The sequence below is a fragment of the Mya arenaria genome, chromosome 3, assembly GCF_026914265.1.
Source record: "Mya arenaria isolate MELC-2E11 chromosome 3, ASM2691426v1".
In the NCBI taxonomy this organism is placed as follows: Eukaryota; Metazoa; Mollusca; class Bivalvia; order Myida; family Myidae; genus Mya; species Mya arenaria.
Window position 1 is genome coordinate 47,454,824 of NC_069124.1, and position 102,097 is coordinate 47,556,920.

The 102,097-nt window shown below is 38.2% G+C and overlaps 6 protein-coding genes across 8 annotated transcripts; 5 read left to right on the plus strand and 1 right to left on the minus strand.

The window, feature by feature from the left end:
- The first annotated feature begins 1,159 nt into the window (after window positions 1-1,159).
- On the plus strand, window positions 1,160-13,761 carry LOC128227964 (zinc finger protein 333-like). The gene is made up of 7 exons (XM_052938951.1): window positions 1,160-1,297; window positions 3,429-3,496; window positions 3,753-3,832; window positions 5,827-5,878; window positions 7,116-7,159; window positions 8,408-10,639; window positions 11,603-13,761. Exons 2-7 carry the CDS (start codon window positions 3,433-3,435, stop codon window positions 11,822-11,824), a joined length of 2,694 nt encoding a protein of 897 aa, XP_052794911.1. The 5' UTR covers window positions 1,160-1,297; window positions 3,429-3,432; the 3' UTR covers window positions 11,825-13,761.
- A 665-nt stretch (window positions 13,762-14,426) lies between these two features.
- Window positions 14,427-18,496, plus strand: LOC128228754 (S-adenosylmethionine-dependent methyltransferase Rv2258c-like). Its single transcript, XM_052940251.1, has 5 exons — window positions 14,427-14,656; window positions 15,057-15,268; window positions 15,928-16,121; window positions 16,259-16,390; window positions 16,790-18,496. The coding sequence occupies exons 2-5, from the start codon at window positions 15,078-15,080 to the stop codon at window positions 17,350-17,352; spliced, it is 1,080 nt and encodes a 359-aa protein (XP_052796211.1). The 5' UTR covers window positions 14,427-14,656; window positions 15,057-15,077; the 3' UTR covers window positions 17,353-18,496.
- A 430-nt stretch (window positions 18,497-18,926) lies between these two features.
- On the plus strand, window positions 18,927-27,509 carry LOC128228752 (S-adenosylmethionine-dependent methyltransferase Rv2258c-like). 2 transcript variants are annotated; one of them, XM_052940249.1, is made up of 5 exons: window positions 18,927-19,060; window positions 19,490-19,691; window positions 20,294-20,487; window positions 21,110-21,241; window positions 26,880-27,509. In XM_052940249.1, the coding sequence occupies exons 2-5, from the start codon at window positions 19,501-19,503 to the stop codon at window positions 27,440-27,442; spliced, it is 1,080 nt and encodes a 359-aa protein (XP_052796209.1). In that variant the 5' UTR covers window positions 18,927-19,060; window positions 19,490-19,500; the 3' UTR covers window positions 27,443-27,509. The 2 variants fall into 2 exon arrangements, with proteins under 2 accessions (XP_052796209.1, XP_052796208.1); XM_052940248.1 differs by having other exon boundaries at window positions 18,927-18,956.
- A 5,880-nt stretch (window positions 27,510-33,389) lies between these two features.
- On the plus strand, window positions 33,390-41,959 carry LOC128228753 (S-adenosylmethionine-dependent methyltransferase Rv2258c-like). Its single transcript, XM_052940250.1, has 5 exons — window positions 33,390-33,517; window positions 33,808-34,016; window positions 34,654-34,847; window positions 35,168-35,299; window positions 40,791-41,959. Exons 2-5 carry the CDS (start codon window positions 33,826-33,828, stop codon window positions 41,351-41,353), a joined length of 1,080 nt encoding a protein of 359 aa, XP_052796210.1. The 5' UTR covers window positions 33,390-33,517; window positions 33,808-33,825; the 3' UTR covers window positions 41,354-41,959.
- Window positions 41,960-52,886: 10,927 nt separating this feature from the next.
- On the plus strand, window positions 52,887-73,166 carry LOC128229225 (uncharacterized). The gene is made up of 6 exons (XM_052940987.1): window positions 52,887-52,975; window positions 60,411-60,560; window positions 60,774-60,853; window positions 71,704-71,778; window positions 72,251-72,425; window positions 72,559-73,166. The coding sequence occupies exons 1-6, from the start codon at window positions 52,906-52,908 to the stop codon at window positions 73,131-73,133; spliced, it is 1,125 nt and encodes a 374-aa protein (XP_052796947.1). The 5' UTR covers window positions 52,887-52,905; the 3' UTR covers window positions 73,134-73,166.
- A 2,476-nt stretch (window positions 73,167-75,642) lies between these two features.
- Window positions 75,643-93,356, minus strand: LOC128229149 (tetraspanin-4-like). 2 transcript variants are annotated; one of them, XM_052940865.1, is made up of 8 exons: window positions 93,220-93,356; window positions 86,377-86,643; window positions 85,961-86,035; window positions 82,558-82,665; window positions 82,146-82,337; window positions 81,645-81,728; window positions 81,013-81,086; window positions 76,244-76,313 (listed from the first exon to the last, which is right to left on the minus strand). In XM_052940865.1, exons 1-7 carry the CDS (start codon window positions 93,277-93,279, stop codon window positions 81,018-81,020), a joined length of 855 nt encoding a protein of 284 aa, XP_052796825.1. In that variant the 5' UTR covers window positions 93,280-93,356; the 3' UTR covers window positions 76,244-76,313; window positions 81,013-81,017. The 2 variants fall into 2 exon arrangements, with proteins under 2 accessions (XP_052796826.1, XP_052796825.1); XM_052940866.1 differs by lacking the exon at window positions 81,013-81,086 and having other exon boundaries at window positions 75,643-76,313.
- Between the last annotated feature and the right edge of the window lie 8,741 nt (window positions 93,357-102,097).

Below are 102,097 nucleotides of genomic sequence, written 5' to 3' on the forward strand. Positions count from 1 at the left end.
CATTATAGATTTATATAGGTCCTTGATCTGACTAATTGCATGGTCTGTTATATTGTACTTCCTCTTATTATGATTAATGTCTGAATGACTTTTAATTGTATTATATTTTAAAGTATATGCTAAGTCGTGGCCAGTTGGAGCTGAAATCCTGACTGGCAGTGGAATCCATGCTTTAGATATTTGGTCTCGGATCAATAAGATCGTATATGGCCCTTTGTATTTATACTTCCTTGTCGGTGAGCCATAAATATATACTTTCCAAGAAAACAGCCAAACTGTTTTGTTTATCGGCGAAAGCCAATTTAATTTAACATATACATATTTCTGTTAGAACAAAGACACCGATTGTGTCGTTTTGTCATATTCAGGGTATTCGTTATCGATGATATACAGGTATTCCCGACACGTCTGTTTTAAATACACAAAGGTTAAGAAAACGATAGCATCCCCTTTTAGACCACAGCTCAAATGAAACTGAGCATGTGCGTCGAATATTCGGGAAAACTCAGCAACCGCGACAATGTAACCCCCCCCCCCCCCGCACCCCATCTTTATAAATAAAATAAATCATAATATAAAAAAAAATGGGGAACATCAAGTTTGTCAAGTCGTTGAAGGGATACACGTTGAAATTTGCGCTATCCTTTAAATAACATATATATTACACCAATTCATGGAGTCGCTCCGATATAACAGTTATAAATATAGCCGTCCAAAGCTAAACAATTGTGGCACTCAAAGCAAGAACCTTTATAAGCCTTTGTTGGATATATTAGTCCCTTAACTAAACTCTTATTGATTTAGCCTTTATGGGAGCATTCCCTTAACTAAACTCTAATTGATTTATCTACATATAGTTTTATATGTCTGCGATTAACGTTTTGTTGGCCCGAGCTGGGACAAATCTTACTTCTCCCACGTGTGAGATCCTGCTTTATAGAGATTTAAAAAAAAGACCGAGTGGCTTGAACTAATCTTTAATAAAATACTCAGACTGATCGACATTGCAGAGTCTAAAGTTTTCAGTTTTTATTAATAGTATTTTTGTTTTACAATTTTCTTGTGCGTACGCACTTGTTTCAACATTTTCCCACGGTCACATGATTTTCATTCATAAAAAGTCGCATCGTACACGCAAGGCATTATGGGTAAACACGACCTAGGCTGGCGTGCTTGACCCGAAAAATCAACAAAGCGCATGGCGACATAAATTAGTTCCAGAAATTTGACTATAACTCAGCTATAAATTGTTATAATCTTCACCGGAGTCTGCAAAAGTCTTCCCAGTTGCAATTTGGTGAGTATTTGACAGTTTTTCACTTGTTCAAGCCGGCATTATTTACTAAATGGGCGATAACTAGACGGGAATTTTTATGCAGGGAAACAAAATGGCGACGATTGATTACGTGCCCTTGAAAGAAGGGGGACAACGTTGGCTCATAAATTGCATAAAAATTATGTACCCTGTAAATAAAATGGTCACATTTCGGTAACAACAAGACGGGTGAAGATGCTGCCAAAATTCGAAGTGCATTGCATTGTGCCGAAAGGAACACAGGCGTGTTCAAGCAAACAACGTCTTCCCTGAATCTGGAAAAAATATGGCGCTTGTAATTTTCATACCGCGCACCGCCAGGATGTCGAATATTCAAAAACAGTATTTCAATGTATGGACCAAGTCTTTACACATTTTTATATGTTTTTAATGAACAAAAAAGCAGTTATTGATATAAAATGAATGAAAATTAACACAAAGAAATTGATCATCCTAGACCAAGTCCAAAGTTAAAGACTTTAAAATCGTTGATTATCCTGCTGGCTTTCCTGGTGAACCACAAAAGCTGTCATTTTGAGATATTATTTAAGTTTATCACTTTCCCACAAGTTTGTGTTGCATGAGTGACCGCATAAATGTACATGTGAAGTGTTCTCAAAAAAGAACCAGCTGCTGGCCAAAATAGACGGTTCAAATGGCAATTTGGACGTTTCGTATTTGGAAAATATGGAATCTTAAGTAGAATAAGTAATAACTGGTCGAATTACATTACTATTTGACATATTAAACTGAATCTTATTGAGGTACTTACGAGGTTGAATTGCAACCTTCCGATGGGTAAACTTCTACTGTTTTTCAATTACCAAGACCCTGAAAGACCATACTAGTCTTCATCTTTTGTAGTAACTTGTAAAAGACATTAAAAATATCTGCCTTTTGCCTGCTTGTCTTCGTGGCTAAATGGTAGGCCCTCATATTTCAGTAGAATTACCATCTACTGAGCCATTGAGGATAAGCTGTTCTAAATTTAAGGCTTGTGTCTGTTTCCGGACATTGATTCTTGTGACCATTTTAAGAGGTCACAAGCAAGAACTCGTTTTGAGAAAAACCCATTCCCTTTCGTAAAGGCCTACACCTAGACAGTACAGTACAGTAAACCAACCGAATATAAACTTGATAGGAAAAGAGCACTTGGTGCGGAACTCAAACCCATGACTGCAGAAACCAGCATCAAGCTTGGCCAACTTTATTAAGCTGGTTCTGTGTTAAAAAAATCACCACACTATAAACTCCTACACAGGCCGCCTTTCAGAAGGAAAGGTAACTTGAGGCCAAAGGTGAGCCACCTGCAGTGCTCAAATGCTTGTGCACAGTTAACTCAACATGATCAAAGTCTGTAAGTGTCTTAGCATTTGTGGCACTCATCGATTTAACCTAGTCAGACAATAAGGTAAAATCTATGTGTTCCCACATTTTTGTCAGGTGGCTAACGGGCACTGAGTTGTTTCCCTCTCTTTGTACATGACACATTTGCTGTTGGAGTTCCGGTTATAATACAGGGACTAATTTAAACAGGATTCTTGGGATGACAACATGTAAAATCATACAAAGTCTATATTCATTTTGTAGTATCATCCACTGTCAAAATCCAGCCCTTATTAAAGGAAAGAGCACAAGAATTCAAGTTTGGTGCTGTTCCTATAATTATTTTTGTATTTAATTGATGCTCATCACATTTATACCTTGTTAAGGTAACAAAGGCCGGCATAAGTGGTTGTAATTTATCGCAAGCACTGCAGTGGCCAAATGTTTGCCAGGATTGCTCAAAATATTAATTAGATACCAGGCCTAGGTGATATTTCTTCATCCAAATAGTAATTTTAAATTCCAGATTTCTTTTTATTTAAAAGCCTATAATTGTTATGACTGAAACATGTTCATCATTAAAACATAAATGCATGGTCAATAATGCAATATTGAAGTTGTGGAAAATATTGATTGGAAGAAATTTATCAATTTGATACGAAACTTCGGACATTTCAGATATGTTTTTCTTTTGCATGACATCAACATTTATAATTAAATTCATGGGAGTATGTTTGATGTCTGGAATATGATTTTGTTTTGTTCAGATAACATTTGTCTATTATAGAGAAATGGAAGCTGGGGCTGAGCCGGCCACTGGAGGCAGCGATCTGAGTGCTGCAGCTTTCTCAGAAGGTTATTAGGGCTGCGTTTGATACAATTATGTTCCTGCCTACATTATTAATACCACGTAAAACTAGAAAATAAAATAATGACAAGTTGTACTGTTTTGCTTCATTTTGTTTATATGTAAATGTTATATTTTGAAATCTTGACAAGAGATTCTTGGAATGGCTCATACACATTTATATGTAAACAAATAAGGAATTCCTGTCCAAAGTCTGAAATCAAATGACAGCATCTATATATTTGAGATGATTTGTGTTTTCAGCTGAAAATTATGGAGGCCTCCAGCCCGTGACGGAAGCAGTGCCACCAGTCATCATGGCAGGCCAGACCGCACAGCAGCAGGTAAATATTGTAGATAAAGTTTTGCAATTATTTGTATGAGCCTTGGTGTTTTAGTAGTTTAGTGAATCAAAGTTGCAGCAGTGTTATAATATTCGGGCAAAAACGTGTATTTCGTTATAAATTTATCAATTCTTCATATGAGCTGCATTGCGCGATTTTGGGCCTTCGGACATAAATATTACAAATGAAATAATCATTAATAAAAAATGCCAAAAATAATGATTTTTCTATGTAAATCAATTTCTTCGACACTAACGGTAGTCCGGGAGTCCGTGACTACTAGTTTTTTGGTCGGACTACAAGAAATTTTAAGTCAATAGTCCGTTGGACTACTAGAAAAAGTAAATATCACATCAGTTGATTGAGCATTAAATCTTTATTACGCTTAAACTTGCGTAAAACATGATGTTAAAAAATCCGAATATCACCAGTAAACACTCTTTCTAAAGCTTGCCGAATATGGCCGAGCAGTTCTGGACAACGTGGACTGTTAACCGAATTCCACGCGCATTTTGTATAGCCTTTCGATCAATATTTAAACCAGTTTATAGAATGTTTTTATTTAAAAAGGGAAGAACCATTTTCGCACTGTGGGGTGTGTCAGCGAGGTAAATTTGGGTTCAAAAGTGGTAGAATTTCTAAATCCCTTGCATTTTCAGTCAGAAACAATGATAGATACGATGTAAACAAAAACTTGATGGTTGTTACTATTTTTAGATTTTCTGAAAATACGTTATGGTTGTAATGGATTAGGGTATTGCCAAATGTCGGTGTCTTTGATAAAGCAAACAGAAGGAACATTATGCCTGGCTTGTGAAATCTTTTAATTGGCTTTTAGAAGAGCAGCTGATAAATTAATCATACTGCCAAAATAGGTCTAATGCAGTGTAAGTGCAGACGATGACAGAATTGTGTGCGTTAATATTTGCGCCAAAATGTAACATTTTATACATTGAAGCTAGGGCCAATAACAATTCATGAATCTTACTCCCATATTTCAAATAATTAATAACACTTTGGGAATTTATTTTATGTTTTTTAAGCATTATTGTATGTCGTTTAGATTAACAAAGAATACTGAATAATAGGATGCCAAATCATCAAATATATCCTATCAGCAGGATGTCTGTCATTTGATATATTGCACCGTTTTCCTGAAAGTGACAGATTATGGGGTATTTTAGAATGGTTTTTAGATTTTTTAAGGTTTTAAAATTAAATTTAAGGCCAGAAATTGTTTTGAAGAATGTGGAAATTTTAAGATTGAGACAGATAAAAAAACATGACCAATCAAAGGGTTATACTGACAATGTCCTAAGGAGAAGGCTAAGTCTCGCAAAACACTATAGGAATCCATTGCAGGCTTGCATTTTTTTGGACTACCAGAATTTTTGCTGGACTACACGGATTTCAGATCCAGTAGTCCAAGGGACTACCTTGTGAAAAATATTAGTGTCTAACCCTGTTGAATAATGTGCTTTCGTAACGACGTCATTTGAATGACGTCAAATTTAGTATTCAAAATGTGCAATACATGGTCTTACTTGTAAGCACGTATCTTACGCAATTTAAGTGATATCATCATGAAATTTTCAGAATATCTTCCTGAAATATAATTTCATTCAAATATCTTAAAACATTGTAATAGCAAATATGTCCGAAGGCCCAAAATCGCGAGTCGCGGCTCATATGTCGATTATTATTTGACTAATATCAAAATGAATCTAATTAATGAAAAATTTAGCAGTTTTTATTATTTCATGCTTTTCCTCATTGTAGAATAATAGTTATTAGTTTTAGTTTAGTAGAAATAGTAAATTGTATACAACAGACTACTACAGCATTGTAAAACAAGGATAAAAACACTATTTTGCATGTTAAATATTTAACACTAACTAATGTCTTGATTTTTTTCTTTTAAATTCATGGGGAAAGCAGCTAAAGTTGAAAATTAAAACTGACCATTATCAATATGCCATTGTCTATTGATGCAGGATTTCATGAATGGTGGTGCAGAGGTTCTCAACAAGGATGCTGCTACTGAAGGTAATATTTCTTAAAACTAAAAAAAACTGTTCAGTGTATCACGCCTCCAAATTGAATGACACATCGCCATTGGTCTAGGACTGGTCACGCGGTGACCGCATATTTGTCAAACAGTGTTGGGTCCCTAGTCTTTATGTTGTACCAAACTGGTGTTTTTTTCTGATAACAATAAATAAATGAAACATTTCCCATAAATTGATCAATGTCAACAGTTTGTCGTTGATATATATACATAACAGGGTTAGTAGGTTACTTGATATGTGATAAACCATATTCGCATTTGAGCTTCGAATATAGTTTCCTGCACCCTGTATATATCTCATATTGAGTCACCTACTAACCCCTTTACTTATGTTATCAATTATGAAACAAAACTAACATGCACATTTCCAATTAATAGGATTCTTGAAAGCTTTTCATCGATTGTTATCCTGCTTGAGATCGTATTCAATATGCACCTTGGTTGCATGTGTTAAAGCTGCACTCTCACAGATTTACCATTTTTACAACTTTTTTATTTTTTGTCTTGCAATGGGCAAATTTTTGCGTAAATATCTACAAAAGAATGATATAAGCTTTCTGACAAAAAATCAGATCGTAAATTTTCATATTTCCGGTCGAAAATTAATATTTTATGGCCTAAACCGTTACTAATGGTTTAAGAAAAATGCACAAAACATCAATTTTTGAACTTAAATATAAAAATCTGCGATCTATTTTTTGTCAGCAGTATAATTTAACTGGATTCAATGGATTTTCGCAAAAATTGGCCCGTTCCAAGACAAAAAAATAATAAGTTGTCAAACTTTCAATCTGTGAGAGTGCAGCTTTAAAACTGAATCACTCAGTTTTCACTTCCAATGTGTACATTTGAGAGGACATGGACACAATAAAAAACTGGATTTATTAATTATAAAAAACTGGATTTATTAATTTATTGAACTAGATATTTATGAAAATCATTAGGTAATGAGAATTTTGGGATCCTTTTAACCAAAATGTATTATATTTGAAGTCAGAAAACATTGATATTTGTTTCAATAAAAGATTAATAGGTACAGAACAAGATGGTCACATATATAGCATAATGTTCAAACTCCTACTTTAAGTATTACTAATTCTAGTGCTTACAAAGCCTTACCATATCTTTTATTTTGAATATGAATGTTTATATAATATTCATGCTTTGTTATCAATGTTTTGATTTATCATGATGATAATGTTTTCTTTTATTCAGGTGTGTTTACTGGGAAGCAACTTATGGGAGCGAATGTCATAAATGTAAGCAACAGTTATATTGAATAATTTATTTGGTTTAGCCATTTAATTATTGTATGACAGTTTTGCCAACTTCTACGTACATGTAATTGAAACCACATTATGAATTGTTTTGTTCTCAGTTTGTTTTAAAATTTGAATACTTAAAAAGTCAAACCTCTGAAAGTTTAAATGACTTATGGGGTTTGTTGAATAGATATAAAAAATTTGTGTTTAGTGAGCCATGTATTTGGCATACAAAAAAAATCTGCTTTATTCCGGTTACGGCTTGAAGGTTGGTTGTGAGGTGGGGACTGTATCTTCAAATTGTTCTTATTCTCCGTCAGATATATAAAGACTGCAAATTCCATTGGTCTCTTGCATCACCATTTTTTAAAACTAAAAAATTCCCCTTGGAATAAAAATTTGGTTGGTTAGAAACTATAGTTAGGGGGACGTGTAATGGACAATGGTAATATAAGAAAAAATGATACTGTAGATATTGGGTCTATTTACTTTGTATCAAAAATGGCAATGTTGTGAAAATTGTATAATGGCAACGTTGTGACATTTTTTAAACCTTGGTCATTTCTTATATTATACCTTACATAAATGTGTTCTTTATATGTACATATAAAGTCGATCGGTCCATATATCGGTGTATTTTAAACCCAGGTTTATGACGTCAGCGGTTCATATAATATTTTTGGCTGGTCCAGACCTCGCCAAAAAATAATAAGGACCGCTGACGTCATATAATATGGACCCCTGATGTCATAAAAAAGGTGAGTACGACTTGAGATTTTCACAGCGGCGAACAGTTGTTGCAAGTAAACATTAATTGCTTTTTTTAAGGAAATACAGTAATTGCGCTTTCAAAATAGTAATATGAAATATTCGGTATGATATAAGGAATATAACACACAACTTCCGGCCACATGACATTATAAGGACCAGCCAGTCAGCCCCAGAAGGTGAATGGATCTGGGCTAATGCCTCAGTCCCTATACACCTTCGTTGGCTGACTGGCCCGTCAGTATTATGTCATATGTCCCTCAGTGGTGTGTCATTTATATTTCTTAATTATATACATATCTGTCTCATTAAATACACATTTTTAAGCAAGACAGTTAGTGCCATGTAGATAATTCTCATTTTATGCCCCTTGATTGTTGGAAAGAAATAGCCCAGATGAATGTTTGCATTGGCCTGGCTTGCTCTTGTTCTCCATGCATTAAATGACTTTGTTAAGATATTATCTGTTTATTTAAGGTCCCCGTGAAGGAGCCAATGATCATTCCAGAGAGTTACACACCCCTAGGAGAAGGCGACCAGGGTGGGCCCAATAATGACATTATCAGCCAGAAAGAAAAATCCGCTTCACCCCCAATTTTAGAGGAGGAGAAAGAAGTTGCCCTTGATAGTGAGGCAGTAAGTGAAGATGCCCCTGTCATTGAAGCTGAGGAGACTGCAAGGCCAAGAAGAGGAAGACAGTCCAAAGGAAATGCTCTTGAAACTGAAGAAAAAGCAGAGGTAGCTAGTCCACGGAGAGGACGAGGGAGAGGTCGGAATGCATCAGGCAAGTCACTTGAAGGAGATGATGCCAAGACAGGAAGATTGACAAGGGGAAAATTGGGAAAGAAATCAGAAGTTGTTGAGGATGAAGAGGAGGAAGAGGAAGAAGAAGAAATGGAAGAAGAGGATGAAGTTAAAACTTCAGGAAGAAGAGGTAGGCAAAAGAAGTCAGCAGAGGAAGGAACTACACCTAAGGGTCGGGGAAAGGTGAAGAAAGAGGTTGAAGAAACACCAACTCCTAGAAGAGGTAGAGGGAGACCTAAAAAGGAAATTTTAGAGGAGGAAGAGCTTGAAGATGAAGAGGAAGAGGAGATTGAAGAAGTGAAAACACCAAGGAAAGGTCGGGCTCAGGTAGCCTCTCCTGGTGCAAGTAAGACAAAAGGTGTAATGGAAGAGGAAGATAAAATGCCAGTTGTTGGTAGGAAAAGGGGAAGAATCTCTGATGCTGCTACTCCAGTGAAGAAAAGAAAAGAGATGGAGGTTATAGATGTCAAGGAAGAGGAAGAAGAGGAGGAGGAAGAAATGGAAGAATTGGAGGAAGAGGAAGAAGAAATTGATGAGGAAGAATATGAAGAAATGGATGATGATGAGGAAGATGAGGAAGAAAGTCCACTGATATACCGTAAAGTTGAAAACCTTGGAGGTGTAGGACAAGCAGATGATCCGTACAGCTTTGGTGAAGAGGAGGTACATCCATCAACATCATCTCTTGGGGGAGCGAAGGCTTTGGCCCAGTTGCATGCAGTTGAGCCCACTACTCCTGCACCTGTGATGAAGACGTTCTCCACACAAACACCAATAGACGAACCTGAGGCAGAAAACTTTGTTGAAGTTGTCACCTTCAATGAAACACCTGGGAGAAGAACTGTCATGACACAGACAGATCCGAGGTTGAAAAAGAAGAAATTTGGTCCCTTGGGTGAAGAGGATTATGACTATGACGAATATAAAGGACGGAGGTTTAAAGATGATGGTCTGGGCTTGTTTGAGGATATGGAGAATAGGAGGAGGTCATTTAAGCGCAATGCTGAGGAAGCCCTAAAATGCCCATTTTGTGAGAAGGCTTTCATTGGTCTAGTAAAACATATTAAAACAAAGCATAAGGATGAGCCTGATTTTGAAGAAGAAATCCGAAATGCCAAGTGGCGTGAGAGAATTATGAAAGTGTCAACCACTGGAGAGGGTGAGGATGGAGAGGCCTGTCCAGAGTGTGGTAAGGTGTCCAAGAACCTGAAGAGGCACATGGAACTTCACCAGCAGAACCGCATGCAGATTCCATGTCCTATCTGTGGGAAGGTCGTTCTCAAGACAGGAATGAGTTCCCACATGAGAACTGTCCATTCTGGACGCAGGCCCTACAAATGCCCTCACTGCGACTATGCCTCAGCATTCCGTGGAAACCTTAATACGCACATCAAGGGGATGCACCTGCACACCCGTCAGTACCTGTGCAACACCTGCAAGGCTGCATTTAAAACTCTAGGTGCCCTGATTGGCCACACCAAGCGTGTACATGAGGGCTGGAAGTCTCCCAATCAGAAGATCTTTATTTGCTCCGTCTGCGAGAAGCGCTTCACCAAGAAGTACCATGTTGATCGTCACATGTTGATCCATACAGGTGAAAAGCCGCACAAGTGTCACGACTGTGGCCGATGCTTCAACAACAAGTCCAACTTGATGTCGCACATCCAACTTGTGCACAAGAAGCTGAGCCCGTACCAGTGTGACATGTGCCAGGAGACATTCAAAAGGAAGAAGATCCTGCTGGAGCATATAGGGAAGGTCCATGTGTCAGCTGGGGAGTCCGCGCAGGCCATCATCCGCAAGTATGAAATCGAGTATGAGGATGAGGATGACGACAGCTATGTGAAGCAGGAGATGGATGGGGAAGAGGATGAGGATGATGATGAATCCATTCAGCAGATCCAGGTTGGTGTATGATTCACTTGTCTGACAATGTCAACTCGTTTACCAATGATTGCTGATATTTGTATTAAACAGTTAGAGATGATTTCTCTGTTCATCTTTGTTCACTTTTTATAAAGTATGTGGTGACCACCCAACATCTGACAAATCTAATCAAAATTATAACCCCCTTTACCTAGTGGCATGGGCCTAGCCCCGTCCATCCTTAGGTCTATCTGTTTTTGTCCTTGGACATTTAGACAAGTCTTTTCTCCATTACTCCATATGTTTTGAAGTAGTGACTTTAAACTTCTTACACATATTGACTGTGTTTAGGAAGTGCTGTGCAAGAGAAACATTATTGTGTGTATAGTATTTTTAGGATTTAATAATATTACCTTTGATTTTTTTTATATTCTTATTTTTACATCTCTCCACTTGGCAATCTTGTCCAGAGCATAACTCAAAGAGTCTTAGAGGTATTTACTTCAAACTTAATATACAGATAGATCTCATTAAGGAGAAGTGCAGTGCACACGGTTCATAACTCTGGGTAACTTAATCTTTAGATATTGTCCATTGTCGTAAGGCCAAGTTGATAACCATTATAAATTTGGGGGGGGGGGGGAGATCCAGTCTTTGACAGCTCTTTTTATTTTACTTCATATCTTAATACATTTTTGAAGTATTGTACAAAAGAAAAAGTTTTATCAATCTCAATTAAAATGTTCATGCCTTTTTCTAGTGATGTTCCGATGATCGATTATGATCAAAAATTTATTGGTTGAGCAAGAAATCAGACAAGTATAAAATTACAAGGTATTTTCAAAAACCGATTGAACCAATGATAATTAGTTACTTGAGTGGAACCGATTATCAATACTTAAACTGGAACCGATTTCCAACACTACTTATTTCTCATTTCCACCTCATTTGAATCAATACATTTAAAAAAAATTGACCCAACATTTAACATTTCATTTACAGGGTGAGGATGGGGAGACGTATGTGCAGGTGTCTGAGGGCCAATATGCGGCCATGGTTGGTGGGGAGGGCCAATACCAGGCCCTTCAGGCTGTCCAGGGTCAGGAGGGCCAGGAGACTATCATCATCGTCCAGACCAATGACCCAAATGAGGTGACACAGGCCATCGTGGACCAGGGCGGGGCTGTACAGTATACGATGCAGGACGTACCACAGGTCCAGTAGGGTCCACTGCACTGAGGGCCGAACAGCTGGGTCTTGCACACTGCGGTGTTCAGTTGGCGGAAAGCATTGCTGATAAGCTTGCATGGAGGAAATCTGCAAAAACTGATATTTGATTATAAATCTCTCAAACAATAGTTATTCTGAAACAGAATTAAAGACAATTGACTATTTGCTGTAACAAAATGGAATTCATTCATTTAATTATAAAATACATGTGTATTGAAAGAGTAAAATTAATTTCTTTTTTTTGATACTGAAATTTATGGAGGTTAATCCTTTGTATACTTCATTCTTTAATGAGAAGGCTCTTTTCTACAATGATAAAGCTTGGGTGTCCTGCTTGGAATGTATCGCTAATTTTCTACTTTTTAATTGCTACTACTATTTTTATTTTGTGATTTTAAGAAACTCGATCAAGATTCTTGACAACTCTGCTATTGTCATTTGTAAATGTTTTTGTAGCAGTTCTCACTTGAGCTTGTCTTTTTACTCATGAACCTCATTAAGGGAGAAACATGATCATGTGTTATGGAGATGCTGTTGTCTCTGGAATATTTAGCAATTTCATTGTTGTCCTATCTGTTATATGTTGTTAAAGAATGCTTTGGTGACTTATCCTACTATGGGAACTGGTGAATCTTTGCAGATAGTGGATGTTTTCTGCTTTAGATTTATGTAAAATAATGCTTTGAATGAGAGTATGCTGTATGCATGTATGGTGGGACGGACATGATATTAAGGTTGGTTAGTCTTGCTGCTTTTTTGTATGATAGAATGAGGTGAGAACAGATTATATAAGAAAATCTAGGTGTTGTTAAGGAGTACTTTATTTTAGGAGTTTTTGTGAAGATATGTAAATTTGGTGATTTTTTTACGAAAACTCAACTATTTGTATGTATGGTTTTGCTAGAGGTTGTCTGCCATGTTGATCAAGATTTGTTTGTTGAAAGATCTGATACTGTTCAGGTTTTAGCTAACCAACACAAGGAGAATGTATGTGGATGTTCTGTTTGTCTTGAGGAAGTACTTCGTTTATAATTGAATGAATCATGTTCAACTGTAACATTTTGCTTTTATAATGGGTATGTTTGCCTATTAACTTTTATAATCAATGTTTCAAAAATCGCCTTGAATATTCTCATGATTTGGACATTATTATATTGCTTTTTGAAATTCTGTGTTAAACCTGTCATTTCTATACATCTGTATAACAAAGTTTTGCTTCTTTGTATCATTTTTTTACATGGAATTAATTGCATGCCCCATCTTTTATTAAACATACCCATAGTCACTGTCGTTATTAATATGTAAAACATTTATCGATACGATATTTTAGTAAAAGTACAACAGCGATATATTTTTCTTCTTTAATTTTAGTGAAAATCATAATAAAATATTTTATACTGTTTTGAATATAACAAGATTGATGTAGTCTTAATTATAATGGAATTTGTTCATGATTTATTTGAAAAACGGCCAATAGATTTGGAGATATAACTGCTTTTGAATCATGTTACACTATGTATACTGTCATTTGTTAACGTTTTTATACGCAGTTAGCATTATACCTGGTATTTGCTTGTTTTAATCTCCTTCTAATAATGATAAAAATAACAATAGAATTGCAACTATGATTTTACTATTCTGTTATTTATCAATTTTTGCTTGTTCAATGTTGGTCCAAAGTTAATATTGCCTATTATTGTGTTTAATCTAGAAATGGTTTCGTTCCGCAGATAAAGTGCAACAACATTAGAGAATATGACATTTATCGTGAATGTATAATGTGTAAGGAATACATTGTGTAAATTTGCTGTTATTAGGATGTCCAACTCCTGAACAGTGCGGTATTTTTTACACATAGACCTGTTGTATAGATGGTCACTTCATGACTTGTAAGTTGTAATATACGTCATTAATAAACATGTGAATATAAATCTGTGAGTTCATTGTTGTGCTGGTCAGTTAAAGTCCAGACTTTAATAGCTGTGAAAAGAGGTACATCATAGAAATATGTAGAATCCATTGGTTGTTTTATAGCGTGTGTTGAGATGATCCCTATGGTTCTTCCGATCACAGGAAGTAGTAACGTTAAAGGGACCCTCTCATACCTACCAAAAAAGTTGAAAAATATTTTCAACATAAAATATGATTGGAAAAAAATATCATTCATCACTAAAACCTTAATGTCTACCAAAGAAATATGAAATTTCAAATAAAATCCCAATATATACTATTATTCCTGTTAAGGCCCTCCTTCGGACGATGGTGTATTGTAAAGCTCGTAACTTACTTAATTTATAAGTTCACCTGGAGTTACTAGCTGAATTAAACCACAATGCCTTTTTATACAAAACTGTATTTTTTCTGTAATTACGATGTAGTTTAAATGCTGATATAAACGGTGTTTTCAAATGCATCACCGGGATAACATTTTAAACTAAAAACTTCTTGGTTTATAAAAAATGCAAATCATTAGTATATAAAGCAAAATGAAATTTAAGGTATTTAGAAAGTCAGGTGATATGCAAATTTCGTAATTACTTGCACGCTAAACTTAGATCATACTTTCGGTTTTGTTGCATTTTTATCATTCCGAGGTTAAAGTGGTCAAAAGAAGCTAAGAGTTCAGATAAGCTACTCGGATATACATTAAAAAAAAGTTTATGTCCCTAAAACATAAATGGGACATAAATTGTGTTGCTAGGTAGTAACATCGCTGTTTTGAAGAGCTTTGTAGTTTTATATGTTAAACAAACCCAAGCATCATCGAGTGGTATATAGTACACATGTATTTATGCTGAGATTATCCCTACTTCCGATAATCAGAAGGTAAAGGTCACATTTGTTTACTTTACATCAAAAAAGGTGATTTTCAGAATTAAATTTAATGAAAGCATGTAAAGCGTCTATCGATAATTAATTGATTGATGCAGCTCAGATACTGTTAAAGTTCGATTAAAGTAAATCTTCGACTTTATGATAATGACGGCCTATATCATTACTACGGTGTTTCAATCAATTAGCCTGATTCGAGATATAGATTCTTATTATTGTTTTGTCAAATAACTTCCAAACGAGTACATGTGAATTAATGCATCGAAACATTCAAGGAGTTTATAAATTTAAACGACTGCCACCTTTTGGGTCATCGATTTGAACCGTTTCATGTTTTTTTAAGAATGTGTTCAAAGGTCAGGATTTAGGTCGTGGTACATGCTTTGCGTTCTAGGTACAAACACACGGTCCTATAATGAGTAAAGAGGACAAATCTGGTATGGACCCGACCGCATTCAGCCAATACCTGACGGGCATCTACCAGGGTGGGTGTGTCATGCTATCTGTTGCCATTGGGCATGAGCTGGGACTCTTCAAGGCCATCTGTGGAGCGCAAGGACCATTCAGTTTGGAGGATATCGCGGGAAAACTAAAATTCAAATTAAGGTATCAAATTGGGCCTAGATGGGTGGCTGCGGGCCGGGTAAGTGTTTTGCGGGTACCCGGATACAGTTTTATTAACCGAAACCCGACAATATAGAGCAATACCATTTAATGTTCTTACTGTAATGTGTTTTTATGCCAGCTTTTATGGTCGTCGGCTGCTTGTAAAGCCAGTAAAAGCGCTATTTCTTTTCCATGTACTTTTTTTATTTCCACCCCCTTGTGACTGAGGTCACTGAACAGAGAAAACATTCCGTCTTTTAAATTGTCACTATCGTGTGAAATGTAAATATACGAGTACCGATCTGGTACTTGAGTACCTCCTTTAAATACCCTTCAATTTTCTATATAGGGTCGTGACTTTTCTATCCAATGAAGCAGTTACAGGATTTCATTTGAATCTTCTTTTGTAAAGTTTGTTCAACTAATTACTACCCCAAAACATCGCCAAGAATGTATGTTTTACTCCCTCAAAATGAAAATAAAACATGAACTTTTGAAACGTTTTTAGTTTTTACCTTCCCCACCCAGTTTTGCACTGTGGAAGGCCCTTAATGTGTTTTTTGTTTGTTTTATTTGTATAATTATAAAAAAAACTCGTTTCTTATTATTTTAAAAAATAAATAAATAATCGAACTCACAGAAACCACTTGCATGTTTAGATATACCAAGGAATGGCTGTCGACAATGGTAGCAGCCGGTATTTTGCACCAAGACCGGGATTCGCGACTCTACACTGTGCCCGAGGGTCATAAGCCCGCCCTTCTGAAAGACACGAGCTATGCACCAGAGATTATCACTCTTAGCGCCAGAGCGAACCATATTCAAAAGTGTTTCCAAGAGGATGGGCCTTACGGTTCGATACACATTAATTATTGTTGATATAGTTGGACTGAGTTTGCACCGATATTTTAACCGACAGATACTGCCTAGTATAAATCAAAATTAGTGGGTGCAATGATTGATCACAACAAAGAAGTTTAATCATTTCAGGCATTAGTTATGCCGAAAGCCCTGAGTGGTTTGAGTGGCTCAATGGCTATCGGAGCGATACGGGTGAAGACACGGTGAACAGCGAGATTGTACCTATATGGAAGCAGCAGTCAAGCATTATTCCGCGTCTAGGTGAGTATGTGACAGTATCAGGATATTCCGACCCATTAACCTGTGTGACAAGGGTGTGTCGAAAATTTAAAACTTAATTTAATTTGTTATTCTCGTTTACTACCTGACGTTGGCTATAGCCTGCTGATCATTCTTAAATATTATAAGGGCAAATAACTCTAGATATATTCAATGCAAATTTACTTCCGCTCTCTTGGACCTGGTTCTGGACTTATACGTCTTTCTTGAGGGGGCTTATTCTTTTATTTCATCATTTTTCTTATTTTATTATCATACAAATCATAATATCGGCGGCATCAGCATTTTTCAATCCAATATTTGATTGTACTGTACATGCACATGTATTACTGTTTTAAATCCGAAATCTGTATTATTGTCATTTTGAAATTTTTGTTTCAGAAAGTGGTATCAAGGTCCTAGATCTTGGTTGTGGGCCTGGGAATTACACAAACATTCTTTCACAACGATTTTCCAATTCCACTTTCGTTGGGCTCGACTTCTCGGAATCTGCTATAGAAATGGCCAACAGAGACAAGGCCGAGCGGGGTTTATCCAATGTAACATTTCAGGTGGGCGACGCGCATAATCTGCAGGAAGACTGGACAGAAGACTTCGATATGGTGTTCGTGTACAACGTCCTTCACGACCTACCGAATCCCCATAAAACATTGAATCAGATCCACCGAATCCTCAAACCTGATGGATGCTTCAGTCTTATTGACATTGGTTTCCATAGCGACCCGGTAGATAACGCCGGCGACATGTCGGCTGCCATGTATTACAGCTGCAGCATCTTCCTATGTCTGGCTTCTAGTATGACAGAGGAGGCACGGGTCGGCTACGGTGCGTGCTGGGGCCGCGAGGAGATTGAGAAGGCCGTCCTGGGAGCCGGATTCAAAATCAGCGGCGAGTCTTCGCTAGTCGTTATGGGAACAAAATGTTTCTTCTTTTGTACCAAATGACTTATAGAACTATATATTTTACATAGTTAATCGTACATGAATTCGTTTTAGATAAAACTTTCATTGCACGTCGTTCGGTTTTGACATTAACTCCGATCCTTAAATATACCAAAGTAACCAGAGATGTGAATTTGTGCAAACAATCTGCTGGAAAAACCAATGTTAGAACTGCACAGGCACCGGTTCAATGACATACTATTATGTCCAATGCAGGTGTTCATGAAACATCTTAGATAATTAATTTCAATATAGTTAGACATAGTTTTAGATGTGGAATTAGACCAGAATTCCACGGAATTGGATGCGTCGCATGTTTTGAACGCGCTCCGTCATAAAACAATAATATTATCCATTTATATCATTTATTTATTTTGACAGACAGACGGACAGTTTATTCTGACATGACCGATATACATCGTCAATAAGGAGCAACAATAGTACATTTGTGTTTTACCAATGTTCAATACTACATGGAAGTTAAATATTAAGCTGGAAAACACAGCCGTAGTATTAACCCACGATAGTAAGTTCGCACACATGTTTCGTGACGACTTTTAGTGCATGTCATAGGATATTCTTAGGATTGTCGTTGGTTTATCGTAGGACTACCGATGGAATTTCCTACGCCGGAATCGTAGGGCCTCTGATGACCGCAATGTCGTACACATACGTAGGTCTTCCGACAGGAACAAAGTGAAGAAAGTTGTTGAGCATCGCACGGCATACCTACGAAATTGGAGTAAAGTTTTCCGTCGCAAAACACCTAAATTTCGCACAGGTTTCCGTCACATGACTTGGACACTTAAATGTGGCAATTTCGCCATTTCATGCGGAACAAAAAATGTAGATGGTTATAAACTAGTAAATGCATACACTAAGTGGATAGTGGTCTATAATAATAAGTCGGGCCATATCAGTATTCTTTATCTATTGTGGAAATAATATAAACTATGGCTAGGTAAAAACATGGCCATTTTTTCTTAAAGGTGAAATCTTTCACGAAATGGTTTCAGTCATGAAATTTTTCACGAAATGGTTTGTGAGTAACAGTCCTAGGGGTTGAGTATTGTACGACCATTATCTATGTCTGCATCCATTTAAGAAATTAATTGAACTCCGCGCCTTTATTAAACTGGCAACATTGCCACTGTCATCATTATTTTTTAACGTTTATCTACAGGATATTTTAGTAAAAGTACAGCAGTGAGGCATTTTGCAACTCCTAAACAGTGTTGTGATTTTTTACACATGAACATTTTGTATAGATGGTCACTACATAACTTGTAAGTAATAATATATACGTCATACATAAACATGTTAATATCAGTCTGTGAATTAATTGTTGTCCTGTGCCTCCTATGGCCTCTGGCAACCCTGCGGGTTGTAATAAATGAACATGTGAATATATCAGTCAGGGTATATTTTTGTTGCTAGTCAGTAACATTGCTGACGTGAAAAGAGCTGTGTAGTTATATTTGCTGCAGCATCCATTGGTTGTTTTATAGTGTATGTTGATTTTATCCCTACTTTTTATGGTATATGTTGAGATTATCCCTACTTCCGATAAACCGAAGGTAAAGGTCACATTTGTTTACATCAAGAAGGTAAAAAGTTAAATTAAATCAAAGCATATAAAGCATCTATCAATAATAAATTGATTGATAGAGCTCAGATAGTGATAGAAATTGGATAGAAGTATTGGATAGAAGTAGGTGTTCGATTTCATGATAACGTATATTATTGTAAATCATCGGTTATGTATTGGCTTCTTTGATCAATTACTGAACCTTCATTCGAGATATCAGCTGATAATATTGTTTTGTCACATAACTTCCAATGTGCCCAATGCACAGTGCTATTCATTCGGAACAATCAGATCATAAAATAAAACGACTGCCACATTTTTATCATGAATTTGAACCGTTTAACGTTATAAATGTTTAATGTTAAAGGGGCTGTACTCCGTATGATGAAATAGCGAAGAAAAAAAAGAAAATTGTCGAAAACTGACATAAACTGAGATTCGTTACAGAAAAAACTTTTTTTGGTGCCAATCTGGTGTACAGTCCTTTTAAGTACATTTGTTCAAAGGTCAGGATATAGGTCGTGGTACATGATTTTCATTCTATGTAAAAAGAAACGGCCCTAATGACTGAAGGGGACAAATCTGATATGGACCCGACCGCGTTCAGCCAATACCTGACAGGCATCTACCGGGGTGGATGTGTCATGCTATCTGTTGCCATTGGGCACGAGCTTGGCCTCTTTAAGGCCATCTGTGAAGCAAAAGGACCATTCAGTTTGGAGGACATCGCTGGAAGACTAAAATTCAAACCAAGGTATTATAGTGGACCTAGACCATCTTCCCGGGTACATGCAGTTTTATTACCCGAAACCCGGCCGATGAAGCAATACGATTTAATTTTCGTACTGCAGTGTGTTTTTAGGCCAGCTTTTAGGTCGTCTGCTGCTTTTAAAGTGAATAAAAACGCTATTTCTTCTCCATGTACCTTTTCATTTCCGTTACATTTCACAGAACAGACATTCCGTCTTTTAAATTGTCACACGATAAATACAACACACTACCAAATTGTACGTTTTTGTTTAAGTCATAATGTGAAAAAAACACTGTCGTGTTTGTAAAATGTAAATATACGAGTTGTGGTTCGTTACCCGGGTCCCAACTTAATGCCTGTCCATTTTCTAGATATGGTCGTGATTTTCCAATGCAATGTCACAGATACAGGATTTCATGTGTTTGTCTAGCCGGTATTTGCATGCGGGATTAAATGCCCGATTAATATCCGTTTAAATGGTCAAAGAAAACGTATACTTATTTTGTTGTGTCATTTTTTTTGGTAATTATCAAAAACTGATCCGCTCCTTCGAAAAATAAAATAGAAAAATGGAACAAACTCACAGATACCACTTGCATGTTTAGATATACGAAGGAATGGCTGTCGACGATGGTAGCAGCCGGTATTCTGCACCAAGACCGGGATTCGCGCCTCTACACTGTGCCCGAAGGTCACAAGCCCGCACTACTAAAAGACACGGCCTATGCACCAATGATTACCACTCTCAGCGCCAGAGCGGACCGCATCAAAAAGTGTTTCCAAGAGGATGGGCCTTTCGGTAGGAAACACATTAATTACTATCGGACTGGTTGGACTGGAAATGAATCGTTTAGAAACAATAATGTGGTACATTACGTTAATAAAATAATGTATGAGTTTGCGCCGATATCTCAACCGACAGATCCATGATCCAGTGTCTGATATATAACGTTATAAATGCTATGTCAGAAGGCAACATTTTGCTTCGAATGAATACTTTAAAAAAAGATAACTTTGATATTTCTTCACCATCTTATTTGAAACATAGCGCAGTCAACGCCGCTTACGGCTTTTACCAGAGTTTGTTTAAGAGTTTAGTTTCTTAAAACACGACGACACACCTTTTCACAAAACCGCCGCCTGATGGAGCACAGTCAAAACATTTTTTTTTTGGAAATAGGTTTGTCGAAATTTTTGAGGAAACTAATCACCTAATCAAACTCTGGTAATAAAACAAAGGCGGACCGCTTGAAGCGGCATAGACTGTCCTTTGGTTCATTTCATCTTTGATTTTAGTCTTTATTCAAAGCAAATGATGCCTTTCGACGTAGCATTTATGACGTAATTATCACGTGGTATTCACACACTGTATTATAATAGGCCCAATGATTTATCATAATAAATGATTATTATCTTGTCAGGCATAAGTTACGCAGAAAGCCCTGAGTGGTTTGACTGGTTCAACGGCTACCGGAGCAACATGGGCGAACACACGGTGAACAGCGAGATTCTACCTATGTGGAAGCAGCAGGCACACATTATTCCACGTCTAGGTGAGTGTGTGACGGTAGCAGGACATTTCGGCCTCTTATCCTGTGTGATTTTTTTAAAAACATTTGACTTGTATTAGCTTACTTGATCATTCGTATATGCAACAAGGGTAAATAACTCTAAATACTATTAAATGCAAGTATACTTGCGCTCTCTTTCCTCCTTTGCTTGAACTTGGCTCGGGATTTCCTCGTACGTCTACTGACTTAATAGTACAGTGACCCTGTGGCTGAAAATGCAAATAAAGGAAAAAAAACAACAACAACAGAGCAATTATTTCTGCATATTTATGTTGTTCGAAATCTGCTGTGTTTGGAAAAAAGTATGGAAAAATCCAACGGTGCAAAATGTGATAATTGGGGTAAATGGGGTAAAATGTTGAAAATTATAAACGACAGTATGAATTTCTGGATTTTTTCTGTATCAAATTTGGATTTAGCAATAAGAATTCCAAAATAACTACATTTTATAGATACTATACTGTACCATAACATATCTAACGTATAGGCACACCACATGTTGTTAAATGTGACTTTTTTGGGTAAAACGTTAAAAATAAAAAACATTAGTATGCATTAAATCTAGCAAAGAAATACTAGAAAAACTGTATTTAATACATATTATACAGCACAGTAACATATCCAATATATTGACACATCATCTGATGTGAAATGTTTTTTTAGGGGCATAATGTTAAAAAAATGTATAAATATACAAGAATAATTGTATTTAATAGACACATTTATTGTGAAATGTGATTTTCGTGTTTTTAAACAAATTTAAGTGGGAATTTTCGGAGTTTGCCAATAACTGGACAAAATTAAGCCGAAAAGGTACCTGATTAATTGTAGTTTACATAATTAAACTGCTCTTCAACACACCTAAGGTTCAGTATGCAATACAAGGTGAAAGGTGATTATTTGGTTAAAGTGTTGTAACTATAAATGAGAGTGGGGATTTCTTGAATTTGCCAAATGTCATCATGAAATAAAGCATAGAAATATCAGAATAACTGCATCATTATTTTATTTTTGATATCTTAATGCCTTCATCAGTAGATAAATAATCAATCATAGAAAGAAAGTGACGTCAACGTCAAACAATCCTTAATAACGGCACATCGTTTAGCAGCAGAACCAAAGATGTTAATATAAAAAAGAGTTATGATATAGACACATGCATTTTGACGTTAATGTATTATAGATTACAAGTGGTCCATAGCCTATCAGAAATTGTGTAATAAAAACATCAATATAGGCAAAGATGTGACAAATACGTAACTCAATTAACTATCATATACAATGTGTATTATTGAGACCATTGAACTTTAATAAACTTCTAAATGATATTTAATCATGAATACTTTGTAATTGAGAAGATTGATGCTAATATTGAGCCTGAAAGTGTTGGAGTTTTGACAAGGGGTCGGGGTTTGAATGGAATTTAAAATGCCGCCTGGATTCTGTAACGACCAACATGCTCTGACATAAATGGCGCTATACAGAGGTTTAGTAGTGTAATGTTTTCTACAAGTGAACATCACTTGGTGTTGACTAGTGGTGTTGCATCATATGAGAGTAATGCTAATGAAGCAAAATAGATTGGTGAAAATATGATAGCTAGAGTGGTTGGCAAAACTATGAAGAAATCACTTTTAGAGAGAAAGGCGCGGTTGTGCTAATGGATGTCAATGCTTGGGTCAAAAGTGATGATGAAGTACTATGTGTTACAGTTTGTGGGTATTTGAACAAATTCAGGAATGGAAAGGACACACTGTTTTAAACCCGTTAGAATGGTAGGGAACTAAATAGTAGTAAACTACTATATCCAGTGACAACTTAAAGAGCACCGGCTCATGCTTATATTATGAAAGTTGTACAATGCACTTGTTATCTGGCTACCAAACAGAAGCATGCAGCTGCAAAAAAGTTGGATGTGATTGTACAAGGGCTGCTCCACAGGCAAAGGAGTGTGGTAATGATCAGCGTTGAACGATTGTGCACATCTTTTAACACATTAAGGCACTGACATTACTACTCTTATCAACTAAAGACAGAGTTTCATGTATATTAAGAACCAATTACGCATATCTTACAATATATAAATTGTTTAAGGCTCTTTTTAAAAAACTACGAATGCACAAATTCACTATAAAAACTATTGTGAACATTTCCTATGTAAATTAAACAGGATATAAACTGATTCCAACCATTCCATTTTTTGTTATGTTTAACCCTTAAGATCACATTGAATACATCACAATGTTTCTTTACTTTGGGTTTGTTAAACTTCTATATTATGTCTATTCAATACAGTAAATCCGGTGATTTTGTTGACATTTTTACAAAGTTAATGGCAAATTTATTCCATTTTATCTTATTTTACGGCAAAAATCACACGTCATACAATACAATGTTTCTATTCTTAGGTAGGGTAGGGTAGGGTAGTGCAGGACAGTGGAGGGCAGGGCTGGGCCGGGCAGGGCCGGGAAGGGTGGGTGGGTAGCAAAGTTGGTAGGTATTATGGTATATGACCTCCGGCCCAATCATTTGTACAACAAATACATATATCATTCCAACATGTATAACTGGTCATTCAAAAAATGTAAAGTATAACAATATTAGACAAACATACACATATCTAGCAGAACAAGGTTGTAATAATTTTAGGTATTAGCTATAGTAAACTAAATAATTATAAGAAAATTATCAGGTGCTTAAATTTTATCAGAAAAATATATATTTCGCAAATTACAAGCATGGTATACAAGTAAAACTGTATTTTGTTATTTTCAATTCATTTTGACATGATAAAGATTGTATCATGTTTAAAAGGTTGGATTATCATAATAGAAACGCGTATACTTGAATACAATGGAAAAACAAGTAGGAAAACAATTTTCCATTTGAGAAACTTTTTCCCTTCAGTTTTGTACATACTGATCCTTAAGCCTTCGGACATATTTGAACAGTTTTTGATAACCCACATTCTTTCGTTCCCACGCATATCCAAAACCATAAACATACACATTATTCTTTACATTCGATACTCAAGAGTCAAAGCCTAAATTATCATAGAACAAAAGCATATCATCACATTTCTTAACATACCTATCATTCTTCAAACTCAGAATTCCAATATTTCATACAGCGCCGTGCAGATATTATATACATAGGAAATCTTCATAGATCAGCTAAAACTGCATCATTACAAGCATTCAATTACACATTCAGGAATCTCTTTGTATATTCTTAAGTCCCCATAACTCATACCCATATAAAATAATAGGACTAATTTTTGCATCAAATACTTAATAATACATTGAATAAGATATATATCACAAGTGTTGAAAAGAAATAGCAACTTGATTCAAAACAAAATTCGCCTTGAGAGCAACAGACTTCTACATCTTTTACAGAGACAGTCTATTCGTAAAATATACACCGACATATGTAAAACCGTTTAGAACTTCTAAACGATTGTTACCATAAAACCATTTTTCCCTCGATGCAATTCTACCACCATTTTTGAAAACAACAATTTTTTATTTATCTATATTAACAGTTAGTAAATTAATTTGTCTTTGTAATCCACTAATTGTATCGGACATCAAAGCTCTGTCGTGTGAATTTCTCTAACATCATTATTAGATAAATACTCAGACAATTCACTCATAAATACACAAAATAAGACTGAACTAAGGCTACAACCTCGGACATGATTTTAGTTTAGGCCCGCCACTGAGTCAAATGTTTTTTGAAAATCAATAAAAGCCGTATACGACGGTTTCTTCATGAAAAATAATTGTTTGCTTACTAACGCTAAAAGGGTAATGGTACTATAGTCGGTTCTAAAACCTGCTTGTGATTCACAAAGTTTACTACATACTTCAACATATAATGTTAAACGGGCAGTTAGAATTATTATGTAAATTTTGCTTAATGCATCTACGAGTACAATACCACAGCAATTATTGGTGTTGTATTTATCTCCCTTTTTATGTACAGGAATAAGAATAGATGTTGTCCATACAGTCGGAAATTTCCCAGACGAGTATATTCTGTAAAACATTCTTACAATTAGAGGCAACACTGGCTAAATACAATTAATGCATTGTCTTGGCTCTATTAGCCCGTCAACGGCGTTGTCTGCTTTAAGACTTTAAACACTTTCAGTTATCTCAGTTTTTGTAATTAGCGAATTTAATATATTGTCTGTAATATCGTCAACACTATCATCTGGTCTGTCATTTCCGGTTGCTCACAACCGTCAATTGTACTGCTATGGAATAAACAATTGAAATTCTCATTACACGTGTCAAAGGATACAATAAAACTGTCGACATAATCATTGTTTGATAGTTTTCTTATTTCAGCCCTCGTCGCCTATTATTCACTCAGGCTGACCATCGAAGCATTAATCCAATACGCAGTATACATAACATGATCATGTATATTTGATGTTTAAAATATCCGGATTCACGTTATTACTCCAAAGTCAATTTTGTAATCATACTGGTATCAAAATCACATTCAAGTTCTAGTTTAACTCTCTCTTTCGATATAAGTTGCATCACAGTCCACCAGTAATTTAATTATAATTTTCACTGTATTGAGACAACTTAATTTTACGTCTGACCAGTACGCCTGTATACTATATACTATGATATGTTATACTGCAATATGATATATATTATATATAGTAATTCTGGTAAATGTATTACACAATTTGACCAAGTCATTGACACATTCCAGGTTTTTGATTTTTATTGAATTTTCAAACATCCCCCCCCCCCTAAAAACACATTTTTCACTTTACAATTGATACAGTTCTTGATAAATTTAAGAAATTCTCACTCTTGTTAAATTTTTCCAAAATTTCACCCCAAAAATCACATTTCAAAAAATACGTAGTTTCTATTATTAAGGTAAAGTATACTATTGTATAATTGAATAATATCTATTTAATACAGTAATTCTGGTATTTTTATTGCAAAATTTGACAAAGTAATTGGCAAATTCCAGAAATTCTCATTTTCACTTAATATTTCAAACATTTTACCCAAAAAAACATATTTCACAAACTTAGGTGTTTCTATACTTTCGGTATACTGTATTATAATATCTTTTATGTACAGTAATTCTGTTTTTTTTATTGCAAAATTGGACACAGTTATTGGCAAATTCCAGAAATTTGCACTTTTATTATTTTTTTCCAACATTTTACCTTATTTTTTTGCACCATGTGATTGTTCTATACTTTACAATGTTAACTGTGATGCCTGATATGACACAAACCCAACAAAATAATTTCTTTGCATCTTTTGACCATTTTTTATTATCCCTGTGACTTATTCTCATTATTTTCTTATTTATATGATCATACAATGAAACCATTTGGTTTAAATACACCAGTCCTTTCAATCAAATAGCTGTTAGTGTTTCATGTTCAAAATAACTCCGGATATGTTAGCGCGCAATGTAAGAACTTTTTAAACCTAAAATCATTGTGATGTAGTCTAACTATACGATTTTTGGTACGAGTCTGTCGTGTTTGTTTGAATATTTAAAACGCAATAGTACTATACATGGACATGTATCCAAAATCTTATTCATTGTGACTTTGAAATCTTTGTTTCAGAAAGTGGTATCAAGGTCGTAGATCTCGGCTGTGGGCCTGGGAATTACACAAACATTCTCGCCCAGCGATTTTCCAATTCCAGTTTCGTTGGGCTCGACTACTCGGAACCTGCTATACAAATGGCCAACAAAGACAAGGCCGAGCGGGGTTTATCCAATGTGACATTTCATGTGGGTGACGCGCATAATCTGCCGGAAGACTGGACAGAAAGCTTCGATATGGTGTTCGTGTACGACGTCCTACATGACCTACCGGACCCCCACAAAGCATTGAAACAGATCAATCGAATCCTTAAACCCGATGGGTGCTTCAGTCTTATTGAGGTTGGTTTCCATAGCGACCCGGTTGATAATGCCGGCGATATGTCGGCCGCCATGTACTACAGCAACAGCACGTTCATATGTCTGGCGTCGAGTATGACAGGAGAGCCAAGGGTCGGCTACGGTGCGTGCTGGGGCCGCGAGGAGATTGAGAAGGCCGTCCTGGGAGCCGGATTCAAAATCAGCGGCGAGTCTTCGCTAGTCGTTATGGGAACAAAATGTTTTTTCTTTTGTACCAAATGACGTAAACAACTATATTTGACATAGTTAATTGAATTGAAAATCGTTTTAAAATAAAATGTTCATTGCACGTCGTTCTATTTCGACATCAACTCCGATTTTTAAATATGCCAAAGTTACCAGCGTTGTCCGGTGAGCGCAGTGGTTAGCGCACTCGCTTTCTCACCTAGGCGACCCGGGTTCGATTCCCGGCTTGGGAGTTTGGTTTGTGGTCACCAAGCCGGACAAGTTGGTTTTCTCCGGGTTCACCGGTTTCCCCCACAACACAAGACCACATTCTCGCGAAAAATCGTGCCAACGAGAGTTAATAATATAATGTTGTAATAACTTGTAAAATAATTATGTTTAAACTAAGGAAACAATCAGAACACATGTTTGGCTAGAACCAGCTCGATGACTATGTAATTACACTGGGTCCGTCATTGTTTGAGCATTGTCCCGCCAATATCTCGTAATATTTTGATGGAACTTGTGTCAAAAAATCAAATGTTGGAACTGCACTATCATTATTTTGACTGACAGACGGACAGTTTATTCTGACATAAACGATATACATCGTTAACAAGGAGCAACATACAGTATGTGTTTAACCTCTGTTCAATACTACATTAAAGTCAAATCTTTAATTTAATTTAAGTTTTAAAATACAGCCGTAGGATTAACCCACGATAGTAAGTACGTACGATGGCAGTGCATGTCATAGAATATTCGTGGAAACGTCGTTGGTTTATCGTAGGACTACCGATGGAAATTTCTACGAATCGGAGTTTCTCACATGACCGCACTGTGGTACACATACGTAGGTCTATCGACAGTAACACACTTAAAGGAAGTCGTTGAGCATTGCACGGCATACCTACGAAATGGAAGTGACGTTTTCTGTCGGAAAACACCTGAATTTCGCATAGGTTTCTGTCACATGACTTGGACACTAAAATATGGCCATTTCGCCGTTTCATGCGGAACAAAAAATGTAGATGGTTATAAACGAGTAAATGCATACATTAATTAAGTGGATAGTAATAATATCAGTATTTATTTGTTGTGGAAATAGTATAAACTATTGCTAGGTAAAACACTGGCCCTTTTCTCTAGCATCTGAATTTTTCCACGATATTGTTTATGAGTAACAGTCCTAGGACTTGAGTATTGTTCGACCATTATCTTTATCTGCATCCATTTAAGGTTTTGAGTAATAGTCCTAGGACTTAAGTATTGTTCAACCATTATCTATATGTACGACCATTATCTATATGTATGACCATTATCTATATGTACGACCATTATCTATATGTACGACCATTATCTAGACACTGAACAAAATTTCTAAACGTCCACATGAAATTCATTGATATGAAAACTACTCAATATATCGACTTGAAAATTGAAACTACATCGTTATGCCTTGTACTCTATCGATTTTTATAAATAAAATCACACCTTTCGGTCGAGGTTAGCCATGTGAGACGGTAGGTGCAATTTCCGTATTTTTTGCACGAGAATCACGAGGATTATGAAGTTATCGCTAATTTTCATGTTAACGCAATACATGTTGAATTTTCAACTCGAAAAACAGAAAAAATTGGCTAGAATGGCCATTGAAGAACGGGCAAGGGCCATCGGCATGATTTATGCAGGTACCTCGATTCGGCAGGATTAAGCAATTTTGTAAATTAATAAATCAATTAACCGGTTAAATGTGCGAAATAATATATATAATAATAATAATAATAATATACTAGAGCTGACTGGGCTAATGTCATTTTTGCGGATGAAACGAGATTGAAGCTCAGTGGGTCAGACGGGCGCGTCCGCATTTACCGACGGAGGGGAGAGCGAAACAGGGAATGTTGTTTGATTGACGCAGACCAGTTCGGCGGTGGTTCTGTGATGGTCTGGGCAGGAATTACCATGCACACAAAGACTACAATTGTCCCTATCCATGGTAATTTAAACGCACTGAGGTATCAGAACGACATTATTCAACCTGTATTGATACCGCACATTTAAGCTAATCGAGGCATGATGTTGTTGCAATACAATGCGCCTTGTCATGTTGCACGGGGAACTCAGAACATGCTTGGCAACACACAACATTCGTGTTATAGATTTTCTGGCAAAAAGCCCAGATCTGAATCCATTAGAAAATGCTAAAGAGTAAAGTTTGGGCTTTGCCCCCAACAACACAATGCCGACGAACTCAGGCGTGATATTCGTCAGATGTGGGACATTATCCCACAGAACTACGTGCACAGATGTGGTTTCAATGAGGTCAAGGTGCCATGAAGTTATCGCTGCAAATGGTGGACACACAAGCTACTGAGTTTCACACGTTCTCCTAGACAGTACTTTGTGACTTTCGAGTTTATGGGTGACTAACTTTAACATTGTTATTTCCAATGAATTATTTATTTTAATGAAAAGAAATTTTATTCAAATGTTTGAAATAAAATGTGTAAAACTAGTGTATTAAACAAGTCTTGTGATTTTGTTATTTTATTCACATATTTTAATAAAACATATAGTGGACGTTTAGAGATTTTGTTTTGTGTATATATGCATTTGGCTACGAACATGTTAATAGTTATGCCTCATAAAAGTTTTGTTCTGTTCTGTTGTCTGCCATGATGTATTAAGCAATCACATTGTTGTCCGTATGCTTTGGTGACTTATCTTACTATCAGAACTGGTGAATCTCTGCAGAAAGTTGATGTTTTCTGTTTTAGATTGATGTAAAATAATGCTTTTAATGTGTACTGTATGTGTGTATTGTGGGATGAACTTCATATAAAGACCGGCTGGTTGGTCCTTCTGCTTTTTTGTACAGTAGAATAAGGTGAGAACAGATTATATAAGGTAATCTAGGTGTTGTTTACAAGTACTATATTTTGGGAATTTTCAGTGAAAATATGTAATTTTAGTGTGTTTTTTTTTGTCCAAACTCCATTATTTGTATGTATATGGTTTTGCTAAAGATTGTCTGCCATGTTGATCTGGATTTGTTTGTTGAAAGATCTGATATTGTTCAGGTATTAGCTAACCATCACAAGTCAAGGAGAATTTATGTGCATGTTCTGTTTGTCTTGAGGAAGAACTTTGTTAATACTTAATATTTCGCTTTTTATATTGCAACACATGCCAAGAAATACCAGCCAATTTTTCCGTTTTTCATTTCTACACGAGAGTCAACTTCAGCTACACATTAACCCCTAATTGACCGAGAATCTGAGGTCAAATTCTCGTGTTATCATGTCTTGGGAGTTGCTGCGGTTTGGGTCAAGATTTGGAAGAAGTGTTATACATAATTATTGACCAGTTAAACTTGATGTAAACTTATACATTAAATATGTTGTTGTTTTTTATGAGTAACATTAAACTGTTTTAAACATGTGGCAGCTGTTAATTAAAATAGTACGCTTATTACAACCGTTTTATTTGGAATGTAAATGTAACCTATATTGATTTATATGAATCTGGTCGTTTCATAGGTCGAATTGTATTTAGGGGTAAGCTTTACTAAGCGTATAAATATTGATTTTACAATGGAAGCTTGATTGATTTCGCATTTTATAAAAGATATGAACACTCTTTTAATTATTCATTTTAAAAGCTTTGTTGTTCACTGTATTATTTTTTAATAAAATTCATTAGTACATTTGAACCCCATTGACTCGAACTCATAGGGACCGGCGAACATACATCGAGCCTCGGATAATTCGAGCCAAGCGGAAATGCTTACCTTCAGTATCATGAAACATTTTCGGGCCAACGAGGAATTCGAGCAAAACGACTTAGACCAAACGGGGTTCTACTGTATACGTATACACCGTAAAAAATACAATCGAAACTTGAAAATATATCATATTGGTGAAACTGAACTCCGAATGTCAAATCTACTTCTATTGTGTTTACATCATCATGAACACATTCTGGGGCATTGTGAATTCATTTTCGTATTACCGTGAGATGCATCTTGCATTGTCTTCATACCTTGATCGGTGTAGGAACATATTTGGGCCGTCATAAAATCATTATCCTTGAGTGACTCATTTCCTAAATAATATTGTGCCACTCCCTCCCGTCACCTCTAAACAATAATAAAATGACTCTCCACGATCGTGTCTGTAAAAAAGTATATAACCCCGAACAGAACTGACTATGTTCTATTGAAGTTTAAATAAATATATTATGTGAACATGTTTGGTCATTTAATGTATGCGCTTCAAATCTTAGTAATACAGATGGTAATGCTTTTTTTTGCTGTTCATACTACCACTACTGTCATCACCACCGCCACAACACCACCGCCGCTAAGAGCACCGCAACCACCACCGATATGCTTCCCCTGAAACCACTGACGCTGCTGTTTATACTGTTGTTGCTGCCACTTCTACAGCTTCAGCTATTACTCCAACTACTAACTATCCAATTACTACTTGTACTGCTGTTAATCTCGCGATAATCAACTATGAAGTTGTGGATGAAGGGACTACGTTTGTGTGTCATTGCGAAGTCCCTTCATTTATTTACTTATAATGATGAAGGCACGTAGTAAAAACAACCTTTTTTCCGAAGATTTTCGACATCCACCGAAAAAAGACTCTTGGAAAGAAGCGAGCGCGCTTACCATTGCGCTAACCGGACAACCAACCAAGTAGTCGATAAAGTGTGACCCATGGGCCAATTTTTCTAAAGAATAATGACTGGGTCGTAATTCTATTAGGGTTTAAATACATCCTTACACCGGCCAAATCCTAATAGCCTCTTATACAACAATACAGTAATGAATTTGATAAATTAATCGACTCAATCTAAGCTAAAGGCGCTATTTCAATACATTTAGATGTTGCGGAGTTAAGAAATATAGAAAGATATATCTGTACTTGATGTTTTCAATCTTTAAACATAACTCAAATGCCTAGTTTAGAGAGTTAAACTCCGTTGTCAATGAGATGATCAAAGATTTAATACTTAGTTAATTATAGTTCAGAAAATCATGTCTATATTCAGTAATAAACCATTATTGAAATGTTTGTGTTATGCTTGACAAGTATCGAAATATAAAAATTGAGATGAAGAGTAAAACCTGAGAATCATGCTTTATTCCAAAAACTGACCAGAGTCATTTCTCCCATGCAATTCATACTGGGCGTAATTAGCTATTAGCAGATAACTGATAAAAGTTGCCTGGAAAATCACAAAACCATTCACTGGAACATTAAATATGCCAGGTATATGCAGGCATAGCCCCTGAAAACAAGGGTTTCCTTCTTAATCGAAAATTGGATAGGATTTCTTAGCATGGGTATGCCTGTACGATTAACTTATATTATGAATGTTTCAAAACTCGCCTTGAACATTTTAATGATTTGGACAATACTATATTGCTATTTGAGATTCTGTGTTTAACCTGTAATTTCTGTACAGCTGTACAATGAAGTTTTGCTTCTTTGTATATTTTTTCCATGGAATTAATTGCACTCCGCGTCTTTTATTAAACATTGCCACTGTCATCATTATTTTTTAACGTTTATCTATATGATATTTTAGTAAAAGTACAGCAGTGATGCATTTTGCAACTCCTTAACAGTGCTGTATTTTTTTACAGATGGACATCGATTTTGGACATTTTGTATAGATGGTCACTACATGCCATGTAAGCTGTAATACATACACATGTAAATATCAGTCTGTGATTTAATTGTTGTCCGTGCTTCCTATTACCTCTGGCATACCTCTGGCGAGTTGTAATAAATAAACATGTGTTTATATCAATCAGTGAGTAATTTTTGTTGCTTTATTTAAGTCAGTAACATTGCTGACTTGAAAAGAAATGCGTAGTTTTATTTGATACAAAACAGCATTCATTGGTTGTTTTATAGTGTATGCTGAGATTATCCCTACTTTTTATGGTATATGTTGAGATTATCCCTACTTCCGATAAACCGAAGGTAAAGGTCATATTTGTTTACATCAAGAAGGTAAATGTTCAGAGTTAAATTAAATGAAAGCATATATTGTGTCTATCAATAATAAATTGATTGATACAGCTCAGATAGTGCTATAAATTGGATTGAAGTAAGTGTTCGATTTCATGATAACGTATATTATTATAATGTTATGTATTGGATACTTTGATCAATAACTGAATCTTCATTCGGGATATCGGCTTATATTATTGTTTTGTCACATACTTCAAATGTGCCCAATGCACAGTGCTAATTATACGGAATACTCAGATCAAAAAATAAAACGACTACCACATTTTGGGTCATCGATTTGAACCGTTTAATGTTATAAATGTTTAATGCTAAGTACATTTGTTCAAAGGTCATGATTTAGGTCGTGGTACATGCTTTGCATTCTAGTAAAACCAAACGACCTTAATGACTGAAGGGGACAAATCTGGTATGGACTCGAACGCGTTCAGCCAATACCTGACGGGTATCTACCAGGGTGGGTGTGTCATGCTATCTGTCGCAATTGGGCACGAGCTTGGTCTCTTTAAGGCTATCTGTGAAGAGCAAGGACCATTCAGTTTGGAGGACATCGCTGGAAAACTAAAATTCAAACCAAGGTATCATAGTGGACCTAGACGGGCCCAGGTACAGTTTTAGTACCCGAAACCCGGCCAATAAAGCAATACCATCTAATGTTCGTACTGTTATGTGTTTTAGGCCAGATTTTATGGTCGTCTGCTGCTTGTAATGTGAATTAAAAGCCTATTTATTCTCCATGTTTTTTTTTTATTTACGTCACTGAGTTCAAGAACAGAGAAGTCATTCCGTCTTATAAATTGTCACACGATAAAAGAAAACACATTTCCAAACTGTGCGTTTTTATTTCAGTCAAAATGTTAAAGAAACACTATCGTCTTTGTAATTCCTCGGCGTGTAATGTAAATATACGAGTTGTGATCTGGTATCCGGGTCGAAAATTAATGCCTATCAATAAATTAATGCCTGTCCATTTTCTAGATATGGTCTTGATTTTCCAATGCAATGTGACTGATACAGGATTTCATGTGGTAGCTAGCCGGTGTTTGCATGCGAGATTAAATTCCCGTTTAATCACCTTTTAAATGGTCAAAGAAAACGTATCACTATTTTGTTGTGTTGTGTTTTTTTGTGTGTAATTATCAAAAACTGATCTGATCCTTCGAAAAATAAAATCGAAAAATGGAACGAGCTCAAAGATACTACTTGCATGTTTAGATATACGAAGGAATGGCTGTCGACAATGGTAGCAGCCGGTATTCTGCACCAAGATCGGGATTCGCGACTCTACACCGTGCCCGAGGGTCATAAGCCCGCTCTTCTGAAAAACACGGGCTTTGGACCAGTGATTATCACTCTCAGCGCCAGAGCGGACCGCATCAAAAAGTGTTTTCAAGAGGATGGGCCTTACGGTAGGAAACACATTAGTTACTATTGGAATGGTTGGACCGGAAATTAATCGTTTAGAAACAATAATGTGGTACATTAAGTTTTTAAAATAATGTATGAGTTTGCGCCGGTATCTCAACCGACAGATCCATGATCCAGTTTTTGTATACCACGTGATAAATTACGTCATAATTGCTACGTCAGAAGGCAACATTTTGCCTCGAATGGATTCTTAGATAGCTTTACTCCGACGTAGCATTTATGACGTAATTATCACGTGGTATTCACACATTGTATAATCAGCCCAATGATTGATCATAATAAATGATTATTATCTTGTCAGGCATTAGTTATGCAGAAAGCCCTGAGTGGTTTGACTGGTTCAACGGCTACCGGAGCAACATGGGCGAACACACGGTGAACAGCGAGATTCTACCTCTGTGGAAGCAGCAGGCACACATTATTCCACGTCTAGGTGAGTGTGTAACGGTAGCAGGACATTTCGGCCTCTTATCCTGTGTGATTTGTTTAAAACATTTAGTTTGTTATAGCCTACTTGATCATTATTTGATGCAACAAGGGCAAAGAATTCTAGATATAATCCAATGCAAGTATATTTGTTCTTTCTCCCCTCCATCGCTTGAACTTGGCTCGGGACATTCTTGTAAATCGACTGACTTAATCGTCCAGTCACCCTGTGGCTGAGAATGCAAATAAAGGTGAAAAAATGCATAGAGATGAGTTTTGCATATTTGTGTTGTTCGGTATCAGCTGTGTGTGGAAAAAAGTATAGCAAAATCAAACGTTCCAAACTGTGATTTTTGAGTTAAAATGTTGAACATTGTAAACGAAAGTATGAATTTCTGGAATTTGTCTGTATCAAATATGGATTTAGCAATAAAAATACCAAAATAATTGCATTATACCGCACCATAACATACCTAACGTATAGGTTCATCATAAATTGTTAAATGTGATTTTGGGTGTAAAATGTTAAACAATATAAACATATTTAGTAGATATTATACAGCACAATAACATATCCAATATATAGACACATCATGATGTGAAATGCTTTTTGGGGGTATAATGTTAAAAAATGTAAACGAAAGAATGAATTACTGGAATTTGTCTAAATCAAAATAGATTTAGCAATACAAATACCAGAATATCTGTATTTAATAGATATTATACAGCAATTAAACATACCTAATATGTAGACACATCATAAATTGTGAAATGTGATATTTGATGTTAAATGTTTAAAATCTAAACAAAAGGATAAATTTCATGAATCTGTCTATATCAAAATTATAATTAGCAAAAAAAAATACCAGAATTATTCTGCTAATATATGTTATAAAACACCATAATATACCCAGTGCGTAGACACATTATTTATTGTGAATATTTTAAAATACAAACAAATTAAAGTGGGATTTTTTGGAGTTTGCCAATAACTGGACAAAATTAAGCTGAAAAGATATGAAATTAACTGTATTTTACATAATTAAACTGCTCTACAACAAACCTAAGGTTCAAAATGCCATACAAGGTGAAAGGTGATAATTTGGTTAAAGTGTTGTAACTATAAATGAGAGTGAGGATTTTTTTAATTTGCCAAATGACATCATTAAATTAAGTATTGAAATATCGGAATAACCGCATCATTATTTTATTTTTGATATCTTAATGCCTTCATCAGTAGATAAATAATCAATCATAGAAAGGAAGTGACGTCAACGTCATAAATCCTTAATAACGCCACATCGTTTAGCAGCAAAACCAAAGATGTTAATAAAATAAAGAAATATGATATTCAATTTGACGTTTAGTATTATAGATCAAAAGTGATACAATAGCCTATCAGGAATTGTGTAATAAAAAACACTCGTAATAGGCAAATATATGACAAAAACGTGACTTAATTAAATATCATATAGATATTAATTATTGAGACCATTGAACTTTAATACACTTCTACTAGTATATGATATTTAATCATGAATGATTTGTAATTGAGCAGATGCTAATATTGAGCCTGTGGGTGTTGGAGTTTTGACAAGGGGTCGGGGTCGGGGTTTGAATGAGATTAAAATGCCAACATGCTCTGACATAAATGACTACAGAGTTTTAGTAGTGTTATGTATTCTACAAGTGAACAGCACATGGAGACCACAAATGCAACCTCCAGACAGAAAGAACATATTAATTGTTACACTGTACTTGCAAGAAAGAAATCCATTACAACGTGAAGCAGATACGAACCGTACAACCAGTGGTGTTGCATCATATGAGAGCAATGCTGATGGAGCAAAATAGATTGGTGAAAATGTGGTAGCTAGACTAGTCAGCAAAACTATGAAATATTTCAATTTAGAAAAAGAAAGGCTCGGTTGTGCTAATGGATGACAATGCTGGGGTCAAAAGTAATGATGAAATACTTTGTGTTACATTTTGCGGGTATTTCTACCAATTCAGGAATGGAAAGACACACTGTTTTGAACCCGTTAGAATGGGTTGGGAACTAGTGAGTAACAAACTACTATATCCAGTGAAAATCAAAAGACCACCAGCTCATGGTTATATTATGAAAGTTGTGCAGTGCACTTTTTAAACAGGCTGCCAAACAGTAAAATGCAGTTGCAAAAAGGTTGGATGTGATTGTACAAGGGCTGCTCAGCATGCAAAGGAATCAGCTGTGGTAATGCCATCAGCGTTGTAAGGTTGTGAACATCTTTTGTTTCATTAGGGCACTGAAATTGCTACTCTTATCAACTAAAGACAGAGTTTCATGTATGTTAAGAACCAATTATGCATATCTTACAAAATGTAAAATGTTTAAGGCTATTTTTTGAAAACTATTAAGAAGGAAACCCTCGTATGCAGTGGCTATTCCTGCATATATGCATAATGTTCCTGTGAATGGTTTTGTGATTCTCCGGTCAACTTTTATCAGTTATCTGCTACCAGCTAAATCATCGAAATTTAATGGCCTTTACGCCCAGCACGAATTGCATGGGAGCAATGAGTTTGGTGAGTTTTTTGGAATAGTGCATGATTCTTAGGTTTAACGCTTCATCTCATTTTGTATATTTCGATACTTGTCAAACATAAAATAAATATTTCAATAATAGTTTATTACTGAATATATGATTTTCTGAAATATAATTAAGCTGAGAATTAAATCTTTGATACTGTTTATAAACTATCTCCTTGACAACAGTATTTAACTCTTAACCATATACTTGAGTAAAGTTTAACAATTGAAAACATAAAGTACAGAATAATGTAATTGATTATATTTCTTGCAACATCTAAATGTATTTATATTGCGCCTTTAGCTTAGATTGTGTCGATAAATTTAACAACTTGATTACGGTATTGTTGAATAAGAGGCTTTTAGAATTTGGCCCTCGTTAGGATGTATATAAGTCCAAATAGAATCACGACCCAGTCATTATTCTTTACGGGTCAAATTTTATCGACTATCGGGTTAGTTGCCCGCTAGGCGACCAAGACTCAATCCCCGGGTTGGGCGCATGTGATTTGGTTTGTGGTCACCAAGCCGGACAAGTGGGCTTTCTACGGGTTTTCCGGTTTCCACCACAACACAAGACCACACTCTCGCGTAAAATCGTGCAAACGAGAGTAATTAATATAATGTTGTAGGCACTTTTTTCACAATCGTTGAAAACTAAATATGTTTAAACTAATATTTTGACTCCAGTACACGAAGTAAAATGATACCGTGGAGTCGTTTTTCTGTGGATATCGATAATCTGCGGAAAATAATGGTTGTTTTTACTTATTGCCTTCATCATTATAAAGAACCAACCAACCAACCAACCAACCAACCAACCAACCAACCAACCAACCAACCAACCAACCAACAAACAAACAAACAAACAAACAAACAAACAAACAAACAGATAAATAAATAAATACATACATAGAACATAGTCGGTTCTGTGTTTGGTTTTATATACCTTTTTACAGACACGATCGTGGGGAGCCATTTTATTATTTTTAAAGGGGGGGGGGGGGGTCGGTCAATATTTTACAGAAAAGAAGTCACTCAAGTATAATGATTCTTCACTCAAGTATAATGATTCTATGTGGGTCAAAATATGTACTTATGTTCTTACACCGGTCACGGTATGAAGACAATGCAAGATGACACAAAACAAAGCAATTTTTTTTGATTGAAACATTTGCAAAACATATCGCTATCTGTTATACGAAAATGTTTTTACAATGCCCCAAAATGTGTTCATGAAGATGTAAACACAATTGAAGATAATTTAACATTCGGAGGTTGAGTTTCATCTTGAGTTTGGTTCGAACTCGTTTGGCTCGAATTCCTCGTTGGCCCGAACTGGATGTTTTGGACTCGTTTCATTATACTGAAGGTTAGAGTTATCGCTTGGTTTGAATTTTCCAAGGTTCGAGGTATTTTCGCCAGTCCCCAGGAGTTCGAGCCAACGGTGTTCGAATGTACTTACGAATTTAACAAAAAAAAACGGGAAAAAAGAAGCTTTAAAAATGAATAATTAAAAGAGTTTTGTTGTTTTTTATAAAATGCGAAATCTATCAATCTGACATTGTAAAATCAATATCTATACGCTTATAAAGCATACTCCTCAATACAATTCGACCTATGAAACGACCAGATTCATAAATAATGCAATATAGGTTTCATTAACATTCCAAATAAAACGGTTGTTAGCATACCATTTTCATTACCAGCTTACCATTATGTCTAAAACTATTTAATGTTACTCATTGAAAAAAACAGTTTTTATATAAAATTGTATTAATTTTAACTTGCCAATAATTATGTATAACACTTCTTCCAAATCTTGACCCAATCCGCAGCAATTCCCAAGACATGATAACATGAGGAATTGACCTCAGATTCTCGGTCAATTAGGGGTTAATGTGTTGCTGAAGTTGACTCTCGTATAGAAATGCAAAGTGGAAAAATTGGCTGGTATTTCTTGGCATGAATGTAATATAATATATATTATATATAGTAATACTGGTCAATTTATTGCAAAATTTGACTAAGTCATTGACAAATTCCAGAATTTTTCATTTTTATTAAATTTTCGATCATTCCCTCCCCCCCAACCCCCCCCCCCCCCAAAAAAAAAAAAAACAACAAAAAACAAACAACAACAAAAAAAACAAAACAACAACAACAACAAAACAAACCCAAACATGTTTCACTTTACAATGTTTCCTAACTTACGATTTGTCACACATTTCACAAAATTAAGTAGTTTCTATTCTTAAGGTATATTATACTGTAGTATAATATCTATTTCATACATTAAATTTGGTTTGTTTATTGTAAAATTTGCAAAGTAATTGGCAAATTCAAGTAGTTTTCATTTTCATTGATTTCTTTTTAACATTTACCCCAAAACCATATTTCACAATAGGTGTTTCTATACTTTCGGTATATTATACTTTAGTATAGCATCTATAATACACAGTAATTCTGGTCATTTTATTGCAAAATTAGACACAGTTATTGGCCAATTCCAGAAATTCTAACTTTTATTTATTTTTTCCAACATTTACCCCACAAAATCACATTTTGCACAATGTGATTGTTCTATACTTTAAGTATGTTAACTGTGATGTTTGATATGACACTAATCCACGAAAATAATTTCTGTGCATTTTCCCCCATTTTTATCTCATTTTCTTATTTATGCCATCATACGATAAACTGGCTGGTTTAAACGCACCAGTCCTTTCAATCCAATAGCTGTTAGTGTAGAGCGCAAATATAAGAACTTTTTAAATCTAAAGTCATTGCGATGTAATCTATACAATTACATGATTTTTTGTATGAGTCTGTCGTGTCTGTTTGAATATTTAAAACACTATTGTACTATACATGCACATGTATCCAAAATCTAATTCATTGTCGTTTTGAAATAATTTTTTTTCAGAAAGTGGCATCAAGGTGCTAGATCTCGGCTGTGGGCCTGGGAACTACACAAACATTATTGCACAGCGATTTTCCAATTCCACTTTCGTTGGGCTCGATTACTCGGAAACTGCTGTAGAAATGGCCAACAAAGATAAGGCCGAGCGGGGTTTATCCAATGTGACATTTCAGGTGGGTGACGCGCATAATCTGCCGGAAGACTGGACAGAAGGCTTCGATATGGTGTTCGTGTACGACGTCCTACATGACCTACCGGACCCATACAAAGCATTGAAACAGATCAATCGAATCCTTAAACCCGATGGATGCTTCAGTCTTATTGAGATTGGTTTCCATAGCGACCCGGTTGATAATGCCGGCGACATGTCGGCCGCCATGTACTACTGCTGCAGCATGTTCATATGTCTGGCGTCCAGTATGACAGAAGAGCCAAGGGTCGGCTATGGTGCGTGCTGGGGCCGCGAGGAGATCCAAAAGGCCGTCCTGGGAGCCGGCTTTAAAATCAGCGGCGATGCTTCACTAGTTGTTATGGGAACAAAATGTTTTTTCTTTTGTACCAAATGACGAACATAACTATATTTCACATTCCAATTGTACAGGAATTAATGAAATGTTCGTTGCACGTCGTTCGGCTAAGACATCAACGCAGGTCCTTAATAAATATACCTAATTAACCAGCGATGTGATAAAACAATCAACAGACTTCCGGCTTAGTTTGGCAAATTACTACTAATTTGATTAATAAATATGTGCGTCCGTACAGTTTTCCTATCAGGGTCATAATTTTTTTTTTCTTCTATAACGATGGCTTTTGGGTCACGTGTTCAGGGAAGCACTCAGAACTCCTGTTTGACTAAAACCGGCTCGAATAACACGTTGTCCATCATTGTTGAGCAATGTCCCACCCATATCTCATAAAATTGTGATGAAAATAGTGTCAATTGTTTTTCTTGGACAGCCAATGTTAAAAATGCGCAGGCACCGATTCAATGACATATTATTACGTCCAGGGGCCGTGATTACGAACGGTCTCAAGTCTGAGTCTGGACTCACATTTACTAATTACAGACTCTTATTTTTTAACGGTGTTTACAAAGAGACTCAGAATCTGACTCAAGTTCTGAGACTGAGTCTGAAAACTTTAGTCTACTACGTAGCTGTCTTATGTGAAGTAAATCTCAACTGTCATGGCTGACAGACAACTCGATAGATATTACCGGTACCGTAGATTTAGGTTGCCTAGTCGACCGCGATTATTTGGCGACAGAAACAACCCTTAAGAAGTTCTTGATGTTGAGTTAATCCGGAAAAGAAATAGATCCTTTCCGAAATCAGTTGGCATCGTGGAGCACACCGTCGGTACAGCCACGAGGAGCAAACCTCTCCCTCCTCTCCCCCCCTGACGGTATTGTGCTGCCTGCAGTTTTTCGCGATCGAAGCGCATCATATCGTTATTGCACAGGTGCATGGCTTGTCCAGTTGGCTGTCGGCAAGGCATTCCAAGCCGTATCTGTTCTCATTGCAGGACTTTCAAACAGATACATTTAATTTCCAACAGGGTTGGAAATTGAAAGGGTAAAACGAAAGTTTTACAGTGTCGCCGGTAAGTTTGGCTTTTTCTTGTTTTGATGTACTTCTTTGCTGGTTCCACAGCCATATATTTTAAGGTGAGACACACATTAAATTTGGAATGTCATTTTATTGATGTGGATTTCTGTTTTTATGGAAGTTATAAAGAACAATATCGTGTTCAAAAAGAATCAATTACAACAAAGACACTTAATTTATAATGACAGAAGATGTGGTGCTCGTCAAGTTATTACTTAAGATAATAGGGTTTCAACATAGTAAAACATTGGCTTTTTAGACGTGCAATTAGACCAAAATTCCTTGGATTTGGATGCGTCGCATGTTTTGAACGCACACAACCGCAAAACAATTAAAATATCCATTTATTTCATATGTTTAATTTGACAGACAGACGGACAGTTTATTCTGACATGACCCATTTTCATCGTCAACAAGGAGCAACACTTTGTAGTAAATTGAGAACATTGAATATACCACTTAACCAATAAGTAAACTAACTGCATTTTAATGTAAACGAGGCATAACTGGTGTTTCTCACGGAATAATGGCAAAGTTTCGTAGTATTGAACTCGTAACATACAGTATGTGTTTTACAAATTTTCAATACTACATCGAAGTCAAATCTTAAGATGGAAAATATAGCCATAGGATTAACCATTGATAGAAAGTACGTACGATGGTGGAGCATGTCATAGGGTATTCGTAGGAACGTCGTTGGTTTATAGCAGAACTCACGATGGAAATTCCTACGAATCGGAGGGCCTCAGATGATCGTAATGTAACATACGTACGTCTTTCGACAGTTATTTAGTGTTATCTTTCTTTAAATTGACACGTTCCATTCTTGTGAAGACATCAACGAATCATTAGTCAAATCTTGAAAATACTACAGTGGTTTGAAGTTTTTGTTTTGCATATTTTTGTCGAGCCCGCTTGCGCTGAGCTCGAAAAGTTGTTACAATGGCGGCAACGTGTATGTGCGTACGGTCTCGGTCCACAACCAGATTCTGTTCTTTGTTATAATTATGTAAAATAATTCAGTTCGCCACTCTATTATGGATTTGCAGAAAAGATTTCAGCGTTTACACTATTTTCCCACAAATTATGAACATTTAGTCTGTTGATTTAACAAAAGAAGACCATAACAAGTTTCATTTTTCTGCTTTCATCATTTTTTACAGTCACTATCTATAACGTCCATGTGACACAGTCATGGCTGCATCTCTGGGGTTATCTCTGAAGCATTCCACCCAAGAAAAAGGTCCTTCAAAATAGCATTCAAAACCACATAATTGTCTTGAAATATGATATTTCATGCGAAAACTTGAAAATACATACAAGAATACAATGTATACATAATCAAATGCTACCTGAATGGCGAGAAACATTGTTTTTAAGAACTACTTGAAGGGATACAACGACCCGGAAGCATTTCGTCGTGGGCCGACACCTTTATGCAAACCTTAAATTCTTTATACATTAAAAACTATTACTTTTCCTTGTAATGGTGTAAATGTTGTTATGATTTGTATATTTCGTTATCGTTATGATAAGATGGAAAAGTTGAAAGGTGAATGACAAATGTATAAAGTAGAAGGTAGCAAAATGCGTTGGAAGTATGGAAGAAGCAAAAAAGAGATAAACATAAAGAAGCAGGAAGACGGGCCTGGGTGTGGATTTGTCAGGTCAGTTGTAGAATCTGGTTTGATCTTATTTATCTTAAGGATATCAAACGCGTTTAGTTTGGCGACTGTAGTGCTGAACATGATTGAATAGCGTTGAGTTGGTCGGGTTCGTGACTTTTTTTATCCAAAACAGTAGAACTTGAAGTGGTAAAGGCCTTATAGCAGATATTTTGTCGAAAAGGTGATGTCTTGCATGATATAGGGGACAGGTGAAGAAGAAATGGTAGAAACGTTAGGTGTCCTCAATTTCACCACATTGGTAATTTGGGCTTTTGATAATGTTTTTAGAAAACAAGTATTCATTCAGATTACTACAATGCATCTGCAGCGTTGCATGTGTGACGCTGAATTTGCGTTCACCCTCATAGTAAAAATGAAGAACTGATTGTTTATTCTTGCCAAGATTGTATTTGGATGAGGGCAGGGATGTAGAAGAACGGACAGTTTCCGGAAGTGCATTCCATGAGGATATTGTTCTTGGCAGAACAGAATTCGATGACAATTGAGTTTTACAAGAAATATTTCGAAGGTTAACAGAATTCCGAAGATTGTAAGAGCTTGTATCACCAACTCGGGATGGAATAAATGTAGTGATATAGGCTGGCGTAAGAGAATGAAACATCTTGTAAAAAAGAGTAAATTTATGTTTTCGCTTTCTTTCCTTCAGAGAGTCCTGTTTCAATATAAAGATTTGATGGAAACAAGTCGTGTTGCTCCGGAAACTATTCGCGCTGCCTCATGCTAAACTTTCTCTCGTTATTTTTCGTCAGCTTACGTAATATTGTCTCAAACTACATCTGCATATTCTAACAGTGGCCGAATGGATGATTTGTATAAAAGTTCCAGTGATTTGCGATCCAGGGCGAATTTAAATGAGCGCAAGAGGTAACTACGTTGCCGTGCCTTGGTTTTGACGGTCTTAATATGCTCATGCCATGAGCAGTTATTGGCGAGGGTAACGCCCAGATGTTTATGAGTATTTACATGTGGCTATTTGAACATTATCCATAAAATAGGTGGAGCATGCCTGTTTGTTTTTCGAGAGATTAGAAGTGATTTGGTTTTCGCTGAATTGAATGATACAAGCCACCTTTCTGCCCACATATAGATCTTCTTCATGTCATCATTTAGTAGCTGAGCAGTACACAAAGGGTCATAGACAATGATATACAGTAAAACTGCGATCGCTCGAGGTCGCCAGGGACCGAGCCAAAACCTCGAGGGAACCGATGTTTCGAACGACCCGATTTTCAATTTTCCAGTTTGATATGAAATATCTTTCAGTGTATTTTAAGTTTGAAGTCGTCAAACAGACCGTTTACTAAGACACCGATTATGTGTTGCGTTGTGTAAATCGCTAATATGTTCAAAAGTTGGCGTAAACTAAATGTAAAACGCAAAAGAAAAAAATATGAATAAATAGAAATGTTTATTTTAACAAAAAAAGCACATTTTCGTAACAATCAACATTTGAATGACAGTACATATTGTGGCATTAGTCAGATTTAAGTTTCGAAAATCAAGGATTGTTGATTGGCGCATCTTTTCGGTTTCGCGAAACTGTTCAATCGTAATGTGACGTGACAGCGTACAGAGCGTCTGAAGATCACGGTCAGCATCGGCAGTGAATTCAAAGAACCTTCTGACCACATCTAAAGCGTTAACTTCTCGTCATTAACTTCTCATAATTATCATCTCAAATGCCCATATCAACTAATATCGGTCATGTGTTAACAGTGAAAAACGGTTAAAAACGGTACATGGTAGTATCATCTGCAAAAAGACGTATGGTTGATTCTATTTCCTCAATGATATCATTCATATAGACAAGAAAGATCAAGGATCCAATAATTGAACCTTGTGGAACTCGGGCAGATATTGAAACTGTATCTGACATGGTAACACACAGTACAACGCTCTGTTTTCTTTCACTGCGATTAACAGTTAGCCATACTAATAGGGAACTGAATATACCACTTTCACGAAGCTTGAAAAGAACGCCTTCATGCCATACATACGAGATCAAAGGCTTTTGAGATGTCACAAAATACTGCCCTTACTTCGTTACCCTCATCTAAAGCAAAGCAGAAAGAGTTATAAATAGATACAAGCTGATTAACAGTGGAATCCTTTGGAACAAAGCCTGACTGAAATAGGGTGACGGAAGAAGTTACCTTACCAATAACAATCAACAGGGATATTGGACGCATATTACCGACAGATTTGGGATCTGAATTTTTAAAAAGCGCGCAAACATGAGCCAGTTTCCACTGCTTAGTAGTAATTAAACGATTATCGAGTACAATCGATAAATCGTCGCTGACAATGCTAAGTCGGCGACAATCGATAGTGCTTGTCCAAAATTGATGTCGCTAATGTTACTTCCGGTAACTACGCATTTTTGTTATGCGGTAAAAGTATGTTTATGTTAATGGACTTAATATATCAATAACATTCTTAAACGGGAATACTATTGCATCTGTCAGTTGTACTTTACGTAATCAGCGTTAAAAAGAATATCATTAACCATGCAACGGGACTATACGGGATTATATAATTGTAAATGTACATAACAATTTTGCACAATATACATAAAAAATATCTACACGTTTTTAAAATCATACATTATAGTAATTTAAAAAAATATTCTGCAATCAATGAAGCTAAGTAACCTCATTTAAAGTGCGTAATACTTTTAAAAGATGTATTCCCATATAAGATTTAACACAAATAATTCAAATGTTTTAATAAACCCAAAAGGATGAATACATGTCGAAAACAATTGTTCTTATGCAGAATACCGAGTTTAATTCGAAATTAAGGTGCAGATACACGGCATTACTACCTTATGAGACGAAGGTAGATCACAGTAAATCTTTTGTACTCTCTAATCTCTGAAATATGCGTGTTAAGATATTAAATACACTATTACAATCGTGTTGTAAATAAATAATATTTCCCCAAAATGCATTATTGAGTAAGTAGTAAAAGTTTTACCAGTCAAAATCTGTGTTAATTATACACGTGTGTGATTTGATTTGGAAAAAGTGTCACTTTAACCGATATGCTTGTAATATAGCAACATCCTGCTCTAGTCTGTATCAGATTCATCGTCAAATACGATGTCAGTTATATTATCAAGCTCCACTCTGTCATCGTCTTTTTCCGAGTCACAGTAATTTTCTTCTTTCCTAGTACACAAGCTTTTAATTATTTCTTATGAAACAATCTTACCACATGTCCACACGTTACCAGGTTATCAATATACAATGATGTGAATTGTGGATGTCAGGCCCCCGATATCACCAGGTTATCAATACACAACGATGTGAATTGGGGATGTCAGGCCCCCGATATCACCAGGTATACAATACACAACGATGTGAGTTGGGGATGCCAGGCCCCCTATAACACCAGGTATATAATACACAATGATATGAATTTTGGATGTCAGGCCCCCAATATCACCAGGTTATCAATACACAAGGATGTGAATTGTGGATGTCAGGCCCCCAATATCACCAGGTTATCAATACACAAGGATGTGAATTGTTGATGTAAGGCTCCCGACATCACCAGGTTATCAATACACAATGATGTGAATTGGGGGTGTCAGGCCCCCGATATCATCAGGTATACAATACACAATGATGTGAATTGGGGATGTCAGGCCCCCGATATCACCAGGTTATCAATATACAATGATGTGAATTGGGGATGCCAGGCCCTCTATATCACCAGGTATACAATACACAATCATGTGAATTGGGGATGCCAGGCCCCCTACAACACCAGGTATATAATACACAATGATGTAGATTGGGGATGTCAGGCTCCCAATATCACCAGGTATACAATACACAATGATGTGAATTGTGGATGCCAGGCCCCCGATATCACCTGGTTATCAATATACTATAATGTGAATTTGGGATGTCAGGCTCCCGATATCACAAGGTATGCACTATATAATGATGTGAATTGGGGATATCAGGCCCCCGATATCACCACGTTATCAATATACAATGATGTGAATTGGGGATGCCAGGCCCCGATACCAGCAGGTATACAATACACACTGATGTGTATTGTGGATGCCAGGCCCCCGATATCACCAGGTTATCAATATACAATGACGTGAATTGGGGATGTCAGGCCCCCGTTATCACCACGTTATCAATACACAACGATGTGAATTGGGGATGCCAGGCCCCGATACCACCAGGTATACAATACACAATGATGTGTATTGTGGATGCCAGGCCCCCGATATCACCAGGTTATCAATATACAATGATGTGAATTGGGGAAGCCAGGCCCCTTATATCACCAGGTATACAATACACAACGATGTGAATTGTGGATGCCAGGCCCCCGATATCACCAGGTGTCCAATACTCAATGATGTGAATTGTGGATGTCAGGCCCCCGATATCACCAGGTATCACCAGGTATACAAAACACAATGATGTGAATTGGAGATACCAGGCCCCCGATATCACTAGGTATACAATACACAATGATGTGAATTGGGGATATCAGGCCCCCCAATATCACCATGTTATGAATACACAATGATGTGAATTGTGGATGTCAGGTTGCCATTATCACCAGGCTATGAATACACAATCATGTGAATTGGGAATGCCAATCCCCATATATCACCTGGTATGTACAATGATGTGAATTGTGGATGTGAGGCCGCCATTATCACCGGGCTATGAATACACAATAATGTGAATTGAGGATGCCAGACCCCATATATCACCTGGTATGTACAATGATGTGTACTGTGGATGCCGGGCCCCAAATATCACCAGGTGATCAATACAAAATGATGTGAATTGGGGATGCCAGGCCCCCGATATCACCTGGTATGTACAATGATGTGAATTGGGGATGCCAAGCCCCTGATATCACCTGGTGATCAATACACAATGATGTGAATTGGGGATGTCAGGCCCCCGATATCACCTGGTATGTACAATGATGTGTACTGTGGATGCCAGGCCCCCGATATCACCTGGTATATACAATGATGTGAATTGGGGATGCCAGGCCCCCGATATCACCAGGAGATCAATACACAATGATGTGAATTGGGGATGCCAGGCCCCCGATATCACCAGGTGATCAATACACAATGATGTGAATTGGGGATGCCAGGCCCCCGATATCACCAGGTAATCAATACACAATGATGTGAATTGGGGATGCCAGGCCCCCGATATCACCAGGTGATCAATACACAATGATGTGAATTGGGGATGCCAGGCCCCCGATATCACCAGGTGATCAATACACAATGATGTGAATTGGGGATGCCAGACTCCATATATCACCTGGTATGTACAATGATGTGTACTGTGGATGCCAGGCCCCCGATATCACCTGGTATGTACAATGATGTGAATTGGGGATGCCAGGCACCCGATATCACCTGGTATGTACAATGATGTGAATTGGGGATGCCAGGGACCCGATATCACCTGGTATGTACAATGATGTGAATTGGGGATGCCAGGCCCCCGATATCACCTGGTATATACAATGATGTGAATTGTGGATGCCAGGCCCCCGATATCACCTGGTTTATACAATGATGTGAATTGTGGATGCCAGGCCCCCGATATCACCTGGTATGTACAATGATGTGAATTGGGGATGCCAGGCCCCCGATATCACCTGGTATGTACAATGATGTGAATTGGGGATGCCAGGACCCCGATATCACCTGGTATGTACAATGATGTGAATTGGGGATGCCAGGACCCTGATATCAGCTGGTATGTACAATGATGTGAATTGGGGATGCCAGGACCCCGATATCACCTGGTATGTACAATGATGTGAATTGGGGATGCCAGGACCCTGATATCACCTGGTATGTACAATGATGTGAATTGGGGATGCCAGGACCCCGATATCACCTGGTATGTACAATGATGTGAATTGGGTATGTCAGGCCCCCGATATCACCTGGTATGAACAATGATGTGAATTGGGGATGCCAGGCCCCCGATATCACCTGATATTTACAATGATGTGAATTGGGGATGCCAGGCCCCCGATATCACCTGGTATATACAATGATGTGAATTGTGGATGCCAGGCCCCAAATATAACAAGGTTATCAATACACAATGATTTTAATTACATCATCATGCCTTATACATTATACACTGTAAATTCTCTTTTTAAAGGGGTCAAATGTTTTTTTAATCATGCCATGCTGTTTTATGGAAATAATGATATGCTTGAGATTAAAATAATGACTTAAGTGTTTTCATGTTATTGTGTAGTGACCCCATAATAATTTTGGTATCATTTGAAAAGATTTTTATAATTGGAAAGTTAATATGCATAACGTAAGAGTTGAAAAACCATTTGTTTGGCCTTGGAAGATGGCAATATTGGCCAGTTCACGTCTCGTTTCAGTTGAAATAAAGAACAGACATTTATAAACTGTATAATGCATAACTTTATTATTTATGTTTCTTCGGATATTTATTTTACATCAAGTGAAAGAAATATGTTATCAGTATTCAAACCCTTTCCAAATGAAAACATCATTATTTAAGGTCAGATGGAAATTCGAATATGTTCATGAATATGTTCAGATGTAGAACTGTACACATCAAACAACTCACATGTACCTCTAGTAATAGTCTTTAATTTGAAGTTGAACTAAGTCTTATTATTATTATTCCGCCCTTTGGTCAGGTTACGGGCAACTGAATGGAGGAGGTTACAAGCAACTGAATACAGCCAGTAATGAGTTGTCAACTTTGAAAAGACATTTGATCTCAACTAGCTATTAATATATATATGTTTGAATGGTATATTTTCAGTGCTTGAGCCTTGAATTTTATTTGAAATTACGTAAACTATGTTGAGTGTATGTTTTAAAATGAAAACAATTTCTTATATGAGCGATCAAATTGGGGATAACTCGTGCAGTTAGTTTTGCTGAATATAAATGAAGTTTTCTCTCCTTTTAGATAAGTGAAACTACTACTACCATCATCATCATCATCATCATCATCATCATCATCATGTTCGTTGATGTTTTCTATGTGATCACATAGCTTGTCTACCTCGTCTTCGTATAATTTAGGGTTCATTTTGGCAATCAACAGAAAATGGAGCGAGAGCAGCAAGGCCGCAGGCCAAGAAAACTACTATTCGAAGACGATAAATGACTATGAGTAATAAGGACTAGACACTCGTATTGTGATAATTGTCACTATCGGTAAGGTTCAATAATTTTATCCAACATTTTGTGACACAATAGTTCTACATCTCCATTGCCCATAAGTCTTCCGTTAAGTAAATGGAAGCTGTTACAAAAAAGTGATTTTTAAGAAAACCGAAAACACAGCGAAACATTAGCGAAAAACAACACTATTTTCCCGCGATAACTGACGCTCTATGCGAATCAAGAGAATTAACACTCTAACAAGACGAACCTTGTGGTGTAATGTCTTCGCGGAGAACGAAGAATTGATGAAAATATCAGCTTTCGTTGCTGGAACGCAAACAAATGACAGACGTCTAAATATTGACGACAGTGGTGTACTTTGAAGACTCTTGGTTTAAAAACGGTTTCGAATATAATTAAATATAATCCCTAATTTGGCATTTGCTGTTTTATTTGAATACCAATTTTTGGATATGTGTTTTTTATGTTAACATCATGAATTTATAGGTTAAACAACGGAAACAACTTAAGGAACAGGTTCAGAGTTATTGTTTGTTCTACGCTATAAAAGTAGACCTCGTATAATAATTACTAACTCATTTTGTCAAAGAAGAACTATGTGTGAAGTGATTAGGCTTTTTCGCCGCAAATAGGTTTTCTTTACACATACAATATGGTTCGTGGCTAACAGTTTACGGTGTCTAACTGTATACGGTGTCTAACTGTATACGATGACTATCTGTATATAGTGGCGAACTGTTTACGGTGACGAACTGTATATAGTGACGATCTGTATATGGTGGCGAACTGTATACGGTGACGAACTGTATACAGTGGCGATCTGTATAATGTGACGAACTGTATACGGTGATGAACTGTATACGGTGTCGAACTGTATACGGCGACGAACTGTATACGGTGTCGAACTGTATACGGTGGCGAACTGAATACCGTGACAAACTGTATACGGTGACGAACTGTATACGGTGTCGAACAGTATACGGTGACGAACTGTATATAGTGGCGATCAGTATATGGTGACGAACTGTATATAGTGGCGATCTGTATATGGTGGCGAATTGTTAACGGTGACGAACTGTATATGGTGGCGAATTGCATATAGTGGCGAATTGCATACGGTGACGAATTGTATACGGTGATGAACTGTATACGGTGACGAACTGTATATGGTGACGAACTGTATATAGTGGCGATCTGTATATGGTGGCGAATTTTATACGGTGACGAACTGTATATAGTGACGATCTGTATATGGTGGCGAACTGTATACGATGACGAACTGTATATATTGGCGAACTGTATACGGTGGCGAACTGTAAACGGTGGCGAACTGTATATGATGACGAACTTTATATTGTGACGAACTTTATACAGTAACGAACTGTATATGGTGGCGAACTGTTAATCGGTGGCGAACTATATACGGCGGCGAACTTTATAGTGACGAAGTGTATGCGGTGGCGAACTGTATACAGTGACGAACTGTATACAGTGTCGACTAGTATGCGGTGACGAACTGTATACGGCACTACATTCCAATTATCGTTGTAAATGTCGATTTTATATTCAAATGAGCATGCCAATGTACTGAAGTAACATACTTTCGTTCATGTACGTTCATGTACGCCACTGATAAGGAGTTACTGCCTCACACTATGGATTGTATTAACAAAGCTTTGACTTTGATTTGTAAGTAGCTATAGGTTGTTTTTACTATTTAGATAATTTAGAGCAAAACGTTTCTTTTCATTTTTGATCCCTGGGTAACGATTAACCGTGACTATACAGTCTCCTGACTCTTAAAACTTACTTTTGTGCGTGTACAAATGCTTTGTCGTGTGTGTAGCGTTGCTCTCACTATCACGATTAAGCCTGCGATTGCCAACGATTTAGAACATATTGGTGATTCCTGACAGTTGATGAACACATTCGTAACAGCATCTCAGTGAATCGTGGTGTGATAGTGGTGGATCGTGGTGATCATATCGTGGTGGGTCTTGTGTGTCGGGTGATGGTGGTGAATCGTGGTGGGTCTTGAATGTGGGGTGATTGTGGTGAATCGTGGTGGGTCTTGGATATTGGTGATGGTGGTGAACCGTGGTGGGTCTTGTGTGTCGGGTGATGGTGGTAAATCGTGGTGGGTCTTGTGTGTCGGGTGATGGTGGTGAATCGTGGTGGGTCTTGTGTGTCGGATGATGGTGGTGAATCGTGGTGGGTCTTGGATATGGTGTGATTGTGGCGAATCGTGGTGGGTCTTGTGTGTCGGGTGATTGTGGCGAATCGTGATGGGTCTTGTGTGTCGGGTGATGGTGGTGAATCGTGGTGGGTCTTGTGTCTTGTGTGTCGGGTGATGGTGGTGAATCGTGGTGGGTCTTGAACGTGGGGTGATTGTGGTGAATCGTGGTGGGTCTTGGATATGGTGTGATTGTGGCGAATCGTGGTGGGTCTTGTGTGTCGGGTGATGGTGGTGAATCGTGGTGGGTCTTGTGTATCGGGTGATGGTGGTGAATCGTGGTGGGTCTTGAATGTGGGTTGATTGTGGTGAATCGTGGTGGGTCTTGTGTGTTGGGTGATGGTGGTGAATCGTGGTGGGTCTTGTGTGTTGGGTGATGGTGGTGAATCGTGGTGGGTCTTGTGTGTTGGGTGATGGTGGTGAATCGTGGTGGGTCTTGTGTGTTGGGTGATGGTGGTGAATCGTGGTGGGTCTTGTGTGTTGGGTGATGGTGGTGAATCGTGGTGGGTCTTGTGTGTTGGGTGATGGTGGTGAATCGTGGTGGGTCTTGAATGTGGGTTGATTGTGGTGAATCGTGGTGGGTCTTGTGTGTCGGGTGATAGTGGGGAATCATGGTTGGTCTTATGTGTCGGGTGATTGTGGTGAATCGTGGTGGGTCTTGTCTGTCGGGTGATTGTGGCGAATCGTGATGGGTCTTGTGTGATGGGTGATGGTGGTGAATCGTGGTGGGTCTTGTGTGTTGGGTGATGGTGGTGAATCGTGGTGGGTCTTGTGTGTCGGGTGATTGTGGTGAATCGTGGTGGGTTTTGTGTGTTGGGTGATGGTGGTGAATCGTGGTGGGTCTTGTGTGTTGGGTGATGGTGGTGAATCGTGGTGGGTCTTGTGTGTCGGGTGATAGTGGTGAATCGTGGTGGGTCTTGTGTGTCGGGTGATTGTGGCGAATCGTGGTGGGTCTTGTGTGTTGGGTGATGGTGGTGAATCGTGGTGGGTCTTGTGTGTTGGGTGATGGTGGTGAATCGTGGTGGGTCTTGTGTGTTGGGTGATGGTGGTGAATCGTGGTGGGTCTTGTGTGTTGGGTGATGGTGGTGAATCGTGGTGGGTCTTGAATGTGGGTTGATTGTGGTGAATCGTGGTGGGTCTTGTGTGTCGGGTGATAGTGGGGAATCATGGTTGGTCTTATGTGTCGGGTGATTGTGGTGAATCGTGGTGGGTCTTGTCTGTCGGGTGATTGTGGCGAATCGTGATGGGTCTTGTGTGATGGGTGATGGTGGTGAATCGTGGTGGGTCTTGTGTGTTGGGTGATGGTGGTGAATCGTGGTGGGTCTTGTGTGTCGGGTGATTGTGGTGAATCGTGGTGGGTTTTGTGTGTTGGGTGATGGTGGTGAATCGTGGTGGGTCTTGTGTGTCGGGTGATTGTGGCGAATCGTGATGGGTCTTGTGTGATGGGTGATGGTGGTGAATCGTGGTGGGTCTTGTGTGTTGGGTGATGGTGGTGAATCGTGGTGGGTCTTGTGTGTCGGGTGATGGTGGTGAATCGTGGTGGGTCTTGTGTCTTGTGTGTCGGGTGATGGTGGTGAATCGTGGTGGGTCTTGAACGTGGGGTGATTGTGGTGAATCGTGGTGGGTCTTGGATATGGTGTGATTGTGGCGAATCGTGGTGGGTCTTGTGTGTCGGGTGATGGTGGTGAATCGTGGTGGGTCTTGTGTGTCGGGTGATAGTGGTGAATCGTGGTGGGTCTTGTGTGTCGGGTGATTGTGGCGAATCGTGGTGGGTCTTGTCTGTCGGGTGATTGTGGCGAATCGTGGTGGGTCTTGTGTGTCGGGTGATTGTGGGGAATCGTGGTGGGTCTTGTGTGTCGGGTGATTGTGGTGAATCGTGGTGGGTCTTGTGTGTCGGGTGATTGTGGCGAATCGTGGTGGGTCTTGTGTGTCGGGTGATTGTGGTGAATCGTGGTGGGTCTTGTGTGTCGGGTGATTGTGGCAAATCGTGGTGGGTCTTGTGTGTCGGGTGATTGTGGCGAATCGTGGTGGGTCTTGTGTGTCGGGTGATTGTGGCGAATCGTGGTGGGTCTTGTGTGTCGGGTGATTGTGGTGAATCGTGGTGGGTCTTGTGTGTCGGGTGATTGTGGCGAATCGTGGTGGGTCTTTTGTGTCGGGTGATTGTGGTGAATCGTGGTGGGTCTTGTGTGTCGGGTGATTGTGGTGAATCGTGGTGGGTCTTGTGTGTCGGGTGATGGTGGTGAATCGTGGTGGGTCTTGTGTGTCGGGTGATTGTGGTGAATGGTGGTGGGTCTTGGATATGGTGTGATTGTGGTGAATCGTGGTGGGTCTTGTGTGTCGGGTGATAGTTGTGAATCGTGGTGGGTCTTGTGTGTCGGGTGATGGTGGTGAATCGTGGTGGGTCTTGTGTGTCGGATGATGGTGGTGAATCGTGGTGGGTCTTGGATATGGTGTGATTGTGGTGAATCGTGGTGGGTCTTGTGTGTCGGGTGATTGTGGCGAATCGTGGTGGGTCTTGTCTGTCGGGTGATTATGACGAATCGTGGTGGGTCTTGTGTGTCGGGTGATAGTGGTGAATCGTGGTGGGTCTTGTGTGTCGGGTGATGGTGGTGAATCGTGGTGGGTCTTGTGTGTCGGATGATGGTGGTGAATCGTGGTGGGTCTTGTGTGTCGGATGATTATGGTGAATCATGGTGATTCTTGGATATGGTGTGATTGTGGTGAATTGTGGTGGGTTTTGTGTGTCGGGTGATTGTGGCGAATCGTGGTGGGTCTTGTGTGTCGGGTGATTGTGACGAATCGTGGTGGGTCTTGGATATTGGTGATGGTGGTGAATCGTGGTGGGTCTTGAATGTGGGGTGATTGTGGTGAATGGTGGTGGGTCTTGGATATGGTGTGATTGTGGTGAATCGTGGTGGGTCTTGGATATGGGGTGATTGTGGTGAATCGTGGTGGGTCTTGGATATGGTGTGATTGTGGTGAATCGTGGTGGGTCTTGGATATGGGGTGACTGTAGTGAATCGTGGTGGGTCTTGGATATGGGGTGATTGTGGTGAATCGTGGTGGGTCTTGGATATGGGGTGATTGTGGTGAATCGTGGTGAGTCTTGTGTGTCGGGTGATGGTGGTGAATCGTGGTGGGTCTTGTGTGTCGGATGATTGTGGTGAATCGTGGTGGGTCTTGTGTGTCGGGCGATGGTGGTGAATCGTGGTGGGTCTTGTGTGTCGGGTGGAAGTGGTGAATCGTGGTGGGTCTTGGATATGGTGTGATTGTGGTGAATCGTGGTGGGTCTTGTGTGTCGGGTGATAGTTGTGAATCGTGGTGGGTATTGTGTGTCGGGTGATGGTGGTGAATCGTGTTTGGTCTTATGTGTCGGGTGATTGTGGTGAATCGTGGTGGGTCTTGTCTGTCGGGTGATTGTGGCGAATCGTGATGGGTCTTGTGTGATGGATGATGGTGGTGAATCGTGGTGGGTCTTGTGTGTCGGATGATGGTGGTGAATCGTGGTGGGTCTTGTGTGTCGGATGATTATGGTGAATCATGGTGATTCTTGGATATGGTGTGATTGTGGTGAATTGTGTGGGTTTTGTGTGTCGGGTGATTGTGGCGAATCGTGGTGGGTCTTGTGTGTCGGGTGATTGTGACGAATCGTGGTGGGTCTTGTGTGTGGGGTGATGGTGATGAATCGTGGTGGGTCTTGTGTTTGGGATGATGGTGGTGAATAGTGGTGGGTCTTGTGTGTCGGATGATTTTGGTGAATCGTGGTGGGTCTTGTGTGTGGGGTGATGGTGGTGAATAGTGGTGGGTCTTGTGTGTTGGGTGATGGTGGTGAATCGTGGTGGGTCTTGAATGTGGGGTGATTGTGGTGAATCGTGGTGGGCCTTGGATATGGTGTGATTGTGGCGAAAATGGGTGGGTCTTGTGTGTGGGGTGATAGTGGTGGATCGTGGTGGGTCTTGGATATGGTTTGATTGTGGTAAATCGTGGTAGGTCTTGAATATGGTGTGATTGTGGTGGATCGTGGTTGGTCTTGGATATTGGTGATAGTGGTGAATCGTGGTAGGTCTTGGATATGGGGTGATTATGGTGGATCGTGGTGGGTCTTGGATATTGGTGATGGTGGTGAATCGTGGTGGGTCTTGAATGTGGGGTGATTGTGGTGAATCGTGGTGGGTCGTGGATATGGTGTGATTGTGGCGAATCGTGGTGGGTCTTGTGTGTCGGGTGATGATGGTGAATCGTGGTGGGTCTTGTGTGTCGGGTGATGGCAGTGAATCGTGGTAGGTCTTGGATATGGAGTGATTGTGGTGGATCGTGGTGGGTCTTGGATATTGGTGATTGTAGTGAATTGTGGTGTGTCTTGTGTGTCGGGTGATGGTGTTGAATAATGGTGGGTCTTGGATATGGTGTGATTGTGGTGAATCGTGGTGTGTCTTGGATATGGTGTGATTGTGTTTAATCGTGGTGGGTCTTGTGTGTCGGGTGATGGTGGTGAATCGTGGTGGGTCTTGTGTGTCGGGTGATAGTGTTGAATAATGGTGGGTCTTGGATATGGTGTGATTGTGGTGAATCATGGTGTGTCTTGGATATGGTGTGATTGTGGTGAATCGTGGTTGGTCTTTGATATGGGGTGATTGTGGTGAATCGTGGTGGGTCTTGTGTGTCGGGTGATTGTGGCGAATCGTGGTGGGTCTTGGATATTGGTGATGGTGGTGAATCGTGGTGGGTCTTGAATGTGGGGTGATTGTGGTGAATGGTGGTGGGTCTTGGATATGGTGTGATTGTGGTGAATCGTGGTGGGTCTTGGATATGGGGTGATTGTGGTGAATCGTGCTGGGTCTTGAATGTGGGTTGATTGTGGTGAATCGTTGTGGGTCTTGGATATGGTGTGATTGTGGTGAATCGTGGTGGGTCTTGGATATGGGGTGATTGTGGTGAATCGTGGTGGATCTTGTGTGTCGGGTGATTGTGGCGAATCGTGGTGGGTCTTGGATATTGGTGATGGTGGTGAATCGTGGTGGGTCTTGAATGTGGGGTGATTGTGGTGAATGGTGGTGGGTCTTGGATATGGTGTGATTGTGGTGAATAATGGTGGGTCTTGGATATGGGGTGATTGTGGTGAATCGTGGTGGGTCTTTAATGTGGGTTGATTGTGGTGAATCGTGGTGGGTCTTGGATATGGTGTGATTGTGGTGAATCGTGGTGGGTCTTGGATATGGGGTGATTATGGTGGATCGTGGTGGGTCTTGGATATTGGTGATGGTGGTGAATCGTGGTGGGTCTTGAATGTGGGGTGATTGTGGTGAATCGTGGTGGGTCGTGGATATGGTGTGATTGTGGCGAATCGTGGTGGGTCTTGTGTGTCGGGTGATGATGGTGAATCGTGGTGGGTCTTGTGTGTCGTGTGATGGCAGTGAATCGTGGTAGGTCTTGGATATGGGGTGATTGTGGTGGATCGTGGTGGGTCTTGGATATTGGTGATTGTAGTGAATTGTGGTGTGTCTTGTGTGTCGGGTGATGGTGTTGAATAATGGTGGGTCTTGGATATGGTGTGATTGTGGTGAATCGTGGTGTGTCTTGGATATGGTGTGATTGTGTTTAATCGTGGTGGGTCTTGTGTGTCGGGTGATGGTGGTGAATCGTGGTGGGTCTTGTGTGTCGGGTGATAGTGTTGAATAATGGTGGGTCTTGGATATGGTGTGATTGTGGTGAATCATGGTGTGTCTTGGATATGGTGTGATTGTGGTGAATCGTGGTTGGTCTTTGATATGGGGTGATTGTGGTGAATCGTGGTGGGTCTTGTGTGTCGGGTGATTGTGGCGAATCGTGGTGGGTCGTGGATATTGGTGATGGTGGTGAATCGTGGTGGGTCTTGAATGTGGGGTGATTGTGGTGAATGGTGGTGGGTCTTGGATATGGTGTGATTGTGGTGAATCGTGGTGGGTCTTGGATATGGGGTGATTGTGGTGAATCGTGGTGGGTCTTGAATGTGGGTTGATTGTGGTGAATCGTGGTGGGTCTTGGATATGGTGTGATTGTGGTGAATCGTGGTGGGTCTTGTGTGTCGGGTGATGGTGGTGAATCGTGGTGGGTCTTGTGTGTCGGGTGATGGTGGTGAATCGTGGTGGGTCTTGTGTGTCGGGTGATGGTGGTGAATCGTGGTGGGTCTTGTGTGTCGGGTGATGGTAATGAATCGGAAAGAGCCATGAAAGCGTTACACTTTTCAAAATTGTCTTGATTCTGCTACGGTTTGTTCTAAAAGTAATGCTATCGTAACTCACCCGGGAATTGTGTTGCGGGCATCGGGTGTCCATTGTGGGACTTTACTTAGTAGTTGTTGCTGAGTGTTCTATATCGTGACTTAAATATCAAGACGACTCAGTAATTGAATACGATTTGCTACCCATTATACGATTATTGCCCCTCCTCTACGTTAATTGGCCGGGGGAAATCTTCATGTGTGCGTGTTTGTGTTTGTGTGTGTGTGGGGGGGGGGGGGGGGTGAAAAACAGGCTGAAGCTGATTTAAGAAATAGGCTGCAAATCCAGAATATAAAAGCTAGAATGCTAGCATTAGTCTATATTTCATACCCAAACGTGTTCAAGTGTTCTATGTTGTGTGATACAGACAAACATTGCGTGTGAAGAAAAAAAACTACAATATACATTAAAAACATGCCACATACTGCGGAATGGTAATAACTATTTAGAGTTTAATAATGAAATCTTTCACTATCTTGTTCGGCATACACAAACCAAATTTTACAATGAATTACAAGGTGCCACGTTCATTAAAAGTGTTATTCCCGGCCATCAGACCCACAAGTTTGGTTTTGGTCATGATAAACACAATGTATTTAAGAATGGCTTTACCCCTCCTTCTGTCAACCAGTGGTGTTGCGGTCATTCCGACCGGCGGTCGCGGTCGAATGCGTGGACCTGGACGGTCCAGGATGCGCGAGCCTACTCGCCCAAAACACCAAACTTTGCGAGAACGAGGTGTTCGCGCGCACCGCCTGTCAGCGGACGTGTGGCCTCTGTGGTAAGGCCCAAGTTTATATTATGGCTGTTTTATGTGATTTTAGCAAGACTGCATGGTAAACACGTACCGCTTCAGTTTTAAAGTATGCACACACATATATATTGGCATATTGTAGATCTATAATGCATGTTCCTATTTCATCAACACAATGTTTTAGGTTACAAATACACTTTCCTCCCAAATATGATAAAAATATGTAAACACTTTCGGTAGCCGTGACGTGTTACCACTGTGACCAGGCGCTGATCAGCCCCGCCCACTGCAACACCACCAAGGCTTGTCAGCCGGGGGAGGTACGTACGCAGTTTATATTACCAACAACACATTTCACAAAAAGTGAAACCTTATCAATGTTTCACAGTTGTGAAATTGTATTCGCGTGATCACCAATTTAAATTTGTTATATTTCTATTTTTAACTTCACACATTTTAATATTTGTAACATAATCTTAATTTAAAAAAACGCACGCGCACACGCGCACGCACGCACGCACGCACGCACACACACTTAAAGCTAAGCACAAAGGGATTGAAGCTTCATGCTAAGCTACACACACGAGAACACTTAACACTTAGGGTTTGAAGCAATAAACCAATGGTAAAAACTACACACACTGCAGTTGAAGCTACACACACATGGTGGAATCAACACACAATTGGGTTGAAGCTACACATTACAGTGATAGAACACAACACACACAAAGGGGTTGAAACTACACACAATGATTGAAGCATCACACGCACAGGGATTGAAGAACCACACACACACACGCACACGCACGCACGCACACACACGCACACGCACACGCACACACACACACACGCACACGCTGAAGCTTAATACACATGGGTTGAAGCTATACATACACGTTGAAGTATTACTGGCCAGGAATGAAACAACACACATAAGTTGAAGACACACCCACGTTGAAACTAAACACACCAGGGCTTAAACAACACTCAGGAGTTTAAGATACACCTATACCACGGTGGAGAACCCACGTGACTTATTTGATAAAGTGCACGGCAACAAATGTCAACAAATCTCGATTTAGGTAAGGTTTTTAAAGATAACTTTCTTAATATTTGGAGAATTCTTGTGAAATAAAGACCAAAAACCCCGCATTTAAAAGATCTATCCACGGTAATAAAGAACTTTCTCTAATATTCTAAAGTTTTACTGAAAATCTTGACCAACTGATTTCTTAGAGTTGAAATCTAAGGCAAAGTGTACGACTTTTGACAAATCTATCGGTTTACTTCATTTTAGCCGTAAATAATTCATACAAAAATCTTATTTTAAGCAAATTTTATGTATTTTAAAGTTTTCAGCGTGTATTGTTGAACTTCTTATAGTTATTTCAAAGGCGAAAATGAACTAAAACCAAATTGATAAAGTACACGGACATTTTAGGTTTGATAAAGTACACGGTCGTTTACAACCTTCTGTGTATATACTCATTAGTTCACTGCCTGGTGCTCAAATGAGTTATTATTAATATATTTATTATTTTTATTCTTCAAATTCATTATTGAACATTGCTCCATGTTTGAAAAGACGCATTGTAATGGAGTGGCAATGGACGAATGAACGTGTTTTAACAGTTAGACCGACGGAGTCGCCTAAATGATGGGCTCATTTTCATGAATCATGGAAACAAGTGTTATCATACTAAAATTCAGTCCTGTATTTTAACAATATATTCGCGATTGACATATAAAGGGCTTGAAGTTTTTGTAAAGGGTGTTCCACTTCTTTTTCGTATCGTTTATGTAAAACGTGTTTGTATGCAACATACATGGTAAACATTAACACATAACTGCTTCAAAACTCATAATTTTGGCAATTTTGAGAAAGAAAAGTTTTCTTTTACTTTTAATGTCTTCGATTGCTAGCTCATTCGATAGACTTATAATTTTGTGATATTTGTTTCATTTCAGAATATAAAGACTCCGACTTTATGCAAAGAATGCGGAATGGCATTTCAAAATAAAATAAAAAAAACATCTAGTAGACCACGATAGAAGGCCTTCTGGTCAATTGCCATCGTTTTTGCGGGAAAGTGTTTACACAGACACAGGTTAGATTTGACTTTATTTTTTCGCAGAGAAATAAGAATATACTAACAGTTATACTTTTATTATGACACCTCTCGTGTGGAGGTTAAGATTTGCCGTCGTCTGACTGTGTTTTCAACGTTTGTTAGGGGTTGCGTTTTTCACATAATAATGTGGTCCGTGTTTAAGTGGACAGGGTCGTTTAGTTTTATGATGCTGATTACACGATCAAACACTCATTGCGTGGAAGTAAAATAGTGTTTTTTATAAATAATATTCAAGTACTGACATTGCCAGCATTTCTCACTAACTTGTGACAGTACATGTCTTTTTTATAGGTGCCGCAATCACGGCGAGACAAAGTTGCACGTTTGCAAATATTGTGGCAAAACTGCTCTTGCAAGACTTGGAGATACAAGACGCGAAAGCGGCCAATTGAAGCTAACCTGTGATGTGTTTGGGTTCAAATTGGGTGACACGACCAATCTCAGTGACCAAATTTCTACTAGACACAGGGGAATGACACGTCACAAATGTCTACAGTGTCGCTCAGCATTCAAGCTCAAATCTGGACTCAGCAGGCACGTTAAGGCGAATCTCACCTAATCAGGGCACTTTGAAAGATCACAATGGTCTTGTTAGTGCATTCCAGTATGTTGCCGAGTTAAGATAACGTTTTGATGAGTTTAACATTTTATTAAGATAAATAGCAAAACGTACTGTTACCAAATGGTGCTCTTTCAAAATCTTCGTTTGTCTTACAGTACTGAAAAAAATGCTGTGTAAAATTAGTATGAAAACGGATTGAGCATAAAACATTTTCACAAGGTTTAGAGATGCATTGTTGTCATTTTCCCATTGATGTCCTATAAACTCTTAACTGCATGTATCTTATATAATTCAGCAAGCTTTGAAACACAATTATTTTGTAATCACATTTAAGCCTTTAGTCTAGAACATTCTAATGTTCCATGCTCAGCTCTAATCTAGATGTTCAAGTCTTAGTCCTAGCCTGTAAGTTGGTAATATAGTGTGCTCTCATTCCTCCTTGCTGTTTCCCATCTAACTCCGAGCCTCCATCTTAACAATCGAGTTCCTGTCTGTATTGTTCGAACGACCGCAGTTTTACTGATGTAGATCAGATAATATTTGTTCAGACTGAACCAAACAAAAGATTCAGCGTTACCTGAAAGGTATGAACAATATGCTTTAAATGTGGAAATATATATAATTGTGATGTGCCTATTTTATTGTTTTATATCACATCAAAATAGGAACATTCATGAAATTTATATTCACCACAAACGGGCCGCTAACTACAGAGATGTTTTATTCGCCGTCAGTCCAGATTATAATTTATAAGTAAAACTATCTGATTTTTGAAGAAATGTATGTATGATTCTGTATTGATCTGCATATTTAAAAGTAATCGAACTTATAATGGCAGCCTTTCTCTTAAATAATACAATAGACTATCTTTCAACTCCTCATTAAATATAATTGCTAAATATTTAGTTATTTAGGTGTGCGTTATAATGCAAAATTTATTGATACAACTTAAATAAAAACTAAACATTATACATTCTGACTTCGCGAATAGAAAATGCTTATATAACTATTAGTTTGTAAACCGCACTCTACTTTCAAACATAAACTAAAATGACCGTGTACTTTATCATCCTAAAATGTCCGTGTACTTTATCAATTTGGTTTTAGTTCGTTTTTACCTTTGAAATAACTAGATATTAAACAATAAACGCTGAAAACTATAAAAAATTGCTTAAAATAAGATTTTTGTATGAATTATTTACGGCTTACATTAAGTAAACCGATAGATTTGTCAAAAGTCGTGTACTTTGCCTTAGACTTCAACTTTGAGAAATCAGTTGGTCAAGATTTTTAGGAAAACTTTAGGATATTAGAGAAAGTTCTTTGTTACCGTAGAAAGAGCTGTTAAATGCGGGGTTTATGGTCTTTATTTCACAAGAATTCTCCAAATATTAAGAAAGTTATCTTTAAAAACCTTACCTGAATCGAGAATTGTTGACATTTGTTGCCGTGCACTTTACCAAATAAGTCACGTGGGTTCTCCACCGTGCTTATACACCAGGGTTGAATCTTACCAGACAAGGGTTGAAAAAACGCACATGATTTGAAGCTCACCACACAAGGGTTGAAGCAACACACAATAATTGAGGCTAAACACACAAGGATTGAAACAATACACAAGAATTGAAGCTAAACACACAAGGGTTTATACAACGCACAGTGGTTGAAGATTACCACACAAGGGTTGAAACAACACACATGAGCTAAAGATTAACACACAATGGTTGAAACAACACACAAGAATTAAAGCTTAACACACAAGGTTTGAAACAACACATACGAGTTAAAGCTTACCACTTAAGGGTTGAAACAACACACATGAGTTAAAGCTTAACACACAAGGGTTGAAACAACACACAAGAATTGAAGCTTAACACACAAGGGTTGAAACAACACACATGAGAAGAAGCTTACCACACAAGGGTTGAAACAACACACACGAGTTAAATCTTAACACACAAGGGTTAAAACAATACACAAGAATTGAAGCTTACCACACTAGGGTCGAAACAACGCACAGTGGTTGAAGCTTAACACACAAGGGTTGGAACAACGCACATATGTTTAAGCTTACCACACAAGGGTTGAAACAACTCACATATGTTAAAGTTTACCACACAAGGGTTGAAACAACGCACATATGTTGAAGCTTACCACACCGGGGTTGAAACATCACACATTCGTAGAAGCTTACCACACAAGGGTTGAAACAGTGCACATAAGTTCAAGCTTAACACACAGGGGTTAAAACAACAAAAAGGAGTAGAGGCTTAACACACAAGGGTTGAAACAACGCACAGTGGTTGAAGCTTACCACACAAGTGTTGAAACAACGCACATAATTTGAAGTGTTACACACCGGGGTTGAACAACACACAGGGGAAGAAGCTTACCACACAAAGGTTGAAACAACGCACAGTCGTTGAAGCTTAACACACAATGGTTGAAACAACTCACAGTCGTTGAAGCTTAACACACAAGGGTTGAAACAACGCACAGGAGTAGAAGCTTAACACACCGGGGTTGAAACAACACACCTGAGTTGAAGCTTATCATACAGGGGTTGAAACAACGCACAGTGGTTGAAACAACGCACAGTCGTTGAAGTTTAACACACAATGGTTGAAACAACGCACAGTCGTTGAAGCTTAACACACCGGGGTTGAAACAACACACCTGAGTTGAAGCTTATCACACAGGGGTTGAAACAACGCACAGTGGTTGAAACAACGCACAGTCGTTGAAGCTTAACACACAATGGTTAAAACAACGCACAGTCGTTGAAGCTTAACACACAAGGGTTGAAACAACGCACATGAGTAGAAGCTTATCCCACAAGGGTTGAAACAACGCACATAAGTTGAAGCTTAACACACCGGGGTTGAAACAACACACCTGAGTTGAAGCTTATCACACAGGGGTTGAAACTACGCACAGTGGTTGAAGCTTTCCCGCACAAGGGTTGAAACAACGCACATACGTTGAAGCTTAGCCTACCGGGGTTGAAACAACGCACAGGAGTAGAAGCTTATCACACAAGGGTTGAAACAACGCACAGTGGTTGAAGCTTTCCAACACAAGGGTTGAAACAACGCACAGTGGTTGAAGCTTTCCAACACAAGGGTTGAAACAACGCACATAAGTTGAAGCATAACACACCGGGGTGGAAACAACGCTCAGGAGTAGAAGCTTAGAAAGCAAGGGTTGAAACAACGCACATGAGTTGAAGCTTACCACACAAGGGTTGAAACAACGCACAAGAGTAGAAACTTACCACACAAGGGTTGAAACAACACACATTTGTTGAAGCTTAACACATAAGCGTTGAAACAATACACGTAACCAAAAGCTTAATACACAAGGGTTTAAACAATACACAAGAATTGAAGCTTAGCACACAAGGGTTGAAACAATACACAAGGATTGAAGCTTAATACACAAGGTTTGAAACAACACACATGAGTTAAAGCTAAACACACAAGGGTTGAAACAACACACATGAGTAAAAGCTTAACACACAATGGTTGAAACAATACACAAGAATTGAAGCTAAACACACAAGGGTTTAAACAACGCACAGTGGTTGGAGATTACCACACAAGGGTTGAAACAACACACATAAGCTAAAGATTAACACACAATGGTTGAAACAATACACATGAGTCAAAGCTTAACACACAAGGGTTGAAACAACACACAAGAATTGAAACTTAACACACAAGGTTTGAAACAACGCACAGGAGTTGAAGCTTACCACACAAGGGTTGAAACAACACATATGAGTTCAAGCTTATCACACAAGGGTTGAAACAACGCACAAGAATTGAAGCTTAACATACAAGGGTTGAAACAACACACATGAGTTAAAGCTTAACACACAAGGGTTGAAACAACACACAAGAATTGAAGCTTAACACACAAGGGTTGAAACAACACATATGAGAAGAAGCTTACCACACAAGGGTTGAAACAACACACACGAGTTAAGTCTTAACACACAAGGGTTAAAACAATACACAAGAATTGAAGCTTACCACACTAGGGTCGAAACAACGCACAGTGGTTGAAGCTAAACACACAAGGGTTGAAATAACTCACATATGTTAAAGCTTACCACACAAGGGTTGGAACAACGCACATATGTTGAAGCTTACCACACCGGGGTTGAAACAACACACATTCGTAGAAGCTTACCACACAAGGGTTGAAACAATGCACATACGTTCAAGCTTAACACACAGGGGTTGAAACAACAAAAAGGAGTAGAGGCTTAACACACAAGGGTTGAAACAACGCACAGTGGTTGAAGCTTACCAAACAAGTGTTGAAACAACGCACATAATTTGAAGCGTAACACACCGGGGTTGAACAACACACAGGGGAAGAAGCTTACCACACAATGGTTGAAACAACGCACAGTCGTTGAAGCTTAACACACAAGGGTTGAAACAACGCAAATATGTCGAAGCTTACCACACAAGGGTTGGAACAACGCACAGTCGTTGAAGCTTAACACACAAGGGTTGAAACAACGAAAATATGTCGAAGCTTACCACACAAGGGTTGGAACAACGCACATATGTTTAAGCTTTACACACAAGGGTTGAAACAACTCACATATGTTAAAGCTTACCACACAAGGGTTGAAACAACGCACATAAGTTGAAGCTTAACACACCGGGGTTGAAACAACACACCTGAGTAGAAGCTTATCACACAGGGGTTGAAACAACGCACAGTGGTTGAAGCTTTCCCACATAAGGGTTGAACAACGCTCATACGTTGAAGCTTAACACACCGGGGTTGAAACAACGCACAGGAGAATAAGCTTATCACACAAGGTTTGAAACAACGCGCAGTGGTTGAAGCTTTCCAATACAAGGGTGGAAACAACGCACATAAGTTGAAGCATAACACACCGGGATGGAAACAACGCTAAGGAGTAGAAGCTTAGAAAGCAAGGGTTGAAACAACGCACATAAGTTGAAGCTTAACACACAAGGGTTGACACAACGCACAGTCGTTGAAGCTTAACACACAAGGGTTGAAACAACACACAAGAGTAGAAGCTTACCATACAAGGGTTGAAACAACGCACAGTGGTTGAAGCTTAACACACAAGGGTTGAAACAACGCACAGTGGTTGAAGCTTATCACACAATGGTTGAAACAACGCGCAGTGGTTGAAACTTAACACACCGGGGTTGAAACAACGCACATGAGTTGAAGCTAACCACACCAGTGTTGAAACAACGCACAGTTGTTGAAGTTTAAAACACCGGGGTTGAAACAACGCACAGTGGTTGGAGCTTAACACACAATGGTTGAAACAACGCACTGTCGTTCGAGTTTAACACACAAGGGTTGAAACAACACAGACGAGTAGAAGCTTACCACACAAGGGTTAACACAACGCACAGTGGTTGAAGCTTAACACACAAGGGTTGAAACAACGCGAAGTGGTTGAAGCTTATCATGCAATGGTTGAAACAACGCGCAGTGGTTGAAACTTAACACACCGGGGTTGAAACAACGCACATGAGTTAAAGCTAACCTCACCAGGGTTGAAACAACGCACAGTGGTTGAAGTTTAAAACACCGGGGTTGAAACAACGCACATTGGTTGAAGCTTAACACACAAAAGTTGAAACAACGCAGAGTTGTTCAAGCTTAACACACAAGGGTTGAAACAATACACAAGAGTAGAAGCTTACCACACAAGGGTTGAAACATCGCACCATGGTTGAAGCTTAACACACAAGGGTTGAAACAACGCGAAGTGGTTGAAGCTTAGCAAACAATGGTTGAAACAACGTGCAGTGGTTGAAACTTAACACGCCGGGGTTGTAACAACGTTCATGAGTTGAAGCTAACCACACCAGGGTTGAAACAACGCACCGTGGTTGAAGCTTACCACTCAAGGGTTGAAACAACGCGGATCGGTTGAAGCTAATCATACAATGGTTGAAACAACGCGCAGTGGTTGAAACTTAAAACAACGGGGTTGAAACAACGTACATGAGTTGAAGCTAACCACACCAGGGTTGAAACAACGCAAAGTGGTTGAAGCTTATCATACAAGGGTTGAAACAAAACACAAGAGTAGAAGCTTACCACACAAGGGTTGAAACAACGCACCATGGTTGAAGCTTAACACACAAGGGTTGAAACAACGCGAAGTGGTTGAAGCTTATCATACAATGGTTGAAACAACGCGCAGTGGTTGAAACTTAACACACCGGGGTTGTAACAACGTTCATGAGTTGAAGCTAACCACACCAGGGTTGAAACAACGCAAAGTGGTTGAAGCTTATCATACAAGGGTTGAAACAACACACAAGAGTAGAAGCTTACCACACAAGGGTTGAAACGACGCACCATGGTTGAAACTTAACACACAAGGGTTGAAACAACGCGAAGTGGTTGAAGCTTATCATACAATGGTTGAAACAACGCGCAGTGGTTGAAACTTAACACACCGGGGTTGAACCAACGTACATGAGATGAAGCTAACCACACCAGGGTTGAAACAACGCAAAGTGGTTGAAGCTTATCATACAAGGGTTGAAACAACACCATGGTTGAAGCTTACCACACAATGGTTGAAACAACGCACCATGGTTGAAGCTTAACACACATGGGTTGAAACAACGCACAGTGGTTGAAGCTTATCTTACATTGGTTGAAACAACGCGCAGTGGTTGAAACTTAACACACCGGGGTTGAAACAACGCACATGAGTTGAAGCTAACCACACCAGGGTTGAAACAACGCAAAGTGGTTGAAGCTTATCATACAAGGGTTGAAACAATACCCGCTGGTTGAAGTTTAACACACCGGGATTGAAACAACTGACATGAGTTGAAGCTTATCACACCAGGGTTAAAACAACCCGCAGGAGTTCAAGCTTACCACACCAGGGTTGAAACAACGCACAGTGGTTGAAGCTTATCATACAACGGTTGAAACAACACACAGTGGTTGAAGTTTATCATACAATGGTTGAAACAACGCGCAGTGGTTGAAGCTTATCACACAATGGCTGAAACATAGCGCTGTGGTTGAAACTTAACACACCGGGGTTGAAACAACGCACATGAGTTGAAGCTAACCACACCAGGGTTGAAACAACGCACAGTTGTTGAAGTTTAACACACCGGGGTTGAAACAACGCACATTGGTTGAAGCTTAACACACAAAAGTTGAAACAACGCAGAGTTGTTGAAGCTTAACACACAAGGGTTGAAACAATACACAAGAGTAGAAGCTTACCACACAAGGGTTGAAACAACGCACCATGGTTGAAGCTTAACACACAAGGGTTGAAACAACGCACAGTGGTTGAAGCTTATCTTACATTGGTTAAAACAACGCGCAGTGGTTGAAACTTAACACACCGGGGTTGAAACAACGCACATGAGTTGAAGCTAACCACACCAGGGTTGAAACAACGCACAGTGGTTGAAGCTTATCATACAACGGTTGAAACAACACACAGTGGTTGAAGTTTATCATACAATGGTTGAAACAACGCGCAGTGGTTGAAGCTTATCACACAATGGCTGAAACATAGCGCTGTGGTTGAAACTTAACACACCGGGGTTGAAACAACGCACATGAGTTGAAGCTAACCACACCAGGGTTGAAACAACGCACAGTTGTTGAAGTTTAACACACCGGGGTTGAAACAACGCACAGTGGTTAAAGCTTATCATACAATGGTTGAAACAACACACAGTGGTTGAAGTTTAACACACCTGGGTTGAAACAACACACATAAGCTAAAGATTAACACACAATGGTTGAAACAATACACATGAGTCAAAGCTTAACACACCAGGGTTGAAACAACGCATAATAGTTGAAGCTTAATGCACCAGTCTATTGTTACCACGGCCCTCCCAGGTCCGGAGAATAGCGGGGACTTTGACTTTCGGTCCAGCCAACCCCGGCTAAAATCCCCGCCCTGCGGGGACGAACAGATGGTAAAATCCCCGGCAAATGCCTTATAGTAAATCAGATATTCCGGCGGAAGGAACCAACTCCTTCTAATGCTTAATGCTTTAAATTAGCCTAGTGTTCCAACTGAACGATAAAGTAAGAAGAATAATCCGTTATTAAATATTCTACTACCAAACTTATTTGGCCAACGTTGACCAAAACATTCGCTTATTTAAACACATCAATTAATTTAATTTAATGAAAGTTACAGAATGCCTTAAATTATAACACCAATGGCTTTTCATGAACTATGGAAGAGTCCTAGTGCCACAAAATGTTATATTTTTAATGATAATCTCCTAATACTATCTCGTAATTGGGACGTTGTATCTCCTAATTAAGAAAAAGCCCCGGAGAAAGTAACTCGTTATTATTAATTATTATCTCGTAACTAGGACTTAAATTTTCCTAACTACGAGATAGTATTTCATAAAAATGCTATTGACTGTGGCAATAAGATGGTTTGTTGTTACAGAGATGTATGGTGACGGAAGTGGCATCCTCCAGGGACGGACATCACGAGTTCCACCTTAACTGCGCTGCCCTCGAGGTAAGTTAACTGCGCTGCCCTCGAGGTAAGTTAACTGCGCTGCCCTCGAGGTAAGAATTCGTTTAAAAACAACAACTGTCCCGTGTGTGTACGCCAGTAGCTCACATATTATTTATAGAACTTGCCTATGATATACAATTTACCAGACGACAAGAACATACATGAGCAAAAATGTTCTACGTCCGTCGGTTAGAACATTCAATACTTTTTCACTTCCGACATTTAGAACATTCAAAACATTTCTAAAACTCTAACAACAGTCGTTGAAACACATGCGTATATAACTATAACGTTGGAATTCCGTCGTTAGGTCACTTTGTATGTAAAAACATGTTCTAGGTCAGTAGGGTACAATATATATCGGTGAACTTATAATCAAAATTAGAATACCTTTTATCGTTTGAGTATATTGATGTGTCTTGTTAAACAATTCAAATCCAGCTGAGCTCTTCATATATAATAATTTTAACAGGTATGTGATGGGAGTGTCCTGTGGTTGCACAGTAACGCAATGGTGGTGGGCCGTCGGCGGCGGGATATCAGTTCCCACTGCTGCGACACAGATCTGTGTAACCAGGCGTCCACCGCCACCCAGCCACCGTCCACTACACTGACAACAACATCGGCCCCCACCACCGTCACCCAGAGTAAGCTCTGCTTCAGCTATAAGTACTCAATGTGTCATGCTGTTCTGACAGCCTGATGACTTCTCATATTTCGAAATTATCTATTTTGCATTACGAAAAAAGTATGCATCCTACTCAAACTGACTATTTTAAGCCTGCACTAGAGACATTCTCTTCATGGTGGAGTACGCAGAGGTAGCAGACGCGGCCACCACATCGGGCGTGCGGCAGTTCCTCGTCAGCGTGACATCGTCTATTGCCGTGGGGCCCACCGACAACCACATCGCAATTTCCATGTATGACAGCGGAATCAACCATGAAGTCAAGTTTAAAGATATACAAGAAACTCATCTCATTGTGAGAAAAATCAACAGCCTTGTCTTAGATCACAGGAGGTCATCTATTGACCTTAACCACGTGATAAACAATCTTCATCACGATCTTCAAACCGGAAACAATGGAGAGCGTCCGTCCGTGCCAAACGTGGTCGTCTTCATATCCAACCACCGGACGGACACAAAAAACCACCTGGTGGGAAGGGCCATCCCCGGAAGCGCCGCTGCCACCCTGGCTTCACTGGCTCCAACTGTAATCGTGGTGGACGTCGGGTCGGCGAGTCTCGGTGACGCCGTCCAGTACGCAACCGACGCAAATCACGTAATCCACGTCTCTATGTACGGCGACCTTCCGTCCCAAGTAGCCAACGTTGTCTCTTTGGTGTGTCAATAATATGAAAGGTCAATAAATATGACAGAGAAGAAATTTATGTTTCTGCACATTTTTCTACATACATTAAGTATGTTAAACATTGTGTTATCGCATGTTGATATTTTAAGTGAATGAAAATCATTTAGAAACGTTAGATTCTAGTAAGTCTACCTTTCATTGCATGTATTGTGTTTAAAGTATACATAGGTTTAATCAATGTACGATTCCAAACAAGCACTTTCTCACATGTGACGAAGCAGCACGCAAAACAGATTATGCTTTCGACACCAGACGGCGCAAGTTCGGGAAATTGTACAATACCGGACAAACACTGTCGACAGGTATTTTGCTATAACAATCACAAAGTTGCGGAGCTTAATTTCAATTGTAGAACTCATAAGATCAAATTAAGTCGAACGTTGTCCGGAAGTACGATTCAACAAGCATTTGGCATTCGTCGGTCTCCCTAAAATCGTGGCCCCTGGTAACATTTAATCAAATCTAATTGAACGCTCTACAAATCGCCATATATTGCGATCTTACACTGACACCCGAACATTTTTGCTTTTTATCATATGCTGAGAGGATATAAATTGACATGTAATGGCTGTTTAAAAATTGCGCGCCAAATTGTATGCGAACGTAACGTAATGACGTCGTTGAGATTGTGTCCAAACTCTGTTTGCGCTGACGTTTGATTTAGAATTGAGAGCGGGCTAAAATTTCAAAGCAGTGAAAAATATAAAAATGTTATTTCGCTGTTTGCAATGTGTTATTGCAACAGTGAAATAATAGATTTATTACACTTAAGAATCTTTAAAAAATCACCAGAAATCATGTTATAATTAAAAAAACCAACAACATGTACTTTACGGTTCTTTCGATAATTTCATCACCTTTTTGCCACGATTTTTTCGTTGAATACGTCTGTTCTTTCCCCCGTCCATAAAATGGAAAGTGTTACAGCAAAGGGACATAACGTGGTATAATTCAGCCCGTCATCATTTCGAATCCGTTTTGAAAATCCGTTTTGAAAATTACATGATATTTACCTTGATGCTTCCTGACATTCGCCATTCATGTTAAATATTGGAAAACTATACAAGTAAAGAGAGTGAGTCCAGAGTCTAAGAAGATAGTAAGAGTAAAATGACAGTTAAGATGATTTGACATGATTACATCTGAAATGAATGAATTAATTGATAATTGACCGTCAAATTATTCAGAGAGCACACGCATTGCATATTAATGTATATTCAAACCTCGAACACCACTTTTTACCGACCAAGAATAACGAAGCTAGCAAAACAGTTGCTCGAATAACGAATTCAGGATGCTATGTAGCAAGAAAAGACAGTGATTTTAGCTTCAATACCTTTTTTATGGAACGCCACAACTGTCTTATGTTTTGACATATTATGCTATATTGTCTTACGTACATGCTATTTTGTCTAACTGACATGCTATTATGTTTAAAAGACATGTTATTGTGTCTAAATGAAATGTAATTTAGGCTAACTAGAATGTTATTATGTCTAACAGACAATTGATTATGTCTAACTAACAGGTAATCATGTCAGACTGACATGTTATTATGTCTACCTGACGCGTTTTTATGTCTAACCTACATGTATTTATGTCGAACCGACATGCGATTATGTTTAACTGACATGCTATCATGTCAAACTGTCACGTTTTATGTCTAACTGACATGTGATTATGTCAAACTGACATGCGATTATGTTTAACTGACATGCTATCATGTCAAACTGACACGTTTTATGTCTAACTTACATGTGATTATGTCAAACTGACATGCGATTATGTTTAACTGACATGCTATCATGTCAAACTGACACGTTTTATGTCTAACCTACATGTATTTATGTCAAACTGACATGCGATTATGTTTAACTGACATGCTATCATGTCAAACTGACACGTTTTATGTCTAACTGACATGCGATTAGGTTTAACTGACATGCTATCATGTCTAACTGACACGTTTTATGTCTAACTGACATGCGATTAGGTTTAACTGACATGCTATCATGTCTAACTGACACGTTTTATGTCTAACTGACATGCGATTAGGTTTAACTGACATGCTATCATGTCAAACTGACACGTTTTATGTCTAACTGACATGCGATTAGGTTTAACTGACATGCTATCATGTCTAACTGACACGTTATTACGTCAAACTGGCGTTTAATTATGTCCCATTACATATGCTATAATAATAAGTCTGTTAGCCATGACAGCATATCAGTTAGACATAAAAACAAAAGATGTCACAACATAAGACAGTTTGCTGTGTTCCATACAATTCCACACGTTTAGCTTTACTTGTTTTGCCTTGTCATGTGTTGGTATGTTGAACAACTAGACGTAAACTGCATACACACTCTAAATGATATTTATTATTCGCAACAACACCAGTAAAATGATAAAAGACAACGCTTCAGAAAACTTGCTATATCACAGTCAATTGTAAATATAAAGTTATTTAACAACACACGCACAAAAACAACATTATTTAACAAACAGGAATTGATTGCCAGACGAAATACCAAAGATATAGTTTTCAAAATGTGAAAAACTAGCATTCAGTTCAGTTTATAAAATACTAAGACTTGAAACTATTTACGGACGGATAACATAATTACAAACTTGAATAAAGAGAACAAACACATTTGCCTTGAGCGGATCACTCAGTGTTGCAAGTTGATCGTTATGATGACTATTCTATATCTGAACAACTAACGTGCATTGGATGAGAGAAAATCTTTAAGTATGTCCTGTATTAATATTTTTAAATCGATGTTTAAATCTTCTTTTTTGGATTAACAAAGTAACCGTTGCGTAAAGGTGTATGAACATGAGGACCTTTCTAAATTTCTAGGCCCCGTTTCAATAATAGTCTTAAGCAGGTTGGGATTATTTTGGTGTAATATTTTGGGTATTTTGCTGTACATTTGTGTGTATAGAACTTTGGCCAGAATCGGAGTGGATTTTTTGAGGTAATGAAAGGCAGCAACAGCTTCAGTCCGTCTGTGATGTTCAAACAGATTTACGATTTTTGAACTTTCTTCTAAGATCCTTTAATGAAACAGGTAACTCGCCATGACGTCAGTTCGGCCCCGTCTTGTTATTCCGATTTAGTATCAACAACACGACGGCGCTGACGAGAAGGCACAACTGAAATACGCAAATATAGAGGTACCGGTGATTCGGATACATTATTGTAAGTAAGGGGTTTCTATTATCAATATGAAAATAAAAATGAGTGAGTGCCTTACAGTTGCTGTTCAAGATTTCGAAACTATAATTTTTTAACTGATACGCGTTCAGATCCTTAGCATTATACATAGTTATCAATGGTAAATATATATATATATATATATATATATATATATATATATATATGTTTAAAACACTTTGTTGTTATCATTTTGTACGCATGATTTCTTTACTGAAAACAAAAAGAGCAACATTGATATTGTGCAAAAAGCGAAGCGAACAACAACTACAACAACAACACCAGAAATAAAAACAGTGCCAAAAACGGGTTAAAGGTTTTTATGTAAGGGGAGATGATGTTTGATAAATAAATACAGAATGAATTGCACAAAAGATAAGTCAATGTAACTATTAACATTATTTTTAGTTTATATAATATTTTAGTTTTGCTTAGTTGTAGCTTATTCATATTTTAATCACGCTTCCTGGGAAACCAGTACTGGGGTTCAATCAAAAGGCGGAATCCTCTATCACCCGGTAAAACAACAACTTGTGACCGTTTTTGTTCGTGCTTCTATTAGTCTTAGACCATCCCGAAGTTGCTCTTTTACATAAACCTAGTGTTAATGGTGCGATTTATATGACAATCAAACTTGGCTCGGACATTGTGAAGGAACACTGTAGGACCATATTCTCCCTATATCACACGTTCACACCTGTCAAGACTAGGAACACTGTAGGACCATATTCTCCCTATATCACACGTTCACACCCGTCAAGACTAGGAACACTGTAGGACCATATTCTCCCTATATCACACGTTCACACCCGTCAAGACTAGGAACACTGTAGGTCCATATTCTCCCTATATCACACGTTCAAACCTGTCAAGACTAGGAACACTGTAGGACCATATTCTCCCTATATCACACGTTCACACCCGTCAAGACAAGGAACACTGTAGGACCATATTCTCCCTATATCACACGTTCACACCCGTCAAGACTAGGAACACTGTAGGACCATATTCTCCCTATATCACACGTTCACACCCGTCAAGACTAGGAACACTGTAGGACCATATTCTCCCTATATCACACGTTCACACCCGTCAAGACTAGGAACAATGTAGGACCATATTCTCCCTATATCACACGTTCACACCCGTCAAGACTAGGAACACTGTAGGACCATATTCTCCCTATATCACACGTTCACACCCGTCAAGACTAGGAACACTGTAGGACCATATTCTCCCTATATCACACGTTCACACCCGTCAAGACTAGGAACACTGTAGGACCATATTCTCCCTATATCACACGTTCACACCTGTCAAGACTAGGAACAATGTAGGACCATATTCTCCCTATATCACACGTTCACACCCGTCAAGACTAGGAACACTGTAGGACCATATTCTCCCTATATCACACGTTCACACCCGTCAAGACTAGGAACACTGTAGGACCATATTCTCCCTATATCACACGTTCACACCCGTCAAGACTAGGAACACTGTAGGACCATATTCTCCCTATATCACACGTTCACACCCGTCAAGACTAGGAACACTGTAGGACCATATTCTCCCTATATCACACGTTCACACCCGTCAAGACTAGGAACACTGTAGGACCATATTCTCCCTATATCACACATTCACACCCGTCAAGACTAGGAACACTGTAGGACCATATTCTCCCTATATCACACGTTCACACCCGTCAAGACTAGGAACACTGTAGGACCATATTCTCCCTATATCACACGTTCACACCTGTCAAGACTAGGAACACTGTAGGACCATATTCTCCCTATATCACACGTTCACACCCGTCAAGACTAGGAACACTGTGGGACCATATTCTCCCTATATCACACGTTCACACCTGTCAAGACTAGGAACACTGTGGGACCATATTCTCCCTATATATCACGTTCACACCTGTCAAGACTAGGAACACTGTAGGACCATATTCTCCCTATATCACACGTTCACACCTGTCAAGACTAAGATCCTATTCATCAAATATTTCATTTTTTTACACAACGCAGTCACATATTTAACATTACCACAAACACTGCCTGCAAGTTTCATTTATATGACCGGATAATGACACAGATCTTGTAAGTTAAATAATAAGATCAATGTAAAGGGGGGATTCAGATGATTGGATAATCAATAAGTAAGTTATTGCCTGCAGAAGATATAAACCTACTGTTAAAGGGTTGTAACTCTCGCATTAATTGGCCGATTTAGCTCTTGACCGAACTTGACCGAGACATTATGCGAGAAGTTGCATCAACTCTTGAGTTACTGAGGCTAATTATTCCACGGCAGGCTCGAACTTGACCGAGGCATACTAACGACAAACACTGTCACCAAGTTTCTGGAGTCACTGATACAATATACCCTACAACCCAACATGTCCACACACACTGTCACCAAGTTTCTGGAGTCACTGATACAATATCCCCCCACAATCCAACATGTCCACAAACACTGTCACCAAGTTTCTGGAGTCACTGAGACTATATACCCCTCAATCTAACATGTCCACAAACACTGTCACCAAGTTTCTGGAGTCACTGAGTCTTTATACCCCACAATCGAACATGTCCACAAACACTGTCACCAAGTTTCTGGAGTCACTGAGACAATATATCCCACAATCCAACATGTCCACAAACACTGTCACCAAGTTTCTGGAGTCACTGAGACAATATATCCCACAATCCAACATGTCCACAAACACTGTCACCAAGTTTCTGGAGTCACTGAGACAATATATCCCACAATCGAACATGTCCACAAACACTGTCACCAAGTTTCTGGAGTCACTGAGACAATATATCCCACAATCCAACATGTCCACAAACACTGTCACCAAGTTTCTGGAGTCACGGAGACAATATACACCACAATCTAACATGTCCACAAACACTGTCACCAAGTTTCTGGAGTCACTGAGACTATATACCCCTCAATCTAACATGTCCACAAACACTGTCACCAAGTTTCTGGAGTCACTGAGACAATATACCCCACAATCTAACATGTCCACAAACACTGTCACCAAGTTTCTGGAGTCACTGAGACAATATATCCCACAATCTAACATGTCCACAAACACTGTCACCAAGTTTCTGGAGTCACTGAGTCTTTATACCCCACAATCGAACATGTCCACAAACACTGTCACCAAATTTCTGGAGTCACTGAGACAATATATCCCACAATCGAACATGTCCACAAACACTGTCACCAAGTTTCTGGAGTCACTGAGACTATATACCCCACAATCTAACATGTCCACAAACACTGTCACCAAGTTTATGGAGTCACTGAGACTATATACCCCATAATCGAACATGTCCACAAACACTGTCACCAAGTTTATGGAGTCACTGAGACAATATACCCCACAATCAAACATGTCCACAAACACTGTCACCAAGTTTCTGGAGTCACTGAGACTATATACCCCATAATCGAACATGTCCACAAACACTGTCACCAAGTTTATGGAGTCACTGAGACAATATATCCCACAATCGAACATGTCCACAAACACTGTCACCAAGTTTATGGAGTCACTGAGACAATATACCCCACAATCGAACATGTCCACAAACACTGTCACCAAGTTTCTAGAGTCACTGAGACTATATACCCCATAATCGAACATGTCCACAAACACTGTCACCAAGATTCTGGAGTCACTGAGACTATATACCCCACAATCGAACATGTCCACAAACACTGTCACCAAGTTTATGGAGTCACTGAGACTATATACCCCACAATCGAACATGTCCACAAACACTGTCACCAAGTTTCTGGAGTCACTGAGACTATATACCCCATAATCGAACATGTCCACAAACACTGTCACCAAGATTCTGGAGTCACTGAGACTATATACCCCACAATCGAACATGTCCACAAACACTGTCACCAAGATTCTGGAGTCACTGAGACTATATACCCCACAATCGAACATGTCCACAAACACTGTCACCAAGTTTATGGAGTCACTGAGACTATATACCCCACAATCTAACATGTCCACAAACACTGTCACCAAGGTTCTGGAGTCACTGAGACTATATACCCCACAATCTAACATGTCCACAAACACTGTCACCAAGATTCTGGAGTCACTGAGACTATATACCCCACAATCTAACATGTCCACAAACACTGTCACCAAGTTTATGGAGTCACTGAGACTATATACCCCCACAATCTAACATGTCCACAAACACTGTCACCAAGTTTATGGAGTCACTGAGACTATATACCCCACAATCCCTCATGTCCACAAACAATGTCACCAAGTTTATGGAGTCACTGAGTCTTTATACTACACAATCTAACATGTCCACAAACACTATAACCAAGTTTCTGGAGTCACTGAGACAATATACCCCACAATCTAACATGTCCACAAACACTGTCACCAAGTGGCATCATTAATGGATCATAAATACTTAAGTTATTGTCACCAACGCCGCCGATGCCAAAGGTAATACATGTATATCGCCTTATCGGGCGGCACGGTAATGTCGCATTTGCATGCGGCACAATAAACAAGCATGCTTAAACAAGTAATGTATTGTTAAATGAGCATTGTACAACAGGGAAGCATACAGATTTCAGTCCTTGTGGCCAGTTTTCTCCCTCATTGTACACAGAATGATCACAGCAAATACAATCAGCGCAAGCTGCAAATATAAGTATTGCTATTTCATTTTTGAATATTTTATATAATCAAAAGACTTGGACTATTTTGAAACAATTCAACTAATAAAAAGGTTTGGGGTAATTACCGCTTTGATAATATACATAAATTATTGAGTTATATTACCAACCTGTCTTAAAATACTCGTTTTGAAATGTCAGCACAATTATCTTTTTTTTGGTATAACAGTCAAGAACCTAAACGTTACACATCAAAACCTGACGACAAAGTTCACAAACTCATTTTCTCACAAAAATAATGTAATTACTCTCATTTGTGGAATTTGTGACTTCCTGTACTGTTTTAATATTTACATTTTAAAATACAAAAAAAAATACAAAAAGTTGAATCTACTGCAGTTTTGTATTTATTTATTATTTAAGAAAGGTTACCGAAAACATTTTTATTCAATACAAAGAACATACGCGAATGAAAATATTTTAAGTGTAAAGCGCAAGAACATGATTTTTTATACAAACATTGTGAAAAACATGAAATTTGGAATAAAGTCTAACAAGTTTATCGATTTCCTTTACAGTACCTGAAATACGCCAATACCAACAAGTGACGCCACTACTATTGTTGTGTTGCCCAGTGTCTGCTCCCAGACTTTATTATAACAGCCCTGAAAACAAGTGACAATTATACAGAGAGAGTTTATTAGCGCAAAACAGTATAGACCGTTTTTAAAATGTATTAATTGTGACCCTACCATGCACACCACTGCCTGCCCGTTGTTAGACAATCCTCAACGCCCGAGTCTTCCACCGCAATGAGTACGGACGTTCGCTTTTATCAAAGCTCATGACATACTCCTCTTTTGTTAACACCGTCAACGGTCTTATGAAAACGCATGTTAAAAGCATCACGCTTTAAGAGTTAACAATGGCTACTTTGGTCTGCTCAGTATATATCAAGGCTGAGACTCAAAGTTAGTCCGACTCCCATATTGAAATTCTGGTGGCATAGTACAAATAAGAACAAACATACGTACGAAAACACGTATGCTCGAAAATCACCACACACGCACCACACAACCCACCTCTTCCAAATAGTTGTTGGCAGTTGTTGCCCCTGAGATGTCCGCGCACGTGAGGTCGTTTGAGTCGGGGAGTGTCCGGCAGCACGCGATGGGCGTCTTGAGGGTATAACCGGAACCGGTACTCGAGTAGTCCGTCTCCCAATTTTCAGCGCCCGTAAAGTCTGCGTAACTATTCGCCCCGCAACAACCAACCTAAAACAGAAGGGGTGTGTGTGTGTTGGGGGGTGGGGGGGGGGTAGTGTTACATTAAATTTTGTATTGAACACACAAAGCTTATGGGTTCAATTTTAAGACATGGTAATCCTGGACAATCTGCCTCTCAATACATAATAATACTCCGGGATAAAATCTAAAACTGCTCTTTGACAATAGTATATTTGTTCCAACTTATATAATGTGATAAAAGTTTTACCTGTTGCATTACTACGTTCCATGCCATAGAGATGACGTCACTTCCGGCTAAACCTGCGTAATCTGTTTGGATTTTGTCCTTTAGAGCTTTTTTGGCCGGGTCATGGAACTAAAACAATGAGTACAAAACTGAGCGTCATGATTGAAATGAATGGAGTGTGTGTATATTATATATACGTTATGATGTATTCAGTATACTGGCAGTTTTGACAGGGTTTTGGAAGGAACAGGAATGAACGAAAAAATAATTACACAATTGAAATTGAAACGCACCCACTGGAATTTATAACGTGACAGCCAAACATTTTTGTGTTATTCTAAATTGACTGCTAACACGAGTTGGTCACAATTACGCACGTGCCTTTGGGTCGGATTTTTCTATCCGTACCGGAAACACATGATAGATACTTATAATCTCCACAAGTCACCTGGACTAGATGTCTCTGTTATACTGTTCACAAGTCAACATCGTTGTGTATTCAATATTATTGTTACTCTTGAAATACCTATACAATTAATGGCACAAATATCTTTAACAAATATGTTTTATTTTAGAAATGCTGACCAAGTTTCACACTTATATATCTTGCTTTAAGGCTGTATAATAACTTGTGAATATATACATATATATTATTGAGGAATTGAAATTGGTTAAATACGACGTACCAGAACCTCGTGCGAATTGCTGTCCTCGGAGTTTGTTGTCGCCTTATGGACGAACTGACTATTTAAGCTAGTAACCGTTACTTAAAGGGACTGTATCACAGATTGGCACCAAAAAAAGTTTTTTTCTGTAACGAATCTCAGGACAATTATCTAATAAAATGTGTTACGATTTGATATCATAATTGTAAAAAAAGTACCATAAATGTAAAAAAAGATTGTGTCGGAGACCGGGTTTGAACCCGCGTCGCCAAAATTGCAGTCCAGCGTCTTACTCACTGAGCTATAATGGCTTATTCTTATCAGGTGACATAATTAAGCTATATACCTACCTCGGTAATATCACGTGATAATACCGACTAGCCAATCACGCATAAGGAATGAATTCTACCTGGTAGACATACCCAGTAATATTTTTTAATGGAAAAATACGAAATAACTGCTAAACTTAAATAAATTGTAAACTATGTGGTACTTCGGTTAGTAAGTTTCAATGCATTGTACACAAGTTTATGTCAGTTTTCGACATTTTTTTTCCGCTATTTTATCATACGTGAGCCAGACCCTTTAAGGCTTTTTTAAGTTTCTTTTACTTATTCGCTATATGGACTGACTATTTAAGCTAGTCACCACCGTACATATCTTAAAGCCTAGTAAATTGACTTTTACATAGTTGTATATAATGTTGGGATGTTGCCACATACCGATATATATATATATATATATATATATATATATATATATATATATATATATATATATATATATATATATATATATATATATATATATATATATATATATATATATATATATTGGAACTTTCTTTTCGCATATCAACAGCTGTTCAAATATAGTTTTTTTCCATATGTTACATGTTACAAGTTGATATACACATCTTTTATTTGCTTAGTCGGGTGTGCTTGATAATCGGACACACAGTATCTACTCTTATCAAAACGCATATATAATTCATAGAACTGTCACTATTTGAGCCTTGTAGCATAATCTTTTGATCATGGGCAGGAAACAAATATTTTATTTTTGTTTTTTTATGAGCTATTTTCTTACAAAATGGAAACCAAATGGTCTTTATGTAAACTGTTAGAGTTCTTTTAAATATCCTGAGAAAATTTGAAATAAAATGTCTTACTTCTTCGTTTTTGCACAAAGCGTACCTACCGTGTCTGGCGATCCGTAAATGCACGTGTACTTACCGTGTCTGGCGATCCGTAAATGCACGTGTACTTACCGTGTCTGGCGATCCGTAAATGCCCATGTACTAACCGTGTCTGGCGATCCGTAAATGCACGTGTACAAACCGTGTCGAGCGATCCGTAAATGCACGTGTACAAACCGTGTCTGGCGATCCGTAAATGCACGTGTACTAACCGTGTCTGGCGATCCGTAAATGCACGTGTACAAACCGTGTCTGGCGATCCGTAAATGCACGTGTACAAACCGTGTCTGGCGATCCGTAAATGCCCATGTACTAACCGTGTCTGGCGATCCGTAAATGCACGTGTACAAACCGTGTCTGGCGATCCGTAAATGCACGTGTACTAACCGTGTCTGGCGATCCGTAAATGCACGTGTACAAACCGTGTCTGGCGATCCGTAAATGCACGTGTACTAACCGTGTCTGGCGATCCGTAAATGCACGTGTACAGACTGTGTCTGGCGATCCGTAAATGCACGTGTACTTACCGTGTCTGGTTCTCCGTAAATGCCCATGTACTAACCGTGTCTGGCGATCCGTAAATGCACGTGTACTAACCCTGTCTGGCGATCCGTAAATGCACGTGTACTTACCGTGTCTGGCGATCCGTAAATGCACGTGTACAAACCGTGTCTGGCAATCCTTTAATGCACGTGTACTTACCGTGTCTGGCGGTCCGTAAATGCACGTGTACTTACCGTGGCGATCCGTAAATGCACGTGTACTAACCGTGTCTGACGATCCGTTAATGCACGTGTACTCAAATTGTCTGGCGATCCGTTAATGCACGTGTACTTACCGTATCTGGCGATCCGTTAATGCACGTATACTAACCGTGTCTGGCGATCCGTAAATGCACGTGTACTTACCGTGTCTGGCGACCCGTAAATGCTCGTGTACTAACCGTGTCTGGCGATCCGTAAATGTACGTGTACTTACCGTGTCTTGGGGTCCGTAAATGCACGTTTACTTACCGTGTCTGGCGATCCGTAAATGCACATGCACTTACCGTGTCTGGCGATCCGTTAATGCACGTGTACTAACCCTGCATGGCGATTCGTATATGCACGTGTACTAACCGTGTCTGGCGATCCGTAAATGCACGTGTACTTACCGTGTCTGACGATCCGTTAATGCAAGTGTACTTAACTTGGCGATCCGTAAATGCACATGTACTCACCGTGTCTGGCGATCCGTTAATGCACGTGTACTTACCGTGTCTGGCGATCCGTTAATGCACGTGTACTTACCGTGTCTGGCCATTCGTAAATGCACGTGTACTTACCGTGTCTGGCGATCCGTAAATGCACGTGTACTTACCGTGTCTGGCGATCCGTAAATGTACGTGTACTTACCTTGGCGATCCGTAAATGCACGTGTATTTACCGTGTCTGGCGATCCGTTAATGCACGTGTACTTACCTTGGCGATCCGTAAATGCACGTGTATTTACCGTGTCTGGCGATCCGTTAATGCACGTGTACTTACCGTGTCTGGCGATCCGTATATGCACGTGTACTTACCGTGTCTGGCGATCCGTAAAGAATCCCAACGATGATGATCTGGACCACAAGAATCAACGAGCAAATCACTACATACTGAAAACACAACACAGGTATGAAACCATGGCAGTCGAAGAGCAATCATATAACTAAGATCACATTAAAAAGACATGTGTTGTAAACATTATGGTTATATTTAAACCAACAGTTGACAGGTTACAGTGCTCTAAAAGTAGATAAATGCGTATTTGATAATTATCGAATGTGGAAAACGACAAATGTTAACACGATTCTCACGCCTTTGTGTAAAATATTTTTGATGCGTTTGTTTTTACGATTTCACTTTATACTGATAAAAATAATTGTGTAATATTATCCAATTTCCCAAACTTAAAACAGCGCGATTAACGAAGCATTTGGATAACAGTTGTTCGTACCGTAACAAGTAGAATCTTCATTTTACAGCACGATCCACACGTGCCGAGCACGGATATCACGATGAGGAAAATGCCGAAGAAGATGAGTCCCAGGGCAACCCCGAACAGCATGTCGGACAGGTTAAGCCCCGACAGGTCAACTGTACCCAACCCGGCAGTTGACGCCGACTTCTCCAGCTCCGCCTTGACAGTGTCCACGTATTCATTGAGAACCTCGGAGCCGAAACGCACAAATAGTCCTGCCGCAAACAACGCCAGACCCAGCAGCTGGAATGCACTGATTTGCTCATAAATATGTAAATATTGCATACATATATTGGGTGCTACCAGTATAGTGGTTTTCAAGCAGAACGTGCTGTGTGCGTGTCTTAGGTAGGTAAGTCTCAGATATGTGGCCAGCCCAACCAAACATGGCCAAAGTTGTTAATCCGTACCATATACCACAGGGTCATCGGGTTTGTATGATAGCAGTGTTGGACCACATACGTGGAGCTTTATGCGTTGCGGGTAAGTCACTGTAATCAGTACAACTGTCTGTGATCATTACGGCCATGTTTGCGCTGTGAACAGAAGTGCCTATTATGCTTTTCGGTGAATGGGTGCATCAGTGAAATAACAACAGTGAACTGTAAGACTAATTGTATCACGGTGGGTATCCATATCGGTACCCTCTTTGCGAAATCTACTGATACGGTACACCCTCTTTGCACATGCAACGGTCATTCTCTGCTGAAAACAAATCGGCGATGGACAACAATCTAGTTAATGTTCATTCTATTGATGAAAGGAGGTATGCCATGTGCAAAAGAAGTATACCACGGAACTCTAGAATGTTATAGCGATGTCTTCCTTGTAATGTGCCCATTTTTTCATTTTTTAGTTGATTGGAAAATGCTTAGAATTGTTAAAATATGTATTCCAATGTGAAGTAATGTGTACAAAATGTTGCTCGTTGTCTGATTACTTTGGTTATGGTGGCGGCCTTATAATGTCTCTGATTGTATTTGCCCTTTTCGTCGATGATAATCTTGAGATGTTTTATGAATATGATCTTGTAAGCAGACTTACCTTAGATGATAACACTGTTATACTGATGTTGCCGACGGTATGGTAGTTTTTGGCAATATTGTTGATGAATTACAAAATAGCTCGAATTTGTTACATACTTATTGTTTGAAATGGAGTCTAGATGTTAACATAGAAAAGAAAAAAAGGTCTTTGGGGACAGGGGCATTTAACGTGAAAATGAAAAATGGACGTATGGCAAAAAATTTCTTGAAACAGTTGATGACTTAAATTACATTGAAATAGTTTTTTAATTATACAGGGAAAGGTTTTAAAGTGACTCGCTCATAGTTTTCCCGGTAGTGCAGCTGAAAACATTTATTTTATCATTATTTTACTCTATGATATCGAAATCGCAGAAAAAAAAATACAGTTATAGCACAAAAAGGGTATTTTGGGGTTCGAACACACGCCGGTCAAGAAACAACAAACAGCCGGCTAGTCCACATGGCCACCGGGACTTTAACAAAAGTTGTGGATATGTTGACCTGTTAAGGATACATTGATAACATCACGTGATTTCAATTCAATTCAATTCAATATCTTTATTTCCTCCTTGCAGGAGATATGCATTTTATATACACATAGAAAAGTCAATATTCAAAATTATAATGGAGCATTACAAATATGTACAACATGTGCCCAATTAGGGTGATTAGTCTACCATATGTACTCTTCATTGAGTCACATATGTGTCATATTCAACTTAAACTCCATGAACACATTTGGAGATGTACTGAAATGATATCAGTAAGAATGTCATGTTCGCGTCATCTTCAAGTAATGGCTGTATCGGAGCACCCATGAGCCTTAACGCAAACATAGTTTGGCTCAAGTTCAATAACCCTGATACAAAGTCACTGCCACAAAACAAACTGTCGCTCAGTAGTTGAGACCTCAATAAGGCTGTCGATTTGCATTCGCTAATAACATGCACAATTGTGTCCGATATCTGGAGGTTGCAGCGTTCACAGACGACCAAGTCCGTCCATTGATTTCCACGGCACCATATTTTAGCAACCGCATGCATCATGTTCCTATGATCAGCCCCGTTGCACACTTTGTATACAATAGATGGAGTGATGGTATGCTGTAGTTCCCTGAAGTAGGCAAAGTCGGAGTCCGTCATTACCCTATGTTTCCAACTGTGAGCTTCCACCGAGTACACAAGCTGTCTGACAGTCCTTTTCCACAACAACTTGGTAGGTAACGAAGAAGGATTGATGAGAACATTATTAATAAGAGAATGGAGACCAAGTTGGCAAAGAATGTTACATATATCGGGTACGAATCCGTACCGCACGTTTGTATTACATGATAGAAATAACAAGTATCGTCGAATAAAGATGTTACGACAGGTGCATTTACAATCTAGGCTTAGAAGTTTGTGTAGAAACATAAGCTTCCTTACAGTAACATCACAACTAAGTTTGTGCAACCCAACCATTGATTCACACATATCTGACCTTGTACGAACATGGAATCCCTGTATTTTCTTAACAATGAAATGTTGGAATTTGTCAATCAAGTACACGTTGTGTTTAGTTAAATTACACCATAGCTCAGATCCATATAATACAATTGGTTTTACTATCTTTGAAAACAAATTGACACAAACTAAGGGGTTTGCACCATACGGGTTGACACCTTGAGCTGCCATAGAGAAGAAGGCGTTTCTGGCCTTTTGTATCCTATCTTGTATCCGCATGGTATAGTTCAAATTCGAGTCATGCCATATACCCAAGTGGTTCACGTTATTTACTTGTTGTAATAATTTGTCTCCGTATATGATCCCTGCGACAGGTATGGACCTGCGCTTTGAAAATACGATGATATTCGATTTGGCAACACTAATGTCCATCTTCCAAGTTTTACAATACTTGTAAACAATGTCGATCATAATCTGAAGAAAGAGGGGGGCTACAGCGACTAGCGCAATGTCGTCTGCGAATGATGGGTTTTCCGCCTTTACGGACATCACCGTGCAACCGCTATTGCTATTCTCTAAGTCCAATAACAACTGATCGACGTAAACAAGATAGAGAAATGTCGAAAGTACTCCTCCTTGGCGTACTGATCTGCGAACGTTAATGATATCTGAGTTCAGTCCGTTTGTGCGTACCACACATTTCAGATTGTCATACGTGCTCATAATGATCCGTCGAAATTTTCCAGTAAGTCCTAACTGACCGAGTTTGTAAAACAAACCGGTGTGCCATACAGAATCAAACGCGGCTTTCTGGTTTAAACACGCCGTGTACACGTTACTTCCGGTTTCTATCTGCGTGTAGACTGTTTCCTGGAAGTTGAAGGCGGTTGTGAGTCAGCTGAGTCCTGTCTGAAAACCCTGTTGCTGTGCCGACGGAAATTGTAGGCGATGCATTTTGATGTGGTTATTTATTCTGTTCAATAAGATTCGTTCAAAGATTTTACGAAAACAAGGCAATAGCGACACTGGCCGGAAGCTGTTGGGGTCATTCTTTGCTTTTCCTTTTCCCTTATAAAGAGGTATTATAATACTTGTCTTCCACGTCTCAGGTATTGTTTCGTTACGCAGGGCTGAGTTAAACAGCTTCAAGAGGGCGGTTTGTAACATTTTCCCTCCGTGTATGACATGTTCATTTAGTATATTGTCGATTCCTGGTGATTTTTGCTTCTTAAGCGTTTTTACAACTGATTCGACCTCAACTGGTAGTATTTCGCACAACAGCATTATGTCTTGGCGACTGTCATTGCTAGCAAAGTCTTGTACACGCATATTTATTGCTTCATCTTCACGCGAAAGATGATAGTTGTGATCGAACACATTTTCAAAATATTTTTGGAAGCCTTTAACGACATTTTCATCAGAATATTTCACATCATCAAATATCAGTTCGTTACAAATTTCAGTATTTTTCCCACTCTTACTCTTTAATGTTTTCCAGAACTGTCTATAGTCAAGCTCTGCGGTGCGATTCAGTTCATCTAAGTATTTGTTTTCACTTTCTCTTTGTTTTTGTCTCTGAATGTTCCTGAACTTTGCTTTAGCCTGATTATATTCACGATAGGTATCGTACTCGTTACCTCTTGGTCGCCCTGCTGCCATCCAGATTCTTCGTAATGCTCGCGCAGCGGTGTGAGAGGCTTTTACTTCATGATCCCAATACGGTTTCGCACGCTTATTAAATTTGCTGACTGGTAGACAAGACGATGCCGTATGTAACGTGTCAGTGATAAGTGCGTTTAAGAAGTCCGGTTTGCAATTGTCGATTTCTGTGTCTAAGATACACTTAAGGCCATCTTGAATTGCACAATTATAGCGTTCAATATTTTCATTTGTACATTTGTTCCATGCTATGCCCGACCTGTTAAGCCTTATTTCCTGCAGTCGCGGCTTAATGGCAAATTTCATTATCATCGGTAAGTGGTCGGACGTCATTATCTCAGCACTATTCGTTATTTGGAATGATTTGACATTTTCTAAGAATGTTCCCTCAATGAAAATATAGTCCAATGTAGACTGGTTGGGCACAAATGTGTAAGCATCCCCTTTGCTACATGATAGTTGAACAGATAAAAGATTGTTCTTGGCAATGAAATTTGTAAGAAGCCGTGATTTATCGTTCCCTTTATATCCATTCGTTAGATAATGTCCGTTAAAGTCACCTGCGGCAATTACGTTCCCCACCTTGGTATAATGCGATAATAATGACTCTAAATTACTCAGTTCAAACTGATAAAGATCTAAATCGTTACATGCTGGTAAATACGCACAAAATATATATCGCAACACAACAGCCGTAATAAGTTTTCAATCGCGTTATAATCGCTAATGAAAATTGTGGTCTTCAAAGGCGATATTTTAGCAAATATCAATATTTGCTGAAGGGTTCCAGCTTTTGGTATTTTTGTTTTAACACTGATTAGCCACACTTTATTTCGTGATTAAAAAAGAGTGCATTTTACAAACCATGAGTGAGTCATTTTAAGACCCCTTTACATGTTAATATAAATAATACAAAGCATTACCATTTTGTGCCTAGCGTTATTTATAAATTGATTGACGCTTTTGTTGGGGCCTCGTTGAATCATGGGTCTGAGATAAGGGGATTTTCAAAATCGAACGAAATCGAGCGTATTCACCTTAAATTTTGTTAATATATTCTTGATGTTAAAACGAGTTTATGCAACTTGGCCGTTTACGGTGAAATAGGTAGATACCCTCTATGCGTCCATAGCTGTGCCAGGATAATAGATTTTTTGTGTAAAACTATTTCTACCGACAACATTATCACAAAATAATTTTATAGTGACATGTGTCTTGATTATCGTAACAATTGGGCCAATAAGGTAAACTCTTTGTTAGATATGTACGGTTTCTCATATGTGTGGTTAAGTCCAAACTCAGTTAATTTGAAGAACTTTCATATTACGTTTAAGAATAGAGTGCTCGATGTTTTCAAGCAACCATGGTATGAAGGGATAAGCAATAATTATACTTTATGCACATATAAACTCATTAATTAAGGAACATTTTGAAACTGAACTTGATCCAGATATTTTACCAAAGAAAGAAGGTTTTTTCTAAGCTAAAATTGTCATCGCATAAACTTCATATAGAAACAGGCAGATATGAAATAGAACAAAACAATATAGGTCAACGTTAACGTACTGTGTGTAACTGTAATGATTTAGAAGACAAGTATCATTTTATAATAATATGTCCTGCATATAACAACCTCAGAATTGTTTAAACCATATTATATGAGAAACCGAAGTACATGCATGTACCCGTTTATCGAACTAATGCTATAAAAAAATAAGCATACTAAGAAGCGTAGGTAAATTTATAAATAAAGTATTTCTGTTCAGAAATTCTTATATAAATACTATCTTTTAGATCTTTCAAGTAAAATATGACATTTGTTAAAGGGACTGTACACCAGATTGGCACCATTTTTTCTGTCACGAATCTCAGAACAATTATTTGATAAAATGTTTTACTCTTTGATATCATAATTGTAAAAAAGTACCGAAATGTAAAAAAAAAAAATCGAGTCGGAGACCGGATTCGAACCGGTGTCGCCAAAATTGCAGTCCAGTGTTGTATCCACTGTGCTACGAAGGCTCATACTAAACAGTAGGAATATTTAAGCTATACCTAACTTGGTAATATCACGTGATAATATCGACTAGCCAATCGCGCATAAGGAATGAATTCTACTAGGTAGACACCCAGTAATCTTTTTTAATGGGAAAATACGAAAAAACTGCGAAAATAAATTAATTGTAAACTATGTGGTACTTCAGTTAGTAAGTATCAATGCATTTTACACATCGATATACCAAGTTTATGTCAGTTTTCGACAATTTTCTTTTTTTCCCGCTATATTATCATACGGAATACAGCCCCTTTAATAGCCTCCCATAAAATTTTACTACTTTATTAATTATATGTTTTTATATGTTTTTAAAAACTTATAACATGTTTACGACAAAAACAGTTCTTGCTGTCTTCTGTCTGTCTTGACGAGGGTCGTCATTCTTAGCTGCGGTTGTGGGGATGTTTTATTCTGTCGACAACGGGTGTAGGAAAACTGGCCATGGTTGAGGAATTTGACATGGTTGTGGGGCCGGCTATAGAGTTGAGGCGTCCATCACATCAATTCACTCTCTGGTGGTTATAGATGGGTTTTCACAAGAAATCCATTGTTTCTTCTTCTTTAAACACACTATTTCATTTATAAGAAGTACTATTTATACGGTTATTTTTAAAAGTGATTTATAAAAGCTTACCAAGAAGAACAGGTTAACCACGATCAGGAAAACTCGACACAAAGTTTGCAGACACCCCATAGTTTCTTTCGCCTTTTCTTGTGCAGAGCAGATCCACAAGCAAGCTTCAGACTTCTAGTTTAATATTTTATATTATCAACGGTTTCTGTATGTGTCAATGTTCCTTGCACCACGTGACAATGTTTTTTGTTCCACGTGTCAATGGATCTTGCACCACGTGTCTATGTTCTTGCACCGCGAAACGATGTTTCTTGCACCACGTGTTAATGTTCCTTGCACGACGTGTCAATGTTTAGCATTGCGTCAACGGCTTGCTGTTTTATGATATATATTTAACAGTTCCCTTGACAATCGCAGTATTCACGTGATGGCCCTGTTTACCAAGTCGGCATTTGGCAAACGCCGAAGAATATTGCGCTTCTGATGTCTGTTGTGTTCTTGCGCACATGAGGTCCAATCAATTGACCTAAAACAAATATTGAAAGATCTTAATAACACAATACTGACAGTCAATGGAAGCGCACCACGATTGGAACCGATCAAGTATCTTAATATGAAAGTGTAAACATGAATATAAAGAAAAATGTTTTAATATTACATTTGTATAGACTTCTAAAACAAATGAAGTAGTATCGGTCGTTACGACGTTTTTTTCCATTCCTTGACAAAGAACACGTTTTGCTTGTTAAATCATGTTTTTTCCCTAAATATTTAGTACATAAAATTAAGTTAAAGTGGTGCATTTTTATTTGACGTCGGTGTATTAATTATGGTTACAGTCAGGTACTTGACGTCCGCGTTTCAATTTTCATGAAGAATGCCGTGTTTCCAAAACAAACATAAACACAGCACCGGTTATTAAATGTAGCATTGAGAACAATTAAAGTTTAACTATTTCATGGCCAAACTATTGACTGACTTTCCATTATTTGCCAAACTCATCATGAAATCAGCATTATGAATTTCAACCATATTTATTTATAAAAAAAAACTGTTGGTAGTCTGATAAAAGCAATATTTACTTAAAAAACACAACTGTGACATATGTGAGTTGAATTATCTTCTTATTACATACACATCTTAAATTCGAGTTCAAACATTGAAAAGGGCATTTACAACGGAGTCAAACATCACAACGCTAGGTTGTTAGGTAAAAATCGAGTTGAGTTAGATATTGAGCAATGACTTTAGTATATTAGAGAGTTTGGGGCAATGTCTTCGGCGATTGCTTCTATTTTATGAAATATGTTGCATTTTTGTGACCAAGAATTCCTGTCGCTGTTTGTTCAACATATTTCTCAACCAAAGACATATCATCAACACTGGAGCACATTGGCACAAACCGAAAGTCTATTCAGTTTTAGCGCAAACGGAATTTCAACATATCTCCAATAAAATATTTCGTCGTAAAATGTGTTCATCCCCTTACCTCATGTAAGTATGTAGCATTATATATGCTTTACCCGTGCAAACGATTGAACGTTATAATAGAAACTAATTAAAAGGAAAAATGATGATTACTGGTATAAATGTTTAATTTTTTGCCTACTTAACCCAGTTTGCATTAATTAATGCCCTTAAGAATTGATTTTTTAACGTCGGAGAATAAACTTGCATTGTCTGAGTACGATTTCATGAAGTGTTTAGTCCGAGAAAAAGACCATTTCTCAATGCAGCTTCAATACAATAACAAACTTATTATCCATGAACATACATGTACGTATATAGGCATTTGGAAATATTGACACTAACGAGAGGGAAATAGTTACAAGAGAAATAATGAAAAAGTAAACAGTATATTGAACACTCATTGTAAGGGTCGCGGCTATTAAGAAACATGGTCTACATCTGTAGGTGGTTATATGTCAGCTATTGGTCCACAATTCAGTCCAGTTTGGTGGCAACATTCAGTGCATTTTATAGCAAAACCCAAAAGACACTGCCAGTAAGGGTGAGTTTGTTGGAAGGTACCGCTCTAATGTCGATAAATGGAGACGGAATCGTCACAGTGAAATGGTCCGCTTCATATATAAATTATTTGAGAATACACCTTTCAAAATCTTTAATAGGTGTGAATATTCCAGGGCGAAGTACAACAAGATTGGCTGCTGCTTACCCCTTTCCCCTTTCAACAACGCCGGCTTACAACAAACTGCTTGGCGCATTATCACGGGTGCGAAACAGTGGCTCCAGCTCTTTTAGGAGCTGTGTATAAAAAAGAGCCAATGACACTTCCGAGCTAGAGCAAAAGAACGGATATCATCCTAAAACGTAGGTATGACTTGTTATTTTATCTAATATCACAATTATGAGGGCCTATTTGAGAAATCGGGGAATGCAGTTCCATATAAATATGTTTAATCTTCACACGTATTTCGGTTATTTTGTAAACATATTGTTTGTGGAGTTATAAAACCGATTCTCCCATCAAACACATGCATGTTTACAAACGAAAGTAGAACATTTTCACCAATTTTCAGCTGAATTTCACTCAAGAAGCTTACATTTAAGATAAAACCAGTATTATCGAGTGCTTTTATTTTGTCGGGATTAAAAATGACCGCCTGTTTACCGGAATAAGCATGTTTATACTCTTTTTCTGGGTTGAGCTGGAGCCAAAAGCCAGGGAGCTGGAGCCAAACCTTGGAGGCTGAGCCAATACGCTGTATAATAATTCACGTTTTGATGAGAAATATTGGCAAATTCCAAACGCTAAATTCATTATTAATAAAGATAACTTAATAAATAAATGTTATATATATGATATGTATAACTCCTAGATATGTTCCAAGTCAGAAAGTCAGTTGTGCAGCAAAACCTGGAATCTATTTCGCTCTGTTAGATATATGTCTATTCATTTATTTTTATATATAAAAGGTTTTTATTTCTTTATGTTATCGTAATAATAAAGCAAACCTGTGTGGTGTTATATTATGATAGATTGATTAAGTTTGACAATATCTGCATCTTAAAGGGGTTAAGGGATTTTAAAAAGTGTTTTAATCAAAGTCGGATGGTATAAAAGAAAAAAAATGCAATGAACTTTCATGTACAACTTTTGAACCGTAATGTAAACAAATACATTAGTTTTTCAATGACAAAAAAGATGTACACCTAAACCAGTTAGTGATTCGTTTTAAGTCTGGCGTTGTGGCTCTACTGTTGGGTACCATCACTATACCCACAATGTCTAGCAACTAAATTTGTCAATCCTAGATGTAAGACTATACACACACTGATGTTTATTGGTTTAATATCGTGCACTAACTTATGCTGTATTACGACCTTGCTGGTCGAGGAGACAATGAATTATTGTAAGAATACACACTAGTTTTCACTTAAACTAAGCCAAGCTTGCGTTTAATGTCGGTAAATAGTGTACCTCATTATATATATATATAGCAAATATAGCAAATATTAATCTAATGTACAGAAACATAAGAAAAATAACACTAACACGTATTCAATACGATTGGTGTACAAAGCGGTCGTTAAATTCTAAGTTAATGTAATTTAGCACATAGTTTACCAGTGTTTCGTCTATCTAATCTTTGTTAAATAACACACTTTCTTTGACCCACTACAATCAATTTATTTTGGAATCTGAATGGAGTAAAAAACTGGTCAAGAAACAGTAACCATATAAGTATATAGATGTTGTGAATGGATTGTTTAGCTCCATCGACATTTCTGAGATTGCAACGCCCATTATCGGATGAATTGCATTGAATATTCATAAATAATTATATATTCTAAAAAAAAACAGCAAAATCTTAATACTAGTTATAAATACAGAACTACAAATTTTCCAAATATGCCGAGTTGAGTGCATTATTATACAGCGTATTGGCTCAGCCTCCAAGGTTTGGCTCCAGCTCCCTGGCTTTTGGCTCCAGCTCAACCCAGAAAAAGAGTATAAACATGCTTATTCCGGTAAACAGGCGGTCATTGTTATTCCCGACAAAATAAAAGCACTCGATAATACTGGTTTTATCTTAAATGTAAGCTTCTTGAGTGAAATTCAGTTGAAAATTGGTGAAAATGTTCTACTTTCGTTTGTAAACATGTATATGTTTGATGGGAGAATCGGTTTTATAACTCCACAAACAATATGTTTACAAAATAACCGAAATACGTGTGAAGATTAAACATATTTATATGGCACTGCATTCCCCGATTTCTCAAATAAGCCTTCATAATTGTGATATTAGATAAAATAACGAGTAATACTCACGTTTTACGATGATATCCGTTCTTTTGCTCTAGCTCGGAAGTGTCATTGGCTCTTTTTTATACACAGCTCCTTAAAGAGCTGGAGCCACTGTTTCGCACCCGTGATTATACACCCAAAACAAAATAACAAAAAAACGTACATAATGACAATTTCCGATGTGTTATGGACCAAATGTATACATGTCAGCATGCGTCGTATTTTACAGATCGCAAGAGTTTGCTTGGACTTTGAAGGAAAGTTTTCATTAATATTAAGTCGTCAACTTTAGGATAAACATATTTGTACATACCTTACTCGAGACACGAAAAAACAACAACAAGCTAGGCAAATCAAAGAAAGCATATGTTTAACTAATATCTCTAATCAATTTTTGTTTACTTCCGTTTCCGATAATGACGTCAAGTATTATGCGCGAGTGCAATTCCCGCTAGTTTTCAATAAAATAAATAGTTAAATATATTGGCGTTATTTGGCTCTTAAGTAATAGTAAGATGACATGAAACAACATTTAAAAAATAAAGAAATGGCTGAGCAAGCGTAGCAAAGGGAGAGATTTGGCTTTGGCAATGATCGTTCCAGTATTTTTCGAGGCTTTCGATTTCAGTAACGGAAATTGTATCTTCGAAAGACAGTTCATGGTTCATTGATCAGAAAAGATTGTGTTACCATTAATACAATGGCAAGAAAACTTAGAATGTCGACGGTAATCCCTTTTTATCTAATACTTGCATGTAAATACGTCTAAATGTAGGGTGGTGACAGCGCTTTGTCTAGTATAGTGTGCTTACAATTTCATTAGAATTACATCGATTGATTGCTTGTTGTTTAAAACATTCTATACATAATACAGTAGATTAAACATTTCCGTGGAAACTCGGTCTGTGTACTGTGCTATAACCTAAGATGGCCGAAGAAAGCCCTAGGGCTCATTTCCAACGGTATTCTTACAATAGATAAAAAGAAAATAATAGATAAAAGAAAACAACAACAACAATAATAAATAAGTCCATTAGCAATCTGCATTAAACCTCTAGTTGGAACGAGTTAAACATTCCAAAATGTAGTTATAGAATCATGTTTGTTATGATCGGACACAAACATCTCTGACATTAAATTTGGTCCAAATACAAAACCATTATAATAAACGTATTTCGGTATTACATTTTTGATAGGACAAAATTTGCCATTGAAACAAATGTCAAAAGTTATATCAAACCTTAATATATTTCGCTGTCCTGTCGATGATACCAATTTAGTGAGAAAACCAATGAATTGTTTAAAGATTACTTCGTTATGGCAGATTGTGTGTAGTCATATTACAAATAATACATTTAAGTTGATAAGTTCATCCAAATAACGGAAGTCCTTGGTTTGTTTAAGCAAACAAGCAAACTCAGAAATCAATATTTTCTAGGTATGGTCTGTTTTCATACCTGGATAAACTAGAAATCGATCAGCCATGGCCATCTTAACGTGCTGCAAATAAATTAAACGAACGTTCCATTGAAGACACCTGTATTGGTGATCAGTATCGATAGTTCATATCAAGTACTGCCTCGCGGCTGCATGTATTGATACGACTAAATTCGAGCATAATTCATTTCGTCAAGTATTCACAGATTCAATTTATTCTTGATGGCTTATGCCATTTTGCGGGTTCACCTTTTCCGGGCCCATATGTTGGTATGCCGGTGAGCATGTGCTAAATGATGTCAACTTATCAGAAGGCGATAATGGGTATTTGCACTGAGTTTCCTAGCCATGTTACGGAATGTATTGAGGGCCATCGACTGTACATGTGTTGATCTGAAACGCGATACTCGATAGTATAGTACGATGATGAAAACGCGAAATCACGAAACTTCGATAACGAAAATGCGACAGTGCGATGATGAAACCGCGACAGTCAGATAACGAAAACGCGCTAATACGACAGAACGATGATGATAATGCGATATACTATCGTGTTTTCACCATCGTTATGTCGCGTTTTCCGACCATCGTTATATCGTAATGTCGCGTTTTCACCATTTTCACTATCGTAATAGCGCGTTACCACCATCGTAATGTCGGGTTTTCACCATTGTAATGTCGCGTTTTCACCATCGTAATGTCGTGTTTTCACCATCGTAATGTCGCGTTTTCACCATTGTAATGTCGCGTTTTCACCATCGTAATGTCGTGTTTTCTCCATTGTAATGTCGCGTTTTCACCATCGTAATGTCGTGTTTTCACCATCGTAATGTCGCGTTTTCACCATCGTAATGTCGCGTTTTCACCATTGTAATGTCGTGTTTTCACCATCGTAATGTCGTGTTTTCACCATTGTAATGTCGCGTTTTCACCATCGTAATGTCGTGTTTTCACCATTGTAATGTCGCGTTTTCACCATCGTTAAAGCATAATGTCGCGTTTTCACCATCGTAATGTCGCGTTTTCACCATCGTAATGTCGCTTTTTTCACCATCGATATACGATGGTGAAAAAAGCGACATTACGATGGTGAAAACGCGACATCGTGTAATCGCGTTTTCGTTATCGTAGTATTTTAGTATCTCACTGTCGCGTTTTCACCATCGTACTGTCGTGTTTTCATCATTGTACTATCGTCTTATTGTCATCGTAGTGCCGTGTTATAACCATAGTTATGCGCATAGAAGAATATCCCCTCCATGTGACAAAATGTCGGTTTCAGGGGTGTTTGTCTTTTAATCATGATTTCAATTGAAGATTATATCATGTTTTTTAATGGATCTGAACTACTGTGTGTGTTTTTTTTAAAGTTTTAACAACGATTGACAAAATAAAGATTGAATTATGAATTGTCTTCCTACAATAAAACCAACCAGTTAAAACAGTCCGAACTGTTTCCCAAATGCGATACCTCCCAGTTCACTCATCATCATCCACAACAAAAACTACGCATCATGATCTCGTTATCATTATTGACGTCATTGTCGCATCATGATTAGACAAAGTGTCATTGTTGTTGTGCACGTTTGCACTTACTTTACAGAACATTCATGAAAACAGTACTTTAATAGTTCAGCTATGAAAGACGATTAAAATATATTATAACTTAATGAATTATTATCCTGAAAAAAATCCGATTTTGTTGTTGTCCAATTATCATCATAATTTCACCAAAATCTAATTTATCATTGTGTAAAAGTAGTCTCTAGCAAGCACTCATTATTGTGTCGTGTTCTTAGAACAAAAGCGTCTATAATGATCCACAAGTGGTTGTGGATCATAGACGATTTTGTTCTCCGAATACAACGTTCCGGACTGATATTTTTTCTTAATTGCGAGGCGGGGTCCGATGGTTGCTCTATCCCTCCAACATGTTAAATCGCGGATGTAGTTGTACTAAAGATCCAATAGCAACATAAGCTTTGAAGTTTTTTTTAACTTTTATTAAAATACTCATGGCCTATTTCAGGCAAACAGAGTTAACAAACAAAATACAATAATAAAATGGAATGGCGAGCAATGGATACACATAACATACAAAGAATGACATGGAAATTAGCTCTACAACACTACAATAAGATAATGAAGAATGACAAAATAGTTTGCACGAGAAGAAAAAAGAAAAGAAATAAGGAAGGTGGAGTTGGAACTAAATAAAATTTATCTTTTGAATTTGAACAAAATAATTTTTATGAATTTAGCTAATCTAATTATAGTAGAGGTGTCAGTGCTACACATTATTTTTTGGAACTTATGTGTATTTGCATACTGATAATAATATTTATCAATAAACTTTTTCCTATCAGCATCAAAAAAAGAACATCTCAAAAAATAATGAAACTCATTACCAAGGTCATTTATATCACATAATGTATACTCTCGTAAAGCCCTATCAACATTCATATAACGACCACTCACAACAGGAATACAATTGTTCAAACATCTAAGTTTACATATCGTATAAGCAAGATTCCATAAAACATTTGTAAGATAGTTTTCCAACTTAAATTCTGTTTTGAATAATCTGTAGCTCATACATTTAGAAAAAGTGTTAATGTCACTTGACCAAGTTTGCTTATACTGATCCTGCAAAGTCAATTTTACTTAACTTTTAAACATATTTACATTTATAACCGATTGAGAGAGCCAATACTCTGACAAACCTAGATTATTTAATACACTTTTCACTTTAACAATTCATGGGCAACTGTAAACATTATTGATATGCAAATTAAACATAAGTTTATATAGGACAGCACAATATTTATCTGCATTTCCGGAGACTAACGAACTCCAAAAGTTGAGCATTCTTCCCTCAATCTTAATAAGGTAAACACCAAGTTCACCAAGAAACATAACAGTTGGAGTTGATTTATTTAATTTAAGTATCATTTTATAGAATTTGAGTTGAAATTGAGTAATAATATAATTATTTTCAAAGCCCCATACCTCACTACCATATAACAAAATAGAAGTTACCAATGTATCAAATAGCTGTATTTGAATATCTATAGGAAGCAAAAGTTTTCTAATTTTAATCATTACTGAAAACATTGCTTTTTTTGCTTGATTACAAAGATGTTTTTTGGTTACATTGAACTTACCATTACAATTAAACTTCACACCAAGATAACTAAAATCATCAACAACATCAAGTTTAGCAATATCATA

Bases quoted from the DNA above. Each gene is read 5' to 3' on its own strand.
- LOC128227964 (XM_052938951.1), top strand. From the start codon at position 3,433: ATGGAAGCTGGGGCTGAGCCGGCCACTGGAGGCAGCGATCTGAGTGCT. The intron at 7,160-8,407 runs GTAAGCAACAGT...TGTTTATTTAAG, and splicing joins TGGGAGCGAATGTCATAAAT to GTCCCCGTGAAGGAGCCAAT. The intron at 10,640-11,602 runs GTTGGTGTATGA...TTTCATTTACAG, and splicing joins AATCCATTCAGCAGATCCAG to GGTGAGGATGGGGAGACGTA.
- LOC128228754 (XM_052940251.1), top strand. From the start codon at position 15,078: ATGAGTAAAGAGGACAAATCTGGTATGGACCCGACCGCATTCAGCCAA. The intron at 16,122-16,258 runs GTTCGATACACA...TAATCATTTCAG, and splicing joins CCAAGAGGATGGGCCTTACG to GCATTAGTTATGCCGAAAGC. The intron at 16,391-16,789 runs GTGAGTATGTGA...TTTTTGTTTCAG, and splicing joins AAGCATTATTCCGCGTCTAG to AAAGTGGTATCAAGGTCCTA.
- LOC128228752 (XM_052940249.1), top strand. From the start codon at position 19,501: ATGACTGAAGGGGACAAATCTGATATGGACCCGACCGCGTTCAGCCAA. The intron at 20,488-21,109 runs GTAGGAAACACA...TTATCTTGTCAG, and splicing joins CCAAGAGGATGGGCCTTTCG to GCATAAGTTACGCAGAAAGC. The intron at 21,242-26,879 runs GTGAGTGTGTGA...TCTTTGTTTCAG, and splicing joins ACACATTATTCCACGTCTAG to AAAGTGGTATCAAGGTCGTA.
- LOC128228753 (XM_052940250.1), top strand. From the start codon at position 33,826: ATGACTGAAGGGGACAAATCTGGTATGGACTCGAACGCGTTCAGCCAA. The intron at 34,017-34,653 runs GTATCATAGTGG...TTGCATGTTTAG, and splicing joins AAACTAAAATTCAAACCAAG to ATATACGAAGGAATGGCTGT. The intron at 34,848-35,167 runs GTAGGAAACACA...TTATCTTGTCAG, and splicing joins TCAAGAGGATGGGCCTTACG to GCATTAGTTATGCAGAAAGC.
- LOC128229225 (XM_052940987.1), top strand. From the start codon at position 52,906: ATGTACGCCACTGATAAGGAGTTACTGCCTCACACTATGGATTGTATT. The intron at 52,976-60,410 runs GTAAGTAGCTAT...TCTGTCAACCAG, and splicing joins CAAAGCTTTGACTTTGATTT to TGGTGTTGCGGTCATTCCGA. The intron at 60,561-60,773 runs GTAAGGCCCAAG...CACTTTCGGTAG, and splicing joins GCGGACGTGTGGCCTCTGTG to CCGTGACGTGTTACCACTGT.
- LOC128229149 (XM_052940866.1), bottom strand. From the start codon at position 93,279: ATGGGGTGTCTGCAAACTTTGTGTCGAGTTTTCCTGATCGTGGTTAAC. The intron at 86,644-93,219 runs GTAAGCTTTTAT...AGTGCATTCCAG, and splicing joins TGGTTAACCTGTTCTTCTTG to CTGCTGGGTCTGGCGTTGTT. The intron at 82,338-82,557 runs GTAAAACTTTTA...CTTCTGTTTTAG, and splicing joins GGAACGTAGTAATGCAACAG to GTTGGTTGTTGCGGGGCGAA.